Raw genomic sequence first — 144,179 nt, forward strand, 5'->3', positions numbered from 1 at the left:
CGTGCCTGAATCACACGGATGTGCCTCTGATCTACCTAGACGTGCCTGTCCTGCATAAACGCGCCTGCAAGACACAAACGCGCTCGCATCTGACACAAACACTGCTGAATTCATAGACATGCCTGACACAAACACAAACACAACTAGCCCACCCAGACGCGCCTGACACTAATGCAGACGCGCCTTAACGTTTCCCCCCCCGCTTGACATAAAGCACATTTATTGCCCTACTTGACATGCATTTATGACAACAATTAATGCAACAAAGTACAAGGAGGTTTTGTGGTACTTACTAGCTCTCCTGCATCTGATGGCCTCTCAAATCGAAACGCGATCGAATCTATGCACCAATGCCATCGCTGCTGACTGCTGACTACTCTCTGCTCTCTGTACACTCTGATCTCTTGGATGTGTGGATGACAATGAGGATATCTTATAGACTACCCTAGCCCTAGTCTCCCGTGTCAGTCTTCTTTATCCCGTGACTTTGTCACTCTATCCTATCTTGTTAATCCATTTTAGCCTTTTCTTTCTTATCGAGAGATTGTCTGCGATCTTTTCAAACATTTTCATCCAATCTCTTGAGGGGGCATATCATTCCCATCTTGGGGTAACTTCGTATCAGTTCATCCTATCTTCTTTGAAACAATGCGACAATCTGCATTGTCTCAAAGAGGGGCAAAATGTAGACACCTAAAATTGTCCTGTCTAATTTAATAAATATTTTATTTATTTAATTATTTAAGCCTAATTCTTCTATTAATTAAATGAATCTTTATTTATTTAATTAATTCATTTATTAAATAAATACTTTTATTTAATGGATCTTCTAGCCTTATTTCTCATTTAAATAAATACATTTATTTATTTAAATTACCCTTTTCCTAAATTAAATAAATACTTTTATTTATTTAATTAATCCCACTTCCTCTATTATTTAAATAAATCTTTATTTATTTAATTAATTCATTAACCTTTTCTACCCATGACACATGTCATTCATCTCTTAATTCCTACACTACCTACCCTCTCATTATTTTCTTATTTTCTCTACCTACCCTCTAATCCTAGCCGACCATTTATCTTTTACACCTCTCAATCTTATCCCTCCATTTCTTATAGTGTCTTCTATATAAGGAGATGCTTCCTTCATTATCAATCCTAATTGATCTTTGAAACCTTCTAGCATTTGAACTTTCATATGTGATCAAGCCTACTTGCAACCATATTTCTGTTCTTTGTTGAGCTCTCGTGCACACATAAAATCTAAGAGCAAATATATCAAGCAAGATCAATGGAGTTCCAAACCCTATTGGACATGTGATGGTATAATCTCTGTGATTTCATTTGATTTGCATTGTCTTAGGTAATCTTCATATGTTATGGCTGATCTTTGTTGTTGTTAGGCTAGGGTTTTGTGGTTGAATTCATTTAGTCTTTCAATATTGTTGCTTATCCACTTTCACCATAAACAACTGCAAATTTGGGTTGCAATTGTCTTCATTTCTCAATCATGGTTGTTGTCTTTTGTTTGGATGCTTCAACAATAATCATTATGTCTATCTTAAGAGTCAATTGGTTGGGACTGTCATAATGCATAATTGTATCCTTTTGTATAGATGCGTTTAGCTGTCATTTTGTCTTGTAACTGTGTATATCTCTTGAAGCTATTCAATGTTATTGTGATAGTGATAAGGTAAGGCTATCCCCTTGTTCTCCTACATTGACTATTCCATGGTTGGACAAACCATGACTCTTTTTGTAACTGTAGCAGAGATCTTATAATCTTTACTTATATCACCTATGCTGCTCATATTGTTTGTCATACAAACCTCTATCTCTTTGATAATTTTGAGATCTCTCATGTGACTTCATTCGACCTTTATCATTGTGAATACATTTCACTACTTAAGCTGTGCTTTGTAGACTGAAATCATAGGTGATGTTCCATATCCAATATTTGGCAATGGTTGGTTCTTTAATGGCTATGGTATCCTTTGTTTGCTGCCCTTGAAGATGACCCAATCTTTGTCAAATTGGTACATGCATCTGTCTTACTGTGACTATAAACCCTCTATTGCATTCAAACCTTAATCTGCCACGTGGCTAATATTCTCTCCACTGTGATCATGAATCTCTTAAGTGCTTTGAAGACCTAGCGTACTGTCCATTATGGCTGCTACATTATGATGAAGATTTGAGGTTTCATAAGTGATTCCTGTCATTATTGGGTAGTCAAGATTGACTGAGATATTATATGCTCTTAACCCTTGTATCCTTGTTACTATGTTAATAGCAATGATAACTATTCATTCATTGCATTACCAAAAGTTTTGACACATTTAACTCATGACTGTCCAAAAGCTATTTAAAGCTGATCTCCTTGAGTTGGATGTCCTTATCTTCTTGCCAACCTTATGACTACAACTTTAAAACTTATACTATTAGCTCTTTACTTCCAGCTCTGCATCTATTGTTATATGTGTCATGATAGTGACAAGGTGCTTGATCTTTCAATTTTGTGGCTCCTTCACAAAGGTTGTTATCATTATCATTGCTCTTCTTGATTTGAATGACCCAGATGATGGTTTGGTTAAAGACATGATACTATATTCCCTTTTGTTTTTCTGAATTTGTCTTATGATTATGTCTCGGAGCACTGCATGCTTGCCTTTACTCATATGATGGATTTGGTCACCTGTCGATCGTGGGACGCAATTTTATTCATTGTTGTATGTGTTGACATTGGATGGCAAATTTTACCTGTCATTGAATGCCAATATATGGGACCGTGGATATAGTTGTGTCTCATGTTTGATAACTAATTAATGACACCTTGTGAGTATTGACTAGTATGCTGAGCTCAACCCTTGTGGGAGCCCATTTTAACCCACATACTTGATACTTGTGAGATGGAAACCTGCCTTATATCTGCACAATGAACAAACAAGTTAGAAAAACAAGAAGCTCATGAAGCTTCTGATGATTTGACATTCCGATCACTGATTCTCTTGCTGTTTTGTTTTGATTCTTTCCATCTGTAGTCTGATATATGTGTGTATGAGTAGATTTGTTAAAGAAATTGAGATCCCGAGCTCTAACACGATTGTCTTTCACCTCTTGTAGGCACTCTAGGAGCACTAGGAGCATGAAGATACAAGATGCGGCTTGATCACATCAAGGGTTTGTCATTGAAAGGCAATGACAAATCCCCTTTTCTCTCTTTTCTGTTTATCCATTTGTATATCATTCTACCCATTGTACATTCTCAATGATACCCATGACTTGTGTGGATCCTTACACATTTATGTAAATAAGCAGTTTCTTTCATATGCAGTTTTAAAAGTACATTATTGAAATACAATGCATACTGAAAAAGATTCTTCATTTGTATATTCAATTATAAATAAATGATGAAGTACAAGAAAAGATTTTTGTGTACCTCTCTTTCATTTGATGCGTAAGGCAGATCATAGGCCTATCAAATTTTGATGGTTCAATATTTAGATAACAATATTAATATCCGTTCTATGAAGAGCAAGATTGAATCTCTTCAAAACAAAGATCTAGTAATTCTACAACAAGGGAAGAGGAAAAGAAAATGCTATTGATTCTAAAAAATGTGGCCAAGGATGTCAATGCCCATAAAGATTGTCTATGAAAGGCATATTGGTGCTCTGAAGCTCAAAATGAAAAATATTAATGATAATCTCATTAATTTGGTCAATACGAGTTACAAGTCTATCCACAACAATGCTAATAGCATGAAAAACTTGGTGGATAAATGGAAAAAGATGCAAGCTTCTTAGTGTTCTGATAATACTTGTATTGACCTAGACAATGTTGATAAGGATAAAGAGGTTTTGGATGTTAAGAGTCCTTATGCTTGTACCAGGGGCAACCTCAAGAAGATTGCAAATCAAGCTAGGATGGATATTGATGATATGAAGAATTTGGCTCAAAATCTTGACCAATTGGAGACTAAGGTTGCAAAAGTCCCAAAACATCTCAAGTTGTTTCCTTTGTTTTACTTCATGTTCTGGTGTGCTGGTTTTTTGTGTCTATTTTTTTTTTAGTTTTTGCTGGTGGTTGGTTGTGTTTATCTTTATGGTAACATTTTAACTTTTGTTAAAGGGTTTCGAGTCCCTTCAAAACCTATTTTACCCTTAATAAAAAACACTCTATAAGAGCATGTCCCTCTAACATAAATGAAGGATGTACAAGACAATAAGAATCAAACAAATGTAATTTATTTCTCAAAGTGAGTCTTTAAATTCACTTATCAATAAGAGATTAATGTCTAAGTACACATAATTAGCAAGAAAAATATTTATATTGAGGTCTCCTTGGAACCATTGAAGTAACATTACAATAAATGATCCCTTAAAGCCATAAGAGCACCACATAATGCACCAATAAATAATAAACCATCATAAATATCCATTATACTATGTGCATCAATATCACATACCAAAGCATGTGAAGGAAAGTGCTAAAATGTAACATGTCATCATTCTCATCGCTAGCATTAGTCATATGAAAGAAAGTGTCAAGTTAGAGCTTAGGGGTAAGTGAGGTGGGGGTATATAGAAGAAAAGGATTATAAAGCACCAACTCTATGAAGGAGGAAAAATCATTAACATGTATAAGCAAAGCCTCCATATAGAAAACACCCCATCCATAAATAAATATGCATGAACATGTCAAGGATGAAAGGATCAAATGATACATAGCTTAGGAACACATCAAAATTGGCAAGGTATGCATGGATAACACTGTATGAAAATTCATAAAGAATGATAGAGCAATAATATACAATCCAACTAAGAATGCTAGATTTGAATGCGTAATGTATAAGAATAAGCCATAAAGGGGTGTAGGAAAGTCAAAGTTCCAAAAATGTAAAGATATAAATGATATCTTTACATGAATGTCATAGGGTAAATCAATTAAGAACATTAAAAAATAAACATCCCTAGGACGAAGTATTGGGATTGATTATGATTTTAAAATAAATGTTACAAAAAATGAATAAGGGTACATAGCTCTTAATTTGATGCTGATTTTACTCTATAGATGCTTTCATTTGTTTTGTCCTTGTACTAGAAAATTAGGATATGTTAAATAAAAGGATACAAATAAGTATTTTTTTGTGTGACTATGCATATCAGTTTCAGATTATGGAACTCTCTTGTGTGAATATGACATTGATTGCACAAATTACAAATATGCTATTTATACATGGATTCTAATTTTAATTATAGATATGTAAAATTTGAGTTTAGGTTCTAAAATCTATTCAACTTGAATTTTGGACTCTTAATTAAAATGATAGCATGTATAGAGTTTGCTAGACCAGTAATATTTTTTCTCTATTGTCAATTTTTTAGGATACTAATCTATTGGCTTTATGCTCAAGATCAAAGACAAAAAGCAGCTATGTTGTATGTATTAGAATGCTAATGCACTATTGATGGTACATGAGAATATTTTGATGCTCTTAAATGTGTCACAATATTCTTTCAATGCACTAGATTCTAGATGCCCAAATAAATTAGAACTAAGATAACAAAGAAAATATTATGTATTTCAAATTAACATGTAATAACTAAATGTAAAAATGAAAAATAAAATAAATATTTTTACAAACCACAATCAATCTCACAAATTATAAATTTAAATTTTAAAAAATTAAAACAAAATTTCAAATATTAACAAAAATAAGATGAGATACAAAAATTATATTCCAAGATTTCAACAAAACCATAATACTTATATTTTTCTCACAAATTTAGAATCAATTTTAAAAAATTAATGAAATCAGAAATTGGATACAAACGAAATTATTTTCTAAAATTTTTCTTTACAAATTGAAAATAATGAAAATAAAAATTGAATACAAACGAAATAAGATAAGATTTTTCTTTACAAATTGAAAATCAAAAAAAAAAATTAATGAAAATAAAATGAGATACAGTTGAAATTATGTCCCAAGATTTCAACAAAATGTAAGGCCAAAACTAAGGGGAAAAGTGCTAACATATGGGATTTTCACCATTACAATCGTAAATTAAATGGGCCTACAAGCGTGTGTTAAAATTAAATAGTTGGCCGTAGATAATGGGTTAGAATTTCACCTTGGCAGCTGAGCTGGCAATACAAACGTTGCGCATGACATTACAGGATATAGGCGGAAGTTAATGGGGGATTGTCCATTGTAAAGATGGTGGTCAGTGCTGCCTCATGGGTACCAAACATCTCCTTTCTCTGGAAGCAAGTTTGGATTGGACAATGGCCACTTCAAATTAGGTAACCCTTTTATCAATTCAACAGCATACATCCACACACAATTAATCCATTCGATGGCATTGGATATATTAATATGAAGTATGTGTTAGTGCATTTAGTATACACAGATCTGGAAATGGGTGCATAGACATGCTACAAATTGATGGCCTGTTAGCTTAAAACAGCTTCCAGTAACAATTTGCCTGAGATGACCTATTAAGTGTCACATTATTTTAACATAACGATGTAGGTACTGGGTGCCAGTTAGTAGCCATTAGCAATTCTTCTTTTCAAAACCATGGATTGTGCTAGAATTCTACAAGACGTTTGTAGAATTCAGGCCCGTTTCAAGAGGATTATGGGTACTGCACTTGGCCCTGAAAAGTCCTTCCACGGTCTCCTGCTCAAAATTTTATATCCTTTGGTATTGGCAAAGGAATAAAGATTCTTTCCGGAGCTATTCTTTGTACTTCATAGACTTGATTTTTATCACAAGTTGTTCCATACTTTGTCTATTCTTTCTTTTCTCACTTTTCCAATACATGCATTGTTTAGCAATGGTATGTGTTTGTGACTATGAGAGTAGCGAAAAGACAATTATGAAATTTGCACGAGATTTACACTGAAGAGAGTCAGGTTTAGGCAGTACCATCGTTTGCTTGTTTCCCTGTAATCTAATCTTTGAGTTTCCTTTGATTAATCATATTGCATAAACTCCAGACAATAGACAATACATTGGTTACACTGTTATCACCTCTAGGTTTATAGACAAATTTTGATGTAAATTTGTCGAAAACTAAAGACTATTTGTACCATCTATTACTAGTAAATTTATCTTTGAAGACAGTTTATGGTCTATAGAGTTGCTAATTTTGAGATAATGTTTCCTGTCTTGATTGTGTGCTCAACCATAAGGAGATTTTGATTGACGATAGGATATCTATATTTAGCATCCTTCATTTTCCTACTTCATTATACTATTGCCTTACCTTTTTGTAAAAATAATGCTCTCTTAGAAGGTGTACTAGCATCAAATGAATTGTAGCGGTGTGGCTAGTGATATGAGTATATGAGCTTCTGTTAGCATATCATTGTTTGTGTTGAAGTATTTTTCCTTTCTATTTTCCCACTCAAATCTCTTGCTATTCCTAAGTAATTCTTGAATATGTTGAGCTGTTTTATAAAATCTACGTACAGACTTTTTATAGAGACTCTTGTGAAGCATGGGGAGCTGCTAATTTGGTGAACATTGGTTGGATTTCTACAATGACGAATTAACTTAATTTTCTTAAGGTCATGTAATTTTCCTTTATTGTAATGTTCCTTTCCTAGGTGACAGGCAGTTGAGCAGGGATTGGCCTATCATTTGGTTTCCATAGGCCAATGGAGTGAAGAGGGAACCCATTCAGGGTTCATGGAGTCTTGCAGGGGGCTTTGTGAGCTGATTTAGACTTTCAGACGGTAGTTCCTACGTTTTAGGGAGGTCTCCTATTTTTTAGGGAGAACTGGCAGTTAATAGGTTGACCACCCGGGGGACCATGGAGTTGAGCAGGAGCCTCTTGGACAGTTTCTGGCACTTTGAGCGAGGTTCCTATTTTTTAGGGCGAGTTCCTATTTTTTAGGAGGAATTGTCAGTCAGCCTGCTAGGGTTCAGTTGTTAGCAGTGATCATAGTACTTCAGACCGAAATAATAATGAAGTGATATTATAATCACTTTATGGAGAAATAAGCTATAATAATTCATTGGCCATCTTACCTAGGCATTTTAGCAAATATTACTATAATAATGAAGGGTTCAAATTAAAATAATGATGGAGGCCCCTTGTGGTTCGATTTTCATAAGGAGGCATAAATAAAATAAAGTTATTTTATTAATATAAGAGGAAATGAAACCCTAATTCGAAATTAGGGTTAGAGACGAAAACCTCCATTTCTTGGGGAAAGGACGAAACCCCTCTCACTTTTCAACATATCGATTTGCTTGGAATGCTTATATCTGGTCAAGGAGGGCTAAAATGAGAGTTTTAATGACAGCTACAGCAGGTTATCATTCTGAAATTCAGATCTGAGCAGGAATTTGATCATTTTCAGTGAAAATTGTGCACATTTGGGCTAGCCGTACTTTCCCAGCTAGACAGTACCATTCTAGCTAGCCTCGGAGATCAAATAAATAAACAAGAGGGTTTTGGAATCAGCTTTTGCCTGAGAATTCATTGTTGGGATTGGATTAAGGCAGATTAGTGGTTATTAACTTATTTCAGAGAATCCATATCTCATTTGAGCTACATATGCAATTTATTGGGAAAAAGAGGTCAAATTGGGTGACTTCTCTTGGCAAGGTTTTGGAAATCAATTTGGGTCTGCTTAGATCTTCTCCGATTGTTTTTGGTAATTCATTTTAGAGTCAATAAAGTCTTTTGGAACTAATTCCACACTCTGGGAGCTCACACATCAGCATCAGTCAATTAAGGAGGCTCAACTAGGCAAGCTTTGGACTCCTGGTATGCAAATTTGCACATTGAGCAAAAATAAATTCTTTCCTTATCAAATTGCACTGCTGTAATAAAAATTAGAGTTCTGATTTTCAATTTTCAGAATTATTTAGTTTTCTATTTGTATTGAATCTATTGTGCAACATTCTAAAAGTCAATAACCCGCAAGTTATCCTCAAAAACACTTTAGACCCAAAACATCTACACACTGGTCAAAGAATTTTATTTAAACAAACCTGTTAGATTGTGCCAATCAGTAAACAACATCTTTCATTTATCAGATATTACATATCCTATCAATTCTTAAACCTAAATGTTTTATGATTATCTTACAAGTCATTTTCTAATTGGTTTTAGCATTGCCTCTAGATACTACGTGTTCTTCCTTTGTCCATTAAATTAGAATATAATCTAGTAAAACAATAAATTTTCCTAGTAAGGGCAGAGTATCAGTATTCCCATAACAGCTGCTAGAGCATTTCTGATCCAGATCTGGGTTAGTTAAGTTAGTCAAGTAGGGTAGCTGAGTTGCTTATGTTCTCATTGAAGCTAAACCTTATTCCGAGACACCTTAAATTCTCTTTCTTGTGAAAAATGACATAAATTGAGTTGGAAAAGCTGTTTGGCACAAAAAGCAGAGGGAGAAGTAACTAAAGAATATGAGTGCAGAAGAAACTGGACCTGACAGAAGAAAAGACAGGGCAGACAGCCAAGGTAGAACATGCCTTACTAGTTTGACAGCGGTCAAAACTGTCCCTGACAGAAACTGGAAGATCAGAGCATGTTCTCTGCAGTTGAAAACAGACGAAGAAGTAACTAAAGGATATGACTGCAGAAGGAACTGGATCTGACATAAGAAAACACACAACAGATGGTTTCAGCCAAGGAAGAACACGTCTCACTAGTTTAACAGTGCTCAAAACCGTCCTTGTCAGAAACTGGGTGAGCAGAGCATGTTCTGCAGGATCTGAGAGCTATGAGATTTGTAATTCATCTTATTGTAAAAGTCACCAAGTGAGGTCATTGTATGAGACTATTCCATAGTGTTATAGAAAATTGGTTGTAAAGTCCTGTTGCTGGCAGCATATGAGTCTTTGGGAGTGTAGTAAAGGTTTAATGAGTGTGAGAGTACTGGAGAGTTGTATGGTGTAGGATATTGCTGTTGTATGTAAGTAGTTATTGTAAGCATTGTTTTCAACTAGAAACCATTGTAATAGCTCATGAGTTAGAGGATTGAAGAGGAACGACACCTCATTCTTTTGAAATTTTCCCAATTTTTGTGTTTCTCGAGGGCACACTGCTGGTGTTTTCCCAATCTTAGAGCTTTTTTGCTCTTTGCATGTATTTTCATATATCTACAGTGGGAATGTTGGAGTCACCTCAAGGATTCATAGGATCTAAGAATTCGTTACAACACCAAACAACTTTCCATGAGATAATAACAAAATGCTATAATGTCCATACTAACACAATATAATGTAAGTTCATTCCTTCAACCCAACTATGGAATGAGAGGAGTTTTTATAAGAAATACGCAATAGGACTCCTAACAAGGAACATGAGTTACAAGTAATAGAAGATGCTTCCTCTAAACGTGACACTTGGGTGAGAGAAGATGCTCCTCACAATATGACACGTATAGGTCAAAACCTATGCAAGCTTATCCAATGCATAATAAACCTAGGATAATAAAATATGCAAACATATTATGCACTCTAAGACTCCCCAATAAGCATAGCTTAGGTAGATAGTGACAATGACAATGGGTCTCAACAATTAGGCAAAATGAGGCACCCATGTACAAAAAACTCTCTTATAAGCAGATAAAGGAGAAAACTTGTAGGAAGAAATTCCTCCCCAAAATATAGAAAAGATGAGAACAACTAAGAAGCCTTACTAAAAGATGTCCCTAAAAGATTAGGAACATTAAGCACTCTACTAAAGCATGAAGAAATTGCAAATGATAACTGAAGAACAATTGCTGTATTGCTTAAACCGAAGAACCTCTGCCAAAAGGTTGAATATCAAGTTCAAAGAGGCTCAAATTTGCACGAGTGACCCCAACTACACTAATTGAACAATGCACAAATTGTGAATTCACACCAATATATTGCAACAAGGCAACAATCTGACTGTTGAAAATGTAGGTACCGATGGACTCATAAATGTTGATCAACTGAATAAGATAGGTTGCCTCCATAAACAAGAATGTAAGAGTGTCCATATGGTATAGGTTCTATCTCACTAAAATGCATAGATAACCATCCATTGCATCCACCTAGTACATAGGAACAAAAACTAGATACATAGCTCACTCCAAAATGAAAGCAATGAAGCATTAGCACAAATAATATGATGCCGTCCCATAATGTTGACAATGGAGAAGTATGGCAGCTCCGTTGAAATTGTGTGTCACAATGTAGTACAATAAGGTGAAGAAGCAACATTTACTTGCAACTAAAATAGTGTGCGCAAAAACAGTGCAAACTGGCACGAAGATAGACTAGGTTGTGAATGCAAGAATAATGCACACACAACAAACTTCCCAGGACATTGTTATAAAAGGTGTACAAGGCAAACTTGCACTCACAAGAAGGTAGACAAGGTTGTGATGGCAATTTTAAAGCACAGACAACAAATCCCCATGGCACTTTATAAATAATGCAAGAACAATAATGACACAATATGCAGAACCCTCAAAAATACAAGTACAATGTGTGACACTTTATTTCAGTGCATTTACAATTTTAAAAGTCTAGACTCTATACAATGGATTCTTATGATGTCCCAAATAGAACCACATGTTAAAAATACAATTCCTACTACAAGATAAGAGGAAATGGAAGGAAACATTTTGAAGTACATGGGAAAATATGCACTTAAAAAAAGGATCCAAAAAGGAGTCTATATGCAAAAGAAATGGCCCTTTAGAGTTTTCAAAATGAGAATTGCATAGCAAGATAACTCAGAAAACTGAAATTATGATCAAATCAAAAGTCCAAACTGAAAACTATTTGCACTATTGTAAAGTATGTGAAATACTGCCTTGTTTAAAAAAAAAACTGCTTGGAAAAAGACTTCCATATGAGCACGAATGGGGCCTCCAAAGTTGAACAACAAAAATAGAAACTTAATTGATGACGGGGTAGGTTGGATGCTTGCACAGTGTTGGCGTTTCATGACATCATCGCCAAATTTAGTTGGATCTGCCAAAGTTAGAGGAATCCACTAATTGTGGAAATCACCTAATTTATTTAGAACCACCATCAAGTTTGGAAGAATACTAAATTTATAATCCTCACTACAAATGGTGAAGTTGCAAAATATCTTGCTAAATTGGGTGTTTTGGCTAAAATATCATGCTAAATCTAGGATTATTGCCAAAAAATCCGCTAAATATGGTGGACTAAGGGAGGTCCTAGATTAACAAATTTTTGTTTTAAGCAAATGTGAAGGAAAGTTGATTTAAAAAACATGGCAGCATGATTTGAAACCCCTTGCTAGGGACTCAAAAGGGCCTCCACCCTTGCTATGATAGAGGCTATGGATGGGCGATGACACCCCTGCCCCCTACCTTACTAATGATGGTGCACAAGAGGCCCTATCGCCTTGTCATGATAGGGTTGTGGCAGGGGGCAAGTACCTGTTATGGTACTTGCAGCCCATTGGGTGTGGCTTGGGAAAAGGATGGAAATCCCCACCTCCCTACACAATTTTTTAATTTTCTTTATGTTTAAAATAGCGCTAGGTTGTGTTTTATAGGTGCCTTTTTTTCTGAAATAAGAAAACATCTTAATGTCTCGAATTAATATTTAGTATAAATGAGTTTTGAGTTTAAATATTTTGACCAAAACTCATGAAAACTAGAAATTTCCCTTTTTACATGATAACATTAAAACCTAGCATTACAAATCAGGCCTACAAATGAAAGTTGTAGATCTAGTATTTTACCCACATTTTTACTAATTCATATTTCTTAAGTATTTTGCATTAACATTGACAACCTATGTTACATCTTGGGTTCACAAAATTTAAAATTAATTGTAGAACGTCTATTGTATTAAATGAGTTTGCAATACATTACAGAACGTTGCTACAACAAAAATAACACATTGAAATACAATAGCGTTTAAACCCACAACAATAAGCTGCAAGCCATACTCAAATTCGAAATGATTGCAATAGTAATAGAAAATCGACTACACAATTTTAACAATTGAAGAATGCAATGTTCACATCCACTACAACCTGCAAGTGGACGGACTAGATATTGTGGGAATTTACCACCATGATAGATCAAACATGACCTCTGAGTGAGATTGTTGTTCCAGCCAAAGGGGGCTCACACAAAATCAAAGGGTTTTCATCCTTTGATCTCGAGTGAATTTGAGGGTTTTTGTCTTTAGATCTGGTTTCTTGAACACCAAGGTTCATAATAATGTTATTTAGGTTCTTTGTGCATATTCTATAATAATTTTCCAATGAAGTTTCTAGATCCCTAATACCGCATGAATATGTCAAAATTTTCATTAAATTCCAAATTGTTAGGATTGTACGTAGTAGAGAAAGCCCATACCTATCGTGTGTCATTTTCCCTTAAATTGTGCTTGAATTTGTGTCACATGTGCTTGGATGCACTTGGGAGGCACAAAGAAATGTTTCCTTCAATTTGCAAATGCCCTCTACAATAATGGTGCAAGGTTCCAAGGGGTTGGAAACCCTAACTGTTGCATTAATGGTAGCAAAGGTGCACAATCTTTGTTTTTTTCACTAGAGGTACATGTGGATTTGTGCACAAAATATTAAATGTTTTTGGGTAGAAGAAAATCCTTTTGAAGAAGTTGCAGATTCAAATCTGGCATTATTGGTGCTTTTGGGTCGTGTTATGGGAGTTTGAGAGTTGGAGGTACCATGGGGAAGGTTGATACTCTTGCTTCAATAGGTAATTCAATGTAAGGGCTTGGGGAGTTGGGGTTTGGGCAAAAAGCATTCTAGTAAGGAAAATTTCAAAACTTTAACAAGGGTGAGGGAAAGACCGGTGTTTGGCAGAAGGGGATGATGGGATGGACAACTTTGAAAGCCTAATAGAAGAGGGGAATGAAGGTGGGGGATGGATGAAAGGTATGCCTAGATGGATAAGTCCAATAATCCAATGAGAATAAAGGAGAAAAACGGAGTTGGGTGGTGCTGCATGCTGGAATGGTAAAGTTCGAAATCTTGACAACTTGCTCACACTTAGAAAATTGAATACAAAAATGCTGCACACTTAGAGTTTTGGAGACCTTTGCAACTTCTAACACATTTGTAGGCCTTTGGTGAATGATAAAGAATAATGCTCAGGCCTTGGTTTAGCTCATTGGACTAAGGAAATGGACCTTTAATCCACAAACACAAATTGTTTGAAAACAGGACATGACAAGTTTGCCCTTGCCAAAAATTGCTTGCCCTCAAACAATGCAAATGCAATTGTTCTAGATTTTTGGATTCTTCCCAACAAACATCCTTTGTAGGTAGGTTCCCCATTGAACTAGATATTTTGTGATGAATCCACTCATTGACTCTTTCGTCCTTGTGACAATGATGGCATTTGTTATCCATATGAGTAGCACTCTTGTAGCTGCAAACAAAAGGGATAGGTGGTAAACGATATGGCAACATTCTCTTAGTGATGCTGCTTGACCCATGCTGATTTTGGTTTTGAATCATATTCTCTTCGAATCCTTGCTACCCACTTTTTCACCATTTTCTTTTGTCCACATGTTGGTAGCTGATAACTCATGCTAAGAGTGAGTTTTGTCCCTGTCAATTGAAATAATTCCTGCCAACAGCAACTAAAAACTTTGCTACCTCTATCATTGAAATGATTTTTAGGAAAACCTTGTAGCCTAATCACCTCGCTGAAAATAAATTCTATCACATGAAGTGCTTTAAATTCAAAATAAGTGGTGAAGAAGTATGCATACTCATTTCACTTACGCACACAGACATAAATGCAAACCCTTGAGAGTTTTGTGATGAGATACACAATTGTATTTCCTCACCTTTGACTTGAATTAAGCAACAAAGGCAACTAACTCTCCATATGTTCCTTTTTGCCATGACGATGAATGGAAATACTCACAAATTCCCACAAGACCGAAGACTGCCACATGTGTTCACTTCCATGTTTTTGTTTTCATAATGTTCTACATAAAATTGGATACATATTAAAATCAAACTATCATAATGTTGTGACCTTTTCACACATCGCCCCATTACAAACGGGGACCCCCTCTTTCCTGCTTTCCGCGTTGGTTAGTTTAGGGTTTTCGCAGCATAGTGGGCAATTTTGAGTTCCCGTGCTCGAGTCTCGGATTTTTGATCATGCCTAATTGTCGTTTAGGGTTTTTGAAGTTATAGGATCAAGTGCGTAAAAGTTGAGATTTTAAATGATCCTAGTTTTTGTCTAAGTGTAGACTTTTTGAGCGTTAACAAGTTTTTGAACGTCCTCGTCGGTGATCTTTAAGTGCCAAGGTGATTCAGGACCTTTAGGAGTTGTTTTCTCGCTCTTAGGAAGTTATTCAAGTTTATTTTGCACTTTATCCCGATAGGTTTCCTTTTGTTTCACTCAAATTTTGGCGAATTTGCCTAAGTCCCAATGCGTTTCATTGAAAATTCTAAGTGTCCAGATGATTTTGAGTGGTTAAATTGTTAAATTCCGGATGAAAATCCATGTTCTAAGGGTCAAAATGTCAAAATTCCTAATGGGAGGTGCTTTTCCCCCCACATTCCCGATGACCCATGATTTTCCCCCACTCAAAATCCTGATTGGTGGTGGATTTCCACTGGATTCCAGATAGACCTAATTTTTCCCCCACTCATTATCCAAACATGGGGCGATTTTCCACCAGGATGGTAAAAATTTGACTGTGGGGGAAATTTTCTTGACAACCCATGATTTTCCACCAAGACTGTGGATGACTTTAATGAGGACTAAAATGATAATTCTTGATACCTATCGATTTTCCACCCGGACTTTTGTGACGAGATTTCATGGATTTTAATGTGGATAGTGATTCCAGACCTTATGCGAATTTCCACAAGTGATGATTTTAATGATTTTGAGTCCGGATAACTATCCAGACAGGGGTCGATTTTCCCTCAAGGTGATTTTTTGTGCTAAGTGGCAATTTTGAATTGGAATTTTCACTCCAGACATGAAATTTTGATAGGATTTTCATCCCAACATGGGGTGATTTTCCCCCAAATGAACATTTAATAATTTTTCAATGATTTTTATTGGGATTTTTATCCCAATTAAAATCGATTTTCCCCTAGAGGTCATTTTTGATCTAAATTTTAATATCTTTCAAATAAATTGACCCCACATTTAATTGTTTTTAAAAGTGATGATTATTTAAAAGATAAAAACAATGAATAAATGATTTGCAATGAATATTAAATGATTTTTACCTTCTAGAAGCAAATCGATTTTCCCCAGGCAAGTATAAGTAACAAAGTTTTATCCCACATTGCTTGTGTGGTGAAAACTCAAGGCAAACACAAGTTTAAAAGGGAGAGGCCAGCAATATAATATTATTATATTTGCCAAGTGTGTTTCAGGCTTAGGTGATTTTTCCTCTAGCTGGCGAATTTGGTGAAGTGTCAAGTTGACACATTTGAGGTTGAAGTTGATTTCATTGATTTTTTTTCTTCATTCCCAGCCCTAGGCGATTTTCTTTGGCAGCCATTGGAGGGCATTTGAAGACATTTTCCGACTTAGGTGATTTTTTGCTAGGGTGGGGCCATTTTTGGGAGAAGGTGATTTTTGTTTTAGGGTCATTTGCCTCCATTTTTTGGGTTAATTTCTCCATGTTTGGTGGCGCCATAGCTGAGAGATTCCTGATCAACATTTTCAGACCTAATATTTTCTCCATTGCTGAAGTTTTCTACCTCCATTGTTGGGTGGGCACATCATTTTCAGACATGCATTTCATTACCAGCTGATTTCCACCTAAGGCGATTTTGTCTAAAGGCTGTTTGGAGGAGTTTTCAATGCATTTTCAGAGCCTTCTAGTGCTGTTGCAGGTCCGAGACGCCATTGTTGCAGGCTGTCCTCAGAAAAAAACATCATTTCCAGCCACTTACCTACTTGGGCGATTTCACTTGTAGGGTGTTTTTAAGTCATTTTTCTATCATTTTCAGGGTTTCTTGTCACTTTGCAAGGTGCTGGTAAGTCTGGAACCACCATTTTCAGACTTGTCCTCAGAAAAGTTTTATTTTACCAGCCATACATGTATGCCCGGAATTGATTGTTTTCACCATGGGAAAGTTGTTTTCATCAATTTTTCTTTGCATAACACGTGATTGCAACATGATTTTAATGACTGATTTATAGAGTTGTAGGGTGTCTTCAGACTTGCTGGTAGCCATTGTTGACTTGGGAAGGTGTCCCCAGACAACTTTTGTGTGAAAACTCTACTTTTCACACCTTTCCTAGTTCATTTCCCGATCCAGTTTACTCCTTTGCACTCTAATTTGGATGAAATTCCTAACTATAAGGAGGTGTCTTCAGACTTTGCTAAGTCTGAAATTGACGACTTTAGTGAATTTCATGAGGGTTTCACACCCTAATCTTGTCATATTTTCGTTCTATTTTCAGAATTCATTTTAAATATGGATAAAATTCTTGATTCCCATCCATAAACTTGTCTAAATCATTAAGAAATCAGAACTTGTTTAATTTTGAAAATAGTTAACAGGATAAATTTTCCGAAGTGTCTTACTTTCAGCTTCATACAGGTGCAATGTTGAAGTCGGGAATTGGCATGCGGAGGGAACAACAAAAGATATTTGAGACGAGATTCTATCTAGAATCCAAGATGTCATCTAGATGGAAGGAGATTATAGACACAAACATGCATTTCCTAAACATGGGCCAGATGCGGCAGCGAATGTTCGGAATTGGAAGCCAGATTCTTTCCCCAGCTTATGTAAACATTATGAAGAGTGGTATTTATCAAGATGCTAGATTCCCGCAGTCCATACATTGTAGCAAGCTAATCTTGGAGTGTGCACAATGTTAAGATCCTCGCTCCCGAATGATCAAGACTCCTAAGGGTGCCATCATTGCCTACCTTGCTGAGGGTGCAATTGCTGAGGTGTTTGAATTCCACGTGGAGCAGACATGAAATATAGAACCATGGATGAATATGAAGAAAGATATAAGAAGAAGATGGATGCGTGCAAGACCATAGTGAACAAGGAGTGGATGTTCGATCCTAGGACTCATCATTCCAAGGCTCCCAAGACACTCATGTGCACAAATTTCAAAGATGAATATAGTGATTTAGTATTCCTGCTTAAGCGAGTGATGGGGATGTCGCAAGGTGTAATATATGATGGATGGATGTTCGATTTCATTCAAGATTGTTTGAAAGGGACACTAATTAATTGGTCAAAAATCATATGTGACAATCTAGATTTTCAGTTGAGGAATGTGGAGAGGTCCAGGTCATTCGCCATGACTTCCTACCTGGTGTACCTGGTTGCACGATTTGTTACCTACAAAGGATTGATATGCAGAGGTGAAGTCGAGAATGGACAAGGATAGTTTAGGAGTTATGAATGCTATCCACAGTTGAACATGTATCAAATTGAAGATTATAAGAGAGTGAATGATGCATTCACTATTAACATAACGCGAATGTTGCAAGGCGGAATCCACAGGAGGTTGTCCAAGTAGGCAACAAAATTAATAGAGAAATATGGATCATGGTACATACAGTTTCCCACTTTCACATACCTAAGGATTCATGGATTTCAATCCGAACCTTACAAGCTTCCTAGGTATCTTACAGATAGAATGATATTACTTGAGGTGGTGAGATAGCTTCTAGAATTTGATTCTATAGCTTCTAGAATTTGATTCTATCCAGAAGGATAAACATAGAATGGGCATGTCATTTCCTATTTCCGTAGAGAAGACATTGGAGGTTTGCCAATCCGCCGCAGCAGCTAGCACAGCAGTTGAAGAACTTGCATTCTATCGATTTGCAACATACAAGAAAAGAGAAAGATTTGATTCGGATAAGAAAGTTGGAAGGATCAGGGGAGATAAGTTCATCCACAAGGTAGACACAGAGGATTATTGGGCCAATTTGATGGATGAGCAGGCAATGCAAAGAAGAATGTGGTCCAGAATGTCATTGGATTTCATGAGGAAGTGTGGACTTTTCCTCATTCCTGATCAGGTATTAGATGACAAGGATCATACACATCCACTATATGAGAATGAAATGAAGAAGGCGATTCTATTGCTTAATTGGTCAGAACAAGAAGTAACAAATTTGAACGTATTGACGAGAAAGGTCTTGAGTTTCTCCCGATGGGTAGATGTTGTGATCATTTCACACATCACCCCATTGCAAATGGGGACCCCTGCTTTTTTGCTTTCTAGGGTTTGTTTTCTGGGTCTTTTAGGGTTTTGTCTGTTAGCCTTTAACTTTTGAGTGTCGCCAAGGGGATCACCTGGATAGTAGGTTCTGCTTGAGTTAGGTCAAGTTGGTGAGTGATGAAGTTTGGAATGTCCTAATCCTGAAATGAAGTCTGGAATGTCTTGATCCTGAAATTTGGCTAAGTCTGGAATGTCCTGATCTTGAAATTTGACTAAGTCTGGAAAATTGAAAATCCTCCAAAAACTAGATTTTGCAATATAGCTCCTGGAGGTTTGAAACCACTCTCAAACATCCTGAAAGTATATATGGAATATAACTTAAAGTATAACTTATACTTAAATGTTATAATCCATAAAATGATCCTGACGGAGAGTTCAAAAAGTCAAATTTCGCTCTTGACCCTTCCAGAGGGTCCAAAGCGAATTTCTCTCCTGACCCTTCCAAAGGGTCCAAAGCGAATCTCGCCCCTGACCCTTCCAGAGGGTCCAGGGCGAAAATCAACCTAGGACTCATTTCTTGCCTCATTTGACCAAATTTTGACTTGCAAGGCATTTTGAAGGGAGAATTGGAAATGTTTGAAAACCTTGAAAAATGATGGATTCTAGCCTGGAAGAGGAATTTCGCTCCTGACCCTTCCAGAGGGTCCAGAGCAAAATTCATTATAAACTTCATTTGCCACCTTGTTTGAGCTTGAAACCTTGTTCCTAACTTGGAGAATGATCTAACCTTGCCTTGTGAAATGGTTTGAGACTTTAAAAAACTGAGCAATTTAGCCTGGAATGAAGATTTCGCTCCTGACCCTTCCAGAGGGTCTAGAGCGAAAATCTTATTTGAGCTTATTTGTCACTAATTTTGGCTAAATTTTTATGTGCAGGGTCTCTTGGAATGAAGATTGGACGTCACTTGATACATTTGAAGATTTGGAAGCATGCAGAATGATGAATTTTGGACAAAGAAGGCAAATTCGCTCCTGACCCTTCCAGAGGGTCCAGGGCGAAAATCTTAGTAGAGGACATTTCTTGCTCAGTTTGGGCGAATTGGAGTATCAAAGGCATGATGAAAGGTGGAGAGAGCATGATGAAAGCCTAGGCACATTTGGAGATGAAAGAATGAAGGAGTTTTGTCCAGGAAAGGCAATTTCGCTCCTGACCCTTCCAGAGGGTCCAGAGCGAAATTCCTTCTAAACACATTTTTTGGCCTTTCTTGGACATGAAATCCTATTCTTAGCACAGTGCAAGATGAAACCTACCTTGCAAAGAAGTTTCAAGTTGGAAAAATGATGATTTTTGGTCAAGAATGAAAATTTCACTCCTAACCCTTCCAAAGGGTCCAGAGCGAATTTTCTCAAAATCACTCTTTGCTATCAAGTTTTGCTAAGGCAAGTATGGGATAAGCTGAAAATAGAAGGAATTGAGCCCAAATGAGAAAAATCGCTCTTGACCCTTCCAGAGGGTCCAGGGCGAAAATTCTTCAAACACCTTTTTGCTCTTGCGAAATCAAGTGAATCTTGGGTTGAACGTGAAAAGAGAAGTGTTTTATACCATGGAAGTGATTTGAAGATGAAAGGATTGGAAAATTGGCCTAAAACCTAAAAATCGCTCCTGACCCTTCCAGAGGGTCCAGGGCGAAAAATTTGAAAATCCCCTATTTTGCCTTACAAAAACAAATCAAACTTGGATTGGGTGAATGAAGAAGACCATTTCCTAGCTTTGTAAAGTGGATTGAAGTTGAGATGATGAAAGATTAAGCTTAAGGAGGAAAAGTCGCTCCTGACCCTTCCAGAGGGTCCAGGGCGAAAAAACCTAAATCCACCTTTTTCCTCCTAGGTTGAATGAAGCTAAGTCTGGAATGCAATGAAAAAGCCTATTTGGGATGCCTTGAAGGGGTTGTGAACTTTAGAAAATGAAAATTTTGAGCCCAATTATGAATTTCTCTCCTGACCCTTCCAGAGGGTCCAGAGCGAAATTCCCAAAAATGCAATGTTTCCTTCAAAGTTTTTATGAGCTAGCCCAGTGATGGAGGTGAATGAACCCTGGAGATTGCCTTGAAGGAGTTCAATGATCAAGCTAAGGTGCATTTTGGCCTAAATTGAAAAAATCGCTCCTGACCCTTCCAGAGGGTCCAGGGCGAAATCTTGAAGAAACTTCACTAAGCCTCAATCAAACCTTGATATTGCCAAATTTGCCAAATTCAAGACATTTGGGAGGTTAAATTAAATTCGCATTAATTAAAGGCATTTTTAATTTAATAAGTTAATTTTTAGGCCTTGAAATAATTAAAAAATTCACCTTGGAGGCATTAAAATTAATTTTTAAAATTAAAAAATACAAATGAGCGCTCAATATTTGTTATTTGCATTTATTTGCCAAGTCGGCCATCCTTCAAAAGGGGGTTTTATTTCATTTTATTTCCTTTTTGTCAAGTCGGCCTCAACAAGAAGTAGGGTGAGTGCCCTATATAAGGGAGGCGTATTGTGGACAAATTCAAATCATTCATTCATCCTTCTAAGTGCGAAATTCAGGAGCAATTTGAAGAGCGAATCCTAGCTGAGTTGGAGGCGAATTTCTTGATAAGTTGGAGGATAATTTCCAGAATTTGCTAAGTGTTTGGAGGCTAGTGGAAAGTGAAGCTCTTTTGAAGGCTAATGGAGGCATAATTCATCCAAAGGAAGACTACAATTCAACCCTTGTCCAGCAAAATCCGGTCTTCTTTCATCATTTTCCAAGGTTTTATAGTTAGGCTTTCAAAGGAGAAGGCATCAAATGGCGACCCTAGAGTCGGAAGATCAACTACTTGGCGGACCCTCATCAAAGAAGATCAAGTCAGGACAAGGACGACCTCCTCCCATCTAGCATCGACAAGGACGGCCTTCTTCGGTCAAGCGTAATTAGGAATAACCTCTTCCAATCCAGCATTCCAAGGCGAGGTACATCATCAACCTGCACATCAAAGACAAAAGAAGTCAGAGCAAGGGTTCGTTGGGGAAACAGATAGTTTCAGAAGAGTTAATTAAAGCTAGCTTCTCAACAACATCAAGTTGAATATCTACCAAGTTACAAGTGTCAGATGAGGTGGCATCCCAATCATCACTTCTCCAGTCGGTTTGGTCCACCTCAGCGTGTCCAGATTCAATGTACCTAACTCATGGGAGATGGCACAAACTTCGATGTACCTGCCCCAGCTATCCATTGGTCGAATTTTCCAGAGAAGACATGTGTCCAATTAATACAATTATTTCATTGGTTAGAATTGAGTTTGTTGTAACAAACCCTAATTAGGGTTTTCATTGTAGAATCTTGGCCATTGATCTCAAATTGATCTTAGCCATTGAATTGTATTAAGGGCACTATATAAGCCCCGGCTCTTCATTTGTAAAGGCGAATAGAAGGTAGTTAAGGAATAGTTAGTCATTAATAGTTAGAAGGTGAATAGTCAGTTGATAGAATAGCAATTAGAGTAGAATAGGAGGACAAGGCAAGAAATTGTTTCCATTGATTGTAAATAAACTCCATTTTCATTGAAGTAATGGTGAAGTGTGTCGTTTCTTGCAATATGCATGGTTTCTTGTTGAATCTTCAATTCTAGATGGTAGATGATTAGATTGAATGAAGAAAATCGTTGAATGCACCTGTGTGGAATCCGTCTAATCCAAACCACTAACCTCTTGCTGATGGTAAGTGTGCCTTGCGTGGTCAACTAGAATAAAATGAGCTTAATCTTAAGTCGTTACACATCTATTGTTTCATGCATTATCTTGAATGGTGATCAGTGTCTGATGGTGTACGATTTGAACATATTGGAAGCACCCCTTAGAAGATCGCATTGAGCTGGTGTCGAATTGTTCAAGCCTGATGGTGAGACCCAGCCCAGTAGGACTCCACCTAGTCATTCATCCATCTTCTCGCATTCTAGGTAGTAGAGTAGACTTCCTGAACCTTGCATCTTTTGCCATTTGTTTGTCTTCCAGTTAGTAAATAGGACTCGTGATTCCAGCAAATCAGGCGTTTAGGTCGTCAAGTGTAAGTCCCCTTGTGATTCCAGCAAAATCACATCATACCACAGAGAGCTTATCCACACGTAGAGATCCTACATACAAAGAACCTTGAAGTCATCCCGATTGATCCTTTTCGTGACATCTTCAACATTTGGAGACTTTATTCAAGAGAGGATAAGGTACCCTTTAGGTATTTTATTCTGTGTTTGACTGTGTACAAAATACACATCAACAATAGAGAATCAGATGAATAGGTTAGTTGATATGGGTGTTACCTTCACTTATGAAAAGATGAAACAAGAGGAATCCACTTCTGAAGATGATCAAAGAGCTATTAGTGACATAAGGATTCATGTAGATGAGGAGAGTCAAGCTCCTAAGCGAAGGAAGAACACACCAGGAGAAGTCAAGGCTAGAGGGAAGAGGATTGAGGAGGTTAAGAAGAAGAAGAAAAAGATTATCATTCCTTCACCTCCCCTTAGTGTCTCATCAATCAAGGAAGTTGAAGTGCTAGAGCAGAACAGGGAGTTTGAGCAATGTTTTAACACAGTGATATTACCAGAGAATGTTTAGGATTTACATGCCATAGCTACATCTGCTCCGCCTAATGAAGATGATGATCATCCGGGATCCCCTACTGTCCTTATGGAGGTTAGTTTGGGGAAGAATGTATATGATTTGACCAGGGATAATCCTGATGATGATGATGATGTTATCTCGGCGTTGAGAGAGCTTGATCGAGAGACATGCCTCGATGATGGTATGGAGATGACCACTATTCCTGATTGGCTAATGAAGAGTATGGAAAAAAAAAAGAAAATGGTAGAGGCACAACCTATTGATGACATTGATGACTACTTAGCTAGGAGCAACAAGGAGAAAAAATCTAAGAAAGCTGAGATTTTGTCACACATAGCTAGAGATGAGACAGGAATGCGGATTGCTCAGGTGGCTGTTCCCATTGGAGATGTGATGACGGACATTGCTACTCCCATGGATTTCCATATTACTTCAGTTGCCCTTGGTCGTACTACAAAAGAGCAGGAATTTCAGGAAGTTGGTGATACCCTCAAGGCAATCAGTGAGAGATTAGACTGAGAGATAAAGAAAACAAATAAGTATGAAGAGGAGAATATCAGACTCATAGTATATTGTAGGGATAAGGCGTGTGAATCCCACCCTTATTTCTCCTATTGCAGTTGATCGTGGACTACATACACATTATGAGGCAGCAAGAGATACACTCTCGGAGGTGGAGAAATGGATTGAAGATACTAAAAGATAGGCGGATGATTTCCTTACTTGTTTTGTTCAGGCTTTTGATAGGACAATAGGGCTCATATTCGGGATACAGTATTTGGAGGGAGTTTGGGAGGAATTCCGACCTATTCAAGACAAGACTATTCCATGCCTCAGAGCTTTGAAGAGAATTCCTATGTCTACATTGATCAGGGAAAATATTGTGCATAATGGAGTTAAATATGATTTCCATGGTTGGTATTGTTCATTAGCCATGAAGAAATCAACTTATGAGAGCACACAAAAGAGTTGTCCAGAGATGGAAGGACCGATTCATGATATTCAGTCGAAGATCCTTGCCTCAATTGAAGAATTATTGGGAGTTGATGTTAGTGAAGCTAGTGATTTACACTTAGCAGAATTGAGAGACAAGATGAAGTTCATGTACTTCAATTAGTTGGACTCTTTGAAGAAGAGTCAAATAGATGACTTAGTATCTTTGTTGATTCATGTTCACAATTCGTAGAAGCTTATGCCAGATTGGGAGAGCACCTTGGATGCTTGCTTGGATGTGTTGGATGTGATTGATTTACAGCAGGATACCTTACCCAACATTTCCATGGAGGTGTTAGAATCTGTATTAGTTAGATTCTTGGATTATGTTGTGAGAGAAAGAGATGCAGGACAAAATCTTCTAGAAGATTCTCTATTTGATGACCTTGGCCCTTGATTTTGATTTAATCTTGGCCATCCATTTTGTATGAGACTCTATATATACTCCATTGCCTCTCATTTGTAAGAGAGATTTTTTAGAATTATTGGTGGATGCTGCAGATTTGAATACAAATCAATGTTCGACTTGATGGTGGTTTTTGTTTAGGTGTTGTCTTGCATTCAAGGTTCTCAATTCCTCCAAGTTAGATTAGAATTTGCTTTCAATGTTTGTTAGATTGAATGAAAGAATTTGTTGAATGTATTTGTGTGGAATCTATTTATCCATACCACTAGCCTCTTGCTGATTGTAAGTGTGCCGTGTGTGGTCAATTGGAAATTTATGCAAACTTAACTTCAATTATTATACATCCATTGTTATGCAGCAACTTGGGTGGTATCAATGTTTGATGGTAGTAATTTGAAAATCTACGAAATATACCTTAGATGATTACGTTAAGCTTGTGTCAAAATCTGTTCGATTTGATGGTGAGACCTTGCCTAGTTTGATTCCATTGAATTTGTTCATCGCTTCTTGCATTCTAGGTTTAGAATAGAATTCCTATCCCTACTCTCTTTTGTCTCTTTTTTAGAAAGTCTTGTTAGAATTGAGTCCAGATGTACATTGCTAAATCATAAGTTACCAGCACACCCATTCCACATTCATGATAAGTGAAGTTGGTTCGAACAATTGTGTAAGTCCCCAAGTGAAAACATCAATTCACATCGACCATTGAGTTACCCACTCGTCAAGACCTGACTGTAGAAACCTTGGAATCATTTTAGTTGATCTTACCCTTAGCATCTGATGTGATTTTGTTCAAGAGAGGGTAAAGTACTTTGGTATTTTATTTTGATGCTTGCATGTGCATAAAACACAAATCAACACATACAAACATAGAGGATTTGAACGCCATCTCCTAAAGGATGTGAGTTTCCCATTACACAAGTAGATTGTAGAATAGAAAAACTTGTGGAGGTCATAAATGAATCTTGCTCCTTAAAAGTCCTTGGCAATTTCAAAATGCTCAAATGTGAAAATACTAGGTATGATGTGGTTTCAGATAAACCAATATTACTAGGAACTAGAAACACCATTTGAAATTAAGAGTAATTTATGTGACTGTGAACCTATTGCCCAAGGATAATTTAAAATTTTAAAAATCATTGTCATGAGCTATTGACTATTTGGCATCCTTATAAAGTAGGGAAAAAGAGGATAATAGAAGCAATGGGAGCCTCACCCACATTTCATGATTCTACAAGGTCATACATTGGGGAAGATATGGGGGGATTTTCTTCCATTGGGCCACGAATATGAGGATTAGGTAGTGTGTGCAGCCACATTTCTAGTTTTTTTGTTCCTTGTAATACTCTTGGTGGGCAACCTTCATTCAAAGAACATGAAATAGAGAATTGCATCATGAGGTGAAATTGGCAAGTGCCAAATTTTGTTACTACAATAGTATTCTCTTTAATGTTGTTTTAAGCCCTAATTGGAAGGAGTTGTTATTGCATTAATTGTAGTAGGTAAGGGGTTCAAGGCTCCAAGCAGTCATGAATTGAGTAACCCATTATTGGAAGATGAAATCCAAAACATATAAGCTAGAAGAGGAACAAAAAATGGATTTGGAAAAGCAATGGCTGTAGCATTTTATTGATGGATGGATAGCCAGGAATAACACACTCATTAACTTTTTAGTAGCTTCAAGCGGACAGTTGGCCTTTTTGAAGTCAATCAATGCCTTCAATGAAGTAAAAAATTCCAAGACTTTGGGTAGTTTGTTGGATGACGTGGTGATGGAGGTAGGAGTGAATAATGCTATTTAGATAGTTATGGACAATGCATTTATCTGACATTTGGACTGCTACATGTGAGGCACACTACATTGTTTTGGAGCTCTTGTGTTTCCCATAGCCTCACCTTCTTCTCGAGGACATATAAAAATTAATTTGTGTGAAGAATGTAATGGAAGATACCACAAATATTACCAAATACATCTATAGTCACACATGGGTCTTGGAGAGCATACTAATGGCAAAGAGCTTATGGGTTTAGGAGTCACACTTTGCCACCGTTTTTCTTTACCTTGTAGAGTACAACAACATCACCCAACCTTAAGCACATGTTTGTAAGTGAAAAGTGGTTGGAGAGTCTTTATTGCAAGAAGGCTAAAATAGAGAGGGCTGTGAAGACCGTATTTGATAATACATTTGTCAAGACTATGGATGAGATTATCAAGGTAAGTTTTTCATCAAATTTTTTTTAACAACCTTACAAGTTTTTTGTTATATTTTAATATTCTAATTTGCTGATTATATAATTATTTTATAAATTTATGATTTACATTAACTTTCTAATTTCCTTTTCGTCCACTCTCTTGTTTTAGGTGTCAAAACAATTGGTTATGATTTTGTTTGTGGTGAATGAGGATAAAAACCCCATGGGTAATTTATACGAAGCCATGGATAGGGCAGGCCAAAGAAGCAATTCAACATTTGTATGGGTTAAATAGAATTAAATATGGATCCATATGGTACATTATTGATTGGAGGTGGAACTGACAACTTGTTGTGACGTATTCATACATCGCCCCATTGCAAATGGGGACCCCTACTTTTTGCTTTCTAGGGTTAGTCTTCCTTGTTTACTTTTTTTAGGTTCTTGGCTATTAGTCTTTGCATTGGAGAGTCGTCGAAGGGCTCGTTAGGATAGAATGGTCTGCTTAGGCTCAAATGGGTCAGTAGGTGGTCCAGGTCAGGGTCTCTGTTGAAAGCTTCCTCTTAGTTAGGCTTGGGTCTTGCTTCTAGGGTTAAGTCTTGATTGGGAATAAGGGGATCTTTGTACCTTGCCATGAGTCTAAGTGAAAATCCAAGGGTGGCCTTGCCTTTAAGACCTAAGGCATTTAGTCAAGGAAGTGATGAAGAATTTGAGCACAATTGCCAAATTCTCTCTTGACCCTTCCAAAGGGACATGAGCGAATTTCCTTAGAAACCTCTTTTGCTCCTAGTCTAGACCTCAAAGATTGCAGACCTCAAAGATTGCTCCTACATCTTGACTGAGTGAGGAATGACCTTTTTTTGCCTTGTGAACAAGTTGGAACGAGATGGGATGAGGAAATTGAACCTAAAACATGAATTTCGCTCCTGACCCTTCCAAAGGGTCCACAACGAATTTCTCTAAAAACCTCTCCTGCTTCTAACATGGGTTAAAATCCTTGATTCCATGCCTTGATTGAATGAAAAATGGGCTTATATATATGCCTTTGGAAATGAGCTAAACCAAGTGAATTGAGGAAAAGTGAGGAATTTGTGCAAAAAGAGCAAATTCGCTCCCGACCCTTCCAAAGGGTCCAGAGCAAAATTCGTCTAAGCCCCTAACCCTCTCAAAGGGTCCAAGGCGAAATTTTCCAAATGACCTATTTCCTCACTAGGAACATTGAAAGATGGTCAGGCATAGCAGGGAAAAGGATAAAAGATCAAGCTTAAAGCAAAGCTAAGTAAGAAAGGACATGAATTGAGCCAAAAAGAGCGAATTTCTTCATGAAGCATTATCCCTTGCTCCAACCTTTGAATTAATCCATTCCTAAGCATTCTTGAAGGCAAAACACTTGTTTTTGATGAGGAAAAGTTGAAAATGAAGTCAATGATCGAAAATTGAGCCTAAAACATCAATTTCACTCTTGACCCTTCCAAAAGGTCCAGAGCGAAATTCTTAGAAAACCTTTTTTCCTCACCAAGAGCATTGAGTGGACATCACTTTGAGAGCAAGTTGGCTTGAGTATGATAAGGTAGGGGTAGAAAAGACAAGTCCAAGGTAAATTGAATGAGAATTGAGCCTAAGAATGCAAATTTTGCTCCTGACCCTTCCAAAGGGTCCAGAGCAAAATTCCTAGAAAGACTCTTTATTTTGCCTAATGCACTAAGACAACCTTGTTTTGATGGCAAATTGAAAAAGGAGTATGAATTGAGCCTAGAGGATCAAATTCGCTCCTGACCCTTACAAAGGTATAGGAGCGAATTCTTTCAAAATCTACATCTCACCTCTAGTTTGGGTAGAATCCTTGGTTCAAGAACTTTGCATAAGGAAGAATGACCTCATCCAAGCCTTAAGGACCTATAATCATGGTTTGAGCTAGTAGAAATGAGTAAACTTGATGAATTTGAACACAAATGTCAAATTCGCTCCTGACCCTCTCTAAGGTATAGAAGCAAATTTCTTCTAAAAGTGCTTCTTTTCCTCCTAGCTTCAAGGGAAATTGATTCAAATATCTTCTTATTGATGATTTAAGGTAAGAGATGCCATGTTAGAATGAATATATATCATGTATTCTTAATCATCTTTTGTTTGTTTTGCAGATCAACAAGACTAGGCTAGAAGGAAGAACAGACAACTGCGACCTATTCAAGTTCCATCATCATTACAGACACCTCAAATGCATGGAGGAGGATTCAAAGTACTTCCAAGTTGAAGGACTTCAAGTGTTCAAGGAATTGCAAGCAATGGAGCTGACCATCCTCAAGGACCTCATTTTATCACATGAAGAAATCACAAGATGTCAAAAAGAAGGATCTTGCAAGCACTTCAAAGGGAGATAAGATGACAGAAAAGAAAGAAAGACTCGATCGTGAAGAGGCCTCATCAAACACATGGGAGTCAAGAGGAGGTACATCATTCATCTAGTACATCAAGGACGAAGGAGGATCAACCAAAATCAGTGCAAAGGTACATTGAAGGAGCAGATAGTTTCAGAAGAGTTAATCAAAGTTAGCTTCTCAGCATCACCAAATTGAGTATCAAAGAGATACGAGCAAGTACCAGGCAAGGTGGCATCCCAGTCACTGTTCCTCCAGTCAGATAGCTCCACCTCAGCATGTCCAGATTCAATGTACTTGACTCACCAATGATGACACAAACTTCGAGACACCTACCCCTACTTCCTATTGGTTCACAAATATTGAATGTAATTATTTCATTGGCTAAAGGAGTTTGTTGTAACAAACCCTAATTAGGGTTTTTATCTTGTAATCCTAGCCATTGATTGTAAATCAATCAGAGCCATCAAATTGTAAAGAGCTCCCTATATAAAGCTCTGGCTCTTCATTTATAAGGGTTAATAGTTAATAGTTAGCTAATAGTGGTTAGAATAGCTATTAGTCAATAGTGAGTAGTGATTAAATAGAAGTTAGAGTAGATTAGGAAGACAAGGCAAGGAATTGTTGCCCTAATTGTAAATGAACTCCATTTTTCATTGAAGTTATGGTGAAGTGTGTTGTTTCTTTGCAATATGCATGGTCTCTTGTTGAATCTTCATTTTAGATGATGGTTAATTAGATTGAATGAAGTTATTGAATGCACTCGCGTGGAATCCGCCTAGTCCAAACCACTACCTCTTGCTGATTGTAAGTGTGCCTTACGTGGTCAACTGGCATAGAATGAGCTTAATCTTGAGTCATTGCACGTCTATTGTTCATGCATTATCTTGAATGGTGTACAATTTGAACATATTCGAAGCATCCCTTAGAAGATCACACTGAGTTGGTGTTGAATTGTTTAGCCTAATGGTGAGACCCAGCCTAGTAGGACTCCAACTAGTCATTCATCCATCTTCTCGCATTCTAGGTCTTAGAGTAGACTTTCTGAGCCCTGTATCTTTTGATATTTCTTTATCTTCCAGCTAGTAGATAGGACTTGAGTTCCAGCAAATCAGACGCTCAGACATTCGAATGTAAGTCCCCTTGTGATTCCTGCATAATCACATCAGACCAAATTGAGCTTATCCACACATAGAGAACCTACATACCAGAACCTTGGAGTTGCCTTATCCTTAGGCGAAATCTTCAGCATTCGGGGAAACTTTGTTCAAGAGAGGATAAGATACCTTGGTATTTTATTCTGTGTTTGTATGTGCATAAAAAACACATCAACACAATTCCACCAACATATTCATGCTGCTACCTACTATTTAAAGCCTAAGTTTTTTCTTCTCTGCTTCATTTAAAGTAGATGTAGAGGTTATCCTTGGTTTCAACATGTGTATTGAGAGGTTGATCTTTGATGACAACCTTCGAGATCTCATAGTTATAGCTTGTTATAAGAGGGTAGAGGGTACATTATTTTTTTCAATTTTATGTATTAGTAGGAGAGACACTTTGTCACTAGGTTGAAAAGAACACTATGTTTAATTTTAGTTTAGAATTTATTTTAAGTTTATCATCCTTGTAGATTTGTGGTGGCACAACACCTAAACCTTAAAAGCTTGCCAATCTGCATTCTGTTCTAGCCCTATAGCACTTCTAGTTGTGAGCACAATTGGAGTGTTTTTGAGCCATTCACACAAAAGGGCAACAAATTGACTCAAAAACAATTGAATGACCTTGTGTTTGTGCAATACAACCTTTGATATCATGAAAAGAAGGTATGGGGGTAGGATACATGTCATGCACTTGACCTTAATAACATTGATCCATGTTTAGATTGGGTTGCTAAGCTTGAGGGTGTCAATCCACTATTTATTAGTGATGAGATTGCTTATTTGGAGAGGGATGAAGCCAAATGGCAAGCAAATGTGGCAGCATATGAGGCTTTAGAAGGTGAGATTGATGAGTCATCAAGGGTGGGTTCATCACATACATAGCTTCGTCCTATGCTTGAGGTTCTTTTTGAGGATGCCACAACTATTCCATACACTTCCATTAAACCTACACAATGACAATAGATTTTTTTGAGCTTTAGCTGTAGAAGAAATTTATGATTTGTAATTTTTGTTGATATTGAAACTAGCAGTATATGTATTGAAATTTTGAACTCATTTTTTGGTCTATGAAGTGTATTGAATATTAATTTTGATTTAAATACGAAGGAAATCAATAATATGGTTTATAAATTCAGCAATATGCATGCTTTTAAAGCGTATTTTTTAATGTTTGATAAATTTGTCGAGTTTTTCCCAGGGTTTCAATTTTTTTGAGTTAGTTGATTGATTGCCAAATCTGAGCGATGAGCACACAGTTATACCGAGAGGGTGGGTGGGGGTGCAGGTGGGGTGGTGAATCGGTATAATAATATTCCTTTTAACCTTTTAAAAACTTATTCAATTCAATTATGCTTTAATTCTAAATTAGCACATATGTGAAAACAATGAGCAACAACAACTACTTTTACACGGAAACCCTTGCGGGAGAAAACCATGGCAAAAATACTACTAGTATAAAATTGCTTGTTACAAATTTTAGAGGCACCAACCTGTTGTGACCATTTCACACATCGCCCCATTGCAAATGGGGACCCCCTTTTTTCGCTCGCTTTTCGCTTCGCTTTTAGGATTTTGTTAGTCAGTCAGTTGTCTGGATTTAGGGTTAAGCCTTAGGGTTTTAATTAACGTCTTTTCAAGCCAGAGTCCAGTCAGTTTCGAGAGTTTTTGAGCTTCTTTCGTAGGATGCAAACTTTGAATGCAATGATTTCGCCAAATTGGTCTATTTTCAATTGGAATTTTGAGTGCATAGCTTAAATTTGTCTAAGTGTTGATGATGAAATGTGAATTTTTGTCCAATTGACTAATTTTGACCAAATTTTGACTTTTTTGATTTTTGATCCCGGGCATTGAGAATGGTTTGTTTTCGCCTCGTGAATTGATTAAACTTGTAAAATCATGTTATTTTGGCCTATAGGAACAAAATCGCTCCTGTCCCTCAATGAAGGACGGGAGCTCGTTTTCAAATATCTTACTATTCCTGCAGAGTCAAGATGAATTTCGAATTGTAAGTGATGGCGAAAGGCGAGATCTTTCCATTGAATATAAATTGAAGATTTTCATGAACACAGAAATGCCTCCAAGAGCAAAATCGCTCCTGTCCCTCAGTGAAGGACCGGAGCTACAAATCAAATTTTGCCTTGTCCTTGCAGGATTTTGACGACTTGACAATTCGAAGAGGTCCAAGGGGAGATGTTTTATCAGATGAATATAATTTGAAGTGCAAATATGAAGGAAAATGACCCAGAATGCTAAAATCGCTCCTGTCCCTCAGGAAGGGACTAGGGCGAAGTACATTATAGCTCCTGTCCCTCTCCAAGGGACAAGAGCGATATTCTTCATAGGACAAAATTCAGGCAAGATCAAGACAACTTTGTGTTTGATGGCAAGGAAGACGATGAAATGAACTCATTGAAGATAAATTGAAGATTTTGAAACGTCAGCAAGGACCCAAAATGCCTAGTTCGCTCCTGTCCCTCAGGAAGGGACCAGAGCGATTTTTGTTATGCATGATTTTCTTGTCCAGTTTCAATCGATCCCAAGGCATGGATGAATGGAAGGGCGCATTACGAACCCGTTGAATATAACTTTGAAGGTGATAAAGTGAAATGAAGACCACAAGAGCTAGAATCGCTCCTGTCCCTCTCCAAGGGACCAGGGCGATATGATGGTAATATTGCTTCTTATTCAAGTTTAAAACCGTTCCTCCAAGATCAAGACCTTCCAAGATGAGGAACAAGGGGGCAAGGACGTTTCAAGGCATTTTCAATCAAGCACAAGTTACCAAGGTCATCACATTGAAGGAATTTGCACTCTAAGACCCAGTTCGCTCCTGTCCCTCAGGAAGGGACCAGAGCGATATTTCCATAAAGGCATGAATTTCAAAAAACAAGCAAGTGTCAAGCTACCAAGAGAATCGAAGGGATGTCATTTCACGCATTGAAGATAATTGCAAGTTGAAGAAAACAAGAACAAGCTCACAATGTTGAACTTCGCTCCTGTCCCTCAGGAAGGGACCAGAGCGATATTGGGTATATTGATCAATTTATGCAAAAATGACGTTAAGACAAGGCTTCACAAGGTCATACAAGGTTCAAGGCGTCTTTTGAAGGTGATATATTAAAGTTTGGAATGTCCAAATGTTGTCAAACAAGCTAAAAAGCTCATATCGCTCCTGTCCTTTGGACAAGGACCAAAGCGATTTCATCAAAAACACTCAAACTCCTTCAAAGTCAAGGCAAGGAGAGAATGGACAAGGTAAAAGACGCTATTTGGAAGGCAATGAACGAAGAACGAAGGTTAGATGTTTACGAATTTAAGCCAGGACATGGAGATCGCTCCTGTCCCTCTCCAAGGGACTAGGGCAATGTTAGGCAAAACACATGATATTCTTTGAAAATCACGTTAAGACAAAGACGCACAAGGTTTTAAATGGCATTTGGAAGATGATACAAAGAAAGGATCGTATCAAAATGGAGAATTTCAAGCGAAAACCTTAGGATCGCTCCTGTCCCTCTCCAAGGGACAAGGGCGATGATACATCCAAAGCCACTTATGCGCACGTGCAAGGCGATCTAACTTGAAGGACCCGACAAAATGGGTGATTTGAACGTGGAAATGAAGAAGTTGAACGTGGAAGTTACAAGAAATCATGACAAAAATGGTGAATCGCTCCTGTCCCTCTCCAAGGGACCAGGGCGATGAGGTACGTCTACTCCATTTTCAAAATTTGGCGCTCAAATGAACATTTTAAATTTACCTTAAATGCTAAGATCGATGAGTTTTGAAAATCCTATTAAATTAGCATTTAAAAAATTGCGTTTGGCATTTATTAATTATTTTGCCTTGTTTAAAAATCGAAATTTATTAATTAAAAATCAAAGGCATTTAATAATTAATTAATTATTCAAAAAATAATAAAAAATCGAATGGAGCGCTTTGACATGGAGGTCGGCCTTTATCATCTAATTAAAATCGTTTAAAAATTGATTTATATCACCAAGTCGGCCTTAATGAATGGAGAGGTGCAAGCGCTATATATGGAGGGTGAAATTGTCATTTTCACATAATCATTTTGCTTATCTTACATGCGATATTGAGGAAGACAAAGAAAGTGTGAAGTGTGTTTGAAGAAGTGCGAATTTCCATTCAATCCAAAGGTGGCGCTAATACTTCCAAGGTGGTGCGATATTTGAAGATCTTCATTAGAGCGAATTTGCCAAGACTTGAGGGTCACGCCAAAGGCGAACTTGAAAGATCACGTTGAAGACAAAGGTGGCGAAATTGATTTCTTGAGGAGATAACGTTGAAGATCATTTATACCTCGATTTTGCCTAGGCAATTTTATTCTTTTTGCATTCTAGAGTTAGCTCTCTATTGAGGTATGGCGATTTGATTTTTATTGCTTTATTTGTTGATCGTCATATTTTGAATTTTGAATTTTGAATTTTCTTAGCTCAATCGTTATTTTTAGGAAATGATAACTCTAGAGACTTATCATAAGGTTTCCTAAAAATTTATCTCTCTAATCTACGTTATTCATTGCAAAATCTATTCTCATAATGAAATGTTGTGTAGGTATGGCGACCCCAAAGGCGGGAGCATCCACCAGTCGCTCAGCTCTCATGAAAGAAGATCAGAAGACCGAAGAAGTGGAGACCAAGATCGTGTCGAAGTGGAACAACATTGGAGATACCAACTTGGGGAACTTCAGCACGAAGAAGTTTCGAGAGGTCCCTTACATTGGCAAGCCATCACCTGTCGCCCGGAGAATAATCGAGAGTGGTATCATTAAGGCGGCCGGTTTTCCTCCAGCTGTTCAGTGCCACGAGTTGATGATCGAGTGTGCTCGTCACTATGATCCACAGTCCAGGACGATTGTGTCCAAAGAGGGAAACACTTTGGCGTACCTTTCAGAGGAAGCTATAAGTGAAGCTTTCCATCTTCCAGAGCACAGGGATATGATATACAAGAGCATAGAAGGAGCCAGATCAATGTACGAAGATGATCCAGATGCTTGTCTAAGCATTATCAATAAGAACTGGCTACTCAAAAGCCGTCCCCGTCTGAGCAAGGTCCCGAACACACCGCACAGGATTGATTTCCAAGAGGAGTACAGAGATTTAATTACCATGCTCAACCGAGTTACAGGAGCCCCTCATGCCTTCTATTTTGAGAAGTGGATGTTTTACTTCATCCAGGTGATTGTTCAAGGGAAAGGTACGATACATTGGGCTAGGATGATTAGCCATTGCTTGGACGTACAGTTGAGGAGACTCAAGGCTACTAAGTCCTTCCACATGAGTTCATATGTCATCTATGCCTTGATCAGGAGTGTTGAATATGCAGGACTACCTCACAGAGGAGTGATTGGAAGAGGACCCGGCGAGGTCAGAGCTTGTGATTCCTATGCCTACTTGCATCATCCGCCAGGGAGTAACTATAAGTTGGTTAATGATACTTTCACGATGAACATCACAAGGACGTTGCAAGGTGGAATTCACAACAGGTTATCTCAGGATGCCCAGGAATTCATAAAGAGGTACGGTGCTTGGTTCATTCAATTTCCCAAGTTCACTTATATTAGAGTGCATGGATGTCCTTTACCTCCATACATGTTGCCGAGATATCCGACAGACAGAATTGTGTTACTTGAAGTAACAAGACAGTTGGCAGCATATGTGAAGGCATTCAGACATAGACATCAGAATGGAGTTCCAGTACCTATCATTTTGGGTAATTCAGTTGAGGTATGTCCTAATGCTTTAGCTATGGATGACGTAGAGAAGGAGTTAGCCTTGTATTCTTTTTCATCTTTTGCTTTGAGAGAAAGCTTTGATCCACATGGACATTTAGAGGAGACAGTCGGCAGGAAGTTTAGACATGAGTATCAGGTTGAAGATTTTATGATGAATCTCTTAGATGATCTTGAAGTGAAACGAAAAATGCATTCTAGATTGCCTTTGGATTTCATCAGGAAATGCAGGATATACAGAGTGGCCGACCAAGCTCAGGACAGTGGCAGACATATCCAGTCTTCCTATGATCGAGAAAGCAAAACAATGAGGTTAGATTGGAATGAGCCCGAGGTCGTGGATTTAGATACTTTGATGGCACCAGTCTTGTCTTGTACTCGCAGATGGGTTGACATTCAACATCAGAAGTTGAGAGAACAAGGCATAACCATGACTTTCACTTTGGAAGAGAAACCTGCCGAAGGTGGAGCTAGTGTGAGTGAAGGCAATCCTAATCCTAGGAATTCAGGTGAAGGTAACCTTCGATGTGCCAGTGAGGGCAATCTCCATTCAAGAGGTTCGAAGAGGAAAGAGAGACCTGGAAAGAGAGAGTCTTCCAAGAAGAAACAAGAGGCTAACAGAGATCGATCATCCGGTACTTCTTCTAGACCTGAGAAGAGAACAATTCAAGTTGAAGAATCCATGGAGTCAATGGTACAGAACGATAGGCAGGAGGAAGGACAGGCACAGCATGGTTCACCAGATGGATCTCTCCAAGACTATGAGTTAGAAGAAGATAATGAAATGACATCTCCTCCCAGACAAGAAGAAATAGTGCATAAAGAGATTCAAGTTCAAGAAACCAGATCGATTATCCCAGATTGGTTGAAGGAAAGATTAACCAAGGTGATCGTAGTAGAGGACGAGGATAATGCGATTGATTTAGAGAGCCTTGTTGGACGCTCACATGAAGTAACAGAAAAGAAGAAGGCTACCAAGATGTCCAAGATGATTCGAGATGAGACCGGATCCAGAAAACTGCAGATAGCTGCACCGGCAGCAGACAAATATGAAGGTGAGATCCTAGCAGAGGAATATGATATACAGACTTTTGAGTTAGGACCATCCACAGCAGAGCAGACTTTAGATGATGCTACCGACTCATTTGAGGCATTGAAAGACAAGCTTAGAGAAGAAATGGAGAAGAATAGAAAGCTTGAGAGAGAGGTCGGTGCATGGAGGACATATTTCAGTCACATCAATGAACCTTTGGGACGTCAGGATCCAGTTAGATCACCAGTGCAAGCATTGCCGCTTCAATCAATCAATGAAGCAGAAAGATTCAGGAACATGGTCCAACGTACAAGTAATTGGATGGATAGATCTCATACAGTGGCTGTAGAGTTTGTAACAAGGATGATGAAGATTATTCATCAAGCTATCCAGGTTCTTGAGATGATCCACAATTTGATGATAACAGTAGCTGCATTTGCCCATACCAAGGACGTTATCATTCCTGTCTTGAAAGTTATTAGACACACATCAAGGAAGATTTTAGCGCAGGAGAAGATCTTGGATGGAGAACCTCACAGTTTGTTTCATTGGTCAACCTTACTCCATATGAAGAATGTTTTCTTCGAAGACATCAGTACTAGATGTGGCCAAGTTGAGGAGGTGATCAATCCGATCCAGGACAGAGTATTTGAGGTACTTCGTACCATTCTTGACAGAAGGATCGAGGTCGAGACAGATGTGGATATGCAGGAATTTGAGGATAGAATCAAGATCATCTTTTGCAAGGACGCAGATGTTACAGATGAGCATTATGATCAGATGTTTTCCACCATGCTCCTGATTGACAGAACGAAGGAACTTGAACCTTCATGGGACGCAACTCTTCTAGATGCATTCGATCAGGTCATCCACTTAGAAGAGAGTATGAAGAATCTTCCCGAGATTCCAATCACAGAAATCGAAGGAATCGTGACAAAATTCATTGCATATGCTAAGAAAGAGAATTGGAAAGGGAATAAGATTCTAGATGAAAGGTTGTTACAGATGACATGACATCTTATTTCTCATTGGTTGATACCTCCTAGGTTTTTGTGCCAAATTTAATATTTGGCTATGTATTTAATATTGTTCAGTAAAAAGGAGGTCATTTGTAACAAACCCTAATTAGGGTTTAGGTGTCATGATCTTGTCCGTTGATTTACTTTCAATATGGACCTTTCATTGTAATCGGGGATGCTATTTATACCCCCATTTTTCATTTCATTGGATAATAGTGTAATAGAGGAATAGAGTAATAGTCAATAGTTGATGTAAGAGAGATTAGAGTTAGAAGCAATTTTATTTTGTAGCAAGATTGAGTTTTGAAGAGAGGAATTCAAGCAATTGTTGTACATGATGATTTGGAAATCAATGAAATATTGAAGTTATGGTGTTTTGTTGCAAATTTCTTGAGTTATCTTCATGGTTGTTTGATTTACTTGAATTGTGCTCAATCAAAGTAGCTTGTTAGTTTGAAGGACATTGTGTGAGACTTGATCTTTGGTAGGATTCGTAATCCAAACCACTAGCTTCTTGCTGATTGTAGGAACGCCTTGCGTGGTCAACTGGAGAATACTTTGAATTCCTTAATCTTCAATCATTATTGCATCTTGGGTATGTACCTTCGTGGTAGTGTCCTTGATCTTTGATGCATTGAATATCATTTTATTACCTTAGAAGATCGCACTAATTTCAATTGAGTTGTTATCTTATGGCAAAATTGAAGTTGGTTGAATCTTGCCAAAGTCTTGTCCATACTAAGTCATCCTTAGGGTTAGATTAGATTAGACCTCTTTCAAACCCTACTCTTTTTTTTTTGTTATTTTTTGAAAAGTTTCTTAAGTTTAGTAAAATCTTGAGCTTTCGGAATACGTAAGGCCCCTTGGGGGAAACAGCAAATCACATCATACCGCTGGAAGCTTGTCCACACGTAGAGACCCTACTAAAAGAACCTTGGAGTCTACCTAACTGATCCTTTATGCGTATCTTCAGCAGTTAGAGACTATTTTCTCAAGAGAGGATAAGATGCCTATTGGTATTTTATTCTGTGTATGATGGTGTACAAAATACACGTCAACACAACCCTCATTCACTTCATGAGCACCAACTCACTAGAGGCACCAACCCCTCATTCAAAATGTTGTCACAAGACTTTCAACTCTCTTCTTCGATCTGCAATAATTCCTTCTTTAATTCTGCAACAAATTGATCATAAATCTGCCAAGAATATGATCACAAACTCCTCATGTAAATCTGCTATATACTTCTTAGATTCTTCTCATCAAATCTGCAATTTATCTTCTCATTAATGCCCTTGGTGTATATGCTTGATTGTCTTTGCAACACACAACACACACTCTTCTCCTCCATTTCCAATATATATATATATATATCTTCAAGTGCTTCTCACGGAATATGACTTTTATGAAGAGACACAATGTTTCTCAAAAGTTATGCCTTCCTCAAGGGAGCCATCTTTTGCAAACAAATGCATTTATTAAAAATCAACCTTTAACTAGAAATTGGCTTTCAAAACAACTTGTTTATTAGTAAATACTTCATAAAACAGATCATACTCTTTCATGAAATCACACCACTTGATAATAGATCGCACCTTTTAATCTCTAATCATTGCTTGCTTTGGATGATTGGTCAGCATGCCATCTTAATGTTTATAAACATATTAATTATTTTAATGAATCACTACTTGTCAAATCGGCCAGCATAATAATTATATTTGTTCTTTGATAAATTGGTTATTAAATTGCTTATGTCATTGCTTCTAAGAGTTTATAATGAAGTCACTTCTAAGAGTTTAGTTGGTCATATTGTGAAGTGTTTGCTTTTGTTCAAAACAGATCACCACCTTATGATAACTTGATCATGGTTTGCAGATTCATATTGTTTTGTCTTTCATTTGTATCATGATTGCTTTCGTATGTTAATGACATCAATGGCAAACTTTTCAACATTGAGTTTTCAAACTATGGTATGGATGGTGACAAGGCTCCTCCACATGATTTTCTTGTAGTTAGTGGGAGTGGCATTGTGGTTTCTTGTGGTTCAAATGAAAATGAAGCAAATGATAACTTACATCTAGATGCTTTTGATGGAGAGGAGGATACAATTTTTTGATTACATTTGCTATTTTCAAGTTCTGTAACAATTTGACATATAGATATATGAATGAATTATGAAATGTATTTTCAATTCAATTATTTAACTTGTTTTTAGTATCAAGTATCAAATATATTTTAAATTTTGTAAGTCACCAACATTTATATTTTATATATTCATATATATATATATATATTGGAGCATTTTTGAGTCATTCACACAAAAAGAGCAACAAATTGACTCAGAAGCACTTGAATGACCTTGTGTTTGTGCAATATAACCTTTGATATCATGAAAAGAAGGTATGGAGGTAGGATACACATCATGCACTTGACCTTGATGACATTGATCCATGTTTAGATTGGGTTGCTGAGCCTAAGGGTGTAAATCCACTATTTACTACTAGTGAGATTGCTGATTTGGAGAGGAATGAAGCCAGATGGGAAGCAAACATGGCAGCATATGAGGCTTTAGAAGGTGAGATTGATGAGTCATCAGGGGTGGGTTCACCACATACATAGCTTGGTCCTACACTTGAGGCTCTTGTTGAGAATACCACATCTATACCATCCATATCCATGACACCTACACAATGGCAATATATTTTTTTGAGCTTTAGTTGTAGATGAAATTTATGATTCGTAATTTTTGTTGATATTGAAACTAGAAGTTTATATGTATTGAAATTTTGAACTCATTTTTTGGTCTATTAAATGTATTGAATTTTAATTTTGATCTAAATCTAAAGGAAATCAATAATATGGTTTATAAATTCAGCAATATGCATGTTTTTAAAGTGTATTTTTTAAAGTTAATGTATTTCTTAATGTTTGATAAATTTGCCTAATTTTTCCCAAGTTTTGAATTTTTAGTTAGTCAATTAATTGCCGAGTTTGAGTTTTTAAACTATGGTATAGATGATGACAAGGCTCCTACACATGATGTTTATGTACCTAGTGGGGGTGGCATTGTGGTTTCTTTCTTGTCAATTTCCTTTCAAATAAACCAGCCCAAAAGGGACCCTAGTGAACTCAAAAGCTATATTCTGGAACATCATCACCACCATAAAGATGCTATTGCTAATCTCCTTCCAAAGGTAGCAACCTAAAAGGGGCCTCAAAGAGAAGAAAACCACCATAACATAAAATAATAAGAGACTTTCCTAAAGTAATTGAAGTCAAAGTTGACCAAGAAGAAAATGACTTTTCTACCATGCCTAATCCATATAAACAAACAGCCTAACAATAACATGCTCAACATTACTGATGCCTCCTTATATTACAACCAAACCTCTTTCTAAATACCTTGATGAGAAAGTATGACTTTTGATCCCTCCCAAATCAATTGCATACTAAAATTCTAAGCATACAAAAGTCTTCCATTTAACCAGGTACTGGAAATAGGTCTTCTTTCTTGTCCAAAATCCTAATTTTTTGTGAGAAACTTTGGTTTGACATTCCTTAAAGGATTCTTAAGTCTTGGTTCATTATCTTTTGGTCTAGTACAAGTTATGGACAACAATGTGGTCTCTAACACTGTTGATAGAGTTAAAGACCCTAGTTGCTTGAGGGTTTGACAAAAGCAATGCATTATTTGATCATGGTTGGATGGGAAACCTATGAGATGTTTTGTGTTGGGCTTGAACAACCCAAGATCCCCACTTTACATGTTGTTTTCATTGTTGAATGCCTATTAGGCCACTGTATCAATGTTTCCATGTTGAACTAGGGTGCATTTAGCCATTGTTTGAAATGAACAATTGTGTGAAAGGTGTCAAATCAGTCAAGTGTGTTTAGGAGAAGTTCTTGCTCTGCATCAAGTTGAAAAAAAATATTTGCTGTATTGGCATACCTAAAACCTGAATTTGAAGTTGTTCTTGTACCCATACCGGCAACTTAGAGTGCAGGTTTATTCTGGGCTGTTTTTCTAATATGCATATTATGCTTTGGCATGAAAACAACACACTTTTTCGTAAGGGGTATTGCATTTGATTCAAAGATGTGAACAATTCTAGTTTTTATTGTTTTTGCCTTTTGTAAAAAGCTTCCCGTTTTTATTAATATATAGTAAAGCACAAATCTTCATACAAACAAAAATTGGGTGGTGCAAAGTTTTTCCAAGTAGCTACTAGGAAAAGGCAACTCTCTTGCGAATTGACAAAATACTACTAATTGCACGTGGAGGAGACTGATAAAGTCTACATAATAATTTCACACATGGCATTAAACATCACAATTCTATGAAAATGGAAAATTTAAGACAAAACAAATATGACCATCCTTCTGTAGGAAGGAGTTAGGATGAACACATGGCAGCATGCAGGGGAAGTGCTTCAAAAAGGCAGGTCCTATGTGTTATTTATTATAATGTCATTTTAGCTGTTTGTTTATATTATTATTTATATTGCTGAACATTTCAAAGCAATATTGAGTTTATCCAGATGGATACTTGTTTATATTATCTTTCACAAAGTTTCATGCTTATTCTGTGTATCCAGGCATACAAATAAAAAAATGACTGGGAGGTTGCATGTTCATATGAAGATCAGTGGCAGTTATAGCTCAGATTCAATCAATTTAAAGCACAATGCCAAAATAGCAAGACGACAAATGTTACTAGCAACTACAGGAATCACCACTGCTTTTTCTGTAGTTGATTTTTCAATAGCTGGACCATATCCCTCTATGGAGGAACCTATCATTCCTCGGTAAGAACATCAAATGGTTGAGTTTTGGAAGATTAACATTACTAGATCATTTTATCAAATTTCTCCATGGATTGCATAAACTGTTCTAAAATTTTGTGCTATAAGTTCTATGTCAGACCAAATAGCATAACTTAATGTTGCTATAGGTGATACAATTACACATCTTAAAAGAATCGCTTAGTAGCATGTAATCCTAATGCTTGTTGGATATATTTACTAACTAAATGGAAACCGTCTTGTTTCATTGATGCAGTTATTACAAGACAGCAAGTGGAGTCAAAATTGAAGGTATGTGTATTATTTTACATACCCAGCATTTACTTTGGAGCCTATTTTGTTTTAGTCTTGTAGATTAGTATGGAATTACTTGTTAGGTGAAATGCTTTAAGATCTTGCTCAAATACATTGACTACATTTTTTCTCTTGTTTGAAATATGAATGCACTCAAAACAATATACGGTTCTGGTAGTCTATACTGCACATTGTTTTTATAACATTTATGATTGAATCCTTATCAAACTTCTTGATGTGATAGTAGGAGAGAAAAATAGGGGGATGTGAAGTTAGGAGTGCTATGATGAAATATAAATCTTGGTGTGATAGTGGGAGAGAAAATTAGGGGGATGTGATGATAGGAGTGCTATGATGAAATATGAATAATAGCTAGAGTCAAACAAATGATAGTCTTTTGAGCACAGATGTGATTTACAAGAGAAAATGATCCTATTCTCGATTTAAATGAAATCATTTCTTTGCAATGACAATCTGTTTGGTCTAGTTGTTTGACCAAATATAGTAGGGCAGACTTCAAGTTTTTTGTATGCTTAGAATTTTAGTATGCAATTGATTTGGGAGGGATCAAAAGCCAGACTTTCTCTCATCAAGGTATTTAGAAAGAGGTTTGGTTGTAATATAAGGAGGCATCAGTAATGTTGAGCATGTTACTGTTAGGCTGTTTGTTTATATGGATTAGGTATGGTAGAAAAAGGAAGGTCTCTTATCATTTTATGCTATGGTGGTTTTCTTCTCTTTGAGGCCCCTTTTGGGTTGCTAACTTTGGAAGGAGATTAGCAATAGCATCTTATGGTGGGGATGATGTTTTAGAATATAGCTTTTGAGCTCACTAGGGTTCCTTTTGCGCTGGTTTCTTTGAAAGGAAATTGACAGTTGCATTTTTATCTTAGGGTTGGTGCTCCAGTGTATAGCTTTCAAACTTACACGAAATATTGGTTGATTATTGTGTGAGAAGATATATAGTTCATTTTACAATTGGCCACTTTTGGGATTAAAGAAGAGTGCTGATGAGCTGGGTGCATATTATTGTTTTTGATTATTCTCGGGACAATTACTGAGCCCCCATCTATGCAAATCTCAGAAACGTATTGGGATGCTGTCTTTTATAAAGAAATTAGCAATTGCATTTCTATCACGGGGTTGGTGCTGCAAGGGTATAGCTTTCAAGCTTATACAACATATTGATATGATTCATGTGTAGGAAGATATGGTCCATTTTACAATTGGCCGCTTTCAGATTGGAGAAGAGTTTTGATGAGTTATTGTTTCTGACCATTCTCAGGACTATTACTGAATCCACTTTTGCACAAAGCTCAATAATGCATTGCGAGGGGGCAATCTAAATACCTTTACTAGCAGCAAGAAGCGTTGTCATATTATTAGTTTTATGACCAACATGTTGCTTACAGAAAACCTAGTGTTGGCCTTTGTGTCTGCATATGATTCCTCCGATACCTGCTAGGATTGTATATTGTTTTACTTCCATCAAAATTTGGACTTAATTTATACCTGACCACTTTAGGTAGGGTCCATTTTCCTAGGGCTTGGATGGTGAATCATGGAAATGTGCATTTGCAATGGGGATAGCTCAGTTGTGGGTCCTGTACAAGTTTGTCATGTTTGTTGACAAGAATTTGGTGGTTAAATTTTGGGTGTAAGTTAGTGTCGTTATTTTGATTTGAATCATCATAGTGGGGTAGAGTGTCTCATAGAGCTTATGTATGTTTTTCAGATATTTTTATATTTGCCACCTCCAAATATTCCACATGACAAATCCTATTGACATTTTGTACATAAGATCCAATACTGGCATATAGTAGAGTTTCATGTCCACCTTTTTAGACATTTAAAAATCAATGTTCATTTTGGGGTTTAGCAAAGGAATGGTTTAGCCACTTCATGCCACGACAATGAAGTGTAGGCACATTCTAGGAAGAGCTGATATACAAATTTAGTATCTTGTCAGCTATTCAAATATTTATTTGAGGCTATCCATCCTTTCTTTTGCAGACTCTCCTTGGTTATGACTCTATATAATGGGATGATGTTGAAATGATCTATCTTTGAGAATACCTGTTGTGACCTTTTTCCACACATCGCCCCATTGCAAATGGGGACCCCCTAGTTGTTTTCTTTTGCTTTTTAGGGTTTTTGAGTCACCAATTTTTGCTAGTCTAGAGTTAGAGGTTTTCAAGTCCTTAGGTCCATTGGACCAATCATGATCAAATGGGCATTTTTGACATCATAGAAGTGCTAAGGCAAGCAAAGGACAAAAAATGCAACTACTTGAGGTCAATTCTGACAACTTCCTATTTTTGTGGAAATTTGCTTTCTGCTTTTTGCTTTTTCCTTTTTCATTTTGGCACTTTGGGACCAATTAGGGAAGCTTGCTTTTTCGCTTTTTTGTTTTTTTAGGCATTTTTGGAAAGTTGACCTAGGATTAGGTCACTTGGGTCATGGCAATGAGGTTCTTGTTTTCGAAATGAAAGTCTGTATCTCCAAGATGAAAAAGCAAGAAAATTCTCCAAACAAGAAGTTCATCTGAAGAAAGGCGTTGATCCAGAAGTTCCAGAGTGAACATGCTAGAAATCCATGGTGATGAGCAAGAAAATTTAGTAAGTGTTCAAGCAAGAATGAGGGAATTTCCTGTTCAATGGTGAAGTCTGCCCTATCAAGAAGAGATCATCCTTAGAAAGACATGAACTCCTACCTAGAAATCAAGGAAATTCCTTGATCAAAGCCCAAGTCTGCCTTGACACATGAAAAATTCCTAAGCCAACATGAAGTCCGCTCTCAAGCCATGAGGAAAATCCTCAAGCACATGCATAGTCCACCTTGGGAAGGAGAAATTCCTTGAAACATGCCCAAGTCCGCTCAAGAAGAGAGAATCTAGGGAATATTTCTTGCCAACACACCAACCTACATGGACAAGATAAGAGGAAAATTGGCTAAGTATGAAATTACGCCAAGGAAGAAGAAGAGAATATTCTTTAGAATGTTCTAAAAGGATAAATCGCCATCCTTAGGAGAGAAAAACAAGGAAGAAGATATGTGAAAGGGACTAAGTTCATTGAATCTAAAAAAACAAACAAAAGGATGTGTTGTGCTCTGCACATCCCCACCCCATCTCAGATAGGGAATTCCCACCTCCAGCTGGCCCGTGTATGAGAGAGGGAGAGAGAGAGAGAGAGAGAGAGATCCATGGGCATAGTCGAGTTTTTGTGGCCTCCCTTCAACTGAAGTAAGCCTTGATAGGAATCTCGAAGCATATTTCTTAATGGCATGATTAGTAAAGTCCAAGTTCGACGTAGGGGCAAATATGTTCAGTTAGCTCAACTTGAAAAGAATCCCAAAAGCGCAGAGAAAAGGAAAGTTCAACTTTTTTAATCATCTCCACCCAAGCCGAAAATAATCCCGATGAATACCTTGCAATCACCAAGCAAAATGAAGAGTTGAAGCTCATAAACTAGAGTTCGGTGTTTCTTTTAGGGTGTTTCCTAGCCATCATACCCTTCTAGGCCAAGAAGAATGCCCATGTATTGCTTAAAATCTGGTATAGATGTCAATGCGAATTAAAGGCTAAGTCACATTCCCCAAACCCTCTGATAAAAGTCATAGGAAATGTCGAGGATGCTTCGCATGGAGTTAAGGTGCAAACAAGGGTTTGGATTTTTTTTTTCAAATGAAATCGCCCTTCTATTATTGGGCCTCACAAAGCTCCAAAACATAGTGAGCAAAGCACGTAAGCTTAAAACGCAGAAGTAATGAGTGAAAACAAGACAAAGTTCGGGCTCCATAAGAAAACGCAAAGAACATAGGAGAATTGAATGCCTTTGTTTTAAACCTTGTATTTTCGTCGAGAATAATACCGAAGAGGGGAGGGGCAATCATTTTAAAGGTCAAAACAAATAACCTCGGGCATTTGATCATTGTGAATTGTTCTTTTCTTGCCCTCACAATTCTGACAATGCCGAAAAATAGCCTGAGGAATTGTTGTAGTGGTCAAAACAAATCGAGAACGTAAAATTTGGGCCTTCTAGAATCGTTTTAAAAGCCAAAGCAGAAGTCAGCTGTAAAGTGAGGTAAAGACATTTTCCCTTTTCTCTTATTGCTGGTAAGAAGGCCAACTTTAGGATTAAGGCATTTTGCAAAGAAAAAGGGGATCGCTTGTTTAATTTACTCTTGCCTTTGCCAAGCTAGAATAATACTAAAAGAGGTCTAGGTGTGTGCTTTTTCTTAAAAAAGGAATAGGAGATCGGACATTTTTTTTTCGTCTAAAAGAAAAGGTTGAAATTCTTTTAAGGATTGGTGATATTCATCAATAAATATACCGGACGGGCCTCGTGTTATGTCATTCAAAGAGATAGAACTTGGAGTATGAGTTGAGATTTGGTGGAATAACAAGCATTTATTTTTCGCTCCTTGTTTCTCGTGGAAAACATTGAAATTGTGTAGTCATATTTCGAAGGTCAAAATGTATATGTAAATGAAGTTCGGTCTTTTCTAAATGAAAGAGGCACAAGTCCAAATTGTGAGTCATGGTAAACTGTAGACAACCCCACAACAACAACACCGAATTTCATAAAGGAGGTAAATGTTTGAAAGAGCATAACTTTTAATAAGTGTGTGTTCAAAGTGTTCAGAGCAAACCATATCGCACTAGTATAAAAACGATTTCCAATTCAATGGCCCAAGAATTGATTCAGATTGAACTTGCTTTTTGTATGTCAATGCCATTGGAAGGAGTCAAGGGAAACCTAAAGCTCAGATTGAGGATGCGATCGCGATCAAGCCAAAGGATGGAGATGTAGCGTGCAAGATTAAAATGATGATCGCAGGGCAGTGCCGATGAAGAACGTGCTGCAAGGCCAGGTTCAAAACACGAGTATAAGGACCTCCACCACCACTGGCAACCGGTTGAAGTCCAGATTAATGGCTGGTGATTACACTCAAAGTGATGCTTCAGGAGCGTACAAAATTAGTGACATGGCTGGAAACAACAAAAAATTAGATTGTTTAAGCAAAATTGCTTTATTGTACAATGACTACTTGTGGGCCCCATTTAATGCAATTTAAAACAAAGAGGACGTAGGTTAGTTATTTCTTAGCTACTTGATTTGCAAAATTGATGTGCCATTGGATGGATTCAATCCTGGCCATCAATTCAAAATGTAAAATCTATAAAAGGCAAGGCCTCTGTCATTGTAAAGGGTTACATTTTAGAGGGTAGATAGGTTAGATTTTAGACAGTTAGTAGATTAGGAGTAGAAATAGAATAGGAATGCTAGGTAGAAATTGTTGTAATGGCAACTAGAGCAGATGAATATAGCATTGAAATATGGTGATTTGCCATTTGCCCAAACTTGTTTGCATGGTTTCTTTCCATTTAACTAATTAAAGTGCAGTGATCTTAATGGTGAAGTGTGAGGGTATCCGATTTGATTTTAGGTTCATACCATTGAGGGCTTGCTGATTGTAGGTCTTTGTGCATGGTTAGTCTCAACCCAATACTATTCTTAGTTCAACTGTAGGTATTTGTCTTAGGTTGCGCTAGTATTGGGTGCCTGAATGAGTACATACAGTTTGAAAATCCTTTATTCCCTTGGAGCTTGCACTATTCCTGTGGAGTTGTGAGTATATCTCTGGCTGAGCAGGGACTAGTTGGAAATCTATCTACTTGCAACACTAATTGTTACCATCATTTTCCTTAGTGTTGATGCATTTTTCATGCACATGCGAACACAAAATAAAATACCCAAAAATATCTTATCCTCTCTTGAACAAAGTTACTCAAATGCTGAAGATTAGCTTAAGGATCACTTGAGACAACTCCAAGGTTCATAAATGTGGGGTCATAATGTGTGGATGAGCTCAATGGTTTGATGTGATTATGCTAGAATCACAAGGGGACTTGTTGGTGTTTGTTTTATCATCTACCAAACATTAGAATAAGATACCCAAAGGTATTTTATCCTCTCTTGAAAAATCATTACTGATTCCAAGGTGTATATGTGCGAACAAGCGACTTTAGTGGGATAGCTACTTGGGTAGTTGTTGACGTGTATTTTGTACAGGATCATACACAGAATAAAATACCCAAAGGCATCTTATCCTCTCTTGAATAAAGTCGCTAACTGCTGAAGATTCGCAAAAAGGATCAGTTAGGATGACTCCAATGTTCTTTTGGTAGGGTCTCTACGTGTGGATAAGCTCGCCGTGGTATGATGTGATTTGCTGGAATCACAAGGGGACTTACATCTGATGATTGAACTTCCGATCTGCTTTGCTGGAACACAGGCTCTTACTGACTTAGATTTGAAAAAATGGAAAAAGGATAAGGGCGAAGAGAAGATCTAATCCTAATACTAAGAATGTAGGAGCAATGATTTGATTTTTGATGAAACTCTAACTAGGTCTTGTTTTGACATCAATGGACCATCTCCACAAGGCTAGTGCGATCTTCTAAGGGAAGCTTTATGATGTTCAAATCATCACCGCAGGCATAGACACCATCAAGTTGATGCATATCAATGAAGAAGCAACAAATTGAAATTGAGCTTAAGCTGAATGATTCCAGTTGACTACACAAGGCAAGTCTGCAATCAACAAACTGCTAGTAGTATGGATATACGAATTCCACCATTAATCAATCGCATTTCCTCCATTCATCTAATCATCTACCATCTAGGATTGAAGACTCAACAAGAAACCATGCAAATTGCAAGAAACGACACACTTCACCATTACTTCAATGAAAATGGAGTTTGTTTACAATCAATGGCAACAATTTCTTGCCTTGTCCTCCAATTCTACTCTAATTACTGTTCTATCAATTTCTGACTACTAACTGCTTTCTATTATTTACAACCCTCTCTAATCTTCTTTACAAAATGAAATGTCTGGGCTTATATAGTGCCCACAATACAATTTGATGGCTTAGATCAATTCAAGATCAATGGCCAAGATTCAACAATGAACACCCTAATTAGGGTTTGTTACAACCATTACATAACATTTAATTTTTTGACCAATGATAAAATTGTATTGCTTGGACACATGTCATCTCTAGAAAAATCGACCAATGGATAGCCAGGGTAGGTACATCGGAGTTTGTGCCACCTTCCATGAGTCAAGTACATTGAATCTGGACATGCTGAGGTGGACCTCACTGATTGGAGAAATGATGACTAGGACGCCACCTCATTTGACACTTGTAACTTGGTAGACATTCAACTTGATGTTGTTGAGAAGCTTGCTTTAATTAATTCATCTGGAACTATTTACTTCTTCAACGAGCCCTTGTTCTAACTCCATGTGTCCTTGATGTGCAGGATGATGATGTACCTCGCCTTGGAACGCTGGATTGAAAGAGGTCGCCCCTGTCCTGGCTTGATCGTCCCGGCGAAGACCGTCCTTGATCTGGCTTGATTTTCCTTGATGAGATCTCCATTTGATGCCTACACAACATTTCAAAATTAGAAACTAGATCTTGCAATGAATAGCATAGATTAGAGAGTAAATTTTAGGAAACCTCATGATAAGTCTTAGAATTATCATTTCCTAAAAAACGACTGGGCTACTAGAATTCAAAATTTCAAAATTCAAAATTTAAGCTATGACGATCAATGATCAAAATCAAAACAATAAATCCATATCGTCATACCTCACTTGAGAGCTAACTCTAGAATGCAAAATGAAGAAAATCGCCTAGGCAAAATTTGAAATTAAATGACTTTGACGTGATCTCCAATGATAAGGAACGTCCTCTTTGTTAATTCGCCACCCTTGGGGATATCTTTGATGTGTTCTTCAATGTTCTTGGCAAGTTTGCCTAACTTGAAACTCGAACTCCTTTGATAATGCTTGTACCTTCCCTTTGAAATTCGCTCCTCCCCTTGAATGATAATTTCGCACTTCCTTTGTATACTCCAAGTCGCATATGAAAGAGGATGCTTGAATAATGATTTAAAAATGAAATAAACACCTCCTTTTATAAGCACTTTCCTCATGCATTACCTTAGGCCGACTTGGTGAAAACAAAGACAATTAAAAGCCACTTTTAATAAAAACCAAGGCCGACTTTTGTAAAATAAACCCAAGCGCTCAACTTGATAATTAATTAATTATTAAATGCCATCGTTTTTTATTAATAAATTCGATTTTTTACAAGGCAAAAAATAATTAATTAACATTTTACGCTATTTTTTAAATGTCAATTTAATTGAATTTTCAAAATTATCGATTTTTAGCATTTAAATAAATTCAAAAAAATTGTTTGAGCGCCAAAATTTGAAAATGAAATATACAAACCTCATCGCCCTGGTCCCTGACTGAGGGACAGGAGCGATCCATCATCTTGGTCTTGATTCTTGCATTTTTGACGTCCAAAGTCTTCATCTCCACATTGAACTTGGCATTTTTGCTAGGGATTTCGAGCTAGATTGACTTGCTTGTGTGAACGAATGCCTTTTATGACCATTATCGCCGTGGTCCCTTGGAGAGGGACAGGAGCGATCCCTAGTCTTTTACGTGAGATTCTTCGTTCTTGATATCAATTCCTCGTTCATTATCCTTCAAACAACGTTTTGAACCCTTTGCAAGTTTGTTTTGTCATGATCTTCGAAGAATAATAAGTGTTTTAGCAAATATCGCCCTGGTCCCTTGGAGAGGGACAGGAGCGAACTTCATAGTTTCCTCTTGATCTTTGTAACTTCAAACTTCAACCTTCATTGTGAGGAACAAACAATGCTATTCTTTCACTCCCCTTTCGTTTCACTTGAATTTTACAAGACACTTAGACGTTTGGAAGGATCATCGCCCTTGTCCCTTGAAGAGGGACAGGAGCGATCTTGAAGCTCTAGCCAAAAATGCGTCATCTTTAACCTTGGTTCCTCGTTCATTGCCTCTTAAAGGATATCCTTGATCTTGCCTATCCTTGCATTGTCTTGATTTTAAAGGAATATGAGTGTTTAAATAAAAATCGCTTTGGTCCTTGTCCAAAGGACAGGAGCGATATAACTTTCTTATTCAAATTGGTATATTTTGACGGTCGACACCTTTGCATATCACCTTGTTAAGACGCCTTAGATCTTGTGTGATCCTACAAAACCTTGACTTGGCATGAATTTGAAGGAAAATGAAGGATCCTATGCAAATCGCCCTGGTCCCTTGGAGAGGGACAGGAGCGATATAGCCTCTTTGTCCAATTTGATGATCGTTTAACGTTTGAAGCCTTTGAATATCATCTTCTAACCGTGCCTTGGACCTTTTACCACCTTGCAAAACCTTAGCCTCACGTGATTTTTGAGAGATTTGGCCAATATGATTAATATCGCTCTGGTCCCTTCCTGAGGGACAGGAGCGAACTTTAAGATTTTGAGCTTGTCTTTGTTTCCATCCACTTGCCATCGCTTTCATAATGTAAGATGAAGTCCCTTGATCCTTCTTAATCACTTGATACTTGTTTAACTTTTGAAATCTATGCCTTTATGGAAAGATCGCTCTGGTCCCTTCCTGAGGGACAGGAGCGAATTAGGTGTCTTGATGTAATTCCTTCAACATAGGCGACTTTGGATACTTCGTCCTTCATTAAGATGCCTTAAAACGTCTTCACCACCTTGTACTTCATCTTGGAGTGTCTTGAATTTGGAGGAACGGCAATATAATCATTATATCGCCCTGGTCCCTTGGAGAGGGACAGGAGCGATCCTGGTCTTGTGGGCTTCATCTTACATTACCACCTTCAAAAATTGTCTTCAACTGTCTTGTCATACCTCCTTTCATTCATCCATGCCTTGGAATTCTTTCAAACTTGGCAAGAAAATCATTTAAGACAAAAATCGCTCTGGTCCCTGCCTGAGGGACAGGAGCGAACTTGGGCATTTGGGTCCCTTGTTGACGTTTTGTAATCTTCAATTTATCTTCAACGGGTTCAACTCACCTCCTTTCTTGCCTTCAAACATAAAACTGACTTGATCTTTGCCCAGAACGTACCTTATGAAGAATTTCGCTCTGGTCCCTGGGAGAGGGACGGGAGCTACAAAGAACTTCGCCCTGGTCCCTGACTGAGGGACAGGAGCGATTTTGGCATTTTGGGTCACTCTTCTTCACGACGGCACTTCAAGTTATATTCATTTGATAAAATGCACCTCTTTTGACCTCTTCAAATCGTCAAGTCGTTAAAATCCTGTAAGGACAAAGCAATATTTGATTTCGAGCTCCGGTCCCTTACTGAGGGACAGGAGCGATTTTGACTCTTGGAGGCATTTCCGTGTTTGTGAAATTCTTCAATTTATATTCAACGGAAAGATCACGCCTTTCTTCATCACTTCCAATTCGCAATTCATCTTGACTCTGCAAGGACAATAAGATTTTTGAAAACGAGCTCCGGTCCTTCACTGAGGGACAGGAGCGATTTTGCTCCTACAGGCCAAAATATCATGATTTCGCACATTTAATCACTTCACAAGGCAAAAACAAATCATTCCCAATGCCCAGGATCAAAAATCAAAAAACTCAAAATTTGGTCAAAAATTACTCAATTGGACAGAATTCACATTTCATCATCAACACTTAGACAAATTTAGACTTTGCACTCAAAATTCCAATTGAAAATAGACCATTCTGGCGAATTCATTTCATCAAAATTGCATCCTACGAAAGGAAGCTCAAAAAGCTCTCAGGACTAACTGGATTCTGGCCTGAAAACGTCAAAATGAAAAACCCTAAGGCTTGACCCTAATCCAGACAACTAACAAACTAAACCAAAATCCTAAAACGCAAAGCGAAAACGAGCAAAGCGAGCAAAAAACATGGGTCCCCATTTGCAATGGGGCGATGTGTGAAAACGTCACAACAGTAGTGTATGCTGGAAATCTCAAGGGGGACTTACGTTTTACAAATGTCTTTCAAGCTTCTGGACTTGGATAGATTTATCATTTTTAGGCTCTTTCTGTTTTGTTGGATTTTCGAGATTTAGACTTTCAAAAGGGGAAAAAGGGATAGGTTTGAGAAAGCTGATCTAAACCTATGAATTCTAGAGACGGTATTAACCGGGTGCTCTCGGGAAAACCGCACTTTGCTTCACCACACTGAGGACAACTACACAAAGCAGGTGCAATCTTCAACGGGTTGTGCTTATGATCGAAATGTTGGCATGCACAGAGGATAGGCTCAGACTAACTTTTCACAGTGAAATAAAAATCATCCATTCACCAAAAGTATGAGCAGAGACACACCGTCAATTAACACTTATCAAATCCTTCATTCAATTCTAACAACATGAAAGCAAATCTAAATTAACTTTAACTAATGTGTTGAGGAAATTGAAACCATGCTAATCACTCAAATAACAGAGATTACAAAGCCTTAAGAGAAAGCGCACATGCAATATATTATTTGGAAATATGACCTTCACGCAACAATATATCAACAACCTCACACTCTCAAGATGAGAGGAGGTAGCCTTATATAGTTTTCAGAAAATAATGAACGACCGAGATTAAATAGTGATCAAGGGCCCAGATTGAAAGTTATAAACCCTAATTAGGGTTTCCCAAGACTCTATCAGTTTGAAAGAATGAGAACATGACAAGTGGCATAACTGCTATTGTCACTGAGGTGAGTGTCTAGTTTCCCTTTTTGCAAATTCAATGTATTTGGACATGATGAGCCTAACCTCTTCCATAGTGGCACTTGGCAGGTTGCTAATCTGGAAGTTGACGATGTCCACATCATCAGTACACGTAGTGAGGATGCCTTCCCACTGAACTGCCTGGACAAGAAAGTTCTTGTCAATGAGGAGAAAACTTGCAATCCTCGAGAGATCGCCCTTATCAATCATCTCGGAGTCTTTGAAAAAACTCGACTGAATTCTGGCTCTCAGGTTCTCTGCTTGCAGGTGTTTTTCTCGTATACCCTCTTTCTTCCAGATCTCTGATGCTACATGAAACACCTTACTCAAAATTTCTCTTACACTTTCCTCTGTCTCAAAACACAGTTTCGGATTTCTTCAGGACTTCAATCCTGGTGACCAAAGCATAATACTAAGTGTTAAAGTCATACCTATCCCCAGCCTGCAAGACACCTGCATCTACCAAGCTTCATTTTGATAGATCTCGGATAACCCTCAATTTTGGAAGTATTTCATCTTGGATTTCTTCAACATCTTCCCAATTTGTAGCTAAGTCCTGAATTCGGCTGACCAATGAAGAAGCCGACTCATGTGCTGATACCAAATTTTCCACAAGTATGTTAGCATGTGCCGAAGCATCTGAGATCCATTCCTTAGCCTGCGTGAATGTGCCCTTCATGTCCTCGTAATCTTTCATCGACTCTTGTTGAAGAGGTTGCAGAGGGGTGACTGGTATCTCATGGTTGAGTGGCTAGTTAGATGGAGAACATATTTCCTCCACTGCTGATTCTCTTCCTCAACCTTCTTTCTTTTCTCCTTCTCCTTGGCTAGCCTTGCCTTGAGGGCGTTGCAAGAGTCGTCAAAGTACTGGACTTCTTGGTCCTGAGTAGGCTTACCCAACTCTACAGTGGTAATCTTATAATCCTCCAGAGCAATATTGTCCCGAGTTTTTCCTTCATTTGGCATAGCTATCTGAACTGTCCTAAACCCTGCACTATCCCTCTGAATCAAAGAGAATTTTCTAGCTGGCTTAACTACGACTGGTTCATTCACCTTTGCCAGAAATGCTGCTATATTCTCTTCAGAATGGGTTTCATTAGGAACCTTAGCCCTTATCCTTTCTCTCAACCAATCAAGAATGGTTGATAGCTTCATAGTATTTTGATCAAATCCATCATCTGTCCCTCCTGGTCCAGTAACTATACCATCAAGGAAAACTACTGGGGGCTCAGGCTCTTCAACTTCTGTGGCTACATTAAAAACTTCTTCCTTGTCCGGGCTTTGAACAACTTCTCTCATTATCTCTTCGATCGAAGGAGAAGGCACTCTCACTTCATTATTCCCCATATCTGTGTCCATCTCTTTCTCTTCGACTGCATTCTGGTCAGGGATAGCAGATGCGACACTCAGAATGGAATGACCTTTGTTGGACTCATGTCTCTCACCAACAACGTTCTTTCCCCTGGCCTTTCCAGAGCTTCCAACTAATTCTTTCCTTTTTCGGGACCCGACACTCTCTGGATTTCGAGCATTGCTTGCAAAGATACAAGGGTTGGAGGACAGAGAGTCATCTATTCCCATTAAATCATAAGTCAGGGCAACACCTTTGGACTTCAGTTGTTTCATCTTCTCAAATGTCCACCACTTGGAGTATTCGACCACTGATCTCACGAGGTCTGTCAAATCTGACTTCTCTCCTTCTGACCAATCAACCAAGGCCAGTGGTTCATTCCTCATCTTCTCAAAGCCCGACTGCTGAAGCTCAGGACTGTCTTCTATTTGATCAGCAACTCTGAATACTTCCGTTGCTCTCACCATGCTCAAGGGAATCCTTGACCAAAATCTCCTCCTAATTTTGAAACTATCGGTTGCGTTAGCTCAATAATCTTCCAAATCAGCTTTGTGCTCGAATGTCATCCCTTCTACCTTTTTCATCTTATGGAATGGATCAAAGTTCTTTCTTGCTTTGTACTGGTAGAAAGGGTACCAAGCCAACTCTTTCTTTGCAGTGGCAGCGGCTTGCGATGACGGGCACGTCTCTAGTCCATTTCCAATCGTGAGAGAAGATGTTCCTGCCTTCTTTTGCTTATCTCTTTGAACTGTCATATAGCCCTCTAGTTGCCTTACAACTTCCAGTAGCACAACTCGGTTGGTAGGGTAGGTTGGGAGCTTATAGGGAGATCTGGAAAACCCCTGAATTCTGATATAGGTGAACTTTGGGTATTGAATATACCAATACTTGAATCTGCTTATGAAGTCCATAGACTCTTGAGAGAGTCTTTGATGTAATCCACCTTGCAGTGTTCGTGTGATGTGCATAAAAAATGTATCATTTACCCCCTTGAAATGAAACTTTTCTTCCATGTGTAGTTGGGGATAACAATCATAGACAGGAAATTGATTCTCTTTATTTCCCACTTCCCCTCTACAGGTGAGGCCTCTGTATCTGTAGGTTCTAGCCAGGGAATAGAACAAGTATGAGCTCATGCAAAAGGTCCTATCCGCCTCCAGATTTCTCAGCTGGCTGTCTAAGTTATCGCTCATCATCCGAGCCTAGTCTATCATCTTGACTCCGCTCATTATTTCGTTTATGAAATAATACATCCAAGGCTCAAATGGAGTGCCTTGAGGATTACCCATAATCCTGTTCAACAGGACAATCATATCTCCAGTATCCTCTTTGAAATACGCCCTTACCAAGCTCTTCCTCTATAGTTTGGAGGCACCCTTCCTTGGCTTGTCCAGCCAGGAATGATTGACGATGGCATCGTACTCCTCCAAATGATCTAGATACATCGATCAGCCTCATCCTTGGTCACATATATAGCATTATGATATTCTGGACTTTTGAAAGCTTCCCTTATGGCCTCATCGCTGATATTTGCCAACACTCTTTCATCTGGTGCAACAATATCCGTACTGACAGGGTTGTAGTGCCTAGCGCACTCAGCTACCAACTCTGTACACTGCATGGTAGGGAGAAAGCCGACAACATGCACGATACCACTCTTCTTCATCTTTCGCGCGGTCACGGTAGGCACAAGGTTATCTAAGCCGAACATCCGCTTCTTGAACTCCCTTAGATTGATATGCCCGAGGTTGGTATCACTGATATTCTTCCATTTTGAGTTCATTCTCGATTCAGGAGGAGCATCCTTGTCTACTTGGAACTTCATCATGCCTGAAATTTGTGAATAAACATGAAGCTTAAGTTAGAAATCAGAACTTAGATTAAAAATTTGAGGTTGCGAATGGCTAAGTGTTTGGAGCTTTTACTTTATTTTCATACTTAGTCATTAAAATGGAATTTTCACTTGTAAACTCCACACTCTAGGGACATTTATGATTGCAATCCAAAAACCAGGTTTTATAACTTTGAAAACCCTCATTCTATTAAGTCCAACATGATCTTTTTTACACAAAAATCACCTCCCACGAATCTGGAAAACTCGAATGAATGAGAATAAGATAAGAAGGTAGAAGGAATTTCAAGAAAACTCAGAAAATTTGACGAGTCTGCCTTCTATCAGCTGGTTCAACTCCAAAAATCTGCAGATACTTGATAAAAATGAGGTGGATAAATTAAAATTCCTTAAAAAAAGTTCGCTCAACCTGCAAGAGATCACCTTGCAACACCTCCAATCTACAAAATCTTCTTCGAAATAAGCCCTCAATCTGCAAAATAACTCTCAATATTTCTCTTAGCTTGCTCAGAAAGTTCGAACTTTTGTGTGAGAATGAAGAAGTGAAGAAGGTATTTGTAATGAAGTTTGATTTCGGAATTAGAAACATGCAGATCTTTTCTAATTCATGTTTCTAATTCGATTTCAACCTTGAGAAAGTTTCCAATTTGATTTTGAGTTGCACCGTCATCTTCCTTAAGTTCGAATTCTTCACTCTACAACTTTCTAATTTGTTTTTCCACTTCATATTCAAACTAGACCTGTAGATTGGCATCTTTCAAAAGGTTTCTAATTTGGAACTCGGTCTAAAATTACCTCATTCTGCAAATATCCTCTTTCTAATTTTGATTCATGGTTTGAATCTCTCACAAACTCAAGTTTCTATTTCGATTTTCCAGCTCATATTCGAATTTGATCTTCAAATATCTCTTTTTTAAAACTTTCTAAATCAGTTAGCAGTTCGAATTCTTTTATGGATTTGATGACATCACTTGTATTTTAAACTCAATTTTGAACTTGTTGACTTTGCTTGACCTCCAAGTGTAGGGCGGACTTTCTAGCTCATGGATCTAACTTGTTGCAATGTTGGGCGAACTTCCATCATCATATTTTTCAAGGCGGACTTTGAAGCATCTTTCTCGTTGTGTTGCAAGGCAAAGTCGGACTTTTGAAGCATCTCTATGAGGGCGGACTTTGAGTGATCTTCAAGAGGGCGGAGTTTTGGGTGATCATCTACAAGGGCAGACTTTTGAGAAGCTTTCACATCCTTCACCATTATCTCACAGGGCGGACTTTGTAGGCTTGGCAACTTGGGTGGACTTTTTCTTGTTCACTTCATATGCCTTCCTCCTTGGGCAGACTTTTTAGGCATCTCCATCATCATGCATGGGCAGACTTTGAGCTTCATGACACAAGGCAAGGAACTATTCTACTCATCCTAAGGCAGACTTTGGAGAGCTTGCTCAAGGTGGACTTCCTAGCTCTCTCCATAGGGCGGACTTTTCATTTAACTTCAGGGCGGACTTTCAAGAGATCACCAAGGGCGGACTTTTAAACTACCTCCAAGTAGGGCGGACTTTTATGACTTCACCAAGGTGGACTTTTGGAGGTATGCAACTTGGTCGGACTTTTGAGTGACTACCCCCAAGGGCGGACTTTCAAAAGATCACCAAGGGCGGACTTTCAAAAGATCACCAAGGGCGGACTTTTAAACTACCTCCAAGTAGGGCGGACTTTTATGACTTCACCAAGGCGGACTTTTGAGCTTCCTACTTCATGGCGGAGTTTTGGACACATGTTTCAAGGCGGACTTTAAGACTACCTCCAAGGGCAGAGTTTTGAGAAACTACCCTGAGGGCGGACTTTTGATCTACCTCCAAGGTAGACTTTAACTCTCTGGAGTTTCTCATGCTCTCTTCACAGGGCGAACTTTGAAGATACCTCTATCATCATGCTTGGGTAGGGCAGACTTTTGAAGGCATATCCATGAGGGTGGACTTTTCATCACCTGCTATAACACTCACCATCAATCATTAGCCAGACTTAGAAAATATTTGGAAAAAGCTTCAAAATTCCACAATTTCTTCAATTTTTAACCAAATTAACTTGAAATTTGAAATCCATACTCAGGCAACCATCTGAAGTGTCATGACTCCTAAAATGTAGGAACTTAGCTTTTTAGGTCAAAACTTGGAAATTTTTGATCGCGATCGAAGCAGGTCAGTGGTATCAGTGCAAACCTTATGTCCCCACTCCGAAAAAGGAAAAAGCAAGCATCCCTAACAAATAGGGAAAACTTTCTAAAAATAGCCATATCGAAGATCAGGCTAAAAATGCCAAAAACGAAACTTCCTAAAAAATAGGAAAAAAGCAAAAAAAGAAAACTTTCTAAAAATAGAAAGTTGTTCAAATTCGTTCAAATCAATTGCGTTCTTTGTCCTTTGGCCTTTCTGGGCCCTTCAACGGTATCCAGATTCTATTATCACTTGGCTCGCAAAAACTGACTTTCAATCTTTTAGAGTCAAACCATTCGAAACTTGACAAAATCGAGCAGAACTTGAAGCAGAAGGCCACAGGCACTAACAAAAACCCTAGAAAGCAAGAAAGGAGAGGGTCCCCATTTACAATGGGTCGATGTGTGGAAAAGGTCACAATAGGACTTACATTGAATTGTTGAATTCTTGAATTGCTGGAACTTAGATCCTAACTACTTGCTTGGAGAATAAAGAAAGAGCAAAAGGTATGGGGTTTAGGGAGTCTACGCTATTTCTAAGAATGCAAGAGAAGAGTGAATGATTCGATGGAATCCTACTGGGTGAGGTCTCACCATCAAATTGAACAATTTGACACAAGCTCAGTGCAATCTTCTAAGGGATAATTCAAAGATATTCAAATCATTACCATCAAACATTGATTACCATTCAAGTTAATGCATAAACAATGGACATACAACAATTTGAAGTTAAACTCATATCATTCCAGTTGACCACACAAGGCACTCTTACAATCAGCAAGAGGTTAGTGGTATGGACTAAACAGATTCCACATAAATGCATTCAACAAATTCCTCCATTCAATCTAATCAACATGAAAGCAAATGAATTGAGAAGTAGAGACCATGTGCCTTGTTGAAATAACACATTAATTCACCATAACTTCAATGAAATCATATGCTCTTTACAACAAGATTTTGGCAACAATCTTTGCCTTCTCCTAATCTAATGAAATATCCCCTGTACTGAAATGACTGAAAACAAGGAATTTTTAACTGTCCAAACTGTGTGTTATGCTGTTCTGAGATTTGCATGTTATGATGACAGAGTGTCTCAGAATTTTTCAGTTTGATATGAAGGTCTTCAAAGACTTACTTCTCATGAATAATCAACAATAAATGACTCTTATTAAATTGGACAATCATCAAAGACGCATTCACTACTAAATTATAGACTTCAATGCTATTTTAGATACACTTACACACTCCAAAAACTTGCTGTCATTTTGACAAACAGTTGACATTCAACCTCAGAAAATCACGAATGAAGATGCAACCAAATACTCCTTCCTTTCTTATTTCATATGATGCTCAAATTGGACATTACATTGACAGCTTTATGACCAAACATATTGACTAATATCAAGGATCACTTTCAGATTGTCTGAAGACATAAGACAGCCCATAGATTCATGCATACAAATTGAGTTTACAAATTAAATATCAATGACAAATGAACCTGGTATATAGCGCCTTGAAGAAGCAAGCAATATCACGGACTAGGGATCCTCCAATGTTTTAATTCGAATTGGTCTCCAAAATCGCCCCTGCTGTAGCAATAGAGGATTGATAACAAATAATGAACAGCTTCCAAACCCTTGCCAAACCTCAGAAAATGATCGACGGCTCCTCCTAAGTATAGCGCTGTCTTCAAAAGCGAGGTTCGATGTAAAGATGAGTCTCTAGAAGCAAAGTCGTGGGTATAGAGGGATCTGATGCAACTTACTTCAGAACTGGTTTAGTCACCAAATCTTACTAGTTTCTCCTTCGAAATGCCATTAGATGAATCCCCTAATACCCACAGTGCTATTGCTGTCTTCCAAAGAAAGTTATGAGGCCTCAATGATGCAATGTGAACAAAATTGTGGTTTGAAGGGGAAAAAACCCGATTTGCCTCAGACCTGATAAATGCAACAGCTAATTCCTAGTCTCCACCACCATTTGTTCTTCAATAAATTTGCCTCCCTTCTTCAATACAAATCGATACACTAAGGGCATCCAATCTGAAATTCTGATAACTCCATGAAACCCATCCACCATGGACATGTAGCAAAACTCAATAAGGTCACTATGGAAGACTGATTTGTCTCCCACTCTCAACTGCAATTCCTCGGAAGGTCTTTCACTCCCTCAGTCATGCTATCTATGGGAGTTTTGTTCCCAAAACACTCTTCTACAGAAACCACTTGGTTCCACAATACCCAATCAATTCAATAATCAACTCTTGGCTGCCTTGAAGCTCAACTTGATCTCCTTTAATACTTTCTCACCCCAACATCCAGAAGCTTCTAGAAGTAACTTTATGATATATTTTTTAATTAGTCACTTTATTAAATTAATTAAATATAAAGTCATCTTTTATTTTTTAATTTATTTGATAACTTTATAAATAATTTACTTAATATTATTAATTAAAATCATTAATTAAGCTATCTGTGAAAAATTATAATTATTTGGACAACTTAATCAATTAAATTAATTAATCAATTCTTCTCCCAAAATGGGGACATTACATCTAACTTCTACTCTTAATTGCTAACTAGCTATTATCTATTGATCAATTACTAACTATTCTATTATTCTTCTTACTCTTGACTATTCTATTAACCCTTACAAATTAAGAGCTTGAGCTTTATATAGAGAGCTCATTTTACAATGAATGGCCTAGATTGACTTGAGATCAATGGCCGAGATTTTACAATGATTATAAATAATTTACTTAATATTATTAATTAAAATCATTAATTAAGCTATCTGTGAAAAATTATAATTATTTGGACAACTTGATCAATCAAATTAATTAATCAATTCTTCTCCCAAAATGGGGACATTACATCTAACTTCTACTCTAATTGCTAACTAGCTATTATCTATTGATCAATTACTAACTATTCTATTATTCTTCTTACTCTTAACTATTCTATTAACCCTTACAAATTAAGAGCTTGAGCTTTATATAGAGAGCTCATTTTACAATGAATGGCCTAGATTGACTTGAGATCAATGGCCGAGATTTTACAATGAAAACCCTAATTAGGGTTTGTTACAACAAACTCTATTCTGGCCAATGAGAAAATTACATTTAGGTTCAATACTGAATGTGAACCAATAGAAAACGGGGGTAGTGTTGATGTGTTTTTTATGCACTATCAAACACAGAATAAAATACCCAAGGGTACCTTATCCTCTCTTGAGTAAAGCCTCTGAATGCTGAAGATATCGCGAGAAAGGATCAATCAAGGTGACTTCAAGGTTCTTCGTTGTAAGATCTCTACGTGTGGATAAGCACCAGTGGTCGTTGTAAATGCTGTTTCTTCAAGGGGCCTTACGTTTTCGAGCTGCAGGAACAAAATTTTCCTAAAACTAACAGGTTCTCGAAAAAGATCAAAAGATAGGGTTTGCAAGAGATGAATTCTAATCTAATCCTAAGAATGACTCAATGTAGGCTAGACTTGGCAAGATTCTACCAATTTCAGTATTGCCAAGCAATTACAACTCTACTGGAATTGATGCGATCTTCTAAGGTGATTAGTGATTTTTCAAATCATCAAGAATTATAGATACTACCATAAAGGTACATATCAATAGTTCAATAATGATTGAAGGTTCAAGCAATCCAAATATCACCAGTTGACCACACAAGGCGTCCTTACAATCAGTGAGAAGCTAGTGGTTTGGAACGTGAATCTTACCAAAGATCAAGCCCAACACTTAGTCCTTCAAACTTAAATACTACTTCGACTGAGAATGATTCAAGAAAGTAAACAACCATGAAAATAGCCACAAGAATTGCAATAAAACACCATAACTTCAATATTTTATTGATCTCAAAGCCAAAATAGACAACAATTGCTTGAAATTCTTTCTTCAATGCTCAATCTTGCTACAAAATAACTTTCTTCTCTCCAAGAGCTCTAGCTATCTAATTTCTAACTATGACAAAATGAAAATGAGTGAGGGTATTGTTGACGTGTATTTTGTACACAATCATACACATAATAAAATACCCAAGGGTACCTTATCCTCTCTTGAATAAAGCCTCTGATTGCTGAAGATGTTGCAAAAAAGGATCAATCAGGGTGACTCCAATGTTCTTTTATATAGGGTCTCTACGTGTGGATAAGCACCAGTGGTCGTTGTGAATGCTGTTTCATCAAGGGGGCCTTACGTCATCCGAGCTGCAGGAACAAGGTTTCTCTAAACTAACAAGTTCTCAAAAAAGATCAAAAGGTAGAGCTTGCAAGGGATAAATTCTAATCTAATCCTAAGAATGACTCAATGTGAGCAAGACTTGGTAAGATTCTACCAACTTCAATATTGCCATAAAATAACAACTCAACTGAAATTGATGCGATCTTCTAAGGTAACAAATGATCTTTCAATTCATCAAGGATCATAGACACTACCACAAAGGCACATATCCAAAGTTCAATGACGATTGAAGGTTTAAGTAATTCAAGTCTCTCCAGTTGACCACACAAGGCGTTCCTACAATCAGTAAGAAGCTAGTGGTTTGGAACGTGAATCTCACCAAAGATCAAACCCAACACTTAGTCCTTCAAACTTAAATACTACTTCGACTGAAAATGATTCAAGAAAGTAAACAACCATGAAGATAGCCACAAGAATTGCAATAAAACATCATAACTTCAATATTTTATTGATCTCAAAGCCATCATAAACAACAATTGCTTGAAGTTCTTTCTTCAAAACTCAATCTTGCTACAAAATAACTTTCTTCTTTAAAAGCTCTAAACTCTAATCGCAAATCCTCTAATCTCTTTATTTTCTAATTACAAAATGAAAATGAATGAGGGTATATATAGCATCCTCAATTACAATGAACGACCCAGATCAAAAGAAGATCAACGGCTGAGATTCTGACACCTAAACCCTAATTAGGGTTTTATTACAAAAGTTCCCCTTTTATTGAACAATATTAAATGCATAGCCAAATATTTAATTGGCACAAAAATCTAGGAAACATAGACCAATGATAATTAAGGTGCCATGTCGTCTATAACAACCTCTCTTCTAGAACCTTATTCCCTTTCCAATGCTCTTTTTTAGCATATGCAATGAATCTAGACACGATTCCTTCGATCTCAGCAATTGGAATCTCGGGAAGATTCCTCATTCGTTCCTCCAAGTGGATGACCTGATCGAAAGCTTTGAGAAGAGCTGCGTCCCATCCAGGTTCAAGTTCTTTGATCTTCTCAATCAGGAGCATGGTAGCAAACATTTGATCCCGTTGCTCATCTGTGATAACATTCTCATCTTTGCAAAAGATGACCTTGACTCTTTCTTCTAATTCTTGAAGATCCACATCTGTCTCAACCTCGATTCTCCTGCCGAGAATAGTACACAACACTTCAAACACCTTGTCCTGGATAGGATGGATGATCTCCTCAACTTGATTGCATTTGTTACTGATGTCCTCGAAAAGAACTTCCTTCATCTGGAGTAAAGTTGACCATTGGAGTAAACTATGGGATCCTCCATCCATTATCTTCTCTTGTGCTAGGATCTTCCTTGATGTTTGTCTGATTACTTGCAGGACAGGAATGATAACATCTCTAGTATGGGCAAAGGTGGCTACAGTTATCATTAGGTTGTGGATGATCTCAAGAACCTGGATAGCTCGGTGGATGGTCTGCATCATTCTCGTTGCAAATTCAATAGCAACTGTATGGGATTTGTTAATCCAAGAACTCATAAGCTGGACCAAACTCTTGACTCTTTCTGCCTCACCAACTGATTCAAGAGGAAGTGCCTGCACAGGAGATACTGCTGGATCCTGACGCCCCAAAGGCTGATTGAGATGGCTAAAGTAGCCTCTCCATGCACCGACCTCTTTCTCAAGCTTTCTATTTTTCTCCATTTCTTCCCTAAGCTTGTCTTTTAGTGCTTCAAACGAATCGGTTGCCTCATCCAATGTTTGCTCAGCCATGAGTGGACCAAGCTCAAATGTTTCTACATCATATTCTTCTGCGAGGATTTCACCTTCATACTTGTCCACTGCTGGTGTAGCTATCTGCAATTTCCTGGATCCTGTCTCATCTCTGATCATCTTGGACATCTTATTAGTGGCTTTCTTCTTTTCTGTCACTTCCTGAGAATTTCCAACAAGGCTTTCTAAATCAATCACATTATCTTCGTCCTCAATCACAATCACCCTTGTTAGTCTCTCCTTCAACCAATCTAGAATGGCAGACCTCGTCTCCCTAACTTGTATTTCTTTAGGCAATGTCTCTTCTTCTCGGAGGGGAGATGTCACTTCGTCATCATTCTTGTCTTCATGTAGCTCATTGACTTGGAGAGATCGACTTGATGAACGTTGAGGTGCCTGTCCTTCTTCATGTTTATCGTTCTGTACCATTGATTCCATAGATTCCTCCATTTCAAGTGTCCTCTTCTCTTGTCGAGAAGATGTGCCGGATGAACGATATCGATTGGCTTCTTGCTTCTTCTTGGAGGATTCTCTTTTCTCAGGTCTCTCTTTCCTTTTTGAGCCTCTAGGATGGGGATTACCTTCACTTGTGCTTCGAAGGTTGCCTTCGCTTGTGTTTCTGGGACGAGGATTGCCTTCACTTACACTAGTTCCTCCTTCCCCTAGCCTTTCCTCCAAAGTGAAAGTCATAGATATGTTCTGTTCTCTCAACTTTTGATGTTGCACATCAACCCATCTGCGAGTACAAGACAAAACTGGAGCCATCAAAGCATCTAGATCCAAAACCTCAGGTTCGTTCCAATCTATCCTCACTACTTTGTTTTCTCGGTCATAAGATGATTGGAGATGTCTGCCACTGTCTTGAGCTTGATCGGCCACTCTGTAAATTTTGCATTTCCTGATGAAATCTAAAGGCAATCTGGAATGCATCTTTCTTTTTACTTCAAAATCATCTGAGAGATTCATCCAAAAATCTTCTACCTGAGATTCATGTTTGTATTTTCTACCGACTGTCTCCTCTATATACCCATAAGGATCAAAACTCTCTTTTAAGGCAAAGAATGAAAATGAATATAAGGCCAACTCCCTTTCTGCATCATCCATGGCTGGAACATTAGGACATACCTCAACTGAAATTCCTAGTATGATAGGCACAGGAATTCCATTTCCATGCCGGTGTCTGAATGCCTTCGCATAAGCTGCCAATTGTCTAGTCACCTCAAGTAACACTATTCTGTCTGTCGGATATCTCGGCAACATGTAGGGAGGTGAAGGACATCCATGAACTCTAATATAAGTAAATTTCTGAAACTGGATGAACCAAGCACCATACCTCTTTACAAGCTCTTGTGCATCTTGAGATAGCCGATTGTGAATCCTGCCTTGCAATGTCCTGGTGATGTTCATCGTGAAAGTATCATTGACTAACTTGTAGTCACTTCCTGGTGGATGATGCAAATGAACATAGGAATCACAAACTCTGACTTCCTCGGGCCCTCTTCCGATCACTCCTCTGTGAGGTAGTCCTGCATATTCAAAACTCCTGATCAAGGCATATATGATGTATGAACTCATGTGGAAGGACTTGGTAGCCTTCAGTCTTCTTAACTGCACGTCCAAGCAATGGCTAATCATTCTAGCCCAATGAATTGTTCCTTTTCCTTGAACTATTACTTGGATGAAGTAGAACATCCACTTCTCAAAATAAAAGGCTTGAGGAGCCCCTGTGACTCGGTTGAGCAAGGTTATCAAATCTCTATACTCCTCCTGGAAGTCGATCCTATGTGGTGTGTTTGGAATCTTGCTCAGGCGAGGATGAGTCTTGAGTAACCAATTCTTGTTGATGATGCTCAAGCAAGTGTCTGGATCATCTTCGTACATGGACCTGGCTCCTTCTAAGCTTTTGTAAATCATTTCTCTGTGCTCCGGAAGATGGAGAGCCTCACTAATAGCCTCCTCTGAAAGGTAAGCCAAAGTGTTTCCCTCCTTGGACACGATTGATCTTGACTGTGGGTCGTAATGGCGGGCACACTCGATCATCAGCTCATGGCACTGGATTGCTGGAGGGAAGCCGGCCGCCTTGATAATGCCACTTTCAATTATTCTCTTTGCGACAGGTGATGGTTTGCCAATGTAAGGGACCTCCCGAAACTTCTTCACACTGAAGTTTCCCAAGTTGGTATCTCCAATGTTGCTCCACTTCGACACGATCTTGGTCTCCAATTCTTCATTCTTTTGATCTTCCTTCATGAGAGTTGGACGACTGGTGGATGCTCCTGCCTTCGAGGTCGCCATCTTGATACCTACACAACATTTCATAATGAGCAATATACTTTGCAATGTAGAAAATATAGATTAGAAAGAGTTTAAATCTAGGAAACTTCATGATAAATCTTTGAATTATCATTTCCTAAATATAGCTATGCAATTTGGAATTCAAAATTCAAAATTTGGACAAGGGAGATCTTGCCATACCTCTCTTGAGAACTAACTCTAAGAAAAGATGCAAAATTTAAGAAATTCGCTAGGCAAAATGTGGATCGAAGTCTTCAATGTGAGCTTCCTTTAGCAATTTCACCACCCTTAGCTTTCAACGCTTTGAGGAAAATTCGCTCCTCCTCTAACCTCCAACAAAGTTCGCACTCCTTCTTGGATGAGAATTCGCACTTCTCCTTGGATGAGAATTCGCACTTCTATTACTTCTTCAAAATCGCATTTTGCATGAATGGATAAATGATGGTTTAACATGCTCAACACACCTCCACTATATAGGCGCTCATCTTGGCAATTGCCCATAGGCCGACTTGGAAAATAGGCCAAAAAATAAACAAAATAAAATAAAAGAAGAGGCCGACTTCATAAATAATATTAAAATAATACCCCCCAAGCGCTCTTTCTTTAATTTATTTAATATTAATTAATTTAAAATGCCTTTATAATTAAAATTTTCGATTTTTTAAAGGCTTAAATTAATTATTAAATACCATGCGCACTTATTAAATGTCAATTTAATTTCAAAATGTTTCAAGGTTTTATCGAACTTGGCATTTAATGCAATATGAATGATATTGGCGCCCAAGCATGGAAAACAATAGATATTAACAAGATCGCTCTGGTCCCTTGGAGAGGGACAGGAGCGATTTTGTTCTAGACCTCATACTTCTTTGCTTTTTACGTTCGAAATCTCTTCCTTTACGTCCAAAATGGGGTTTTCATTCGTGACTTTGAGTTTGATCTATTCAATTTTTTGAATGAATGCTCCTTAGAACCATTTTCACCCTGGTCCCTTGGTGAGGGACAGGAGCGATTTTTGCTTTTCTTCCTTGGTCCTTGTCTTTTTAATTGTCAAATCAACTTGTGAGGTAGGCAATGATCATCCTTGTTTGTTCTATGCATGTTCAATTCGCCCTCTCAAGACAAAACGAGCCCTTCCAAGGATATTCGCCCTGGTCCTCCAGTGAAGGACATGAGCGATTTTTGCTTTTGGGCTTATCATTGTCGATTCTTGAGGTTAATTCTTTGTTCATCGTCCTTCGAAAGACATTTTTGACTTTGCATAACCTTGCCTTGACGTGGTTTTTGAAGGGAATGGTTGATTTTATAGAAATCGCCCTGGTCCTCCAGTGAAGGACAGGGGCGATTTTTAGTCCATGGCACAAATCCTTTATCATATCAATATCAAATTATCTTCAAGGCATAAAACGTTTTTCCTTATTCCATCTTGAGTCTTGCAAACGGAAGTAGCACTCCAAAATGTTAGGCATTTAAGCAAATTTAAGGATTTCGCTCTGGTCCCTTGGAGAGGGACAGGAGCGCCTTAGCCCATTTTCATTGAATTTGGTGGTCTTTATTACCTTGTTCTTCCTTAAAGCATTCCAAACATTATCGCCATCTTGTGCCCTGGCCTGGATTCATCTAAATTTGGCGGGATAGACTTGATGATGCATTTTTCGCCTTGGTCCCTGGGTGAGGGACAGGAGCGCCTTGGCCAATATAGGCTTCACTTGTGTTTCTCCAACTTCAAAATTATCTTCAACGGGGTGATCAAGCCTTCCTTCCTTTATCTCAAACTTAAAACTCGCTTTTCCTTTGCCAAAAACTTGTCTCTTAAAAAAAATCGCTCTGGTCCCTTGGAGAGGGACAAGAGCGCCTTGGCCATCATGAGCTCATTTATGCATTGCTAACTTTCAAAACTATCCTCAATGGGTTGATTATGCCCTCCTTTATTCATCTCAAGCACGAAACTTGCATATCCCTTGCCAGATATTTGCCTTGAAGGAGAATCGCTTTAGTCCCTTGGAGAGGGACAGGAGCTTCATTTAGAAATCGCCCTGGTCCTCCAGTGAAGGACAAGAGCGAACTTGTATCTTGGCTCGATTTTCTCCTTCATGGTCCATTCAAGTTATATTCAACGGGCAAAACATACTTCCCTTGTCTTCCTCAAATCTCGAAATCATTTAAATCTTGTGAGGACAATGCAAATTTGGAATTCAAGCTCCGGTCCTTCAGTGAGGGACAGGGGCGATTTTGCAAACCCAAGCTTATCCATCCTTTGTCAGCCTTCCAAATTATATTCAATGGATAAATCATGCTTTCCTTGGTCTCTTCAAATCATAAAATCGTCTTGATCTTGCAAGGACAGTGTAAATTTGAAGATCAAGCTCCGGTCCTTCAGTGAGGGACAGGAGCGATTTTTGTCCTCAAGGTCAAATCTCCATAATTTTCATCTCAAATTTCCTTTGCTGGGGAAGATACCATCATTTTGTAAGCTATGAACAAAAGTCAAAATCCAAAAAATATCCAAGAAGGTGTGTTTGGAGAAAATCGCTCTGGTCCCTGGGAGAGGGACAGGAGCGAACTTGTCTTGCTAGGCCAAAAGTTCAACCTTTCATTGCCAACGACTAAGTCCGTATACTCCTTCGTGCTCATTTCATCCCTCATTGCATCCTTGATGCTTCAGTTCGATCAACTAAGGCCAAAAATGATCTAGGTAAGCTATTTCGCCCTGGTCCTTCAGTGAAGGACAGGAGCGATTTGGTCTTAATCCTTAAAAACTTGCCATTTCGAGTCTTCAAAATCTTCAAAACCTTCAATTTACGTCCAATTGCATCTCCTGGCGACCCTGCACAAAACAATTAAAACAAGTCAATAACCAAGATGCACCAAATATCACTTTCGCCCTGGTCCCTGAGAGAGGGACAGGAGCGATTTTGCCTTTATAAGCCAAAATATCAAAAATTTAGGTCTTCAGATCACTTCATCATGCGGGGTTAGGTCGCCTTCAAGTCCAGGAATCAGTTACCTTGCTTCCAAAATTTGGTCAAATCTACCTAGACAAAATTGCACAATTTAATCATTAAAATGCTAACACTTAGACCTAACTTGACTTTGCCCTCTAAATCTTAACTGGACCCATCCTGAGACACACTTGACTTCCTGGCAGGCTCATCCTATTTCAAAATTGCAACCTTCGGGAGGAGGCTTAATAATCTTTCAAAATTTGACTGGACTTCGGCTTGAAAATATCAAAAGGAAACTCCCAAGGCTTACCCTAGTCCAGACGACTCACTCACTCACTCAAAACCCTAAAAGCAGAGAGAAGAACAGGCAAAACAAAAGCAAAAAGAGGGGGTCCCCATTCTAATGGGGCGATGTGTGAAATGGTCACAACAGGTATATATAGCATCCTCAATTACAATGAACGGCCCAGATCAAAAGAAGATCAACGGCTGAGATTTTGACACCTAAACCCTAATTAGGGTTTGTTACAAAAAGTTCCCTTTTTAGTTGAACATTATTAAATGCATAGCCAAATATTTAATTGGCACAAAAATCGAGGGAACATAGACCAATGATAATTAAGATGCCACATCATTTTATAACAACCTCTCTTCTAGGACCTTATTCCCCTTCCAATGTTCTTTCTTAGCATATGCAACGAATTTGGACACAATTCCTTCAATCTCAACAATAGGAATCTTGGGAAGATTCCTCATTCATTCCTCCAAATGGATAACCTGATCAAAGGCCTCGAGAAGAGCAGCTTCCCATCCAGGTTCGAGTTCTTTGATCTTCTCAATCAGGAGCATAGTAGTGAACATTAGATCCCGTTGCTCATTTGTGATGACATTCTCATCTTTGCAAAAGATGACCGTGACTCTTTCTTCCAACTCTTGAAGGTCCACATCTATCTCAACTTCGATCCTCCTGCCAGGAATGGTACACAACACTTCAAACACCTTGTCCTGAATTGGATGGATGACGCCCTCAACTTGATTGCATTTGGTGCTGATGTCCTCGAAAAGAACCTCTTTCATCTGGAGTAGAGTCGACCACTGAAGTAAATTATGAGCTCCTCCATCCATTATCTTTTCTTGTGCTAGGATCTTCCTTGGTGTTTGCCTGATCACTTGTAGAACACGAATGATAACATCTCTAGTGTAAGCGAAAGTGGCTACTGTTATCATTAGGTTGTGGACGATCTCAAGGACCTGGATAGCTCGATGGATTGTCTGCATCATTCCTGTTGTAAATTCAATGGCAACTGTGTGGGATTTGTCAATCCAAGAGCTCATAAGCTGAACCAAGCTCTTGACTCTTTCTGCCTCGCCAACTGATTCAAGGGGAAGTGCTTGCATAGGAGACACTGCTGGATCCTGACGTCCCAAAGGCTGATTGAGATGGCTGAAGTAGCCTCTCCAAGCACCTCTCTCTCTCTCAAGCCTTCTATTCTTTTCCATTTCTTCCTTAAGCTTGTCTTTAAGTACTTCAAATGAATCGGTTGCCTCATCTAGTGCCTGCTCAGGAGTGAGTGGACCAAGCTCAAACGTTTCTACATCATACTCTTCTGCAAGGATTTCACCTTCATACTTGTCCACTACTGGTGTAGCTATCTGCAACTTCCTAGACCCTGTCTCATCTCTGATCACCTTGGACATCTTGGTGGCCTTCTTCTTCTCTGTTGCTTCCTGAGAATTTCCTATAAGGCTCTCTAAGTCAATTACATCATCTTCATCATCAATCACAATCACCCTTGTCAGTCTCTCCTTCAACCAATCTGGAATGGCGGATCTTGTCTCTTTAACTTGTATTTCCTTAAGCAATGGTTCGTCTTCTCGGAGAGGAGACATCATTTCATCATCATTCTTCTCTTCATGTAGCTCATTGACTTGGGGAGATTGACTTGATGAGTGCTGAGGTGCCTGCCCCTTTTCAGGTTTATCATTCTGTACCATCGACTCCATAGATTCGTCAACCTCAGGCACCGTCTTCGCTTGTCCTTCAACTTGACTTGTCCTTTTTTCATGTCGAGAGGATGTGCCTGATGAGCGATCTCGATTGGCCTCTTGCTTCTTCTTGGAGGGTTCCCTTTTCTCAGGTCTTTCTTTCCTCTTCGCGCCTCTAGGATGAGAATTGCCTTCACTTGCGCTTGCTCCTCCTTCTTCTGGTCTTTCCTCCAAAGTAAAAGTCATTGGTACGTTCTACTCTCTTAACTTTTGATGTTGTACATCCACCCATCTGCGAGTACATGACAAAACTGGGGCCATCAAAGCTCTCAAGTCTGAAATCTCAGGCTCATTCCAATCTATCTTCACTGCTTTGTCTTCTCTGTCATAGGATGACTGGAGATGTCTGCCTCTGTCCTGAGCTTGATCGGCCACTCTGGAGACTTTGCATTTCCTGATGAAATCTATAGGTAATCTGGAATGCATCTTTCTTTTCACTTCTAAATCACTTGAGAGATTCATCCAAAAGTTCTCTACCTGAAATTCGTGCTTGTACTTCCTACCAGCTGTCTCTTCCATATACCCATAAGGATCAAAATTCTCCCTCAAGGCAAAGAACGTGAATGAATATAAAGCCAACTCCTCCTTTGCATCATCCAAGGCTAGAGCATTAGGACATACCTCAACTGAATTCCCCAATATGATGGGCACGGGAATTCCATTTCCATGCTTGTGTTTGAATGCCTTCGCATAAGCTGCCAACTGCCTAGTCACCTCAAGTAGCACTATCCTGTCTGTCGGATACCTCGGCAACATGTAGGGAGGTGAAGGACACCCATGAACTCTGATATATGTAAACTTTTGAAACTGGATGAACCAAGCACCATACCTCTTTACAAGCTCTTGTGCATCCAGAGATAGTCGATTGTGAATCCCGCCTTGCAATATCCTAGTGATGTTCATCGTGAAGGTATCATTGACTAACTTGTAGTCACTTCCAGGTGGATGATGCAAATGAACATAAGAGTCACAAACTCTCACTTCTCTGGGTCCTCTTCCGATCACTCCTCTGTGAGGTAGTCCTGCATATTCGAAACTCCTGATCAAGGCATATATGACGTATGAGCTCATGTGAAATGACTTGGTAGGCTTTAGTCTTCTTAACTGCACGTCCAGGCAATGGCTAATAATTCTAGCCCAATGAATCGTCCCTTTCCCTTGAACTATCACTTGGATGAAGTAGAACATCCACTTCTCAAAATAGAAGGCTTGAGGAGCCCCTGTAACTCGAGTGAGCAAAGTTATCAAATCTCTGTACTCCTCCTGGAAGTCGATCCTATGTGGTGTGTTGGGAATCTTGCTCAGGTGAGGACGACTTTTGAGTAACCAATTCTTATTGATGATGCTCAAGCAAGTGTCTGGATCATCTTCATACATTGACCTGGCTCCTTCTAGGCCTTTGTAAATCATATCTTTATGCTCTGGAAGATGGAAAGCTTCACTTATAGCTTCCTCTGAAAGGTAAGCCAAAGTGTTTCCTTCCTTGGACACGATCGATCTCGATTGTGAGTCATAATGGCGGGCACACTCGATCATCAGTTCATGACACTGGACTGCTAGAGGGAAACCGACCGCCTTGATGATGCCACTTTCAGTTATCCTCTTTGCGACAGGTGATGGCTTGCCAATGTAAGGGACCTCTCGAAACTTCTTGACACTAAAGTTTCCCAAGTTGGTATCTCCAATATTGCTCCACTTGGACACGATCTTAGTCTCCAATTCTTCATTCCTCTGATCTTCCTTCATGAGGGCCGGACGACTAGTGGATGCTCCTGCCTTTGGAGTCGCCATCTTGACACCTACACAACATTTCATAATGAGTAACATATCTAAGAGAGTAGCAAGGAAGATTCAAAAGGAAGATAAAAGATATTAATTAGGAAACTTCATGATAAATCTTGAGTTATCATTTCCTAATTAACTACGCAATTTTCAAAAACTTAAAGTTCGAAATTCAAAACTTCAACATTGGGACTAGGATGATCTAGCCATACCTCCTCTTGAGAATTAATTCTAAGAAATGATGCAAAAATAAGGTGAATTTTGGCTAGGCGAAATGTAGATCAAAGCTCTCTCTTTAGCAAAATGCGCCTCCTTTAGTCTTCACAAGCATCAACTCCACCACCTCTAGTCTTCAACACTTGAAGTAAATTCGCTCCAAATAGACCAGCTTTCGCACTTCCTTCTTGCTCTCCAAATTCGCACTTGAAATAATGAGTGAATGATTGATTAAACTTGATCAAAACACCCCTATTATATAGGGCGCTCACCATTTTGCCCCCCATAGGCCGACTTGTCAAAATAGGCCAAAAAATAAATAAAATTGCAAAAAGGAGAGGCCGACTTGACAAAATAAATGAAAATAAGCCTCCAAGCGCTCCATTTTTTATTTTAATTTCACAAAAAATAATTTTAAATGCCTTTATAATAAAAAATTCGATTTTCTAAGGCTCAAAATTAATTTATTAAATACCAATGCGCCTTTTATTAAATGCCAATTTAATTTAAATTTTTCCAAATATTTCGAAGTTAGCAATTTGGCATCTAATGCATTTTTAGAGGATATCAATGTTGAAATAAGGTAAAAAATAAAGAATGCCAATAACTTCGCCCTGGTCCCTTGGAGAGGGACAGGAGCGAACTTGCAATTTAAGCCTTGCATTCTTCGTTTTCACGTTCAAAACTTCATCTAGGCATTTTAAAATGGCATTTTCAATTGGAGTCTTGAGTTTAATTCACTTGATCTCTAGAAGAAAAGAGCCTTTAGGACTTTTTGCCCTGGACCCTTGGAGAGGGACAGGAGCGATTTTTCACTTTTGTCCTCAATCCTTCATCCTTTAATTTGCCAATTCTTGTTGTGGGTAAGCAATGATCCCCCTTCATCCATTCTATGCATACTTAACTTGTTTTGTAAGGCAAAATCGATTCTCCAAAGATTTTCGCCCTGGTCCCTTGGAGAGGGACAGGAGCGATTTTTACATTTTAGCCTAGGATTATCAAGTTTTGGAGTCAAACATTTGTTCACCATACTTTAGAAGACCTTTTCCCATCTTGCACAACCTTGCCTTAGCGTAATCTTGGAGGGAAATTGTTGATTTTATAAAAATCGCCCTGGTCCTTCAGTGAGGGACAGGAGCGCTTTTGAGCCCATTGCACAAATTCTTGATCACATCAATCTTCAAATTACCCTCCAGGTGTAGAATATCACACTTCACTAGCTCTTGAGTCTTGGGAACAAAAATATCATTTCAAAATGTAAGGTAAATGGGCACATTTGGAAATTTCGCCCTGGACCCTTGGAGAGGGACAGGAGCGATTTTCCTTATTATCATCAAAATTTGTAAATCTTGCATCTCAATTCCACCTCAAGGCATTTTAAACACTATTTCAAACTTGCGCTTTGGCTCAAATTTGTTCAATCTTGGGGGGAAAGGCTAGATATTAGGTTTTTCGCCCTAGTCCCTCAGAGAGGGATAGGAGCGATTTTTTACTTTTAAGCTTATCCGTCCCTTGTTAGTCCTCCAAATTATCTTCAACGGGCTAAACATGCCTTCTTCCATTCATTTCAATCACAAAAGTGGCCTTGTCTTTGCAAGAAATTTGCACTTTAAGAAAATCGCTCTAGACCCTTGAAGAGGGACAGGAGCGCCTTTTTACTTCTTGGTATATTTCCTTGTTCTTTAAACTCCCAATCGCATCTAAGGTATAAAACATCATTTCTCCCTCCCATCCAAGTCAGGTTTTGCCTCAAAATTTCAAACAAAGAGGAGATTTTTGAAAAAAACGCCATGGTCCTTCAGTGAGGGACAGGAGCACCTATTGTCATTTGGGTTGATTTCCTCCTTTGTGGACCACTCAAATTATATTCAATGGACAAAACATGCTTTCCTTGATCTCTTCCAATCATAAAATCACCTTGATCCTACAAGAACAGTGCAAATTTGAAAATCAAGCTCCGGACCTTTAGTGAGGGACAGGAGCGAACTTTGCCTTCTAGGCCAAAATGCTTCATCTTTCATCATGAAATGTCGTTGCTAGGGAAGATTTCATCTTGTTACATGCCATGAATAAGAGTCCAAGTCCAAGAAAGGTCAAAAAATGTGTATATAAAGAATTTCGCCTTGGACCCTTGGAGAGGGACAGGAGCGAATTTACCCTTCTAGACAAAAACTCCATCATTTCATTGTCTTTAATCAAGTCTGGATGCTCTATCACGTTCATTTCATCCTCCACCATACCTTTGATGTTTCAATTTGACCAAACAAGGTTAGGAATGACTCTGCTAAGTCTTTTCGCCCTGGTCCTTCAGAGAGGGACGGGAGCGATTGTTCCTTAAACTCCAAAATTCATCATTTTCTATGCCTTCAAAATCTTCAGAAGCATCAAGTCACGTCCAATTATCTCTCCTGGAGACCCTGCACAAAACAAAATAGAAAAGTCAGTGACAAATATGCATTAAATAACATTTTCGCCCTGGTCCCTTGGTGAGGGACAGGAGCGATTTCACCCTTTCTGGCTAAAATATTCAAAATTTAAGTCTCCAATCACTTCACAAGGCAGAGTTAGGTCATCTTCAAGGTCAGGAACCAGTTAGCAAGCCTTCTCAAAACAAGAAATTGTACTTAGAATGAATTTTGCCCTGGACTCTTGGAGAGGGATAGGAGCGATTTCTCTGTTTCAAGTATCATCTTACCTCCGAAATTTGATCAAAATTTACCTAGGCAAGAACACACAATTCCACCTTCAAAATGCTAACACTTAGACAAAATTTGGATTTTACCCCAAATAATCCCTGATTAAACCTAACCTGAGACCTATCTGACTCTCCTGACAGGCTTACCTTATTTCAACAATCACAATCCTCGGGAGGATGCTTAACAAATCTCAAAATTTGCTTGGACTCAGCTTGAAAAACATTCAAAAGGAACCCCTAAGGTTCAGTCTCAGCTCAGACAGACAACTCACTCACTCAAAACCCTAAAAGCAGAGAGAAGAACAGGCAAAACAAAAGCAAAAAGAGGGGGTCCCCATTTTAATGGGGCGATGTGTGAAATGGTCACAATAGGTAGGTGCCTTGAAGTTTGTGCCTCCATATGATGAGCTTGGTTCATTGAATTCGGACGTGCTGAGGTGGAACTTCTCTAATTGGTGGAGTGGTGACTGGGATGATGACTAGGATGTCATCTCATCTTGCTTGTAGGCTTATTTCATCATCATGAATGAGTATTGAGTAATATCTCTTGATACTCAACATTATCCAGTTTGCTCAACGTGATGATGATGAGAAGCATCGTTATGATCTAACAATCTTTGATTAACTCTTTTGAAACTATCCTCTTGAATGTCTCAATGCCAGGTGTAAATATTGACTTACTCTTAGTTTTGGATCTTGAGACTGTCTTGGAATGAATCCTTGATGTCATAGCTGTTTCTTCACCTTTTTTGGAGACTCTTTCTTTGTGATTTTCTTTATGCTATTAGTGTTGTGGATCATGTCCTTATGTAAGTGAATTCTTCTTGTGTAGTCACCTTCCTGGATACCCTTGTGCTTGCCGATGAAGCTTTCCTCTTGAAGACATCTTCCTTGTATCTTGACCTTGTTGAAATTTTCTCCTTGAGATACTTGTTCCAATCTTCCTCCAACCTGGTTCTTTTGATTTCTTTCTTCACCTCCTTCAAAACAAACAAATGGGCATCAAACACACATGATATATAACCTTTATAATCTCTTAATTTGACATGATCCCCCCTTTTATGTGTTGCAGGTCTAATATGTGTTTCTATAGAGGAGGTCACCCCACTTGAGCAAATTTGTTGTCTCCTTGATGAATTCGCTTCTTACTTTGTGAATTTTGCTGTCACTATTGATTGGAGCAGCTGCTGGTGGATCAGATTTGATGTTGATGCTGACTGAATTCATTGTTGATGCTGATGATATGCTTCCTGAATCAGATTTGCTGTTGATATTGATTGGATTCCTTGCCTTGCTGATCAAATTTGCTAATGAAGTTGATGGGGACTGCTGTGATATGCTGAACAAGTTCACTCTAGGAGAAAGGATTGCTTCGAATTGATGACTAAATGATTGCTTCAAACCTCCTTATATAGGTGTCTTAATGAGGAGATGTGTCCTTTTAGGGTGAGGCCGACTTGATCTTGAGCAAATAAAATGAATTTTCTCCCTAAAGAAGGCTGACTCACCACTTAAAATATTCTTTTGGTGCCAAACGTGCTTGGATTGCACTTGCAAAGGCCAAAAGAGGGAATTCGCTCCCAAAAACGAGCAAAGGAAGGACTTTTCACTCTCAAGGTGGAGCAATGGAAGCATAATTCGCTCCTAGATGAGAGCAATGGAAATTTTTGGGTACTTAGCCAAAATTTCAACCTCTTATGTCTCAAAATCACCATCTCTCCCATGTGAAATGCTTGAAATTATCATCAAAACTGCCTTGGGAAGATTTTTGCTCTCAAAGAAGGGCAATGGAAGGCAATTTCACTCCACTCAAGGAGCAATGGAAGTAACCATTTAGTCAAAATTTCATTCAATTTCTCCAATCCATCAACTTAAATTCTAGGTTCCAATCATCTCTAGGTCAATATAGGTCAAAATAACCTCAAGAGGAACCTTGGGATCAACTTCGTTCCTATTCATGAGCAAAGGAAGAGCATTTCGCTCTCAATGAGGAGCAAAGGAACAAGAATTTGCTCCTAACAAGGAGCAATGGAAATTTTTGGGTACTGTTGATGTGTTTTTCATGCACATGCGAACACAGAATAAAATACCTAAAGGTACCTTATCCTCTCTTGAGCAAAGTTTCCGGACTGCTGAAGATCTCGCCGAAGGATTAGTCGAGGCAACTCCAAGGTTCTTGTATGTAGGTTCTCTACTCGTGGATAAGCTCTTTGTGGTATGATGTGATTTTGTTGGAATCACAAGGGGACTTACACTTGATGACTAAATGTCTGATTTGCTTTGAATATTGCTGGAATACAGGATTTCACTAGCCTAGATTTTTTGAAAAAAAGGAAAAAAGGATGAGGGCGAGGGAAGGATCTAATTCTGACACTAAGAATGTAGGAGCAATGATTGATCTTTGATGAAATTCTAACTAAGTCTTATTTTGACATCCCAGGACCATCTCCACAAGATTAGTGCGATCTTCAGAGGAAAGCTTTATGATGTTTAGATCATCGCTACAGGCATAGACACCATCAGGCTGATGCATATCAGTGAAGAAGCGACAATTGAAGTTAAGCTTAAGCTGAATGATTCCAGTTGACCACACAAGGCAAGTCTGCAATCAACAAACTGCTAGTAGTATGGATATACAAATTTCACCATCAATCAAACACATTTCTTCCACTCATCTAATAACATGAAATCAAATCTGAGAAGTATAGAGACCATGCAAATTGTTGAATCGACCCATAGATTTCACCATTTCTTCAATGAAGTTTTACAAGCCTTTTACAACAACATCTTGGCAACAATCTTTGCCTTCTCTTTCTATTCTACTCTAATTGCTATACTATTAATTGACTTATTCACTATTTCTAACTATTCATCTTCTAACTCCTGACTAACTATTAGCCTTTACAAATGAGGAGCTAGGGCTTATATAGCGCCCTCAATACAAATCAATGGCTCAGATCAACTTGAAATCAATGGCCGAGATCTTACAATGAAAACCCTAATTAGGGTTTGTTACAACAAACTCAATTTTGGCCAATGAAACAATTGTATTGTTTGGACACATGTCTTCTTTGGAATATTCGACCAATAGAGAACCGGGGTAGGTACATCGAAGTTTGTACCATCTCCAATGAGTCAGGTACATTGAATCTGGACACGTTGAGGTGGACCAATCTAACTGGAGGAGTGATGACTAGGATGCCACCTTGTCTGACACTTGTAACTTGGTAGATGCTCAATTTGATGATGCTGAGAAGCTAGCTTTAATTAACTCTTCTGAAACTGTCTGCTTCTTCAACGAACCCTTGCTTTAACTTCCTTTGTCTTCAATGTGCAGGATGGATGGTGTACCTTTCCTTCGAATGCTGGACTGGAAGAGGTTGTCCCTGATGATGCTAGACTGGAGAAGGCCGTCCTTGATGATGCTGGGCTGGAGAAGGTCATCCTTGTTGATGTCGGACTAGAGAAGGTCGTCCTTGTCTTGCCTTGGTCCCCTTTTAACTGCAAGACAAACAAAAAGATGATTAAGGACACATAATAAATTCATTTCAACATAGCATTTTATACCTTAAATCATCAACAAGAAGACATCAAAATTAAGTTTGTTCAAGAGTCTTTCCAGGGATAGGCCCTATAAGAATTTCGCCTTGGACACTCTGGAAGGGTCAGGAGCGAATTTTGCACTTTTGGACAAATTCCATCATGTCTCTACTCCAAAATACCTTCCAAGGCAAGCATACACTAGTCTTTTCTCCACCAAGGCCTGGGAATCCATTTCTTGATCGTCATTGTGAGCAATTCAGGTGATACTGGGAATTTCGCTCTGGACCCTTTGGAAGGGTCAGGAGCGAAATCCAAGCTTTAGCTCTCAATTCCTCATCTCCTTCACTTCAATTCATCTTGCAGGGCAAAGTAACATCATTTCAACCTCAACTACGCCTTAGGACTCCAAGTCTTGACTTGGCACAAGGAGGAAATAGGTAGATGAAGAATTTCGCTCTGGACCCTTTGGAAGGGTCGGGAGCGAAATTCTAATTTCAGCTCAAAGTTTGCATTTTTAATGATAAAAAAAATCCTTCCAAGGCATTCCAGATAGATTCTCTCACCCTAGTCTAGGCTTGACTTTATTCAAAATTTGGAGAAAAGGATGGTTTTAGTGTTTTTCGCTCTAGACCCTTTGGAAGGGTCAAGAGCGAATTTCTCTCTATACTTGCCTTCCCTCACTCAACTCCATTTCTCTCACTTTCTATACTCGGAATCTCATCCTTGGATCCCTCTCCCAAGCTTGCAACATTTTGTTTGACCTCAAAATGACTAGAAAAGAGAATTTCGCTAGGAATCATGGCCAAGGACAGGACCTATAATGAATTTCACCTTGGATCCTTTGGAAGGGTCAGGAGCGAATTTCTTCCTCTAGCCTAAAATCATCATTTTTGGAGACGACAACCCACTCAAGGGCAATCTCAAGGACCTCTACCATCTTTGTCTAAGCCTGGCTTGGCATAAATATTAGAGGAATAGATGGATTATAGAATTTCGCTCTGGACCCTTTGGAAGGGTCAGGAGCGAAATTCTTGTTTTAGGCTTATTCTTCCATCTTTCAACCTCAACCAACTTCAAAAGGGCAAGAACATCAATCCTCACACTCATGCAAGCTATAAAAACCCAAGTTTGACTTGATTTTGCTAGGAAAATAAGGGATCTTAGGAATTTCGCTCTGGACCCTTTGGAAGGGTCAGGAGCGAATTTCCTATTTTGAGCTTGTTTTGGCTACTCCATTACCTCGATCCAATATTCAAAGGCAAGAACACATCAAAGTCCATCTAACCATGCCATAAAACTCAAGAATTTGACAGTCTCCAAGAAGAAAATATGAGTTTCCAAGAATTTTGCTCTGGACCCTTTGGAAGGGTCAGGAGTGAAAATCTTGTTTTCAGCTTATTCCTCCATTATTTCAACTTGAATCCACCTCACAAGGCAAGAAAACACTTCTCCCCTCTCATCCAACCCAAGTTTGACTTGATTTCGCAAGGGAAAAAAAAGGTGATTGAAGAATTTTCGTCCTGGACCCTTTGGGAGGGTCAGGAGCAAAATTCCTGATTTGGCTCAAAATTTGCATTCTTGGTGATCAAGAGTCCTTCTAAGGCAATCCAAATGACTTCTCTCACCCTTGTCCAGGTTTGACTTTACTCAAATTTTGGAAGAACAGATGGTTTTTAGGATTTTCGCTCTGGACCCTTTGGAAGGGTCAGGAGCGAAAATCACTTTTTAGGACAAATTCTACCATTCAACTCACCTCCAAGGTCAAGGAAACTTTGCTTCATCCTTCCCTAAGCCATAAAACCCAAAAGCTGGACTTGATTTGCAAGGAAGATAAGTGATTTTAGGAATTTCGCTCTGGACCCTTTGGAAGGGTCAGGAGCGAAATTCACCTTCTTGGCTAAAAATCCTTCATTTTTTTCAATCCCACTCTTCCCTACAAGATACATTTCATCATTTTTCATCCAAGGAACAAGGATTGAAGCCTAAGCAAGGTCAAAAAACTAGGTTTACAAGGAATTTCGCTCTGGACCCTTTGGAAGGGTTAGGAGCGAAATTCACTTTTTGGCTCAATTCCTTCAAATTTGATAATCATTGATAAGTCGAAGTCATTCCTAAGGACCTCTCCCATCAAAACCCGCCTTAGTCAGCACTAGGCTAGGCACAAAATTGGGAAAAAAGGTGGTTTAGAGAAAATTCGCTCTGGACCCTTTGGAAGGGTTAGGAGCGAATTTCTTTATTTAGGCTAAAAAGCATCATTCTTTCAACCTGAAACTTCATTGCAAGGTAAAATCTCATCTCTCTTCGCCCTAGGAACAAGGTTTTAAGCCTAAGAAAGGTCAAAAAAGTAGGCTTGTAAGGAATTTCGCCCTGGACCCTTTGGAAGGGTCAGGAGCGAAATTTCCTTTCTTGGCTAAAACCCTCATTCCTCAATACTATCAAACACTCTCAAAGGCAAGATCATGTCCATTTCCCCTTTCAACATGCTTTGGACATCACAATTTGGTCAAATAAGGAAGGAAATGAGGTCTAGGAGGATTTTCGCTCTGGACCCTTTGGAAGGGTCAGGAGCGAAAATCATGATTTGGGCTTGATTGTTCATTTTTCAAACTTCAATTTTCTCCTGGAGGCAAATATAGATCGTTTTCCACTTGAGGAACCAAGTTTTAAGCCTATTCAAGGTAGCAAATGAGGTTTATAGTGAATTTCGCTCTGGACCCTTCGGAAGGGTCAGGAGCGAAAATCATCGTTGGGCTCAAATCTTGACTTCATTTTCACATTTCCTCATTCAAACAAGTGCTTTTACCTTCATTCAAGCCTAGGAATGCATTAATTCTAGGTTTTGGTCAAAGTAGAATGTCTTATAGAGAATTTCGCTCTGGACCCTTAGGAAGGATCAGGAGCAAAATTTGACATTTTGGACTCTCCATCAGGATCATTTTATGGAATATAACATTTAAGTATAAGTCTTATACTTTAAGTTATATTCCATATATACTTCCAGGATGTTTGAGAGTGGTTCGGACCTCCAGGAGTTATATTGCAAAATCTAGTTTTTGGAGGATTCTTCAGTTTTCCAGACTTGTCAAATTTCAGGATCAGGACATTCCAGACAACCAAATTTCAAGATCAGGACATTCCAGACTTAGCCAAATTTTAGGGCATTTGAAGATCAGGATGATATTCCAAACTTCATCACTCACCAACTTGACCTAGCTCGGACCTTCAAGAATGATACCCACTCACAAAGCAAGACACAATTAGCAACAAGAGCAAAACCAGGCCCTAAGGAAGACTCTCAAAGAAACCCTAACCTGGAGCACTTGCTGACTCCCCTGGCTCAAGCAAAGCCTACCATCCTATTGATCCCCCTGGCGACACTCAAAAAGCAAAGGCTAACAGAGAAACCCTAAACACCCAAAAAGCAAACCCCACAAATCAAAAAGTAGGGGTCCCCATTTGCAATGGGGCGATGTGTGAATACGTCACAATAGGTACTTAGTCAAATTTTTGCTCTCCATTCATTCAAGTCATCTCTCCATATGCAAGTTTTGTTTAATCTCTTCCACCAAATGGCTTGAAGATGATTTCGCTCTGAGATGGAGCAATAGAAGTGAATTTCGCTCCCAATGAGGAGCAATGGAAGGATATTTCGCTCCAATCAAGGAGCAAAGGAAGTCATTACAACTTGGATGCTTAGCTCAATCTCATTCACTTACCTTCATTCCACTGTTTCAAACCTTTAGTTTTAAGCCACTCATACATGAAAACATGTCAAATTGACCCCAAAGGAGGCTCTAGAATCAATGTCACTCTCAACCAAGAGCAAAAGAAGCAAATTTCTCTCCTGAGAAGGAGCAAAGGAAATGGTTTCAAACTTGTATTTCATCACTTCATATTTGTGTACTTTGCCATTTATGCACTTGAAGTAGTCAATCTATCCTTGAAGAAGGCTTTGAGATCAATTTCGCTCCCAATCTCAAGCAAAGGAAGGCGTTTTCGCTCCTAATGAGGAGCAAAGGAAGGCGTTTTCGCTCCTAATGAGGAACAAAGGAAATAATCACACATTTAATCAAATTTTGCTCTTTATTGCCTAAAGCTTGGGTGTTATGCTATCTATGCAAGTGAGGGCATCAAATTAACTTAGAGGAAGGCTCTTATAAGCAATTTCCCGCTCAAACTCAGGCAAAGGAAGCAAATTTCGCTCTCAACAAGGAGCAATGGAAGAGATTTTCACTCCTATCCGGGAGCAAAGGAAGTAGACCTCAAACTCACCTCTTAGCTAGATTCTATCAATTCCTTGCCTTTGCATCAACTTAGACCCTGTGATTTTGCCTTCCTAGTGTGTAGATGTGTCAAATTAGCCTTAAGGAAAGCTCTAGAGAGAATTTCGCTCCTGGAAGAGAGCAAAGGAAGTGAAATTTGCTCCAAAGGAGGAGCAATGGAAATGACTCCAAGTTGAAGTTTATCTCCCGTTTACTCATCAACCTTTCATTCTACCAACTAAGTGTGTCAAATTATGCTCATGTAGGGCTCTAGAGGCGAATTCGCTTTCAACCAAGGGCAAAGGAAGTGAATTTCACTCCCAATGAGGAGCAAAGGAAGTGGTTCACCTTGGACCTTGAGCAATAGAAATGATCTCCAAACTCACCTTCTAGCTCGATCTCACTAACTTGCACCCTAGGGTTTAGCTCTCATGCACCAAAAGACCTCGTTACTTGCCTTGAATGTGATTTCACTCTCAACTAAAGGCAATGGAAGGGAATTTCGCTCTCAAGGGAGAGCAATAGCAGTGAATTTTGCTCCTGTGAAGGAGCAATGGAAGTGACCCAAATTTGTCATCTCCTTTCCATTCCTTAACCAAAATGATGATGCTCTTCACTTCCTCTATGATTAAGATTATGTCAAAGGCATTAAAACTCACTCATTTTCTTCAAATGTGCTCAAGAAAGCAATTTCGCTCCAAGATGAGAGCAAAGGAAGTGGTTTTCACTCCTAATGAGGAGCAATGGAAATGACCTCCACACTTAACCTCATTCAAGGTTCCTGATCAAGGGTTGAATCCTTCACTCAAACTAAGGTGTCACATGATGATTAGAGGCAACTTTAGGTGATTTGGAAAGCCTGGAGAGGGATTTTGCTCCTAAAGGGGAGCAATGGAAGCAACATTCGCTTCTAGACTGGAGCAAAGGAAATTTTAGCATACTTAGTCAAATTTTGCTCCCGGATCTCACTTCTTATTGACGTATGTTCAAATCATTTGGATGGTGAAAGAAACATTGCAATGTTGACTAGACTTGATACAAAGGGCTCCTCCATTCATTCACCACTTCATTTCACACCTCACAAGAAGAGCTATCCTCTCAACTCTTGGCCTCTTAACCAACTATACCCCTCCAATGTAAAGGTTAATAGTGAAAAACTCTAACTACTACCCTAGAAAGCAAAAAAAAGTGGGGGTCCCCATTAACAATGGGGCGATGTGTGAATACCTCACAAAACTTAGGATCCCTAAATCCTATTTTCCTAGTTCGAGAATCAAGGCATCAACAGATGCAGGCCAGCTTGTTGGATTCGTAAGTCCCCTCGTGTTTACTAGTAAAACACATCATCGCTGAATTATCCTGAGCAGTCAAGACCAAACAATTGGAACCTTGAGGTTATCCCTTTTGATCAACCCGAACAACATTAGGGATTTTCTTATTCAAGAGAGGATAGGATACTTAGCATTCTATTTTGTGTTGACAAAGGATTAGCACGTACTTTTCCCGCATCAACAAGATGCTAAAGAAGTTCGAACTCCTAAGCCTTATATTAATTCAACTTGGCATATCATTTCACTTACACTTCTTCCAAGTTCGAAATTGAAGAGCTTTCTCTCTAATTTCAAGGAAGAAAGAAGGCATTTGAAGAGCAACAATAGGAGAATTCCTTGATTTTGTGAAGGAATTGGATCGACTTCATGAATGATCTCATTTTCTTTCAGAACTGAAGGAAAATTTTCCATCAATTTTCAAAGTTAAAAGTATAATTGTCAATCCAAAATTTGAGTTGTGGACTGATTCTTTTCCATCAATTTTCTGTTTCCAAGGCTGATTTTCACAAATTTTACTAAGTGTTGAGCAGATTATTTTCATTCATTGTCTGATTTCTTTGTAGAATTTCAAATTTATGACAGGCTGAAGGTGAAAAGTTGAAACAACGAAGTTTGAAATCAGGAATAAAAATCTAATCAGACATAGAATCCACATGTTGAAAGAAATGTTGAATTAATTTCTCTGTCTTTTTTTCAGGCAATCATGACCACTGAAGGAGGATTTTCAAGGAAACTTCAAATGAAGTTTGTCAGCAAGGGAGCATAGCCAGAATCTTAAATCACTTCGAAGTGGAAGAAGGTTGGAGACACCAACCTTGGTCATGTTGACTTCAAGGACTTCAAGAAAAGAATGTATGGACAAGACGGGTGCCTACCTACAACAATCGCTCGGAGGATGATGAGAAACGGTATTATTCAAGCAGCTGGATTTCCACCAGCAGTACAGTGTAATGAATTAATTGTGGAATACCTGGGAGAAGTAGCTATCAAAGAAGCATTCGGGATTCCTAACTACTATGCAACCATGTTCAAAACCAAAGAAGAAACTACAAGGCTTTACCAAGCACAATCTGAACCTTGTGCAATAAAATATCAACAAGCTGTGGTTGGAGAAACCAAGGCCTCACCACACCAAGATGCCAAAGAAACTTCTTCGTACAAATTTTAAAGAGGACTATGGAGATATCATCTTGCTACTCAATAAAGTCATGGGCAGCCCTCAAGGTGCACCATTTGAAACCTGGATGTATTATTTCATTGATGAAATTACTATCGGTGTCAAGATGATCAATTGAGAATAATCAGTGATACCATAGATGAACAACTAAGAAACTTGGAAAGATCAAAATCTTTCTATATGAGTTCTTATGTTATTTACCTACTTACCAGAAGTCTAAGATACCGGTTCTTGGCATTTTAGGCTGGGTCTGGATCCTAGTTCTTGCCCAGTACTGGTCCTCCTCGGGTTCTCCCTAGGTTCCACCCAAGTCCTGCCCAGGTGGAACCTAGGGAGAACTTGGGCGGATCTAGGAGAATCCAGGCTCGTGGGTTCCCAAAAATGGGGCCCATGGGTCAAAAACACAAAAACCAATAAAAAACACTTTTTAAAATATTTTTTTAACATGCTTTGATCTTTTCCAATATGCTTCACCGGTCTGCTCTAAATTTTGTTCTTATCCTCTACATAAGGGTGCTCATATATTCTCTTGTTCAATCGCACCAAGTTGTTCTCGACTACTGCAGATTTGTTTTTATTTATGTCCTTATTTTGTTCATCCTTTTGTCCTAATTCTATTCTTATTCATCTCTGTCGTGCTCCAACTTAGGATCCTTTTTTCGTGGTTGAATGATGTTGTATTATATTATTCTCTGTAATATCTGATATGTTTATAACTGCTGTAATATATCATTGCAGCAGTCACATTATATATTTCATTTTTGTATGGATTGTATCATTGTAATAATTATTATTACAAAAGCTTGCACCCTTGCTGAGCTATCAACTCAGCAACCTTGTGAAACATGGAAGCAACCCCCGAAGTGTGGGACCTTGCGCATGGGGGTTGAATCTTCGGAGAAGGCTGGCTTCCTTCTCTATCTAGGTGCAGGTGTCAGTCTACCCTAACAACTTGCAGAGGAAAAGAGGAGAGAAATTGCTTGAAACAAGGGAGGTGATGCACCAAGAAGAGATAGTTCCTCTCCCTACCTAAATGACACAAGTAATTAACTGAAACACCCTGAAGATGCACAACTTTCAGTTATATGAGTAACCACAATGCATAGATGAAGGTTAGGATCCACTGAATGCCAAAAAGGGAGAAGGATTCCCACAAGTCACACTCAGAAAACTAGTTAACACAGCATATATGAAGAGAAAGAGCCACAACATGCACCTATGATGAAGGTAAGAAAGCATACACAACATACATAGTTTGAAAGAAGGCAAGAATAGTGTTCTTCAATTAATCATAAGGCCAAACGCCAATCTTGCAGTTGCAGAAATGCAAAGATTACAAGTCTTCAAGAGAAGAGGAGAGCATAAGAAAACTCCAGGCAGCAAGGAGAGAACCCCTTACAATGAGGCTTAACAACCATTATATAGAAAAATGGGTTACAATGGTGATCATGACCCCTGCATGTTAGTCTGGAAGTGCAGGAAGTGCATGCACTTGACTTGTACATGTGAGCAACCTAGCCATACCTCCAAAGGCAATTCTAAGGAAGATAGATTGACTGACCTTCCAAAGTCAAACATGACATAAGTCACCCCACATGGCCCCATACCTCCCTTGTTGGAAATCCTGCCAAAAACATTAAATGCACCCCTGTGGCTCCACAAAAAAAATGCATAAGTCACCAAAACTGTTAGAGCATTTAAAGCCTTGAGTGTCGATCACGCCATCTGGAAGTGTTGCAAGCCATAAGCAAGTTTAGAAGACTTCGGAGACCGGGGTCACCGTAGTTGGACAAGGAACTTGGGAACCTGGGGGTTTTGGAGTTCCGGGGTAGAGGAACTAGGAACTTCGGAACCTGGGGGTTCTGGAGTTCCCGGGGAGAAGACAAGGAACTTGGGAACCTGGGGGTTCCGAAGTTCTGGGGTAACTTCGAAGACCGGGGTCACCGTAGTTGAGAAAGACAAGGGAAGGAGCAAGGAACTTGGGAACCTTGGGATTCTGGGATAGGAGAAAGGAGGTCGAGGAAAGGAACTTCGGAACCTCGGGTTTCCGGAGGAACTAGGGAGAGAAGGCAAAAAGGGAAGGAACTTCGGAACCTCGGGGTTCCGGAGTTCCGGGATAGAGAGGGAAAGGGTCAAAGAGAGAAGGGGAACTTTGGAGACCTGGGTCATCGTAGTTGGGGAACTTCAGGGACCGGGGTCACCGTAGTTGGGCAAGGAACTTGGGAACCTGGGGCTTCCGGAGTTTCGGGGTAGAGGAACTAGGAACTTCGGAACTTGGGGGTTCCGGAGTTCCAGGGGAGAAGACTTAGGAACTTCGGAACCTGGGGGTTCTGGAGTAACTTCGGAGAACAGAGTCACCGTAGTTGGGGAACTTCGGGGATCGGGGTCTCCGTAGTTGGGGAACTTCGGAGACCGGGGTCTCTGTAATTGGACAAGGAACTTTGGAATCTGGGGGTTCCGGAGTTGGGGAACTTCGGAGACCGGGGTCTCCATAGTTGGACAAGGAACTTCGGAACCTGGGGGTTCTGGAGTTCCGGGGTTGAAGACTAAGGAACTTGGGAACCTAGGGGTTCTGGAGTTCTTGGGGAGGAGAACAGAAGAAAAGCTAAGGGAAGGAAGGGAACTTCGGAAACTTGGAGTTCCGGAGTTCCAGAGCAAGAAAGAAAGAAGCTAAGGCAAAGAAACTCAGAACCTCGGGGTTTCGAAGTTCTGGGCTAGAGAAAGAGAAGGCCAAGGAACTTCCGACAAGACAACACTTCAAACCATGATTTCACTGCTTTTCTCCTTGATCAACTGGGCAGCGCTGGTCCATGGAACATATCTCTGATCGGTTCTCACTGATGGACCGAGGGTGTCATAAAATGACAACAATAATCTATAATGGTAGTGATAGTTTATAAATTATATAATTATATTTTATAATTTTGATGTTTGAACATATATATAATATATGTATATATATAAAATTAATATATGTGTGTGTGTGTGTGTGTGGGTGTGTGTACGGACGAACCCATACTCGTACCCAAGAATTTTTTTGCCGAATCCGAACCTGAACCAGTAACTTAGCCAGAAGTTATAAGTACAAAGGATTAATTTGTAGAGACACAGTGGGTAATGGTGAAAATGAAATCAATGTACATGATTGTTACTCACAAGTGCAGTTTCAAGAGAAATCTCATTTCAAGCGAGTAAATGACGCATTCCTGATGTACATCACCAAAATATTACAAGGAGGAACTCATCAAAGACTGACACAAGAAGCTAAGAACTTGATAAGCAGTTTGGATCTTGGTTTATTCAATATCCAAGGTTCACATATTTGAGAGTTCAGGGATTTATTGAATGTCCTTAATACTTCCAATTTATCCCACCAACAGAATGATATTGCTTAAAGTCTTGAGACGGCTAGAAACACATATGAAAGCTTCCAGAGAGGAAAACACAAGGCTGGAATTTCTTTTCCATTTTTTATTGGAAAAATGCTAGAATCTTGTTCAACAACACAAGCAGTTGAAAATGCAAGGATAGAGATGCAATGGTATCTATTTATCTTCTACCATTCTAGAGCCAACTTTGATCCTCATAATCATATTGGATCGGTAAATGGAGAAAAGTACAAACACAGGATTGATCTTGAAGACTTTTGGGCTAATGCAGTTGATGAATTTGATATCAAGAAAAGAATGTGGTCAAGATTAGCTGTGAATTTGATTAGGACGATTGAACTTTTCCGTGTGCTTGATCAGTTAGAAGATGATAGAGAATACACACAACCACGATATGATGAAGACAAACCTCTTTCTGTAATAAGATAGTCTGATCTTGAACTCACATATTTGGCCATTCTGATGAGGCTAGTTGTTAAATATACGGAATGGTGGGCTGATCAACAAATCCAAGGGCTGAAAGGAAGAAATATACCTCCCTCTTACAATTTGGTGGGCATTATGGAATTATATTCTTCCAATACTGATGAAGCAACTCAAAATGCCTAGCTACCAAAAAGTATAAGTTCAAGGAAGAGAAAGGAAACAGCTGAAGGTTTTGCAAAGGCAAAAGGAAAGAAAATTGCAAATGAAGGAGTTGTTGGAAAGAAGCAAAAGTCAAGTCAAGCTCATTCCTCTATTAGCGCCTCATCCAAAAATTTAAACAATATATCAATTCCTGAAGATGAACCACTGGGTGAAATGAAAATCCCTCCCCCAATTCGTGAAGAAAGAACATCGAATCTATTCAAGAAGAAGTTTAGGAGCAACCATCTGCTTCAAACACGGAAATAATAGAATTGGAAAATGATGAGATGGATATCCTAGATGGAGAATTCCAGGAGGGAATGATTTCCACTCTTCGAGGAGTTGAGGATAATCCAGGTGATGAAAACAATCAAGAGGATGAAGATATTGAGTGGCCCACAATCCCCGATTTGCTAAAGGAAAGGATGAAAGTGAAAGCACTTGTGGAAATTCAACAAGAAGATGATACAGCAGAATTCCTAGCTAGATTAGAAAAGGTTACAATAAAGAAACCAGCCAAGAAGTATTCCTTAATCCAAAAAGACAATGCAAGATCTCGTTCAGTTCAAGTAGTTGTGTCAAGAGTTGATAAGACAAAAGAAGATATGTTAATTTTAGTAATCAGTCTGAAGGTAAATAACTGAAACTGAAATTGTAACACATAACAGTACAAAACAACACAACAATACCCTGGGAAAACCTCCCTCTTGGAGGAAAAACCCAACAACAAGATTTGGATCAGATTATATTAATGTCAAGGGATAGCCAAGTACAAATTCGCCCACTTACAAACTGACTTATCTGAGTCTTGAATTCTGATCAGAATTTGACTTGTCCTTCAATCTGATGATAATCGCCACCCTTGATTGGATTCACTCAGCTAGAATGAATTCGCTATTCTCCAAAGTGAGTTCATTGATCTTAGAGTATAATGGCAGACTTTAAATTTATATTTGCTGAGTCTTGGAAGAATTCGCTGTGTCTCGAATTGCTTGCAGATCAGATCGCTGAATTGGATGAATGGTGTATAGGATGGATTACATCGCCTTGTTTATATAGGAGATACAAGTAACTTATTTGCCTTAGTCGGCTATAATGAACTTGGCGCCAAAATACAATAAATTCGAATTCTATTTACAAGTTACATGAATAGCTCTTGACCTATCATGTCATCACAAGTTACATGTTGCATTTGCCTTAGCATGTTAAACCCAAATAGGACTAGTCTCATATGATTACAAGTTACATTATTGTAATCGCTTTAAGTTATTACAATATGTATTTAAATTTTAATTGCCACTAGGCAACATTAAAATTTAATCAAGTATAATCCGAACTGGCTATTTATTTTCAGCACTCCCTCTTAGCTAGGGAGGATTATCGTATTGTAATAACACATCATGGATCTTTTTATTGTATCCATCTTGCATTGCCTGCAAAGGATGGATCCACCTTGCATTGCCCGCAGAGGGTGGAGGAGGTCTTTCACCTCAACCTTCTCCCTGAGAAGGATCCAATATCACCTTGCATTGCCCACAGAGGGTGACTCCACCTTGCATTGCCCGCAGAGGGTGGAAGATGCAACTTAGTGCATCACTGGGACTGAGACTCCCTCTCAGCCAAAGTTGTGTTCTCAACAACTCCAAGTCTCTCTTTGAAGTATTCAAACTTCACACGAGCTAGAGGCTTGGTGAGAACATCTGCAATCTGCTAATCAGTGCTGACATATTTCAGCTGAATGGCACCTCTTTGTACCATATCAGGAATATAGTGATATTGAGTTTCCACATGTTTTGACCTGTCATGAAACACAGGATTAGCAGACATCTTAATACAACTCTGATTGTCACAATGAATGATAGTGGGTTCCCAAGGTTGTTCGAACAACCCATCAAGAAGCTTGCGAAGCCACACTGCTTCTCTTGACGCCACACTTGATGCAATGTACTCAGCTTCTGCAGTACTTAATGCAATTGAGGACTGTTTCTTGCTGGCCCAAGAGATAACAACAAAACCCAAACTGAAACAAATCCTAAAGTGCTCATCCTATCGGTTACACTTGCTGCCCAATCAAAATCAAAGTAGCCTTCCAAGGTGATGACAGTGTTGATTGGATATTTCAACCTGTAGCTAACTGTGCCTCGCAAATATCTCAGAATATGCTTGGCTGCAACAAGATGAACATGCTTCGGTTTGTTCATGAACTGGCTGAGGGCACTCACTGCATAACAAATATCCGGTCTAGTGTTAACTAGATACATCAAGGATCCAATCAACTGTCTGTACTCCGATGGATCTGGAAAATCAGAGTTAGCTGCAGATAAACTCAATTTCTTCAAGTTAGTTTCCATAGGAGTAGACATAGGTTTGCAGTCCATCATTCCAAACCTTTTCAATATATCAATAGTATATTTTCCTTGACTAAGGATGATTTCATTAGATCTTTGCCATACTTCTAAACCTAGAAAGTAGTGCATTAGGCCTAGATCCTTTATTTCAAATTCTGTAGCTAATTCTTTCTTACATCTAATGATGAGACTATCTTCACCGGTTAGAAATAAATCATCCACATACAAAACAAGAATTAGCATTTTACCATCAAATACTTTAAAGTAAAGGTTAGAATCAACATCATTCTTACAAAATCCTAAACTAACCAAATACTTATCAATTCTTTCATACCAAACTCGAGGAGCCTGCTTGAGGCCGTAAAGAGCTTTCTTCAATCTGCACACATGAGATTCTCTATTATGAATCTCATATCCTTCTGGTTGCTCAATATAGACTTCTTCCTCAATGACACCATTAAGGAAAGCAGTCTTTACATCGATCTGATGTAACTTCCAACCCTTAGCTGCAGCAATAGCTATAATAGTTCTAATAGAAGTATATCTAGCAATAGGTGCAAATGTTTCCTCATAATCTATGCCTTCCTTTTGAGAAAAACCACGAGCTACAAATCTAGCTTTATATTTCTCAATACTTCCATCAACAATATGTTTAATTTTAAACAACCATTTAGAGGATACAACGGACTTACCTTTAGGTCTAGGCACAATATCCCAGACATCATTTTTTATGATGGATTGATATTCTTCGTCCATGGCTAACTTCCACGTTTGTTGGTTCATGGCTTCTTCTACATTTGATGGTTTAGTCTCAAAAATGTTGCACATCATTTCAACATAGTTGGAGAGCTTCTGAGGTCTCTTGCTTTCTTCGAATGTTTCTTGGGGAGCTGCAAACTTTTTGTCTTCTTGGATGGTGTTCCTAACCCAAAGTGGTCTCTTCTTACTAACTGCAATGTCTCTGGGTCCATCAGTTGGATCCAGAGGCTCAGAAAGATCACAAGGCTCAATATATTCAGAAGGCTCAATAGACTCCCTCTGAATCTCAGGGTTGGTACCTTTAGATTTCTTAAGAGCAATATTTTCTTCAAAAGTTACATCCCTACTTACCTCAATGTACCTTTGTCTTGGGATGTAGACTCATAATGCTTTGGAAGATTCACTGTATCCAACAAGGATGCCCTTCTTTCCGGATGGCTCTAGCTTAGTTCTCTTTTCCTTTGGTACATGAACATAGACAGGGCTTTCGAAGATCCTTAGGTGGTCGATATCGGGTTTGACTCTGGTGAAGGCTTATTCAGGAGTCATGTTCTTCAACACTTGATGAGGGCATCTATTTTGAATATATACTGCAGTCGTAGATGCCTTAGCCCACAAGAAGGTTTGTAGATCCTGATCATGAATCATAGCTTTAGCTGCTTCAACAATGGATCTATTCTTTCTTTCAGCCACCCCATTTTGCTGAGGATTGTAAGGAACATAGAACTCCCTCTTAATTCCTGTCTCTACACAAAAGTCATGAAAACTAGTTGAGGTGTATTAACCTCCATTATCAGATCTTAACACTTTAATTCTTTTTCGAGATAGATTTTCAACTAAAGCCTTAAATTCTTTGAACCTACTTAATACTTCATCAGATTCTTTAGTTTTGAGAAAGTAAATCCAAGTCTTTCTAGAGAAATCATCTATAAATATAACATAGTATAGGAATCCACTAGGTGAAACAACAGACATAGGTCCACATAAATCAGAATGAACAAGTGCTAATTTTTCTTTAACTCTACTTTCACTTTTATAAAATGGACTTTTAGTGTTCTTACCTAAAGCACATCCTTTTCAAGTATCATCATGAAGTTGACTAAGTTTAGGCATACCTTTGACCATCTTCTCAAGTGAGGGAAGTGCTTGGAAGTGTAAATGACCAAGCCTCCTGTGCCATAGTTCGTTGTGAAGAGCACATAGTTATATTGAGAGGGGGGGTGAATCAGTATAATGAAACTTTTCAATTCAATATTTTATATGATAGAATCAATTACTAAAAATAATTTTGCATATGAACACAATAACACAAAGATTTAAGTGGAAACCCAATGCGGGAGAAAACCACTGAAAATGAATGCTATATATTTATGTTCTTTTACAATTTTGTGAGCACCAACCCACTGGAAGCACCAACTCCCTAACTCTGTTTTGTGAGCACCAACCCACTAGAAGCACCAACCCCCGAACTCTATTTTGTGAGCACCAACCTACTGGAAGCACCAACTCTCTCTGCTGAAATTGTGAGCACCAACTCACTCTTCACAAAACCAATTTTCCATCTTGAACATGTTGCTGTAACAATGGATGATGGACAATGGTAACACTCTTTAAATCTGCATATACATCTTCATACAAATATGTCACAATTTCTTTCTTAAATCTGCTGTAAGCTGATCATAAATCTGCCTTACTCTTCATTTCAAATCTGCATGTGCTAAGTTTATATATCTGCTATTATATTCTAAACTTATGCTTTTTTAGGACTGATTGTTCATGTTTCTCTTTGCACACCTCTTACTTCACCTACGTGAGGTATACTTTCAAAAATCCACAATTTTATACAAAGTATATATATCCAGCATATTGTTGACATGTTTTTTGTACACTATCAAACACAGAATAAAATACCCAAGGGTACCTTATCCTCTCTTGAGTAAAGCCTCTGAATGCTGAAGATATCGTGAAAAGGATCAATCAGGGTGATTTCAAGGTTCTGTATGTAGGATCTCTACGTGTGGATAAGCTCTCTGTGGTATGATGTGATTTGCTGGAATCACAAGGGGACTTACACTTGATGACTGAACTTCTGATTTGCTTTGAATATTGCTGGAACACAGGATTTTACTGCCTTAGATTTGAAAAAAAAAGAAAAAAATGAGGGTGAGGAAAGAATCTAATCCTAATACTAAGGAATGTAGGAGCAATGATTGAGCTTTGATGAAATTCTAAGTCTTGTTTTGACATCCCAGGACCATCTCCACAAGGTTAGTGCGATCTTCGAAGGAAAGCTTTATGATGTTCAAATCATCACTGCTGGTATAGACACCATCAGGCTGATGCATATCAATGAAGGAGCGACAATTGAAGTTAAGCTTAAGCTGAACGATTCCAATTGACTACACAAGGCAAGTCTGCAATCAACAAACTGCTAGTAGTATGGATATGCGAATTTCACCATCAATCAAACACATTTCTTCCACTCATCTAATAACATGAAATCAAATATGAGAAGTATAAAGACCATGCAAATTGTCGAATAGACCCATAAATTTCACCATTTCTTCAATGAAGTTACAAGTCTTTTACAACATCTTGGCAACAATCTTTGCCTTCTCTCTCTACTCTACTCTAATTGCTATTCTATCAACTAGCTAATCACCTTCTAACTACTCTCTATCTATCTTCTAATTGCTTCCAACTGCTTTTACAAAATGAAGAGTCGGGGCTTATATAGTGCCCTTAATACAATTTGATGGCTAAGATCAATTTGAGATCAATGGCCAAGATTCAACAATGAAAACCCTAATTAGGGTTTGTTACAACCATTACATAACATTTAATGCTTGACCAATGATAAAATTGTATTAATTGGACACATGTCTTCTCTGGAAAATTCGACCAATGGATAGCTGGGGTAGGTACATCGAAGTTTGTGCCACCTTCCATGAGTTAGGTACATTGAATCTGGACATGCTGAGGTGGACCACATTGACTGGAGAAGTGATGACTAGGATGCCACCTCGTCTGATACTTGTAACTTGGTAAATATTCGATTTGATGTTGTTGAGAAGCTAGCTTTAATTAATTCATCTGGAACTATCTGCTTCTTCAACGAACCCTTTGCTCTGACTTCTTTTGTCTCTGATGTGCAGGATGATGATGTACCTCGCCTTGTAATGCTGGATTGGAAGAGGTCGCCCTTGTTGATGTTTGATCGAAGAAAGCCATCCTTGTCGATGCTAGACTGGAGGAGGTCGCCCTTGTCCTTGCTTGATCTTCTTGGAGGAGACCGTCCTTGATCTGGCTTGATTTTACAACTCCGGGATCTCCATTTGATGCCTACACAAAATATTAAAGTTAGTCTTTTTAGCATCAAACCTCAAAGCATGAAATTTAAGACCTTTCAAAGGTAAAACTTAAGATATTAATTTGAAAAAAGTCATGATAAATCAAGAACTATACATTTTCAAATTAATCATGAATGGAAATTGGATTTTCAAGACTTAGATTTTACAAAATTGCAATGGGATCACAATAAGTCTTGAATGAGATCTTCAAAAAAGGTAATTCTTCATACCTTCTCTTGAGTACTTAAGTACAAAACCTTGAAAAATGAAGGAAGAAGACCGGATTTTGATGGGCAAGCTTAGATTATAGTCCTCCCTGGGATGAATTACGCCTCCTTTAGCCTTCAAAAGAGCTCCACCTTCCACTAGCTTCTTCAAAATCTGGAAATTCGTCTTCAAATGCCTTCAAAAATCTGGAAATTATCCTCCAATCTAGCAAGAAATTCACCTCTCCAATAGCATTCAATATGAATTTCGCCCTCCTTAGTCTCCACACTTAGTAGAAATTCACTCCACTCCAGCTAGATTTCGCACCTTCAATTAGCTCTCCAAATTCGCACTTGAAAGGATGATTGAATGATTTGAGTTGTGAAACAACACCTCCAATATATAGAGCGCTCACCCCTTTGCTCCCTCTAGGCCGACTTGGCAAAAAGAGGTTAAAAATAAATAAATTTCCAAAAAAAAGGGGGGCCGACTTGATAAAATAAAAAAATAAGCCCTCAAGCGCTCCATTTTTAATTTTAATTTCACAAAAATTAATTTTAAATGCCTTTATAATAAAAATTCGATTTTTTGAGGCTCAAAATTAATTTATTAAATGCCAATTTAATTTAATTTTTTCAAATATTTCGAAGTTAGCAATTTGGCATCTAATGCAATTTTGGAGGATATTAGCGCTCAAATATAGTAAAAGTGAAGAATGCCATTAATTTCGCCCTGGACCCTTGGAGAGGGATAGGAGCGAACTTTCAATTTAGGCCTTGCATTCCTCATTTTTCTTGTCCAAAACTTCATCTAGGCATTTAAAATGGCATTTTTAATTGGAGTTTTGAGTTTAATTTCACTTGATCTCTAGGAGGAAAGTGCCTTTAGGACTTTTTCGCCCTGGACCCTCAGAGAGGGACAGGAGCGATTTTTCACTTTTGGTCTTAATCCTTCACCTTTTATTTGTCGATTCTTGTTGTGGGGTAAGCAATGATCCCTTTCATCCATTCTATGCATGCTTAACTTGTTTTTTTGCAAGGCAAAATAGGTGCTCCAAAGATTTTCGTCCTGGTCCTTCAGTGAAGGACAGGAGCGACTTTTGCATTTTAGCTTAGGATTATCAAGTTTTGAAGTCAAATCTTTGTTCACCATGCTTTAGAAGACCTTTTCCATCCTTGCAAAACCTTGCCTTAGCGTAATCTTGGAGGGAAGTTATTGGTTTTGTAAAAATTGCCCTAGTCCTTCAGTGAGGGACAAGAGCGCTTTTGAGTCCTTTGTACAAATTCTTGATCGCTTCAATCTTCAAATTACTCTAAGGCGTAGAACATCATTCCCCACTCCCTTTTGAGTCTTGGAAACAAAAAGTTATCTCGAAATGCAAGGAAAGTAGGCACACTTAGAAATTTCGCCCTGGACCCTTGGAGAGGGACAGGAGCGAATTTGCAAATTGTCATCAAAATTTGTAACCCTTGCATCTCAATTCCACCTCAAGCATTTCAAACATTGTCTCAAACTTGTGTCAAGGCTTAGATTTGTCCAAACTTGGAAAGAAAGGTTGGATATTAGGTTTTTCGCCCTGGTCCCTCAGAGAGGGATAGGAGCGAATTTGCAAATTCAAGTTTATCCGTCCTTTGTTAGCCCTCCAAATTATCTTCAACAGGCAAAACACGCCTTCTTCCATTCATTTCAATCACAAAACTTGCTTCATCCTTGCAAGAAAATTGCACTTTTTAGAAAATCGCTCTGGACCTTCAGCAAGGGACAGGAGCGCCTTTTGTTTTTGGGTTGATTTCCTCCTTTGTGGACCACTCAAATTATATTCAATGGACAAAACGTGCTTTCCTTGATCTCTTCCAATCATAAAATCACTTTGATCTTGCAAAAATAGTGCAAATTTGAAAATCAAGCTCCGGTCCTTCAGTGAGGGAGAGGAGCGAACTTTGCCTTCTAGGCCAAAATGCTTCACCTTTCATCATGAAATGCCTTGGCTAGGGAAGATTTCATCTTGTTACACACCATGAATAAGAGTTCCAGTCCAAAGAAAGTCTAAAAATGTGTATATGAAGAATTTCGCCTTGGACCTCCAGTGAAGGACAGGAGCGAAATTACCCTTCTAGGCAAAACTCCATGATTTCATTGTCTTTAATCAAATTTGGATGCTTTATCACGTTCATTTCGTCCTCCACCATGCCTTTGATGTCTCAATTTGACCAAACAAGGTCAGGAATGACTCCAATAAGCTTTTTCGCCCTGGACCCTTGGTGAGGGACAAGAGTGATTCGCCTTGGACCTCCTGAGAGGGTTAGGAGCGAAATTCGCTTTGGATCCTCAACAAGGGTCAGGAGCGAAATTTGACTTTTTGAACTCTCTATCAGGATAATTTTATGGAATATAACATTTAAGTATAAGTGACTTATACTTTAAGTTATATTCCATATATACTTTCAGGATGTTTGAGAGTGGTTTCAGACCTCCAGGAGCTATATTGCAAAATCTAGTTTTTGGAGGATTTTTAGTTTTCAGACTTAGTCAAATTTCAGGATCATGACATTCCAGACTTAGCCAAACTTCAGGATCAGGACATCACTCAAGCAGGACCTGCTATCCTATTGATCTCCCTGACAGCACTCAAAAATGCAAAGGCCAACTGACAAAACCCTAAAAAACCTAAAGAACAAACCCTAAAAAGCAAAAAAGCAGGGGTCCCCATTTGCAATGGGGCGATGTGTGAAAACGTCACAACACATATCAACATCCTTCTCAAAGCATTTTTAAAAATTCATATATATATGTGCTAGTTCCACCGGTTGCAAACCAACATGACTTTTAGTTTGAAAAGTCATATCCTTCAATATTTCAATAACTTCTTTTTGTTAAATTCTATTAATAAACTTTTTACGAGAGTATTTGTTTGCCAAACACTTTTGTTTATATTAATAAACTCTTATGCCACTATACCTTAGACAATACTTTTCATAATAAACAAACCACCGAACTTAATGAAGCCCGATAATATGTATTGTAAAAATAAGGTATGTAATTTATTTACGATATTATTTTCTCCCAGCCGGTATTAAGTAAGTTCCGCAAAACGCAAAGTTTAATAATTTTTGCTGTCGAGATTTATTTTTCACTTTTAATTTTGCCGCTCCATATCTATCTCCGCTTTAATTAATTTAAAGTGTGCCGCTGATAATATTGTTCAATATATTAACGCTCATGAGGTGCCGTAAAAAATACTTGGTTAATACATCCGCCATCAAAACATTTTTTTGCTTTAATAAACTTGCCGCTATATTAATATATTTGCCGATAATTATAAAGTCTTTCCATATTATATATCGGGTAATAAATATATCGGATTATTTATAAAGTCTTTCCATTAATAGTTTTCATTTGATTTCTATTTTTGCCTTCAGATAATGATATAGAGATGAACCATGCTCACTGTAATCTTCTGCTTCATCGTGCTGATTTGCCAGGAAACTTCCAAACCAACACCCGACTCTAGGATATATTTTAGATACTTTTATTCTTTCTGTGATGTCATTTCAGATGCTTCCTACTTTCAATTAATTTGACATCAATGACAATACTTGCATCACGTTGATCTCAGGAGCCTCATGAATGAGAGCTTGAACAGGTTTGGCTGAAAGCTTGTATAAGCTATCATATCGATTACCAATGACACGAGCAGATTTAAAACTAGATTTCTTAGGCCACGCAAGTACTCTACACTCAGAAAATGCTAATTGATAACCCTTATCTTCTAGTGCAGAAATGGTGATAAGATTCCTTTTAATTCTAGGCACAAATAAAATATCACTAAGATGTAGAGAGATACCAGAATCTAAATTTAACGAAGTAGTATCGAAACCTCTTACCGAATGTCGAGCATCATCATCAATTACCACGTGAAGATTGGATTCTTTCTCTATCAAGTCTAAAAGATGCTCTCAGTAGCCTGTGATGTGTCTAGATGCGCTGTTGTCGATTAGCCATGTGTTGCAGTTAGTCGGTACATTGCTTGACAAGGCAGAGATGAAGAGGAAGTCTTCATTGTTCTTATGTTCTGCAACTTATTGAGATTCGCTTCTCCTTGCTTGAGTTGATTTTGACATTCCTTCCCATAGTGACCAAACTTGTCACATCTAAAGCAGCGAATGTGTGAGAGATCTCTTGGCTTCTTCCTTGAATCATGACTTGTTGAAGGTCTGAAATCTCTATTCCTCTTGAAGTTGCCCTTCTTCCAATTTCCACCTTTTTGCTTGACTGATTGGGCTACAAGCATGTGACGATCTCCTCCATGAGAGTTCCTAATTGCCCCCTTAGCAGCCAGCCGAGATTCTTCTTGGATGCAATCTCCCTTCAATCGTTCAAACTTGGGAAGCTCAATCTTCGCAATGATTCCTTGAATGAATGGTTCCCAAGTTGGAGGAAGACCATTGAGGGCAGTCAAGGTAAGATCGCTGTCTTCAACTTTCTTCTTTACTGCTGAAAGTTGATCCTTTAAATCAGTCATTCTCATGAAGTAGGAAGTGATAGATTCCCCTTTCTCCAATCGGATGTGGGAGAGCTGATTCCTCAAGGCAAGAATGCGGCTAGTGTTGTTGACTTCATACATCTTCTCCAATGTGCTGAACATCTCTCTAGCGGACTTCATCTTGGAGATAGATGACACAATATGGTCTTTGACAGAGTCAATGATCAACCTTCGAGCTTGAAAGTCCTTCCATTCTTTCTTTTCTTTTTCATCAGTAGGTTTATCAGCATCCTTGCTAATGTATTCAGCAAGATCATTCAAGGCCATCATCATACGAACCTTCCAAGAGGTGTAATTCGCAGAACCTTCCAACCTGTCTTCAACCCTAAGAGAAGAAGCCATGTAGTCTAAGCTTTGAACAGTAGGTTAAACTGAAAGACAATAAAAGATTGACAAATCTGATCACAACTATTTACGAACCAAGCTCTGATACCGTGTTAATTTTAGTAATCAGACTGAAAGTAAATAACTGAAACTGAAAATGCAACACATAACAGTACAAAACAACACAAGAACAACACAACAGTACCCTGGAAAAACCTCTCTCTTGGAGGAAAAACCTAGCAACAAGATTCAGATCAGATTATATTAATGTCAAGGGATAGCCAAGTAAAAATTCGCCCACTTAGGGCATGAACAAATTGACTTATCTGAATCTTGAATTCTGATCAGAATTTGACTTGTCCCTCAATCTAATGATAATCGCCACCCTTGACTGGATTCATCCAGCTAGAATTAATTCGCTATTCTCCAAAGTGAGTTCGTTGACCTCAGAGTATAATGGTAGGCCTTCAATGTATATTTGTTGAGTCTTGGAAGAATTCGTTGTGTCTTGAATTAATTGCAGATCAGATCGCTGAATTGGATGAATGGTGTATAGGATGGATTACATCACCTTGTTTATATAGGAGATACAAGTAACTTATTTGCCTTAGTCGGCTATAATGAACTTGGCACCAAATTACAATAAATTCGAATTCTATTTACAAGTTACATGAATAGGTCTTGACCTATCATGTCATCACAAGTTACATGTTGCATTTGCCTTAGCACGTTACACCCAAATAGGACCAGTCTCATATGATTACAAGTTACATTATTGTAATTGCTTTAAGTTATTACAATATGTATTTAAATTTTAATTGCCACTAGGCAACATTAAAATTTAATCAAGTATAATCCGAACTGGCTATTTATTTTCAACAGATATTACTCTTGAAGAGTATGAAATAACGACTATCAACTTAGGCCCAACCACTAAAGAGAAAAAAAGTTTAGGAACTGGATGATTCAGTCAAGACAATCAAGGAAAGATTGAGGAAAGAAGTAGAAAAGAAAGAGGAATTAAAGAAAGAGAATGAGCAGCTGAGAAATTTTCTCCAACACTTGATAATCCTATTGCTCAAGGACATGCAGCGGTCCCTCTGCCTTTGGCTCTTCCATAGGAAATAGTTAAAGACTTTGAAGTGATGAAGGTGACAACTAGAGAAACTAAGGAATGGATGGCAGACATCAATAATGAAGTTGTCATGTTCGTGGAAGAATTGATATTAGCATACGGGCAAACTTCTTTGTTGTTATCTAGAATTCAAGACATGGCAGAAATGTGGGAGGATATTCAAAATATTCAAGATAAAGTAATCCCATGCTTGAAGGTGTTGAAAGGAATCCCCAAGCAGGACATAATAGATGGGCAAGTAATTTACTTGCAGCTGGAGATATCTATGGCTTCAACACATGGTATTGGGCATTGAAAGAAGGAAATGAAATTTTGGAGAAGGTAAAAGTTGATGGTGTCAAAATTGAAGAGCTGATTAAAGAAATTCAAAATAATATTTTCCTTGTGGCCATTGATGTGCTTGGAAAGGAAGCAATTCGAGAAAATAAAATGAACATGGAAAATCTGAAGGTCAAAGCCCAAGAGAATTTCTTCATTTTCATAGGACCGATCCTTAGGAAAAATTTCACTAAGGCATCCACCTTCTTTTCCACCAAGGATGCCTTTTAGAAACGGGAACTAGATTGGGAGAATGCTTTTGCCACCTATGTTGATGACTTGGACGTGATCGAATTCAAGATAAACATGCTGCCACATGTCAAATGGAATAGGTTAATCCCCTTGTGTCTAGGTTCATTGAATATGCTGCCGTAGAAAGGGGATAAAGGACACATTCTTCTAGAACTTCTAGAAGAAAGCTCCATGTGACAGGTGTCTTTCCTTTATTTGCTCTTGTTGGATAACTATTGTAAACCTAATTAGGGTATTTTTGTTTTGATCTCAACCGTTGTTCTCTGTTTGATTTGGGCCTTTCACTTATTTTAAGACTCTATATAAACCCCCTCTTCTCTCATTTGTATGGAAGAGATTGGTGAAATTGTTGCTTAAGACTATTAAGATAATAAAGTTCATTTGCATTGTTTTGAATCTCTATGTTATCTCATAGTTGCATAGTTTCATATTTTCTTCAGCATAGAATAGAATTCGCTTTATAAAAGTTAAACGAATGCAAGATTTGATAGTATTGATTGGTGAAATTGTTGCTCATACTTTTGATGAACAAATGATTTTTGTTCATTGTGCAAAGCTAGCCTGAGCGTACTTTGTGGATGTTTAACTTCTACCTTCGGATAAGTATTGTTCATTCTGATAGCACTATTCATGGTTTGAAAATATTAAGCACAACCCTTGAAGATTGCACCCACTTTGTTTAGTTGTTTAAGTTGGCAAACCAAAGTGTGGTTTAGTTTCACCCAATCACTATTGTCTCTTAAATTCCTAGGAATGGTATAGAATTCCTGAATCCTTTTCCTTTTTACCTTTTTTGAAATCCAAAATAAATTAAAAAATCCCAAAAATAAAGAGTTTTCATAGCTGAAAGTTTTCATTGTGAATGAAATTTGCAAGTCCCCCTTGGATTCCCAGCAAACATCGCCAAACAAGCTATATCCAACATTAAAGTCACTAGTTCGCAGTAAAAACATTGGAATCGCCATATGATCTTTGCAATCTTAGCATATGCGGTGATTTTATTCAAGAGAGGATAGAGTGTCTTTTGGGCATTTTTATTCTGTGTTCGGTGTGTCATAAAACACGCACCAACAATACCATGGGTTGATAATGAACTAATCTCCTCTTGAGAATAAAATGAGATGATATCAAAGTGTTCTGTCCTTCAGTAATAACAAGTAATTATACCCAAGCGATGTACCCTTGAAGATATCATATGGTGATTCCATATTAATCTGCCCTTATGAATATTATAGAGTAATACTAAGGCTAACTGTCATGAAATGACTATGTTCTGCAGCACATTTGCACAATCTTATATTATTGAATTAATTATTTAATATCAGTCAAGAATGTACTGATCCCTAGCATTTGTAATATTAAAAGATTTCAATACTGCCTTTAGCTAATGTAAGGTGTTGAGCAAGTGTTTTAAGAATAAATACAGCTTTTAAAGATCAAATGAAGGGTTCCTGTCTAACTTGAACCAACTTGCTGTTTACTATCCTCTTTGTTCTCCATTGATCCTCATTTCAACCAGTGAATATCTTCTCTACTAGTGCATTTTCCAAGGAGTTTTTTTCGCTCAAATGGAATGCTAAATTTGGGAGGTGTTTCACCATTTTACTGTACTTATAGGAGTTTCTTTTCCATGTTGACTGGCATCCCATTGTCAGCATGATTTCAGAGGTAAAATCTTTCAAGTTTAGCCATCTACCTACAAGGAGTAGATTGACCATCTTTGAACTGACTTTTTTTGTTTGTTTCTGCAGTAAGACCCATTTCCATTACTTTGAATATGCATATGATGTTTTTAATATTTTACTTGGAGTTTTTTTGGTCTGTAATATTAGTGTCGTCCTCTGTAATCCTGATGAGATTTTGGTTACATATTGGGAAGCTTGCACAGAACATGTAATAATATTATTGTAAAATAGTCAAAATGTTTGAGCATGTGAATTTCAGTCCCAGCAGGGTTTCTTAATCTAGAATCATTTGGTGGAATGCACAAACCCTAAATCAGAAAGTAGATTCTGCGCGACATAAATCATGTAAGCCCACTGGGTGTTTATAGTTGGACTGGGACATTAGTATGCTGTATGAACTCAAAATCTGTGACTCGCTAGCATGTCCTAGAAGGTGTTAAGGTCAAAATTCAGTGAAGGTTGGTAAGCTCACAAGAAGTCGATGTGAAGAACCGCTTGAGGTATTAATGCAGGCCAAAAAGAAACAATTAAAAGTCAGATCGTCCTAGTACTCAATAAGATCTGCCTTGAATAGACATTTTGTAGATAGGGAACTCTGGGTACAGGTTGATGTCCAATAAATACCAGGAACACTACTAAATTGCATCCTATGAAAATAAAGATTCCAGGTGAAAGTTTGGAACCCATATGACTAGATAACATTTACAAATGAGTAAAAGAGGTTATTTGGAACTGTAGAGATCAAGATTTTACTAAGGAGAGGTGGGAATCAAGAAGAATTTTCTGAGAATGGGAAATGTCACATAGGAGAATGCTTGAGAATTGCAAAAACACAAAAATGAGAAACAGCATAAACAGGACCTTTGAGCTTGAAAACCTCAAAACCATCACTTGAATTACCGTCTGGTAGTTTTTTGACTTGTTCTAATTCTTCCTTATCAAACTACGCATTGATGGAGTTGAAGAAAGAACCAAGAGAATCCTTGACACATCATTTGTTTTTTGTTGAGAAGTTCTATAACAACTTTGATTAATTTTGCAATCCATTGGTATTGGGAGCATGAATTGAAGCTGCATTAATAATCAACCTCTTTTAGCTAAGAGCCAACAATTGAGGGGTATCCATTCCATCAAAGTTGCTCAGGGAATGATTGTGGCCCCATCCCTTTAAGTGCCACAAGCCTTGCACCTAGTAAGACTTGATGCTTGGTGGGCTTTGTGATTCATTCAACTTCACTAGTAGACCAAGGGCCGCTTAACCGATACACCAATTTTTTTTCATTTTTATGGTCATAAACATCCCTTTGGAAGCTAGCAAAGTAAATTACTTAAGTTTTGTTCTGAGGTGATACTTCCATCAGATCTCTCCCATTATGTTAGTTTTGTCAAAATGATTTTTGCACAATCCTCATCAATGTCTGTCAACTTTACCCTTGCCAATCGTAAAATAACAAGCTCATTTATTGCATATAAGATTACCTGATGCACTATTTAATGCACAAATAATGGTGTATCGACTTTCAGAATTTTATATATCTAACTCCATTTCTATCTCTTTTTGCACTTGTTATTAAATCTAGAGATGGAAATTATTGCGTTGGTTTTGATTCCATTTTTATTTATTTGAAGTGAAGATATTGTTGAAGGAGAAGGACCAATAGCTCATGAAGGAGACGTTGTTGAGCTAAATTATGTCTGTAGGCGATCAAATGGATACTTTGTTTACAGGTATATTTTTTGCTTATTAGTGATGCTATAAGAAATAGTGTTTTTTTGTAATGCATTACCTTAACATATAATTCTCAATATTTTTTACCTGCTTTCATAGACTAGTAAATTGAAACTCTCTGATTTTGGCAAAAATGTTATCTCAATAAATGCAGTACTGTTGATCAAATTAGTGGAGAAAGCAAGCCAGTCATGCTTCCTATTGATGACAAACAGGTCATGTAAATGTTCGTTCTATTTTTTCCATCGTCTTTTCAATTAGTTCCTTGTAAATACAATTGTTTAGAGCACCTCCAAAAGTGCTATTAGTCACAGATTGTTTTCAAGAATAGATGCCATGCATGCTGTAGAGTCTCTACAACAGAATGTTTTAGATGGGCTACTAGACTATGGCCACAAAATTGAACAATTTCAAAAGATTTACATGGGTAAAGTTATGATTTTATGCATGAATGCTATTTCATCTTTTGAGCATTCGCTTTGGTGGATGGATATTTGATAGTTTGAGATAGGTCACTCTCAATGCTGCATGTCACTGATTGATACATTCTGTCATTTAGCTTCAAATATTGTTTTTTTCATTAAGCTTAAATTGACGTTTATTTTTTCTTTTATATCCCCAAGTTATGCTTGTTTCTGTAAAGAATCTCATCTGTGAATTTCAACAATCTTATTTTGCATGCAAATTTGATTCCCTTTTTAAAGTCTGTGAGATGATTTTGGGAGCCAGTTGCATAAATATTTTCTTTTTCAAAGTTTTGAGCCCCACTAATGGATTCATTATCAGGGCAGAAGCTATTATTTGAGAGGAAAACAGACAAATCTTATCTTAGAAAATGCCATAGGACAGGAAAAGCAAACACATAAAAAATAAAGGATTAAATTGGCTAGGAAGAGGTGTAAGTTAATAAAAAGGAAAAATATTAGAGAATATTTCTATGCAGTTGCTTCAGAAAAATATAACAAAAACAACCTGTCGAATTTCCTTTTCTGAAGGTGCAGGAAACTTTATTACATTGTAAATGTAGTTGACAAACACTGAAATTTGGCAAGATATTGTTCCAACATTGTTTGAAACTTTGGGCATGTTTGCTCTGCTGTATCCAAAATTATGAGTTCTCTTACCCTATAAATGCATCTGGCATTAAATCCTATATTATGGCTAAATAAACCAAAAAAAGTATTGACTTTCTACTGACTTCTTGACACATGCTTGGGCTTAACACAACAAATATTCCAAAACATGTGCAAATATTCATTTTCTTGGGACACTTAATGTAAAACTTCAAATTATCTTGCCTAAGGGGCCAACTGCTAAGTACTATTTTCAAACTTAATCTGTAATTATGTTTGTTCTGAAGTTTGTCACTGGCATTTATGTGCAAGGAGAGCTCTTGCAATTATATAGCTACAAAAATGTAGTCTGTTCTGGAAAGTAGTTTTATACCTCCAAATTCGAAACTTTGCAAATCTTGAGGTTTTCTTTATTCAAGTACACAAATATCTTTCTCTTGGACATTTGTAATCAATAGCTATAAATTCTTACAAAAAAGGACCTCTATAATACAGGCAGTGCTATTGTTTATTAGATCAAATCTCAGATCATGTAAGTGTGAAATGGAAAAAGAAAATATTTTTACATTTCTGTACTGGAATACACTTTCAGAGCTCAGAAAGAGGGCAGTGGGAAAAGAAGAGTGTTGAGCTACTCTATAGTCTCTTCAGATGATTCTCTTGCTTCTCTTCACATACATTGCTCTGTGCTTCAGTAATTAAAGTAAATACACACCCTACAAGTTCATAATTGCAGAAAGTAAGGAATCTGTGATAAAAAGGTCACAGAATGTTCACAAAATTGGTTGGAAGGACAGATTATCAATCTAAGCCAACTGTCACTCAGTGAAGTAAATGTGTTTTAAGCTGAAAAGGGGCTATTCGTGATGTGTGTGGCTGTAACCCTATACTTTCTTTGATCAACCAAAAACAGCCACTTATGCTATCAAACCTCTTCATTCTTATAAAAATGATTAAATTTTATTGTAGACACCTAAATTTGTCCATGCACAACCACATCAAGCTTCATCCCATTCTGACTATTTAATTAAATAGACATTATTTATTTATTTAACTAATTTGTCCCTATTCCTCACCCTTAATTGGTCCTATTTTTGTTGTTCTATCCTACAATATTAAATATCTTCTTTCTCATCTTAAATCATATTAGTTTCCAATTAATTAACTAAGCCAATCCCATGCACGTCCTAAGTATATTAATTTTATTAATCATATCCAAAAAAGCTGCATCAAAATCTTGGCCCTCCATTATTCCAAGAAAATCTCAACCCTTCATTTAGCCCATGTGACTCTCACACATGTATGAAAAGTCACATGTCTCCATCTCCTTTCCCCATGTGACCTCTCAAACGTGTGAGGAGACATATGTCATCTTTTCTCTTCCCAATGTGTCCTCACACGTGTGAGAGGACACTTGTCCCTACCTCTCTTGCCAAGGTGCTCTCACACGTGTGAGAGGTTGCATGGGGAAAAATGGATCAGGACATGTGCGAGAGGACTCATCCTCAACCATTGGATTTAGTTAGACAAATCCAAGCCCTTGATATTTCCTAAATTTTCTCCTCTCCCAAGTGCGTCAATCTCTTGATGACACATGACATCCTCTCATCAACCCTAATCTCTCATAAACCCTCACTGCTGATCTTCAAATCAAATCTCAACTGGCCATCTCTTATCCCAAAATCCTATAAATCAAAGGTCTTCCAGGCTATTTTAACAATCTCTTCATATCCCATCCTCATGCTGTCCATTTGATCATCACATTCTATCCTAAGGTCATGATGCTATTTTGACAAGCAAACTACATTCCTCCATCCTTCATCTAAGGAGCAAATCAAGAGAGTTTTGTAATAGCCATCTCTCGACAAAGTGCGCATCTTCTTCCGCTCAATCCAAAGGAGCATTTGAAAAGCAAGGTAGAATATTATTTCCCTTCATTTAATCTTTATTTCTAATCTTGTTATCATTTTCTTCACCTACTTATAAATGTTAATAGAGTCAGAGATTAAGTATCAAATTTAAACATTATGATGTTCCAATTAGGCAATAGGCATAGATTACAATGAAGGCAAATGAAAGAAAAATCTACCAGAAAGTAGAAAAGATCATCTTGCAAGATGAAAAAAAATGTCCCAATATTCATAGGGCAAGGAGAAGTGCGAATTGATGATAATCCCAAAATGTGAGCAACAGAAGAACACTAAAAGGCACTTAAAGGTAAGTTTTGGAATGGAGGCTATAAAAGAGTAAGGAAAATGCATAGTCTGGCAATTCTTGTATTCTAAAAAATTATATTTGGACCGTCAAAAAAGCTATTTTCTGCATAAGTTTTACTTGATATTGTGTAAAGCTTTTCATTCAGGGCAGCTAAATGCAGGATGAGAGAGATTTGAGCAAGCTACAAAAGGCTGTCTCAAGTGGAATTCAAGGAAGTTATTTCTGAAGAAATGGAAGCCCACATATAATGCCTTTTTCAATTAGTGAAATGGTCACCAAGGGTGGAGAAGGTTATATATCAGTTATATCAGCTATGATTGAGATAGAAAACTATTTTCAATGTTTATTACATTTGAATGGCGAGTATAATCAATAATTGAAAACGTATTTTGTAGAGCTAAGCAACATGTTTAAACAATTAGTTAGATTTTCCTTCAACGTGAAACTTCCTCAAAAAGGGTTCCCTAAGATCTTTGCTTTGCCACCCATTTCCAATCTGAACATGTTTTACGTATATATTTGTGATTGTAGAAACCAAGTCACCAATTGACGGATATGTCTCATCAGCCAAATTAGTGTCTGGCTTGGCCATGACCTTTTTTGTAGACTTTTTCCTATGGTCACTTCCTAAGCTGCACGTTGTGAATTATTTTCTTTTGTTCAAGTTTTACATTGTAATCAAAGAGTTGTGCATATAAGCATACATATATCTTCTATAATTTTCATGTTCAAATATTGGTATAGTGTTTACAGATCATTGCAGGACTGAAGGAAGTTTTAATAGGCATGAGAGCTGGAGGTCAGTTGGATAATCTTAGTCCATTCAGTTTTGTGTCTTTATATTTGTATCCCCATTTACAATATTGTGCACGGTTACAATTCATTAAAGCTTAGCTATCATCTGCAGATATTCCACACAGTTGTAATAGAAAAAGTACATGAAGAATTTTCAGAGATCTTATATAGATTAAATTATTATTTGAGTTTTGATTTCAGACTTCATCACGAGGCGTAAAAAATATATACTCCTAAAGGCTAAGAAAGAACATGTATTTGACAATGCAAATTTACTTGATTGAATGTTATGACAGGGAAGAGAAGAGCACTTATACCTCCTTATGTTGGTTATACCACTGAAAATCTTGAGCCTCAACCTCTGGAGGTTAGACATTTCTGTTCTCTTACAAGCATTATGAGTTTTGTGTCTGGAATCTTAAAACATTCTTGCGTGGTTTGTCTTATAATTTTCTAGTTGAAAATCAATTAGATAGTTAGTTTTATTTCATTATTTTGAATTCACCAACCACTCTCAGCTCATCAGTCTTCATATACCTTTTATAGGATCTGAGCTTGTATAAAAACTTGACTACAGCAAAGTAATTCTCAGCTATGTTACTGTGTCTTCTATCATTAACAGTTGAGTGTGATTTGCAGTTTGGTCCCCGTAGAAGCCTGTTATCCCATGTGAAGGAGCCATTGGTTTTTGAAGTGCAGGTGCTGAAAGTGTTGTGAATGCCATGCTTATTCATCAGGCCTATGCACAGAGCCATTGGGTTTTAAAATGTAGGTGCTGAAAGTCTTGTGAATTCCATGCATTTTCCTCAGGCGTATGCACAATTTAGAAAAGAACAATAATAGATAATGGTCAAGTGTTTGGTAAACTGATACTTTTTTATGAGAGGCATCATTTCATGGTACAGAAGAGGCATATTTACCATGTTGTATCATCTGTACCTTATGAAATTCCACATATAAATTCCATTGTACACATGAGATCTCTTGTGGTAGTTTCTGTTAAGGATCATGGTGCATTAATCATATATGATCTTAGTTAGTCTCATTGTGTTTAGACTATGGGCTGACGGAAACATGAGATCTTCATCACTGGGATTCCAAATAGAGAGAAAAAGGAAGAAATTACCTTAATGTCCACAAATGGCGGGGTAGGGAAATAGTATTTATCAGTGATAATAATAGACGGGAGCACCTAAAACGTCTATCTAACAAAGTATGATTTTCTATTAAGCATGCTTAGTTTGCTTACACTATAGCTCATGCAGATTTCCTAATTTCATTTCTCAATGTCAAAGTTTCCTAAGGCAATGCAATACCTAATGGTCACAATTACAATGGATGCGGTCTTCTGAAACTCTCAGCAGGTGGTGTTGAGAGAACACAGGCATCTTTTGCACAAAATTTGGTACCATGCAGTTCTTAAATCTTCCTCATCAAAAATCAAAGTCGACAGAAACTTACTTTGAAAAGAACCATATAACACATCTTTTAACCAAATATTGGCTAGTTCTTGGGAATAGACATGTCAAGCAGGTGCAGAAAAGTTTCAATCATCCGCCTCTCTCCCAAAGTCCACTCAAAGTCCCTACAACTGCTGGTTATATCATAAAGTTGCACCATTTAGCTTTCATGGGTCAGCCTGCACACGAAGACCCTAAATTAAGACATTGAAAATGAACATATGGTTAAGACTTGTCGAGTACTGCAATTGCAAATGAGAGTGAGTGAAAAGCATTGATTACAAACAGTTCATACCTTTCTACGTTCATCCAATCTATACAACTTAGCAAAAGATAAATGAATACTCAACTGTTTTAAATAGTAATTCACTGCATCAAACCAGGGAAACTATTTTCTATATAAACAAAGCAGGGAGGTCCCTCCGCCTAGCCCTTTATAATGTAATGGAAGATTATTGTCAATCGTAATCAAAGAAATGGGACTCGGACTTGGCTCAGACGCGGCAAGGCCGAATCGAACTCGCACTTGGGACTCGGCGTCAAACTCGACTGGACTCGGGAAAGTGAAAAACTCAAGAAATTTAGAGATTTTTAAAGATTTAAAACTTGTTTCAGACACCCTTTATTGAATACACCTTAAAGACACAATAACATCATCAAATTCGGCTGATTTGATTACATACACAAGTATACATCAATCACAGCATAAACGCAAATTGTCGCTGAAGAAAATAACAAACATAGATATATAAATATTGTCAAATGTATACAATATTACAAAACTCATGGAATAAAAAATCCATGTCATCATATGATCATCATCAAATGTTTCATACAAATACCAAAGGTAAATACAACTACAAGCCTATGACTCAGAGGAGCGTGCACCCTCTCGCCCTGGCCCCCTGCGAAGGCGTTTAAGGTAGGTCCTGGATGATTCAGCAAACATAGTCACTCTCCGTGACACCATGCCATGCTCACCAACATCAGGAACAGCTGTGTCACTCTCAGTATTTCCTGTCTCTGCTCGTTCTCTCTGCTCGTCCTCTGCCATGGCTATAGCCTTAGCCTCTATATCTACCTGGTAGATCCAATCAGTGTCATCATCACTAAAGACAGCTACAGGAATCTTAGGATCTGTTTGACTCTCATTGGCCCACTCTGCTTCAAGATCAACCTCATCTAGAATGATAGGAGAAATATCAACTAATGCATTCTTTCTCATTCTCAAGCGGAGGTTGTAGTGAACAAAGACGAGATCATTCATCTTCTCCACAAATAATCTATTGCGCCTCTTGGAGTGTATGTGCTCAAACATACTCCAATTGCACTCACAACCTAATGCGCTACATGGTTGGCTCAAGATGCGAATGGCCAACTTCTGAATATTTGGTGTTGTTGGGCCAAAAAAGCTCCACCAATGATTTGAGTTTGAAATGAGAAAAACAAATAAAATTAGTCTCACTCATGAACTCATTTAACAAGTTACAATATACAATAAAACTAAAATTAAGCCTTACAATTTATTTTTACCTGGCATCATAGTTGTCCTACCGTCTTTGGCGACAGGACGAGAGAAGGTCTCCCCTTGTGCATCTAAGAACAACTGTAGCTATCGAATAAACTCTATCTGAGAAGTACCAGCAGGACCCATCTTCTCCATGATTGAGTATAGCCCATTAAGGACCTCCACATCAGCCTTGAAAGAAGGGATAAAATGGAATGTCGGATTCAAATAATAGGCTGCTGCATGGATGGGCCTATGAAGCCGATGATGCCATCTCCTATCAATGATCTCCCAAATGGGACCATACTTGCTCTCATCTCCTCCATAGACGAATCTGATGCCCTCCTTCACCCTATCCATGCCCTCATATATATAGCCCATTGCGGGCTTGTCTCCATCCACAACTCGCAACAAAACCACCAAGGGCTTAACAAACTGCAAAATTGAAAATATTGTGTAATTTAGAAAAGTGAGCAAATAAGAGAATACATAGAATAAGTTATAAAACATGAAGTTAAATTGTAGAATTTATAAAAAAATTACTTTCACTATCTCATCACAAGGGACCCAAAAGTCTTGCTCATCAAAAATGCAGTCTGCCATATCTTTCCCTGCAGGGGTGGTAGCATAGGATGAGGAAGACCACTCCTCACCAACAATCATACGTCTCAAGGCAGACTTAGACCTAAGCATGGACTGCAATGTGAGGAAGTTTGTGGCAAATCTTGTGATTCCTGGACGATGCAACTCCTACTCTGTGTATTGTCTCATAAGAGCCAACACCCATGCATGATTATATACAAATTTGCACACATTTCTTGCCCTTTCTACACATCTCTTGACCCATGGGATTTTTCAAATATCCTCCAACATGAGGTCAATGCAATGAGCAGCACATGGAGTCCAAACTATAGATGGGTGCCTCTCCATCAATAGTCTACCTACAACAACATAATTTGTTGCATTGTAAATTGTAATTAATGGAGGTACAAACTACAAGATAGTAATTAATTTGCAAACAAAATTAGTTTGTAATCAAAAGTTTATCCGCAACAACATAATTTGTTGCATTGTCGGTCACCACCTGTACCACGTTCTCCTCACCCACCTCATCAATCACCTCCTCTATCTGCTCACATAGGTAGGTGACATTCTTGCAATGGGCAAGGGCATCAATGGACTTGATGAAAACGGTGCCCCTTGAAATTAAAAAATAAAGCTAGGTCAATGATCATTCAATAAACCATTAGATAAAAAATAAAAAATTAAAGACTATATGAAACTAAAATTAATCAACCACCTGTAGAAGAAACAAGAAAATTAAGGAGAGTTCTATTTCTCCTATCCGTCCAACCATCAATCATGATGGTGCAACCTTTAGTGCTCCATATCTGGCTTTGTTCATCTAAATCCTTCTTCACATCATCCACCATTTGAGACAAAATGGGTCCCCTCAAATCACTCTCACTAGGGGCTTTGAACCCCGCCCCGCATATGGTAAGGGCATCAACCATTTCTTGCCAATAAGGAGACTTGTCGCAAATAAACTCAATGAGATAAGTTAAGTATACAAATTCAATGAGATAAGTTAAGTATAAAAATTAAAACAATCAAACATAAAAGTTATAAAACATTCACCTGGCTACAAAGAATGGAATACTGCTGTAGGTCCAAAACTTGCCAACTGCCATTTTAGCAGCATCATGGACCTCCTTGTTCCAACCCATACCCTCAAGCGACTGTTGGGACCCAGGAGTAGTGCGAGGCACAAAGAAGGAATCCAACCTAGATTTACGAATCCGAGGTCCAATGCTAACACTCCCACTACAACTACTAGTGCTAGGAGCATGAGAAGTGGTGGTGGCATTGCCACTTATAGAAGTAGAAGCGGAAGCACCAACAGTAGCAAACTGAGTGGGACGATATGAAGGTAAGGAAGAAGGGCCTCCAACACAACCTAACTGTGTTCCTCTTCCTAAATTTGCCTCTCTCCCAATGGCCACTCGATCCTTCTTTTGTTTCTTTTTCCTTTCAATTTCCTCAACCATTACATAACATTCACGTACGGCCTCAGGGAGTGCTTTTAGGCATGGTTTGACATCATGTCCACCCACACCAGCAATATGGTATTTCAGTCTATATATATACCTCCATGGAATATTGTTTTGCAAAATGTACATTTTGTTTGCCCCTTTCCTTGGCCTGGAAAATCCTCATGATATTTCCAAGCAGGGTCCTTTCTAATGGGGGTCTAGAAGCTAAAGTAGACATTTTCAGATAGTTTTGTGAAACATGAAGTTGAGGCAAATAATAAAGTGAAGTTTGCTGCAATAAAACATTACAAATACAAAATAAAATTAATACATACATTCAAAAAGACTAAAGTAGGGTTTGTCAAACCCTACTTTAAAAAAAAAAGAAATCTACAAACCCTACATACAACCCTACATAGTACATACAAACATACAAAAGATTTTGGAAGAAAATGTAAAACTTTCAAAATAAATGAATAGAAAATGGAATTTTTGCATACAAGAAACAAAATAATCTTCAAAAAAGCAATCTTACCTCTTACAACAAGCTTGAAATGAGCTGCAAACTCTTCCTATCCAACTCTTGATGCACCAAATCCAAACACAGTGCAACTCCAATGTGACAAATTGAAGAAAACTTGAGCTTCCTCCTTGTTGGTTTTTGTTCTATGCACCCTTGTTTTTCTTCCCAACTCACTTTACTCCTCCAATTTTTGCAAGTGAATGAAATGAGGTCACTTTTAGGGATAGGAGATAATTAATGAAAAAAAACGGATTTGAAAAAGCATTGAAGACTATTTTTTTTTGTTCTTTCATTAAGCTTCACGTGGGCCGAGTTTGGGGCTCAAGACTCACCAAGTTTGGCAAGTTTGAGCCAAACTCGCCAACTCAGCGAGTCTGGCGAGTTGCTTGCCAGACTCGGACAAGTTCGAGTCCGAGTCCCAGAGACTTGCCGAGCATGGCTCGAACTCGGACTCGCCGAGTTCAGGCGAGTCTTGGCGATTCCCGTTTCTTTGATCGTAATATAGAAAATTGTAATAATTTTTTGAATAATTGTGGAATTGGTTAATCCAGTATAGAATTACATGGTATGGGACTTACTAAATTTTCAATTAGTTTATTTTTGTTAGCATTAGAATATACCTCGATTTAATTTTGCATAGAGGGAGAAATGAATTTTAATATTCAAATAAAATAATTTACTATTAGAGAAAAGGGTGGCAATTACAACCAAAATGTTGGATCTTGAAATGACAACATTGAGATGAGCCCTCTAAATTCTGCTCTTGTAATAAGCATGGTTCGAATAGAGTGGGCAAGTACATATTGTAGGCTTATGTCTAGGCCTCCTTTGATATCTGCCTTGACAAAAGCTCATAGCTAGAGCCCTCACAACAACCTTCTTGTCCAAAAGAAACAAATCATATTACTTTAGGTATTAAACAGTTATAGCATATAAATGTGAACCAAATATGAGCATTGAGAATGAAAACTAAATGAAATTATGGTACTTAAAAATATGTGAATAGAGTTAGAAAGACATGTTTGATGAAAAAACGTAGGTTGGAAATGAAATAGGATGTTTGAGAGAGTATCCCTACAAATTTTGAGTTTATTTGAGCACTTGTAGATCTATGGTGTTGGTGTTTGATTGAGACATTGATGTGTATTCAAGTGTAGGTTTTTTTAGAGGATGCTCACCAAAATTCCATGATGTATGTCCCTTATGCTTGGAATTTTTTTATGTTTATCACCAAAGATAAGATCTAACCCATTGAAGTTGTGGATAAGAAAAATGTATCATGTTGTATGGAATACGACCTCAATTAGTTGCCTATTTGGCTTATTCCAATATCCATAATAACACCTAAGAAATATTATGAAATACTACTAGGGTGGAAATGATAGTGTAGATAGAAGCGTTGGGCCTAAGAGATGAAACCATTAGTAAGCCTTTTGCAATATGTTGGTATGTACTTCTGATGGAGATGAAATAGAGTATGTAGATTGTAGAATGTGGAAAAAGGATAGGGTAGGAATGAAGAAAAGATTTATATTTACAACCTTATGGGAATGAGAGTGTGTTTAAGGTTAGGGATGTTGGCAAGAGACACTGTACCAAAAGAGATAAGTGCTTGAGGAGTGTTTGGGTGTTGTCACTGATGGCAACTCAGATCAGAAGCTTCATCCGGAATATGCAGAATCATCCTACCAAAAATTCGAAGTCTACTTTGCTCAAGTCTGGAAGGTGGAACACAATGTTTGTCAAAGTAAGAATACATTGAGTAGAACTCAATTTTGGGTGCACATTTTTCTTTGCGATGGAAGAGGTAGTCGATTGGATGATTGGAATAGCTTAGTCCACAATACTAGCCTTCGGTATTGATTCTTGTGCAAGATTGAAGATCTGACATCCGACATTTAAGGAAGAACAAGGTTATTTGGGTGATTAGTGGTGTAGCGTGTTATGCATAATCTTTGGGATGATTTTGTTGATTGGTTCTGAGTTCGAGGTTGTGGAGTCGACATATGTGAAGCATATAATCAATTTGTTTTGGCTCGCATGCTCATTAATAATTGGATTGAGCCGACTTCTTTTTACATGTTTCATGTTTTGCAAATGTTTTTGGAGCCGACATGTTGGTGACCTAAATCAAGTGATGCGGATATATAAGACCGATCTATATGATCATTTTTGCGATCGATGTTGGTGTGTGAAGATTGTATGAGCGTTTGTGCGTAGTTTCACATGCGTTATCTTTGGATTATTGCTCTGGTGTATGACAAAACAACAGAACAGAGTAGTGTGCCAGAACAGTGGAAGTAAGATACTTTGTGCTTAACCGAAACTACACTTTGGCATTTGTAGATGCTATTCATCAGTTCAAACATTTAAGTTATTATTTGTAAACATTTGTAGGACAGTGGGTCCTTCAGGGGTTGTAGCCCTCTCTTGTAACTTAGCAGTGAGCTCTAGGTAGTGTGCCTGAATGCATGTGCATTTCCCTTATAATATTATTATACTACAATATTTTAATATTATGGGTCTCAATCCCACTGTGGTTTTTCCCTTTCTGGGTTTCCACGTAAAAATTTCGGTGTTATGGTTTTGTGCTTGTTTGTATTGAGTTTCTACACTTTACTTTTATTCATTTGCATCAAGTGGTTTAAGAATCAGTTCAAGAAAGTTAAAAATTGCAGAACACTGATTTGATAGCCACATAAAACCATAAAACCATATGCTACTCCTTCACTGATTTGATAGCCACTTAGTTGATGGTATGGGAAACCTTGTATGTGGCTTGCCACGTGTAAATATTGTCATTTCTAGGGAGCAATGATTGTATGGTATAGATAGTTGTTGCATACCCACATTGATTGTCTTGTTATGAGAATAGTCAACTCATAGCACTTTAATGATTTGGATTGGATCTTGATTCTAAATTTTTTAGAATTCTCACCCAAAGATCAATGCCATGATTTTTCGATCATCTTGTATCCTTCTTGAGTAGTCATAGTAGTTGATCTAGGAACTTAGCTCAGTCCCTGCCTTAGGGGGGGAACATCTTTGGTGCGAACATTATGTTTTTAAGAATAATTGTTAAAACAAGAAAAAATAGTTAATATTACAAGAATGAGATGTGATGTATTCTTTGCAATTGTAGATGAGTAAAATCAAACCACTATGAAGGGTGGTCAGATCCCTCGAGGATTCAAAATCCAACTCTCAACTTTGAGAAAACCTTTGGGGCACTATGACCTCTTAGTTTACTCACTACAATGAAAATGTGTGTGCAACTGTAGTATACTAGCAATTAAAAAAATTAGTTCACAAAAGACAAATTCAGGTTACGAGGGTCTTTTGAACAAGTTCTTAAGTTCTTTACCTAGGACACATGCACAAGTTTAGGACGACATCATGACACATGATCATCTTGTACAGATAGAGTGCAAGTAACTGTACCATAAAATGATGGGTAACAAGTATAATGTTTTGTAGACTACATAATATAAAAGATGCTAAAAATAAAGCATAAGACAAAAAGGAAACAACATAAATGACGAGAAAACATAGAGACACTCACAAAGGGTCCACAAAATGAAGCTTCCAGTCTGAACAACACCCTCTTTCATTGATACCTACACACATAAGATCACGGACAAAATGTTGAGGGTGACTGTGTTTAGAGGTTTGCCAAGGTCAAACCCCCATTTTGGTGTTCCCACCTGCATGGATAGCCTAAGAACATGATTGTAATAAAATGATAAGAGAGGTATAAACAAGAACAATGAAGTAAATAGATATGCTCAAACTAAAAATAATGGAATGTGCAAACAGCTTGAAAAGAGTTACCCTCCCTTCAACACTAGAAGTTGCATAGCTCATTGGAACAAGGAATGGCGACATCTCCTAAGTTGACAAAGCTTTGATAGGCGATAATGGTGGTCTAATAATTAAGAAAATGGGGTAATAGTGTAGGAAAGCTTGAGAATGTGAGAGAGAAAAATGAATGAGTTAGAGGGATGAAATGAGATCAAAATTGGAAGGTATAGGGTATTGGCAATCATCACGATATTGTTGCAAGCTCAAAGGGGCGTTACACAATTAGGGAGTATAACACTCCGATGACTACCTCAGTTGCTGATATTTGTAGGAGCTAGTGCCGTGCACTAACGTGTCCATAGTGTACACATGTCCATGCACAATCTAGACATAATGGTTGGGAAAACAGACATGGCGAGTGGCAAGTAAGGTTGGCAAAATGGAGGCTTATGCAACATGAAATTGCAAGAGGTACAATTTTTAGGACATTACATTTTTTCCTCACTTTAGAGAGCATATCAAACATGAAATGCATGATAAAGTAGAGAGAGAAAAGGATCAAGTGAGATATAACTAGGATGTAAAGGGGAAGTAGAGTCTTCTATCTATGCAAAGTTTCCCTATAGAAGAGATTTGAGTTAAGCCTTTGTGAGATAGTGTTGAGTTGTATCATCACAAACATGTTAGTTGCAGACAAGCATTAGATAGAAATAAAAAAATTAGATATAAAAATGATTATAGGCATCAGACAAAGATCATAAGACAACGATCAGTTAGACGGTGCCAATATATATGGGTAGTAAGTTGTGTAATGCTAAATTGTCATACAATTGATTGACCTATGGCTGCTACAAATTGTAGTGTAGGGAACAACGATAGAAAAGACGTGGAGATTAAAAAGACACAAATGCAGTGATTGGCCACCACACAATGCAATAAATAAGACAGTTGGATGCAGACATATCTCAAAAAGAAATTGATGCAACACAAAATACTCTCCTGCCTGCAAATTCAAAACTACAAACACAAAAAAATAATACAAGACTGTGTCCAAATTTCAACTAGATTGCAATAAATTTAATTACAAAGCTTAGACGTTCCATTGGCCTCTAATAGGTGCAACCACACTCTACTCGCTGAGCTCGGTCAATGCCCACACTTTTTCCCACCTGCGCAGCCTTTCCCCTCCTCTTCTGTCACGACGTTAATTCCCTTTTAATATTCGCAGTACCCCTTCGTATTCCTATCATTCAATTCCCCTTTTGCCTTATCGCCTGCCAAAGGTTTTTATCGGTTCATCTTTCAACACATTCAAACTCTTTGAGATGCTATCGATTCCTCTTCCCATTTTAAGAGGTATTTTATGAACTGCATTTTATTCCCTTTCTCATCGATCCCTTAATTGCCAAATAATTTAAAAATAAAAGCTTTCTTCCAGTTCCCAATTTGTCAAATAAAATGTTTGAAAGAACAATAATCTATATTTGTTTCAAGGCAGCAATCATAAATTTCTCCCAGCACACTTAATATAATTCCTCATCGCTCTTCAACATCATTGTCTTTTGGTCAATATAATTCTTTGCTTGCAATTCCATATAGATTGAGCTTCAAGCTCTTTGCTTTTGTCCTTGCATTGATCAACCACAGACCGTAAAGGTACTGGCAAAATTCATGGAATTCGATTTTACACCTGCCAAGGTAATATACATATTTTGCATTGGTTACAATCCTTAAGACCACACTTCTTTGGGGCATTTTGTCAAACAGTTTTTGCGTGCCCTGCCTATGCTTCCTTATTCGCACACGTCTACCAGGGCTGCAGAAACTACATCTAACTGAAATTTGCTCCCCATTATGCTTCGATGGTATTAATATTCTGCAGTTACATAAGGACTAGCTATGGAAAATTGGAATGCAACGTGTGTTGATGCCTTCTTGTAGCATTAGTCGAATGCTTTCTGCAAATCCATAAATTTGACAAACAATATTTATAATTCAATACCTTCTGGGTTGAAGTTGAGGAACTTGAGCACATCTCATTTGGACCAAAACACACTGCAAATATATTTTTTGTTGGTGTTGATTGCGAATGCACCCAGGTGCTCCTGCACCAGAAATATGTGACAAGAAATATGAAGATGATATCCCTACTTAAAATGAGATGTGCTACATGGAGAGGAGCACAAATCATTCTAAGGATAAAAAATTAACATGGAAATACAAATTCCCATTACACATTAAAGAATATTATATGATACATATGCATCACAAGCATGCACAATCAAAATAGGACCTCTAATTCAAACTTTCAACTTGCAACTTATTAGCATATGTATTGGTTAGCATTCCATCATAATAGGGAATCACAATAATATCAAGGTCTTTCTTACATTTTTAATCATATCATTTTTTATATAAATATTTTGATTACATTAAATTTGATCTTTAGTTTTTTACTATAATCTATGTATAATATTTTTGGTGTCATTTTTTTGTCTTTTAATCTAAATTTGAAATAAATCATTTTTTTTTAAACATTGTAAACTTTATTTCATATACATTAATTTTTTGAACAATAATTAGTTTTTTTAAAAATAGGGTGTATGCTCAACTTTTAATTTTTCAGAATGTGTCCATTTTAAAATTTAGTCAGAAATTAGATGAAACTACATGATCTCAACTAATTTTTAGGTAAAGTTATTTATGAAATACTTAAAACAAGCCAATATCTTAGTGGGGGCACTCTTCATTCTATGTTAATTTTTTTTTATTAAAATATGCCAAAAACTTTATGCTATCCCTATTTGAACCTTTTAATCTCTATTGTTAATACAATAATAGCTTATGAATTAGATTCTAAACATTGTGAATTTTGTTCTTCTCACATATTCAAACTTTGAGTATGAAGATCTTTAATTTTCAATTCAAGATTAGTTTTTATTAATTTCAAAAAAATAGGTCATTTTTTACCTCTTTTTAGACCCTCGTTTCTATATTGAATCTAGACATTTAAAAAAATACATATTTGAATTTTCCTTACTAATTTGTTGGCCAAAAAATTGTCAAAGCATGTTAAACACTCTTAAATTAATAATCTCTTAGATTTTAGCAATCCCCTTTAAGGTAATACCATCCATAAATTAGAGATGAGAAAAAAAAATTAAAAAAATCTCTAACCACAATACAATACAACCATGAAAATGTCATTAAATCTTTGATGACTAAGAGACCTTCCCAAACCCTTAGCCATAAGAATAAAAAGATAGGGGTGAGAGGTCACCTTTTAAAAAATCTCTAATAGTTAAAAAAAAAGAGATTAGATTTCATTAACAAAAATAGAGATATAAGAAAAAGTCACACAACTCATAACCCACTCAATCAACCTTGAACACAAATCAAAATAGATAAACCACTCTTAAGGAAGGACCATCTAATGCTATTATAAGCCTCATATATAATGGTTGTTGTGAAGAAAGTAGAAACTATTAAATTAGAGATTAAATAATTCATTTAAGCATTGATCCTAAATACTTTGACCGTAAATATCATTAAGAACTATGTTCTATATTATAAATATGATATACATGATTAAAATATAATGTATGATTAAAAAATAATGATTTCACATTAAATTGTGGCCATGTCAACAAAGAGGTTGTTAAAGCTCTAAATCAATTTAAAAAAAATTCTTTTATTGCAAGACATACAAATGAGCAATAATTCACCACGTTATGAGGAAAATGAACTTTCCTTGGATTTATTTTAGATATTAGAATAATGTATTAATATTTAGATAATATACATTATTAATTAAATTTAAGAAATATTAATAGGAACAATGTGTTTAATTCTATGACTAATGATTCATATATTAATCTAATATGTCTTGGGATTAGAAATAGGAAACCTAGTTTATTAATTGTATTAGATTAGAATATTTTGTTGATAATGTGTAGGCATAAGTGCAAGGATTATGAATGAATCCACAATATATATTTGTCCTATACTTGTGAATTTGGCCTATATGATCTACCTTCTATTCTTTAGAATGTCCTATTCTCTTTCTTTTGCATCTTTTGATATCTATGAATTGTTATTCATGCTTCTCAAATCATGATCTCTCTCTCCTAGAGAATATATTCATGAAATGTTTTGCTTTGATACCAAATGAAATCAAGAGCACATACAAATGAAATTGCAAATGCACGAAAGAATGCTAAACTAAAATTTTTCTAATGCACAAAAACATGCTAAACTAAAATTGATATTCAATCAAATGATTTTGATTTTATGATACATTGCATTAGCATTTTAAAGTCATTATTCCCATACATGAATTTCCAACCAACTATTAAACTAACAACTAACATAGAACTAATTTATTTGTTTTATATTTAATTAATCTAAACTACCCAACTTAATGTAATATTCAATAGTATCTATATTCTTTCTTTAATACAGGGCTTTACCCCCATAATAGGTATAACTTATCCTAAATTTTTTTTTTAAAATGTAATATTCAAATTGTGCATAAATCGTTAAAAATTACCTTATAATGATTCATGTGTAGAACTAAATCATTTTTAACGATCAATAAAGTGTGGAGCAAATGATAATCAAATAATGCACTCAAATCATCGATATCTAAATTATATTTAATTAACTTTTTGAGGGAAAGCTTCAACTAAATTTGTTAATCCTGAAATTGAAAAATGTATATATATGTGTATGTAATGAGATGAATAAGCAAAAGTATAGCAAAATGTAAAATATAAAGATGAAATGTGATGTAGAATTTACAAAATTAATTGCAATCAATGTGATCATTAAGCATGGGACTGATTGCAAATATCAATGTTATATCATCTGTTTTCATCGAATATCAAAGACGACTGATGGCTTCTAAAACTCTGGACTAACTAGCATTATATCCCAATCTGATCATATCACTTGGATCACAACTAAAAAAAAAAAATTAAAAAATATCAGTCTCCTATTAACATTACCATTAGCACAATTAATTACTAAATGATAAACTGAGAGCTACGCTTCCTATGTATTCTTTTTAATCTTCTTTGGTTTTTCAAATCTACGTTTGTTGTCCAAATGAATTTTTTAAATGGTCGGCTGCATCAGATGCACAATACCCTACAAAAGTCACAATGTAGAACTTGAAGTAGAACAACACAAATTAGGGAGTACATACGCCTTGTCGTAGTTTCAGATGGTTAAACAAAACAAAGAATGAGAAATAAGCATCAATAATATTTTATTGAACAACAACAAACTAACAATAATTTCCTTTCATTGGAAGATGACAAACTAAAATAATCTAAGTCATACTTCTTCATCCTCTAGTAACATGCAGACCTCCAGTTTAAATTGTTAAACTCTAATCAATATAACTATAAATTATGCCAATGTAATAAAATACACCTGTTACAAATAGATAATCTCACCACTATATTCTTATTTACATCTCACAATGTAGAAATGCTTATGATGTGAGGCCAAATATTATTTTTTTTAATAAATTTTGTGCCCATGACTCCCAACTAGTATTTCTAATGTATTTATGAATTTTGTACCCATTATTTTTGTGACTTGCAACTTGTATTTCTAATGTGAGGGTAAATGGTTTGTATGAATTTTGTATCCATGACTTTTATGACTTCCAAGTTGTATTTATAATGAGCAAAAGAAAAAATGATATATTATGAATTTTGTACCCTTTATTATGATCATTTATGGTGATTGCAGAGGACTTGCGTGGAAGCTCAAGGACAAGGAATGAATGCAATTGCAATGGTTTACACGAGCTACAAAGAATCCATCGCATCACTTCCTCATCGTTTTCTCTATAATTTGGCCATTGGCAGCATGTCTCACCAGAATTTCAGGCTTGGACTTTGCTCGACCAAGTACAAGCTTTCCTTGCCGGTTGTGCTCATGCGGCAGCTATGGCCCTTCGAATTTATTTGGTGGGAGGTCGGCATGGCCAGAGACAAAACGCTATCGCTAATCCTCTGAGATTAGCAGACTCTTTGGCAATCCCGTGTGAAATTTGTGAGTGGGCGCTGAGGACTATCCTTGGGGAAGAATGGATTGCACTGAACCCGATGGCTTCTCCAAACCTGGTGGCTTCCAAATTTGCGTCTATGGTGATGGACCTCACACAGTCTCAAGACTATACAAAGATGGTGGTGGGGGCTTTTGTACATTCAACATTGTTTACTTGGGAGGAATTGGACCTGCAGTTGGAGAAATATGATTTTTTTATTAGGGAGGTGTGGTGGGGAGGTTTTTTAAATAGAGATCTCTTCGTATTTGATTCAGTGCCAAGATCAGTTTTCCTCTCCTTCATCTATGGCTTGGGCTATGCATCTCCTCACACTTTTCTCCACGGGGTTCAACAGTTTGCATTTCAAATAGGAGAGCCATTGGCTTCAATTGTAATGGCTAAATTCAGGGTTGCGTGGGAAATTTGTGAACATGCTCAGGTTGATCCTCACGGGTATCATTTGTCTTTTCCAACTCCAATGGAGGTTGCTTCATCTCAAGAATCAAGGATGGTAATATGAAAGTTTCTCTAGCTGGGGTGGCGGGTTAATGCTGGTAGAATTAGGGTAGATCCGAACATGGCATTTTCAGCCTTGTAGTCTCTTAGTTTTTGATAATCTTGCTTCATCGTCTGTACGGGTTTAAATGTGTTGTTGTCCATATCGGGAAAGGTTTTGTCTCATTTAGTCTCTATTCACGGCTTTTTTCAAAGACCCCATGATCCAATAAATGGGGGCTGCTCTTTCAGAAATGTATCTAGTAGGGGAAAGGAGGTAGTTTCATTTTCTTTTAATTAAGTATATGCAAATCTTCAATTATTATTAATGTATTATAGGCCATGGCCTTTTGCTTAAAAAAAAAAAATATGTGACACCATAAATAAATCTTCTTATCTAAAACTGATAAGATACTTATTTCCCATATTCAAGTAAATAAGGTAAAAATAAAATATAATTTTCTTAGACCAATTGTTTTGATCTTAATTTGTCACATTATTAAATGCATAATAAGATGTAATAATAATAATATATTTTCATCTACATTCATAAGTTAATTTCTATAAATAAAAGATAAAAAATATTCAGAATAACTATTAAATATCCAATTGATCTTAGTTTGTCACACTATTAAATGCATAATAAGATGTAATAAAATAATATATTTTCATGTACATTAAGTTAATTTCTATAAATAAAACATAAAAAATACTCAAAATAGCTATTAGGTATTCATTAAACAATTGTCGAAAAATAGTTAGCCAACTCTCAACATTAACTCGTTTTAAATCATAACATTAACTACTTAAAAACACCTAATACTAAAAATTGGCTTAATTAATTACGAAGTTTGATGTTGAGTTAAGAGTACCTGATACATTAGTTGAGAACAAGGCAGACAACTTTTACTTTGAACCCATCATTTCACTCTCTCCTCCAGATCCATTTTTTGTTCTTTTATTCATTACGTTGACATTGACAACTGTATAATCAAGAAATAATTTCAAAAATATCAAATTTGGAGTTCTTCTATTTTCATCGGGATAGTTAACCCGATAGAGTGTTATTGCAGTAAAAAATTGTCAATGTTGTCATCGGGATAGCTATCCCGATAAGGTGTCTCCATTGCAAAAAGTGTCACGTTTGTCATCGGGATAGTTATCCCGATGAAGTGTCATTATGATAGTTTTCTCTATCACGTTTGGAAAATGTTGTTTAGCCAACCGTTGATGGCTATGTTGATAGACGTCCAAAGTGTCAAGTTTGTTATCGGGATAGTTATTCCTATAAAGTGTCATCGGGATAGTTTTCTCTATCGGGTTTGCATAAAGTGGTTACACCGCCTGTGTTAGCTCCTTCGATGGATGATCAAGACCTCGGGTCGAGATTGTTATTCCGACGTTGGTGTCCAACAATGGGTTGTCATTTCGAGATTGTAATTCCGACATCTATGTCTAGTTTGATTTTCAAGATTTGGGAGTCGAACAATCATGCATCCCAAAGGTCTATTGTGGCCATGGGAAGTTCAAAATTTTGTATAAACTTGGTTTTTGGGAGGAAAGGAATCACTTTTTGGCTTGCTACAATTCTGAATTAGTTTTGTTCTTGTAAACAAAATTAACAATACCGCAAGTTCACACCAGGTATTGTACTCCGAAGCATAATTCGGATCAATGGTATCAGAGCAGGTTCACTCCTTTATGTCACATTGCACGTGATCAACATATCGAAAACTTGGATTGGAAACAAGAAATCCTTCAGACTACCTTCCTCTAAGGTGCTCATGATCGCAGATGTCGAAATTTTAAACTGATGATGACATCAAAGTATTGGTTGAAGAAGCAATGTGAAGAAATAATGGAACAATTTAAACAGATGCTGGAAAGTCGCGGGTCACAAGCAAACTTGCCAGTCACCGAATACACTCCATTCAAGGTGCAGGTGAATTTTGATATCCCTACGTTCCAGGGAAAGATTGATGTGGATGTTGTTAATGATTGGTTGTTGAAATTGGAGCGGTATTTTTTCTATTAATCAATTCTTAGATGAAGAAAAAATTACTTTTGCTCTTCTCAAAGCTGAGGGTCATGAGAAACATTCATGGGAAGCAAAAGTATCATCTAAAGAGTTACAAACTGGAAATACATTTGTTTTTATCAAAAACCTACATGGCGAGAATTCGTGGAACACATAAAGGAAGAATATTTTCCTGCAGATACATATGAACAAAAGTATATGCAATGGCAATTACTTTGATTAGAAAAAGGATCAAACAGTTTAGGAATATACCAACACATTCCATACTCTGTCGGCAAAGCTTGGCATCAAATATTTTGAGAAACTTGGAGTTCTGAAATATCAAAGTGGGCTTCATAGGTATATCCAAACTAAGATGGAGTTTCTAAACATAGAGACTTTATCTAGTGCTTACAAGTTTGCTTCGAAGATTGAAGAGAAGTTCAAACAAAAAGGAAAAAGGGATAACTTTGTAAACAATAAATGTAAGGATGAAAGTAGCAAAACCGTGGGAAAACAAACGACCAAAGAATCATTCTCCACTTCGCCAAAGAAAAAGACATGGGGTGTGAAGAAAATACAACAAGATACAGGTATGTGGTGTGAGGTTCATAAAAGCCCCTTTCATAATACAAAAGATTGCAGAACTATAAAGAATTTAATGATGGAGACTCATGAGGACAAAGCGGAGCCTGAGGTGGCCGAAACTTGCACAGAAAAAGACCATGAACATGTCATTGAGGTTGATCCATATGCAACAGTAGCTACTACAAAAATATTGCCTCGGGAGGATGAGGAAAGATTATTCCATTCACAAATGTGGGTTGGGGAAAAAGCCCTACATTTTATTGTTGATAGTGGAAGCCAAAAGAACTTAATATCGGGCGAGACTGTAAAGAGGTTGAATTTGAAAACAACAACACACCCACAACCCTACTCCATGGGATGGGTAAGTCAAGGGCAAGACATTCAAGTGAACCACCAATGTCGCCTTCCATATTCTATCAAGCCATTCAAAGATGAAGTTATTTGTGATGTAGCCCCTCTTGATGTTTGTGATGTTTTGCTAGTACAACCATACATATATCAGTGTCATCGCATATATGAATCTCGTCCACGTTGTGTGACAATCAACTTGGATGGACAAAAATATCGAATACCAGAGGTAAGTATTGCACACTTTGCATCTTTAATTAGTGCTAAGCAATGTAGAAGGTTGACTGCTCAAACTAGAACATTTGTGTTGTTGATAATTCGCCTTGAGGGAGAGAAAATCGATATATAATTCCCATACCACTATGAACACCTCTACACAACAACAAAGGTCAATGGATCAAATTGTGGCAAAATATCATAATTTATTTAAATTGCCAACTGGGGTACCCTCACACTATCAAGTTAAACATTCTATTGATTTGATACCAGGAACTCCATTACCTCATGAACCAGTGTACCGTAGGTCAGCATTAGAAAATGATAAGATTAAAAGCCAGATACATGAATTGATCCAGAAGGGACATATGTGCCCAAGTGCATCACCTTGTGGTAGCCCAATTGTTTTAGCAAAGAAAAAGGATGGGACGTGGAGGCTCGGTATTGATTATCAAGCATTGAATAAAATTACATTAAAAAATAGATACCCAATCTCTCGGATAGATGACCTTTTGGACCAACCTAGGGGGGCCAAGTTCTTCACTAAATTTGATTTGAAATTTGCGTACCATCAAGTGCCAATTGACCCAACAGATGTGTGGAAGACAACTTTTAAATCTAAGGAAGGTTTGTTTGAATGGCTAGTAATGCCCTTTGGTCTAACGAATGCTCCAGCTACATTCATGAGGATGATGAATGATGTACTTAGACCATTCACTGATTTCTTTGTAGTAGTGTACTTGGATGATATACTTATCTTCAACAAGACTTGGGAGGAGCATCTACAACATGTGGACCAAGTCTTCTCAACATTGCAAGATCATGGATTATATGCAAATAAAGAAAAGTGCTCCTTTGTTATGTAGAGCATTAGATATTTGGGATACATTAGTGATAGTGAGGGTGTTCATGTTGATCCTGACAAAATACAAGTAATCAAGGACTGGCCCTCTCCTAAAAACCTTACAAATTTATGTAGTTTTCTTGGACTGACAAATTTTTATCGTAGGCTTGTGCTGGGATTTTCACATTTATCTTGGCCCTTAAATCAGTCATTTCGAGGAGTGCAAGCAAAATTCAAGTGGACAAGTGCTCAACAACAAGCATTCGAGGAGTTAAAACGAAGGTTTTGTTTTGCACCAGTTTTATCTCTTCCTGATCTACAACAATCATTTGAGATACAAACCGATGCATCTGAATATGCTCTCGGAGCAGTTCTCATGCAACATGGTCATCCAGTTGCATATCACAGTGAGACTTTTTCTGATACAGTACGCAGGTATCCCACTTACGACAAGGAATTGTATGCCATTGTTCAAGCTTGTAAGCAATGGAAGCATTATATTTTGGGTAAGGAGAGTGTTATTCACACAGATAACAAACCTCTTCAATTCTTGCAAACACAAGGGAAGTTGTAGAATGATAGACACCAAAGATAGTCAGCCTATCTTCAACAGTTTCATCTCAATATTCATCATAAGAAGGGAAACACTAACAAAATAGCACATTGTTTGAGCAGGCCTCCAATTGCAGCTATAAGTATGGTACTGGAATCATGTGGTCATCAAACTGAAACCTGGGTTCACTCGTACGAGAATGATAATGAGTTTACAAATGTTTACAATCAGTTGGTAAAGGGAAACCATGTGAATGATTTCTATTTGCAGGATGGTATGCTTTGTCACTTTGGCCAAATCTGTGTGCCCAATGTAGAGCACAAGAAGATGATAGCAAGGTTGCTAGTCATTTTGGAATAGGTAAGACTACTGCTATACTCTAGAGATATTTTTATTGGCCAAAATTGAGGAATGATGTAATTTCATATATTCAGGCTTGTATAGCATGTGTTATTGCAAAGCCTGCCAATCGTAAACTAGGTTTATATATGCCACTTCCTGTTCCTGAAAAACCTTGGCATTCGGTTTTTATGGATTTTATGTTTGGTCTCCCTGCCACAAAACAAGGGCGTGATTGTATGTATGTTGTGGTCGATAGGTTTTCAAAAATGGCAATAATAGTGGCTTGTAAAAAGACAATTTCTGCAGAGCACATTGCAAAGCTTTTCTTCGAAAACATATGGGTTCATTTTGGTCTTCCAAACAATATTATTTCAGATAAGGATAGCAAATTTCTTAGTAAGTTTTGGTCTTCACTTTGGGAGAAGTTGGACACACAATTAACAAAGTTGTAGTGTCATAAAATTGAAACCCTAGCAATTTTAACCACATTTGAGGTCCTCATCGTGGCGACAACATCTCCTTCCCCAACCAAGACCTCTTTCTGCACTTTCACCCTGTGAACCCTTCTTGTTTGAGCCCTAAGATAGTCTTAGGATCCTGTTCGGGCCCCAAGATAGGGCGAGATAGGGGCATGGCGCCCCTGTCCCCACCTCTTAGGGTGGCCCTAAGATAGGTCTGTCCGGTCCCTTTTGCATAATTTGTTCTTCGGGGCTTGCATTCTTCTTTGTCAGCCTTCAGTGGATGAAAATTAATCCTCTAGGCATGTATAAAAGGAGATTCAATTCCCTCATTCGAACAACAGAAAGCAGATATTGGAACACAATACAAATATTCAAGTAGAAGGTCTTCATTATCGTTGTAGTCACATAAATCTGTCCACTTAATTAAATGAATACTTAGTATTTATTTGATTATTTAACCATCAATTAATAATTAATTAAATTAATATTTAATTAATTCATCTTAACCCTCTTCTCCTATTAATTAAATAAATTATTGAATTTATTTGATTTAATTCACTTAACCAAATTCAGACCATTAATTAAATAAATAAATCATATTTATTTAATTAAATATTCTCTCACATTTAAATAAATTAATATTTATTTAAATCCCCCAAAATCCCACCTCTCACATTTAAATAAATTAACATTTATTTAAATCACCTTTATCCTTTACCCACTTGCATTTTCCTACAAATGCAAGTTGCACAATTATTTTAAATAAATAATTTATTTAAATCACCTTTATCCTCCACCCACTTGTATTTTCCTACAAAAGCAAGTTGCACAACTATTTTAAATAAATTATTTATTTAAAATCCTATTTATCCTCACCCACTTGAAACCTTTAATGGTTTCCCTTAAAGTATTCAAACTTGATGGCTTTAAAGTCTTCAAACTTGATGGCTTCCTTCTATAGTCTTCTTAAGACTTTAATGGTTTTTCTTAAAGTCTTCAAGCCTTTAATGGTTTCCCTCAAAGTCTTCAAGCATTTTAATGCTTTATCTTCATTTTTCTCATTTAAATAAATTAATATTTATTTGAATATTTATCCAAATGCAAATTACACCATTTAATTGAAATAAATGATTTTATTTTAATTGAAAATACCAAAATTTCTCCCACTTGCATTTTCCTACAAAATCCACTTGCATGCCTAAACCCCTTCTAGAATTTTCTAATCACTTCTAAATAACCTAACCCCTTCTCTAAACTTTGTCACATTCCTAAGCAAAAGGGAAGTCACTTCTCAAACCCTCAAAGTCTTTGATAACCATTAAAGGCTTTCAACCTTCAACCACTAAATAGCTCAAAGTCTTTGATAACCATTGAAGGCTTTCAACCTTCAACCACTTAATCCCCAAAGTCTCCAATAACCATTAATGGTTACCTCAAACCCTCCCACATGGTTAAAACATTTGTTTTGACTCAACCTCTACCCAACCCAAAAGTCTCATCAGGCCATTAATGCTTTGACCATGATTATCCTTGGATTAACTCTTAATCCAGTGGGTAATCTTAATTTGGACTTGACCCTTAGCCTCTAGATAACCATGAGGTCTTCTCAGGCCTTTAATGCCTCCAACCTCTTCTCTCAACCCAATCCTATGTTGACACTTGTCACCATTTTATTGGTGCCAATTGTGCACATGGATCCCCAACTTTCAAACTTGGCCCTTGATTAAACCATTCAATCTTAACCTTTCATTTCCCCATTTCTTCTATAAATAGAACCCTTCTCCTCAAGCAAAGAGGAAGCATTTAGAGTATTGTTGTTATACTGGCATTAGCATAGAGCTTTCTCATAGCATCACTATCTACTCTTGCATAGTATTTGCTTATCATATTCAACCATCTTGAATCTCCATATGGCATCCATGGCTAGTGCTAAAAGCTGAGAGCTACACTCATTTGGGACTTGGAGAGGAGAGGAACAAGGGAGGAGCAACTATGAGCATCTTGATTAGCTATTTTATTCTATGTTTATATGCTTTCTATTTCATGCTTAATATCTCTCTTGATATGCCTGTTTAGGATAATCTTTTGTTGCTAACACTAACGTTTGTTTCTTGTGCTCTTGTGTGTTGCTATCAAACAGATTTTCTAATCCTTTTTGCAGAGCATCAATCGTCATCAAGCATCCAAGCATTCAAGTCTTCTTCATTCATCTTTTGGAGCAACATTACAACATTCATTCGCAAGCATGTGTGTGTGTTAGGGTTTTGTCATGTTACGTGCTATTTCATGCAACACTTGTGATTTCATTCAAGAAGCAAAGCAATCATCATCAACAAATTGCAGATCTACAAGGTATACATTTCCATCATTTACATTTAAGCATTTGCAATTTATTTCTTTCAAGGTTGATTCCTCAATCGGGGTTTGACTGAGGCAAACCCCTATCCACAACCCTTCTTCCTCTCTTTTCTGTGTGTAGGTTGCAGGTGCACAACTATATTTTCAGATTTGGACTCCATTTACAGAGGCAGAAAAACCCTTTTCGTCTCGCAGATTTTTTCAGAGGACCGTGTGCACTTTCAATACGGTCCTTACGACTTTTCTCCAAATTTGCAGGGCAGATTTGTATCAGTCTAAATATCTCAGATCCGAAGTTACAACGTGATCCAAAACCGGTAGCTCCTCATTTCACTCATTTTATCTCCCTTTCTCGCATAGTCAACAAGTCAACTTTCCCATTTACAAAAGAGGGCAAATCACACTTTGAACTTTGTAATCCACTTGAAATTCATATCCTTGTCTCTCTTGGATTTGGATCTAGTGGATTTAAGCCCCTCTTTTGAATGTAAAGTTCCTCCAAGTGAAAATCATCCTAGTGACTTCCTTTCTCTCTCTTAGGTGGGGAGTCACTAGGGTTCAATTTTCCACTTTACAAAAGTCTACTGTTTTCCATCCTCAAACAGATGGCCAAATAGAGGTAGTCAATTGGATGATCATCCAAATTCTACACATGTATCACTCACAGCATCCCCGCACATGGGATGAAAGCCTTCCATATGTTTAGCATATCTACAACGGGGCAATTCACAGTTCGACGTGTCACAACTCCTTTGAAGTTTTTCTTGTTTATCAGCCATTAGCGCCCATAGATGTTGCTATACCACATATTCAACCTGATTTGGTCCCAAGTGTTGATAAGGAGGAAGACAAGGCAACACAATTTATTGATAGAATTCATCATCTCCAATAACAGGTTCATGAAATCTTGGAACGCACCAATAAAAAATATAAGGCAAGGCATGATGGCCATCACTCCCCATAATTTCCAAATTGGGGATAAGGTGTGGTTGCATATTCAGAAAGAGTGATTGCAAGGTGCCAACAGAAAGCTTCACCCTTTGCGTTATGGCCCATATACAATCATCAAGCAAGTTGGTGATAATGCATTTGAGCTCAAGTTACCTCCATTTTTGGGTCTTCATCCAGTCATCAATGTAGAGCTGTTAAAACCGTATTTTCCTCCACTATTGGATGTCGCTGATGTTGCAGAAACAATTAATAATACAGAACTGAATCCAGAAGTAGCTGCTCTAGTACAATGTGATTAGGTTATGGACACCATGGTGAAAAACTTGAAACAACAACAAATTTATTTGTACAAAGTGGTTCAAGCAGGTCAGTTTCCTCAACAGGGTAAATGGCTTACTCGGGATCATATTCAACTTCGTTTTCCTCATCTTCTATAGAGTGGGGATGCAATGGGGCCCATTGCTTTTCAAGGGGAGAGGAATGATTAGGAAATAATTTCAAAAATATCAAATTTGGAATCATTATGTTGTCATCGAGATAGTTGACCCGATAGAGTGTTATTGTTGTAAAAAGTTGTCAATGTTGTCATCCGGATAGCTATCCCGATAAGGTGTCTCCATTGTAAAATGTGTCAACTTTCCATCGGGATAGTTATCCCGATAAAGTGTCATCAGGATAGTTTTCTCTATTGGGTTTGGAAAATGTTGTTTAGCCAACTATTGATGTCTATGCCGATAGACATCCAAACTGTCAAGTTTGTCATCAGGATAGTTATTCCGATAGTGTCATTGGGATAGTTTTCTGTATTGGGTTTGCATAAAGTGGTTACACTGCTTGTGTTAGCTACTTCGATGGGTGGTCAAGACCTCGGGTCGGGATTGCTATTCTGACGTCGATGTCCAGCAGTGGGTTGTCATTTTGGGATTGTAATTGTGGCATCTGTGTGTAGTTTGATTTTCAGGATTTGGGAGTCGAACAATCATGCATCCCAAAGGTTTGTTGTGACCACAGGAAGTTCAAAATTTTGTATAAACTTGGTTTTTGGGAGGAAAGGAATCACTTTTTGGCTTGCTACAATTCTGAATTAGTTTTGTTCTTGTAAACAAAATTGACAATACCGCAGGTTCACACCAGGTATTGTACTCCGAAGCATAATTCGGATCATTGTATGTCCTAAATCTCTTGTTTTTGACATCTCTATGAGTGCTCTAAGCTTTTCTGCCATCTCTAGCATCTTGCTTATCTTGTCTTCTTGGAATTCTTCTGCCCACTTGTTGGAGTGTTCTATCAACAAATTCAGTAATTGTTGAACACAATAATGAATAAGCCCTTTGAAGCAACTGATCATCTCATTTTCCAAGTGACTGATTGTCAGCTCGCCGCCTTCAGAATTATTATTCTCTGTGTCGGAGATGTAGATGTAGATGTAGACAAAATGTCGACTTTGCTTAAGATGTCCTTATTGTATCGAAAAATTTCCATGTCATCTCTCAAGAGGAACATAATCACCATCATAATTGGAGCTACTAATAAATAAGTAGCAGTGCAAGGATTTGAACCACATATCAAAGACACTTACCCACATGCCCCCAGACATCCCTCCATTCTGCCTACGAATTCATCTACATAATTCAGAATATGAGTGTCCAGGAATCTAAAGAATTTAGAAAAGTACGACTAGTCAAATCCATATTTATTTGCACTCACCAAACATTTCATCTCTTTTTCTTCCTTCAGGAAATCATCTCTTTCTTTAAGAAATCCAAAAAAGGTGTTGACGTGTTGGAGCCTATTGAGCATCTCCTCGTGAGTGTTCAATTAGCTTTTCTATCTGTCTGATTTGGTTGTCAGACTCCAAACTCATCTCAAAAGTTTCAAAGTTACATGCCACAAATGCCAACAAATCCTTTATTTCTTTATAAGCTTTGATTATATCTCTGCCAAACTCTCTCGGTAGCCGCACCATGATATCATCCAAGGCCACTGCTACCATCTTCCTTGACCCATTGAATGTTTTAAGTTTCTCAACAAACCTTCCACTTTTTTCACCGATGAATACCTTGACCAATTCTAGGCACTCTTTTATTTCTTGATAAGCTTCTTTCATTTGAGGCTTTCTTTGGTTATAAGATTTCAGATGATATTTGCATAAATTGTCAACTTCATCTATTTGTACACCTTGGAACATTTGTAGCAAACTTTCCTTGAATATCAAAAACTCTTCATCTTCATATTTAGTTGTCGATTCCTCATGGTCTTTATCTTCGTTTGTAGCTGCTGATTCCTGGCCATAGATTATTTTCTCCAGCATGTTGGTAAACTTGGTATCATTCCCGAGACCAAACAAACCCTCTGACAAGTCAATTACTACAATCAAAAAGATGAGTGGAATCAATATTATGAAGAAGATTTTCCAAGTTAACTGTGCCACTATTGCCCAGAAAATGGTGGAAGGTTTACATTTTAGATACAGTTCAATAATATGTTGCCTGGGATTTAATGCAATTCACATATAAGTAAAGAGAAGATTTAAATATTAGGGTTTGTAAAGGATATTTTTGAGTTTAATAAATAGGATTAACAATCAATTAAACCCTCCCCCTATTTATGGGGCTCAACAAGTTGATCCTTCTTTCAACACGAGATCAAGCGTGAGACGGAACCATCTGAGATGGAAGGGTAAAATTAAATTTTGATGAGGCTAATCATGGTAATATGAGTCCTAATAGGGCAAGGTGTATCATAAGAGACTAATATAGAAGGATTTGGGCAATGGAAGAAGGAAGTAACTATTGAGAATGAATAATAAATTCAAGTTGCACATGAATTAGCTAGGGATACTGCTTTGTAGATAATTAGACTTCAAGATCCACCTAAAGGGAGATTCAATGATTGTCATCAATACCATTCATCATCAAGATACCCCCAATTGCAAACCTAATAAATTTATCCCACACATATGGCAGATTGATCTCATATGGAATAATTAAAGCTCTCCCACATTTAATGAGAAGGTGAGGTGGTAGACAAGCTGGCAAAGTGATTTGTAAACTGGAAGACTTTACAAAGATTTATGTGTATAGAATATCCATAGTTACACACTACCATAAACCATCAGTAGAGAATGACAATCCATCCTATAATGACAAAAATACACTGAAGATATGATGCCAATCCCACATGACTGCCCTAATGCAAAAGTAGTCTAGCTTTGTTGCCCACCACTGCAACACAGATCGTCACAATCATCCCAACTGCCAACAAAAGTTGAATTGGCTAACTTGTATTGTGCCTTCCAAGCAAACGTTGTAGTCCACCATTTCAAAATCTTTTCTATGAAGTTAGACAATTTATCGCCTTCTGACAGATTTCTTGAAAGGATTCATGAAGTCTTTAGAGAGAGTCTTGAATGAGCTTACCCACTAAAACTGTGCAGCCTAAATAAGTCACAAACACAGGTAACTCGTATTAAGAAAACCACACTGGAAGAAACAAATTCCACATTTCTGTATTTACTTGCTTTCTTGACATCCTCGAGTGCAAAAACTTCAGTGGTGATATGGAGAGATAAACTTAATTTCAGCACTGCAATGTTGGTCCATCTCCCAAAAGCTAATATATATTTTGTGATTGCAGTTGTTGGGAGATAGCCAAGCGGTGGATAAAAGAAGTGTACTGGATTCCTAGCAATGTGCTTGTTTTGAGTGCTCTAACGGTCCAACTTGTAGGATATTTTGACATGAAAAATGTTGATATGTCATGAAAGTTTAAAGAGGAGTTGGTGAAACTACTTAGTGACAATCAATTGGCCATTGATGGTGTCAGGCTTTGTATTTGCGTATTTTTTTGGGTATATACAGCCAGTGGTTGTATGTATCCAAAAATATGCAAACGCAAAACCTGGCACCGTTAATGGCTAATTGATTGTCAATAAGCCTTTTCACTTGCTCCTCTTTCGACTTGCATGACATATCAACATTTTTCATCTCAAAATATCCCACAAGTTGGACTGTCTGAGCACTCAAAACAAGCACCTTGCTGGGAATCCAGTACACTCCTTTTATCCACCATTGACTATCTCCCAACAACTAAAATCACATAAGAAATATTCGCTTTTCTGCCGTGCCTCGCTTAACTGTTCTACTTTTTGTTGACGTTTTGGAACCTTGCTGGATACAACAACAACAAACAAACAGCAAAGCCATATCAAAAAAACATTATTTCCAGGTCAACTAAATAAAACCTTTACATAAATAGAAAGTATAGAATGATTATATAGAAAAAGCAGAAGTAAGTCAATAAATTGGTATCCTTCTACAATAATTGCACAATTTATTTTTAAATAAAAGCATGAACACAATATTTACATTAAATTTTGAAATTAGATTTTGATGTAAATCAATCTCTGCTGCAGTAAATTAGGCTCAGTCATTCAGCAAGTTAAAGTTCTAAAAATTATACTCTTAATTTTTCAAATTAAGTTTATCCTGTTTTAGAACTTATGTTCAAAACTGAAAATAGTACTCCTTAGATTAGAATTCAAGCAAGCTATAATTTGTCAACCATGTCTACACTTCTAGATTGTTTATAGATCAAGCACTTACGATTACCCTAGACACGTTTTTAAATGGCCTAGATCCATGTCAAATGTTTTGAAACAAATTTAGGAGGAACCCCACCCTTTGAATTTTTATTTATTTTTAATCACAAACTAAGACATAGCATGCATCATTGACCTATCCTATCAATTAGAAGATGATATGACATTGACATTGAAAATAGTGAGTAATAATGCAGATTTGATAAGTTTAAAAAAATTAATCATTTTGTAATATTGTTAGAATTTTGGATGTCAAATGTGCTTTTGTTCCTGATGATTGACTCCATAATTGATATGGAGAGAAGTGCATCATAAGTCTCCAGAATGTTAAAGGCATAAAATTTTGCATCATAGAAGATTAATAAATATTTCTGCATTTCTCCGCATATGCAGATATGGCCTCGTGGTTTGGAAGTAAGACAGAAGATATGAAGCATGCGTGTTCCTCTTTTCAGGGCATAGATGTTAGCGCAGATGTTTTCAGGGCAGCAATGCTCTGCAATTTCTCCGCATTTATTTATTTGTTCCTGCAGTTTGGAGGACTTGTTCAAATTGTCTATATATCCCGTCATTTCAAATTTCAGGTGTTGAGGTGTACTACAAGTATGGATTCAAATGTTCTATCTCAAGACTCTGTTTGTTGGTTTGCATATGATGCTGGGCTCAGTATCTGTTTGCTTACAGTAACTCTATTTTGCATGACAGTGTAAAAAGGGTGTAAGGAAAAGTTATTGAAATTCATGTAGTGCTTGTATGTGCTCTGCATATTTGTTTCTGGTCTGTCCAATATGATTTGTCTGGAGTGAAGGTATGGAAGGTTAATTGGTTTGCTAGGCCAACTTGGAAGCGTCATTACTTTGATGTTTGTGCCAGCAAGGGCATATGTGCTAAGTTGACTTGAGTCCTGTTTATCCCCTGGTTTGGGCCATAGTTGTTTTCCTTTCACCACACAAGCTTTTGGGGCCGACCTCTTTGGCCGGTGCATGTTTCATGACTACACTTTCATCTTGGGTGACTTGGAGAAAGACTTGTGTCATGCCTCTGCCTTGACAATAAATACTCTAATAACAGAAAATTGTCTTTTCAAAGACTTCACAATTTTCTGAATCAAATTCAAGTACAC

General features: G+C 37.7%; 1 protein-coding gene and 1 long non-coding RNA gene across 3 annotated transcripts in view; one reads left to right on the top strand and one right to left on the bottom strand.

Moving 5' to 3' along the window:
- Nucleotides 1-6,105: 6,105 nt before the first annotated feature.
- Nucleotides 6,106-114,871, top strand: LOC131063791 (peptidyl-prolyl cis-trans isomerase FKBP16-1, chloroplastic). 2 transcript variants are annotated; one of them, XM_057997721.2, is made up of 8 exons: nt 6,110-6,309; nt 43,316-43,525; nt 43,779-43,813; nt 109,719-109,812; nt 109,968-110,028; nt 113,857-113,902; nt 114,195-114,265; nt 114,538-114,871. In XM_057997721.2, the coding sequence occupies exons 1-8, from the start codon at nt 6,224-6,226 to the stop codon at nt 114,613-114,615; spliced, it is 681 nt and encodes a 226-aa protein (XP_057853704.2). In that variant the 5' UTR covers nt 6,110-6,223; the 3' UTR covers nt 114,616-114,871. The 2 variants fall into 2 exon arrangements, with proteins under 2 accessions (XP_057853705.2, XP_057853704.2); XM_057997722.2 differs by lacking the exon at nt 113,857-113,902 and having other exon boundaries at nt 6,106-6,309.
- Nucleotides 114,872-141,283: 26,412 nt separating this feature from the next.
- LOC131876356 (uncharacterized) overlaps nt 141,284-144,179 on the bottom strand; it is a 16,400-nt gene continuing 13,504 nt past the window's right edge. The window contains exon 3 of the long non-coding RNA XR_009372632.1: nt 141,284-142,625. This is a non-coding gene — a long non-coding RNA (uncharacterized LOC131876356). The remainder of the gene's footprint in view (nt 142,626-144,179) is intronic.

Source organism: Cryptomeria japonica, chromosome 1 (genome assembly GCF_030272615.1).
Source record: "Cryptomeria japonica chromosome 1, Sugi_1.0, whole genome shotgun sequence".
NCBI lineage: Eukaryota > Viridiplantae > Streptophyta > Pinopsida > Cupressales > Cupressaceae > Cryptomeria > Cryptomeria japonica.

Coding starts and splice junctions, on each gene's coding strand:
- LOC131063791 (XM_057997721.2), top strand. CDS start 6,224: ATGGTGGTCAGTGCTGCCTCATGGGTACCAAACATCTCCTTTCTCTGG. Junction 6,310..43,315: donor CAATGGCCACTTCAAATTAG/GTAACCCTTTTA, acceptor CTGTGTATCCAG/GCATACAAATAAAAAAATGA. Junction 43,814..109,718: donor AAGTGGAGTCAAAATTGAAG/GTATGTGTATTA, acceptor TTTGAAGTGAAG/ATATTGTTGAAGGAGAAGGA.